At 40.1% G+C, this 144,179-nt stretch overlaps 7 protein-coding genes and 4 pseudogenes across 7 annotated transcripts; 3 read left to right on the forward strand and 8 right to left on the reverse strand.

Moving 5' to 3' along the window:
- Positions 1-5,835: 5,835 nt before the first annotated feature.
- Positions 5,836-6,776, forward strand: LOC102410139 (annotated as a pseudogene).
- A 6,080-nt stretch (positions 6,777-12,856) lies between these two features.
- LOC102414424 (olfactory receptor 56A4-like) lies at positions 12,857-14,898 on the reverse strand. The gene is made up of 2 exons (XM_006053102.2): positions 14,653-14,898; positions 12,857-13,700 (listed from the first exon to the last, which is right to left on the reverse strand). Exons 1-2 carry the CDS (start codon positions 14,896-14,898, stop codon positions 13,005-13,007), a joined length of 942 nt encoding a protein of 313 aa, XP_006053164.1. The 3' UTR covers positions 12,857-13,004.
- A 10,000-nt stretch (positions 14,899-24,898) lies between these two features.
- On the reverse strand, positions 24,899-26,309 carry LOC102410474 (olfactory receptor 56A4-like). Its single transcript, XM_006053092.3, has one exon. The coding sequence runs from the start codon at positions 26,307-26,309 to the stop codon at positions 25,368-25,370; it is 942 nt and encodes a 313-aa protein (XP_006053154.1). The 3' UTR covers positions 24,899-25,367.
- A 7,151-nt stretch (positions 26,310-33,460) lies between these two features.
- On the reverse strand, positions 33,461-34,443 carry LOC102410802 (olfactory receptor 56A4-like). Its single transcript, XM_025265950.2, is given in 1 exon segment — positions 33,461-34,443. A coding segment is annotated over 1 exon segment (942 nt). The 5' UTR covers positions 34,407-34,443; the 3' UTR covers positions 33,461-33,464.
- An 18,239-nt stretch (positions 34,444-52,682) lies between these two features.
- On the reverse strand, positions 52,683-54,493 carry LOC112579510 (annotated as a pseudogene).
- A 15,457-nt stretch (positions 54,494-69,950) lies between these two features.
- On the reverse strand, positions 69,951-70,995 carry LOC102415096 (olfactory receptor 56A1). The gene has a single exon (XM_006053103.2). It carries the CDS (start codon positions 70,893-70,895, stop codon positions 69,951-69,953), a length of 945 nt encoding a protein of 314 aa, XP_006053165.1. The 5' UTR covers positions 70,896-70,995.
- Positions 70,996-81,347: 10,352 nt separating this feature from the next.
- Positions 81,348-84,103, reverse strand: LOC102415428 (olfactory receptor 52L1). The gene has a single exon (XM_025266528.2). It carries the CDS (start codon positions 82,891-82,893, stop codon positions 81,877-81,879), a length of 1,017 nt encoding a protein of 338 aa, XP_025122313.1. The 5' UTR covers positions 82,894-84,103; the 3' UTR covers positions 81,348-81,876.
- A 12,319-nt stretch (positions 84,104-96,422) lies between these two features.
- LOC102393631 (olfactory receptor 52L1) lies at positions 96,423-99,964 on the reverse strand. The gene has a single exon (XM_025266529.2). The coding sequence runs from the start codon at positions 98,244-98,246 to the stop codon at positions 97,293-97,295; it is 954 nt and encodes a 317-aa protein (XP_025122314.1). The 5' UTR covers positions 98,247-99,964; the 3' UTR covers positions 96,423-97,292.
- Positions 99,965-100,249: 285 nt separating this feature from the next.
- Positions 100,250-106,506, reverse strand: LOC102404216 (annotated as a pseudogene).
- Positions 106,507-115,611: 9,105 nt separating this feature from the next.
- LOC102393953 lies at positions 115,612-116,610 on the forward strand (annotated as a pseudogene).
- Positions 116,611-138,625: 22,015 nt separating this feature from the next.
- LOC102394285 (olfactory receptor 688) lies at positions 138,626-139,591 on the forward strand. Its single transcript, XM_006042086.3, has one exon. The coding sequence runs from the start codon at positions 138,626-138,628 to the stop codon at positions 139,589-139,591; it is 966 nt and encodes a 321-aa protein (XP_006042148.1).
- Positions 139,592-144,179: the final 4,588 nt, after the last annotated feature.

The following is a 144,179-nucleotide window of genomic DNA, read 5'->3' on the forward strand; positions in this document are numbered from 1 at the left end:
TTTTCACTATATTGATTCTTCTGATCCATGAACATGGTATATTTCTCCATCTATTAGTGTTCTCTTTGATTTCTTTCATCAGTGTTTTGTAGTTTTCTATATATAGGTCTTTAGTTTCTTTAAGTAGATATATTCCTAAGTATTTTATTCTTTCCGTTGCAATGGTGAATGGAATTGTTTCCTTAATTTCTCTTTCTATTTTCTCATTATTAGTGTATAGGAATGCAAGGGATTTCCGTGTGTTGATTTTATATCCTGCAACTTTACTATATTCATTGATTAGTTCTAGTAATTTTCTGGTGGAGTCTTTAGGGTTTTCTATGTAGAGGATCATGTTATCTGCAAACAGTGAGAGTTTTACTTCTTCTTTTCCAATTTGGATTCCTTTTATTTCTTTTTCTGCTCTGATTGCTATGGCCAAAACTTCCAAAACTATGTTGAATAGTAGTGGTGAGAGTGGACCCTTGTCTTGTTCCTGACTTTAGAGGAAATGCTTTCAATTTTTCACCATTGAGGATAATGTTTGCTGTGAGTTTGTCATATATAGCTTTTATTATGTTGAGGCATGTTCCTTCTATTCCTGCTTTCTGGAGAGTTTTTATCATAAATGGATGTTGAATTTTATCAAAGGCTTTCTCTGCATCTATTGAGATAATCATATGGTTTTTATTTTTCAATTTGTTAATGTGGTGTATTACATTGATTGATTTGTGGCTACTGAAGAATCTTTGCATCCCTGGGATAAAGCCCACTTGGTCATGGTGTATGATCTTTTTAATGTGTTGTTGGATTCTGATTGCTAGAATTTTATTAAGGATTTTTGCATCTATGTTCATCAGTGATATTGGCCTGTAGTTTTCTTTTTTTGTGGGATCTTTGTCAGGTTTTGGTATTAGGGTGATGGTGGCCTCATAGAATGAGTTTGGAAGTTTACCTTCCTCTGCAATTTTCTGGAAGAGTTTGAGTAGGATAGGTGTCAGCTCTTCTCTAAATTTTTGGTAGAATTCAGCTATGAAGCCGTCTGGACCTGGGCTTTTATTTGCTGGAAGATTTCTGATTACAGTTTCAATTTCCGTGCTTGTGATGGGTCTGTTAAGATTTTCTATTTCTTCCTGGTCGAGTTTTGGAAAGTTGTACTTTTCTAAGAATTTGTCCATTTCTTCCACGTTGTCCATTTTATTGGCATATAATTGCTGATAGTACTCTCTTATGATCCTTTGTATTTCTGTGTTGTCTGTTGTGATCTCTCCATTTTCATTTCTAATTTTATTCATTTGATTTTTCTCCCTTTGTTTCTTGATGAGTCTGGCTAATAGTTTGTCAATTTTATTTATCCTTTCAAAAACCAGCTTTTGGCTTTGTTGATTTTTGCTATTGTCTCCTTTGTTTCTTTTGCATTTATTTCTGCCCTAATTTTTAAGATTTCTTTCCTTCTACTAACCCTGGGGTTCTTCATTTCTTCCTTTTCTAGATGCTTTAGGTGTAGAGTTAGATTATTTATTTGACTTTTTTCTTGTTTCTTGAGGTATGCCTGTATTGCTATGAACTTTCCCCTTAGTATTGCTTTTACAGTGTCCCATAGGTTTTGGGTTGTTGTGTTTTCATTTTCATTCGTTTCTATGCATATTTTAATTTCTTTTTTGATTTCTTCTGTGATTTGTTGGTTATTCAGCAGCGTGTTGTTCAGCCTCCATATGTTGGAATTTTTAATAGTTTTTCTCCTGTAATTGAGATCTAATCTTACTGCATTGTGGTCAGAAAAGATGCTTGGAATGATTTCAATTTTTCTGAATTTACCAAGGCTAAATTTATGGCCCAGGATGTGATCTATCCTGGAGAAGGTTTCATGTGTGCTTGAGAAAAAGGTGAAATTCATTGTTTTGGGGTGAAATGTCCTATAGATATCAATTAGGTCTAACTGGTCTATTGTATCATTTAAAGTTTGTGTTTCCTTGTTAATTTTCTTTTTAGTTGACCTATTCATAGGTGTGAGTGGGGTATTAAAGTCTCTAAATTAACTAATGTCTTGGAATAGCTAACAAATAGGACCTAGTAGAACAATTCAGCTGTTTTCAGTCTGAAGTCTGGAAATCTAGAAACCTGACAAGAGAAAATCTGTGCATAAATACTTGATTAATCAGAGGGGAGAATGATACTCTACATAGTCACAGACCAGAAAACAAGGGTATGTATGAGAAGGAGTAGAGAGAGAATAACATATCTCAGTTCAATCCAAAGAATTTCTAGGGAATTCCCTGGTGATACAGTGATTAAAACTCTATGCTTTTCCTGCAGGGGTATAGTTTCAATCCCTAATCGGGGAACTAAAGTGAGGGAACTAAGATCCTGCTGCTTGAGGGTTGAGTGGTGTAAAAGAATTTATAAAAGCTAAAATGCTAATACTAGAAAATCTAGTAACTTCTTTTCTGTCTCTAGATCCAGCCCATAAGTTTAAAAGACAGACTGATGGTAGTATTTCACATTTATCCAAATAATATGGAGTTGGGCAATCTTTTTCATCCCTTGCAAATTTCAAAGTCTGTGCTTCCAGTGTGCTGTGACTTAGTTCCATCCTGGAATCTACACTTGAGTTAGTTTCCTGCATTGGTCTCCAGCTTCAGCTGGCTTCCTCAGCTTGACCCTGATGGAGACAAGAAATGATTAGCTCTGGGGTCTCAATCCTATTCTTGCCACAGGCTATCTCTGAATGCAGAGGAAAAATTGAAGAAGAAAGGGAAAATGTATATGCATATTTAAGTAATCCAAGTACTTTAGTCCTGTAGTTGAGTAGATAGATACTCAGTGCTTATTGAATAAAGTATTGGTTGAATGGAAAGAAGAGAAAGAATGAGAGGGAAAAAAAGGCAAGAAATCTTTTAAAAGAAAGAATAGAAAATGAATGGGCAATTCCTCATTTCTGCTCTCTAGAAATTCTATTGTAGTGCTAGAAATAATCTTTCCAAAACTATCCAGGAATTTTTAAAATACTGCATTTCTTGTAGGTTTCCTTATGGGTCCTTGTTCCCTGTGTCTGAGATGTTTTCATGTGACTGGATCCTCCAGAAATCAGGCAGGAGTATTTAATGTGGTTTAACTATGGTGAGATTTGGGATTGTGCTAAGAATAAAAAGCAAAGGAAGAGCTAAAACACAAAATTCAGTACAAAATGACAAGTCCTGTTTGAAGGAAAGTGTGTCAGAATTTGACGTGGAAATTTGCATGTGTTGTGACAAAATTAACTGGTATAAATGCAACTCTTGCTTTGTGTATTGTCTCAGAGGCACAGATGAGACCATTTTAAAACCACTTTGAAATTTACCAAGACCATGTAAGCATTGCTATTCTTAAAAACTGTAAAAGAACTGAGATTTAATGTAAACTCCCAATGGATCTTGAAATTACTTTTGCCCCAGAGAGAGGGACAGTTCCTGGCAGACCCTACTAAGACAGACCTCCCTTGATGTTAAATCAGAACATAAAAAGGAATGAAGAGAAGAGTTGGGAAAGAGGAGGATAAAGTCCAGTATCTTTGCTAACCCAGAAATTTCCCAGGGCCAATTGGTAGGAAGGTTGAAGCCTAACAAAAAACAAAGTGAACAGGATTGGAAGTGTGGGATCAAGGACATGCATAGGTGGAAACTAATATGTGTTTTTAACAGTTACATCAAATTAGGTATTTTTGATTGAAAAATCTTTTCAGCTTTGGGTTCATACTCCTATTAAAAATCCATTCCTATCTACTGAGCTCTCATTCCAAAATTAACTACTACTGTATTCAACTTTCAAAAATTGTATTCCTAGAGGAAGAATTGCTCTCTTTTGACAACGTTGAGGAACCAAATACATTATCATAGCATTATAGGCGGAGAAGGCAATGGCAACCCACTCCAGTACTCTTGCCTGGAAAATCTCAAGGAGGGAGGAAACTGATGGGCTGCAGTCCATGGGGTCGCGAAGAGTCGGACACGACTAAGCGACTTCACTTTCACTTTTCACTTTCATGCATTGGAGAAGAAATGGCAACCCGCTCCAGTGTTCCTGCCTGGAGAATCCCAGGGACAGCGGAGCCTGGTGGGCTGCAGTCGATGGGGTCACACAGAGTCGGACATGACTGAAGCGACTTAGTGGCAGCAGCAGCGGCAGCATTATAGAGCTCATTATAATAGGAATCCTGACTGTCCAACCAATGTTCTTTAACTAATTAGATGTAGTACAGCTAAGAACTGGGTTGAAAATCAAGTGGAAATTTGCATCTAGATGGCACTGAAACATGTATAATATGATATAAAAAATGAATCGCCTTTCCAGGTTCAATGCAGGATACAGGATGCTTGGGGCTGGTGCACTGGGATGACCCAGAGGGATGGTACGGGGAGGAAGGTGGGAGGGAGGTTCAGGATGGGGAACACGTGTACACCGTAGCGGATTCATGTTGATGTATGGCAAAACCAATACAATACTGTAAAGTAATTAGCCTCCAATTAAAATAAATTAAGTTATAAAAAAAAAAAAGAAAAGAAAGTTTTCCTGTGTGGTCTTGGTATTTTCTCAACCTTTCTGCCTCTCCTTCCCCCTCATTTGTAAAGTTACATAAGACATACCTCCTGGGTCATTTTAATAATTGAGGTAATGCTCCTGATATAGAGAGAAGGGTTTGATCCTGGGCTTTCCAGTTTGGCTCAGTGGTAGAGAATCCCACCTGCCAATACAAGAAACTCGGGAGACACAGGTTTGATCCCTGGGTCCAGAGGATCCCCTGGAGGAGGAAATGGCAACCCTCTCCAATATTCTTGTCTGGAGAATCTCATGGACAGAGGAGCATGGCAGACTACAATTCACCGGATCACAAAGAGTCGGACACTTCTGAGCACACACACATGCAAGCTCCTAATGTATTTTAGCACAATGTCTAGTAAGTATTCAAAGTCCACTTGATTCACCGCAAACAATATTTGCATTTTACCAGCTAGTTAAACAGATGTAAAACAGTGAAGTTGATATATTGATGAAACAATTTATACCCATAGGATGACACTGGAGCAGAATATCTTTGTAGACAGATAGAGGGACTATATACAACATGACTTTAAAGACTCCAGAAATGCTAATATCAGACATTTTGTAGGCATTTCTCACTGCAACAAGCAGCTCATTTTTTGCAGCTTCCTTTGAACTTGCCTTTAAAATTCAGCAGAAGAGTAGTCCTGGGAACACTTTACTTTCATGTAAGTTTAGTCCTCATCTACTCTCAAAATATTCTGCACATTACTCTGTTATTATCTTATCATTTTGTCTTATAATTGACAATCTCAAGGGAATTTTCACCTGAGAACAAGGATAATACTTAATCTTTTTGTTCCCTCTCTATAAAAAGCTTTAAAAAAAAAAGCTAAATTAGAAGAAAGGAGTGGCAACACTGGATGGTGTATGGTATGAATTTAGGAGAGATTATCTGGTCAATTGGGCAAAGAGATTCAGAGAGGAATCACTAAAGACCTCCACACTGCTAAAATCAGAGGACCTGATCTGTAACAATCCTCAGTTGCAAGAAAACATCTTATAGCTAACTGTTCATAACTCATTCTACTTTATAAGATATTTTTATTGAAAAAATAGAACTATTTCATAAGTGAGGAGACACAAAAATTGCCAAAGATTGAAATGAATTTATTTTCTGTGTGCAACATGAAAAATCTTCATTTAAAGCAAAATAATCTGCTAGAAACCTTAAGTTTGCTCCTGAACTTTTTTCCCATTGTTAGTACAATCAGAGGCTAATTTTGATCGTAACTTTTTAGATCACAAAAGGAAGTCTGTAGAAAGAAAATCCACAAGATGACATCTCACAGAAATGGCTCCACTAAGGTTTCAGACTTCCTCCTGAATTGCTTTGTCAAGTCTCCCAACTGGCAGCTCTGGCTGTCCATGCCCCTCACCATCCTTTTTCTTCTGGCCATGGGGGCCAATGCCACCCTCCTGATCACCATCCGGCTGGAGGCCTCTCTGAATGAGCCCATGTACTACCTGCTCAGCCTCCTCTCCCTGCTGGACATGGTGCTCTGCCTCACCGTTATCCCCAAGGTCCTGGCCATATTCTGGTTTGACCTCAGGTCCATCAGCTTTGTTGCCAGTTTTGTTCAGATGTATATCATGAATTGCTTTCTTACCATGGAGTCCTGCACATTCATGGTTATGGCCTACGACCGCTATGTGGCCATCTGCCATCCACTGAGATACCCATCCATCATCACTGAGCAATTTATAGCCAAGGTGGCCATTTTTATCTTAGCCAGAAATGCACTTCTAACTATGTCTGTTTCCATCCTCTCTGCTTGACTCCATTATTATGGGAGAAATGTCATTGAGAACTGCATCTGTGCCAATATGTCTGTCTCCAGACTCTCCTGTGATGATGTCACTATCAATCGTCTCCTCCAATTTGCTGGAGACTGGACTCTGCTGGGATCTGACTTCATCCTCATCTTCCTCTCCTACACCCTCATACTAAGGGCTGTTCTGAGACTCAAGGCAGAAGGATCTGTTGTAAAGACCTTAAGCACATGTGGCTCCCACTTTATCCTGATCCTCTTCTTCAGCACCATTCTTCTAGTCTTTGTCCTCACCCATGTGGCAAAGAAGAAAGTGTCCCCTGATTGCCAGTGTTGCTCAATGTCCTCCATCATGTCATCCCTGCAGCCTTCAACCCCATTGTCTATGGGGTGCAAACCCAGGAGATCAAGCAAGGAATCCAGAGGTTACTGAAGAAAGGATGGTAATTAAGACAACTGGATCTCTGCATTCCTAAAATAGGAATCAGTTAATAAATCAGCTAATAAATTAGTTGATGGGAAATTTGGTTGAAATCGATAGCTCACAGACATAAGTTCAAGCAGAGAATAAATTTAATTCTGAAACAATTTTCTTGACTTTATTCACTTTTTCAAACTTCAGTGCTTCAGTGCTTCAGTCTGGCATTTCTGGGACTTTTTAATTTTTTTTTCAAATCTTTGCTATTGTTTTATCTAAAATGTGAGAACTCTGGAGGGTGAATTCTATAGTGGAGAAATAAATCCCAGTTAATATTGAACTTACTATTTCAGTACATGTAATCTTTTATTATTTTTATAGTATTTATTTTAATTGGAGGATAACTACAATATTGTGATAGGTTTTGCCATACATCAATATGTATCAGCCGTAGGTATACATGTGTCCCCTCCACCCTGAAACCCCTCCCTCCTCCCTCCCCACCCTACTCCTCTAGGTTGTCACAGAGCACTGGCTTTGGGTGCCCTGCCTCATGTACATGTAATTTTTAATATGTAATTGTGGATATAAATATCCTTGCATGTAGCATATTATTATTACTATTTTTGTTATTATTAGCTCAGCTGCATAATGCAATTGTGAAAAGTCCACATTATTTTAAATGTCAGTCCTGAATGATGAAAAGTAGCTGGACTCCATAAATAAATCTCTCTCACTTACCTCTAGCTCGGCCAATAAATTTCTTCTCCACCTACTCTTTATCAAGCAAAGTTGTGTCTTATTATCAGGTCCAACCCTTGAAAGGAAAGATCTCTTGCAAGAATTGCTCACATTTGAGGAAATGGAACTTATTAGGTTTAGGAGAAGGGGTATCACATAACTCTTCTTCCTCAATGTCTTCACCCCATTGTCTGCACTTCAAGCTTCACCTTTGAAATTCACAATGACCCAGTTTGTGATATGTATTTAGGGTACATACATAGTTAGGCTCTGTTTTAGGATACTAATTTATCACCATATCATAAGTTGTTCCAGTAATGACACTAAAATATACTAGGCTCATTATTAATTGAAGAAATATTTTCTAATTAACTGCTATAGTACAGTAACTTTGTTACAGCCCAAGGGTACAAAGATGCACAGGACAAATTTGCAATCACTGAGGAACTCATGTGTTGTTCAAATGGAATTAAAGCAATCTGGATCCTATAATGTTGAAGGAATGTTGTCTTTTACATAGAAGGAAGTAGAAAGGAGATGAAAATAAGTACAGTAAGCTACTTGAAGAAAGAGCCTGTGCCTGTCTTAGCAGTTCTGCATTCTAGACCTTACACAATGAGATAGGCTAAGACATGGTCCCTTTCCTGGAGTGCTTCCACATGCACCTGGACAAATATCTTCTTGAGCAACAGAATACAAAGAAACTATAAGGGACTAGAAATGCAGACACAGTTGGGACCATCATGAACAGTAAGATACAAAAGAAAGCACAACTAATATTTCTCAGGTGTCAGGAGCAAAAGCAAGGCACTGGGCGTGATCCCTGCAAACAGCACCATCAAGGGGATGAGCAGATCACCCAAACCAACCCTCTGGCCTGACCCCTGGACCTACCTCTATTCTCACTTCGTTTAAGGGACTAGTTTGCCCCCATCAGGGAGCCGAGCAAGGAAACCTGTTACTCCTTTTCACTCCCTCATGCTGCAGCACGAGTTCCAGTAAAGTTTTGTTTTGCATGAATTTCTTGTCTTACCTCTTATCAATTTCCATTGATTAGAGTGTAGGAACCCAGGTCAGTAGCACAACCACAAATAACGTGTGTGATTGGAAACCAATCAGCAGCCTCACTGAGTTTCAGTGTCCTCATCTGTTACATAAAGACAGTGAACTGGTTATTTCAAAATACATTTCTAGTTCTAAGAGTCTATGAAACCATGCCCTGCTTTAAGACAGGCATCACTCATCTTATCCAGTCTCTTCTTCACTTTTTCCCTTCAGGCTACTGGCATGGACCTTCATACACACCCTCAGTACAGTTGAAAGGAAATGGGAAATTTAAACAGCGTATCAAGGGTAACTTCCAAATACCACCACGTATGATTTTGTTCAAATCATAAGGTCAAATGATCAGGCCAAAACCCAAGATCATTTATATATTCACATCATTTACAGGTCCCAGCCTACATTCATCTGCTCAGAGAAGCTTATGGCTTTCTCTATTGGAAGGACTCCATGTATGTTTACTTCTTGGTCTAAAAGCCAGGAGACCCTAAGAAACAAAGAGCATTTTCCTCTGAAAGCCCAAGTCATACTATGTAAATCTTCATCTTTTCTTTAGGAGTGACATGTTCCCAAGATTACCAACACAGGAAAATATCAATTTGATTCAGGGAAAGTCCTACTCAATCCAAAATTATGGGTTTCTGCTTTCTGATCCCAAAATAAAAATGCTTAAATTCCACTATCAGTACTGTTCCCAAAGTCTGGACCATTTAGCTTGAGATAAAATATTAAATGAATCGCTGATCAATTTAAGGTATAGTTTTCCATACTTTGTCAATTTCTTGACTCCTCCATCCAGTGATGCAAAGAAATGAATCTTGAATTTTTTCTTTGGTTTCATGCTTTTGAACTTCTATTAGTAACTATTTGAAAATGAAAATGTGTTTGTATCAGCCTAAGTTGGGCTTCCCAGGTAGCTCAGTAGTAAAGAATTGGCCTGCCAATGCAGGAGGCACAAGAGAAATGGGTTCAATCCCTGTTTTGGGAAGATTCCCTGGAGAAGGAAATGGCAACCCACTATAGTATTTTTGCCTGGAAAATTCCATAGACAAAGGAGCCTAGTGGGCTACAGTCCATAGGGTCACAAAGAGCTGGACATGACTGAGCATAACAAACAATAATAAACAATAATTTCAGGTGCTATTAGGTTCAAATTCCATTTTTACAATACACTCTCTATTATATAAATGAGTATGACTAACTAAAGTCTCACTCTTACAAACTTTACTATTTCAGAAGAAGGTTTCAATTCAACATGTTTTTAACTATCAATGAGAAGAGTTCTCAAAAGAAAAAGGGGATCTACTTCTAAAGCAAATTTAATTAACAGCTATTATGAAATAGATAATGCTTGGAAACTCTAACTGATTTTTTCCCAACATCTTCCCACTGATGGTCTAAAAATTTATGAGATTTTATGACTCACATCAACTTAAAGTAAACACAGACTTTCCAATAAAATTGCAGACTGAAACTTAGATGAAATGGATTCACAGAACTGAAGAATTTACCACAGGCTATATCTACCAAAACAGAGTTTTAAATTTTTTTGTTTTATTTAAAACTCTGCTTTATTTTGCCTACTTACAGATTATTTTAATGTGGGGAAAGAAATTCTGTATAGCTCAAGAAATGTATGCCCACTTTCTATGTGAAAAACACAACAGAGTAAGAATGGCTATAACCCATTCAAAAAATACATAATATGAATTAAGATTCTTTTTCAAATCACTGATGTGAAACTCAGGGAAGTGGATAGGAAAAGTTAGCTAATTAGACAAAGAAAAGTTTACTCTCAAAAAATGCCCATAATAATAAATGATGTTTCTGTCATTTGTTTTTGCTTTACCACAAATAGAAAAGGAAGCCAGGGGATCTGGCTTCTTTGTGCTAAAATAATGAGAGAAGATAGAATATTAGAAAATAGAGTGAAAAGACTAAAATGGAGGAAGTCTTTTGTATTAGCATTATGCATATCAGACATGCCCAAATCCTGGAGTGACAGCCCTGAGGCTGAAGATAAGCTGTAAATAAATCCAGGAAATAGTTATTCCTAATTAGTTTTTATTGGTGAATAATGTCATGACAGTGACATGACAGCGGAGCCTGGTGGGCTGCTGTCTATGGGGTCACACAGAGTCGGACACGACTGAAGTGACTTAGCAGCAGCAACATTAGGATAAGCAATGGAGAAGGAAATGGCAACCCAGTCCAGTGTTCTTGCCTGGAGAATCCCAGGGACCAGGGAGTCTCCTGGGCTTCCGTCTATGGGGTCGCACAGAGTTGGACACAACTGAAGCGACTTAGCAGCAGCAAGCAATGGTTGTTCATGTTTAAAGACAATTCTCATAAAGGAAACATGCCTTTTTATCTCGTTTAAATCTTGCTTCATCAGATTTTCATAATCTTATACATTAGTATTTGAAATTGGCTGATTTTAATTTTTAAAAAACTTTTTTAAAGAACGTGTAAGAGAAATAGAATGTTTTATAATCTAATGTTTGGAAAAAAACACAAATAGGAAATGAGGTCCTTTGAACCTTAGAACAAATATCCAGGTAATGTTAAAATGAAGGCTATATTGGCAATTTTAACATTACTAATAATTTAAAAGTCTTGCCCTATACTGATATATGTATCAAATGGATATCTTAGAGCATCAGTCCCTAACCTTTTTGGCACCAGGAACTGGTTTTGTGGAAGACAATTTTTCCATGGATTAAGGAATGGGAGATGGTTTCAGAATGATTTAGGTACATTATATTTATTTTGCACTTTACTTCTATTATATTTATATCAGCTCCACCTCAGATCATCAGACATTGGATCCTGGAGGTTGGGGACCCCTGTCTTAGAGGACATGCCAACTGACAATGGAGATTGATCTAAGTATATGTTTCAGAATGTTTCCAGGACATGACAGTGACCATACACACCAAATTTTGAGACCAGTTGTTCCTTTATCTATTTATTCAACACATGAAATATTGTCAGATATATCAGGATCTAGGATTTGAGGATAGGGTCATGAGCAAAAGAGACTTAAATCTAAGTATATTTACAGGGAAATTAAAGAAATAAATAAATAAATTCAGAAAATGATAAGTGCTATAAAGAAAAAAGGTAATACAACGTGTTAGCATGTTCTAAGAGAAGTATGCTACTTTGGATGTAATTATTAAGGAAGTACTCCCTGTATAGGTGGTTTTTTAATTGAGATTATGAATGTTGAAAAGTTCATCATTTGAACATAAGGAGAATACTGTTCCAGTCAGTTGGAGCAATTAGTACAGAGTACTAAGCAAAGAAAAAGCAGAAGTCTAAGAAGTAGTGGAAGTCCTAGGGAGGGATACCGGAGAAGGCAATGGCACCCCACTCCAGTACTCTTGCCTGGAAAATCCCATGGATGGAGGAGCCTGGTAGGCTGTAGTCCATGGGGTCGTGAAGAGTCGGACACGACTGAGCGACTTCCCTTTCACTTTTCACTTTCATGCACTGGAGAAGGAAATAGCAACCCACTCCAGTGTTCTTGCCTGGAGAATCCCAGGGACGGAGGAGACTGGTGGGCTTCTGTCCCTGGGGTCGCACAGAGTCTGACACGACTGAAGCGACAGCAGCAGCAGCAGCAGGGAGGGATACAGCCACGGGGAGGATAAGGCAGCGGTAACAGGGAAGATCTGATCGCAAATAGCAGAACTTCTGGTTCCAAACAAAAAGGAAGATTGGCTATGAGAAGGTGACTATCATTGTAGGCCTGTCAGAATACTGGAGATCTTTTCAAAAGTAGAGTCATTTGGAGGAATTTGATATGGAAATAGAGTTCAGTGTTTAAAGCCAAACTTCTGATAGCATATGTAAAAAAAAAAGCTCTGCCATTGATGGCAATTCTGCTTTTCCCATTGTTCTTGCAAAAAAAACTTTGGTGTCACCCTTTGCTCCTCTCAATCTTTTATAACCTCCATTAGAACTCTCAGCAAATCTTGTGACCCATAACTTCAATTTTCACTCACCACCTTAGTTCAAATCATTATCATTTCCTACCTGGATTATTGAAGTAAAGTCCTCATTGGTTTTTCCAGTCCTACCCATACTCCTCATGTTCTATTTGAAGCATAGTTCCATCCCTGCTCTGGTAATTACATGTGAAGGCATTTGGAATGTAAAGACTGAGTAGTATGCGAAGGCACTAAATACTTATTTAATGAATGAGTAATTGAGACATCACAATGGCAAGGGGTCAGAATGAAGAAAATAATGGATACCAAAACATATATTCAATGAGGGTTTCAGGACAGGGTTACTGAGAGTAAATATTGTGATAGTGGTTGAGGAAGGTTTAAATAAAAGATAAGGGTAGAAGCACAGATGTTACATGGTGTTCCTTGTGGTATTCAGTTGAAACCATCACTGACATACTCAAATTTCCATAATCCTTGATCTTTGACTCACATCTCTCAGCACTGGTACTTGAATAGCTTGATAATCCCTTGCTTGATTTCCTGGGTTCGTACTCCATAAACAATGGGGTTCAGTGCTGGTGGGATGAGATGGTGCAAGACATTGAGAAGAATGGGTACCTCTGGGGACACTTTTTTCCCTGCCTTATTTGTGAAGATGAAGACTAGCAGCAATGTATAGAAGAAAAGTATAAGAATGAGATGGGAACCACAAGTACTCAAGGCCTTGGTGGATGCACCTCCCGACTGCAAATGCATAACAGCACTCAAGATGAAGCAGTAGGATAGCAAGATAAGGACCAGATCAGAACCCAGTAGGCACCAAACACTCACAAATTGGTAGAGCTTATTTAGGTGAATATCTCCACAGGAGAGCTTTGCTACAGAAATGTTGGCACAGATACAGTTTTCCACTACATTGCTGGCACAGTAATTGAGTCTCGCAGCCAGAATTGGTGTAGGCAGCGTAGCCAGCAAATTGCGGAAGATGAAGAAGATGGCCACGTTGATGACGAACTGTTCCGTGATGATGGATGGATAGCGCAGTGGGTGGCAGATGGCCATGTAGCGGTCATAAGCCATGACCAGAAAGGTGGAGGATTCCATGGGAAGGAATGTATTCATGATGAACATCTGCAGGAAGCAGCCCATAAAGCTGATGGGCTTCATGTCCAACCAGAAGATGAGCAGGACCTGCCAGAATTATTATTTTCAAAAGCAGTGCATTCACTCCCACCCTAGGGTACCTAACCCTTGGATAATCCTTTGATGGCTTCAACCACTCATATCCCCAAACCACATCTCATAATCCTAATGGGGACAGTGTCCTAATTTCAAATACCTTCTATGTGCATCCCAACTTTCAGAGCCCGATTTATACACTTTTCAACTATAGATCACACCTTTTTGTTTAAAAAAATTTATTTCTAGTCCGTCTTCTCTTGATCTCTAGAGTTCTTACCCAAACTTCATATGGACACATCTGCTCATCTAAATGTATCACAAGGACACCAAATCCAATAAGCCCAATACTTATATTTGGACACCCTCCAACCTCTCCTTATACATAAGAAACATCTTCCAATTATGCCTCCTACCTCAGTATATGACATAAATATACATCTATTTACATTTTTTAAGTTTTTTTTAATGTTGATCAGTTTTAAAGGCTCTATTGAACAATAAGTATTGTTACAATATTGCTTCTGTTTTATGGTTTGGTTTCTTGGTCTTGAGGCACATGGGATCTTAGCCCCCGCTACACATATCAAACCCACACCACCTGCACCAGGAGGCAAAGTCTTAAGCACTGGACTGCCAGGGAAGTCCCTCATTATGTTTTAGAAAGAAAAGTCTTGAGCCTTTGAATATAAGGGTGGGGAGTAAAGAGAAAGTCAAAACTTGGAATATCCCCTGACTCAGACATTGAGAGAAGGCTTCTCAGTTTGAAAAAAAAAAATGTGAAACCTTAAAAATCATAGGCATTGAGAATGAGAGGAGACATATCTGGAAGCTGTGGTAGACCTAGTATGATACTGTTGGCAACTCATTGAAAATTTTACAGGAGTATTTACATCTGCAAAGCAAGGTAGTGTTTAGAGAAAGATGATTGAATACCCGGGAGTAAATCCAGGGAGGGTCTGACCTTAGGGATGACTGTGAGGCAGAGGATGACATCCAGCACAGAAAGGATGGCAAGCAGGTAGTACATGGGCTCATGCAGAGATGCCTCCTGCCAGATGGCAAGTAATAACAGAAAGTTGGCCCCAAGGGCCAAAACTAGGAGAGGAGCCAGGACTAGAGACAGCCAGTGTTGGGTATCCTGCATTCCTGGAAAGCAGATCATCAGGAATTCAGTCACCTGGCTCCCTGTGTGGTTGAGAGATAACATGGCTGGCAGGTAAGCCTGAAACTGACTGAAAGAAAAGAGATATGAATTCAGAGTTTGATTGTTACATTAGTAATCCCCTAACTGATTTATCTGCCTTCATTCTAGGCCATCAAGTTTCTCTATAATTCTATTGACATAAAATCTGTTTAAAATTTAAATTGGATAAAATCACTCTTTGTTAAAACATTTTCCGTAGCATTCATAACTTTATGAAGCAAGAATAACTCCCTTCACATGAGTATGCTCCAACTCCACACGCATAGACACAGCCCCTTATAGAGCATGCTTTGTTTTGTCTCACCTCTGTGTTTTAGCATGTGTCATATCCTTCTCCTAGAATTAACTCTCTTGCCCTTAAATAGATTCTGTTTGCCCCATTCTATCTGTGCCATGAGTTACACCTCTTAGAAATTTAAGAAAACATATGTTTTTTCTTTTTACATACATATATAATTAAATGCTTCTTCCACTTCTCCTTGTTCTCTGTGACCCTTAAACATCCTGAGCATGCTACTATTAAAGTGTTAATAAAACTTTCTCATATTCCTTCACATTTCCTATTTGTCTTCCAAAAACTCTGTGTTCCATCTGCCAGCAGTGGAATCTTATCTCTTTATTATAGCACAAAGAAAAATACAACATATCTGGTAACACAATGAACACTCAATAAGTACAATTCAGATAGGAGACTGATAGATTGTTGAAAGCATCATAACACCTTGCACTCATTTAACTCATTAATACTATCTCCACATCTTGCTCTACCATTAACCACTGGCACTGTTGCTTAACACTCATTAAAAATCTGAACAAAACAAAATGGGTAAATATTTTAGTGCTGAGAGGAAAAAGAGAACAAAATACAAAATACAACTGTGCAGTGTCTTATTTTCATGAGTCTTTGGTAAGTAACTGCTTAAAACAAACAAACAAATTGTTTATCATTTCCTGAAAAAAGAAGAAAAATTAAAGAAATGAGGTTCTAAGACAAGGGAAGAACTGAGGAATACTTAAACATGCCCCAGAATAAAAGCTTACAGACAGAAGGGTCAATTCCTTTTGAGTATCCTCTTAACCATCCAGGATCCTGCTGGTAAAGTAGTTGCCAGGTTAGGCTATGCTCTCTCCTGAAGCAATAGATGGATTTCGGAGCACACACACACACAAAATCTCCCTATCAAGGTTTGGAGATGTTTCTTTTTCTTGACCCTGTAGTATGGGCATCACATCAGGACTCTCTTTTATCTAGACCAGCGGTTCCTCAATACTAGTGTGCGTCAGAATCACCTGGAGAGTTTGTTGATGCACAGGTTGCCTGACGCACAGAGGATAGTCTGCAGAGTTGCCAACTTTGTAGGTCCATCTGCAGGGAAGCTCTGCTCAGCTTTAGACATCAAACTGATTGTTTCTCCCATTATCTTTAGACATTTAAGTACAATTCTGGCCAATCTCTAGTCTCCCAATTTGAAAATTATCTTCCTCCCATGGACTCTCTGGGAATTCTCTAGGTTTTTTTCATGGTTTTATCTCTCTTCCTAGACCTACAGTTCTTAGCCACCTCCCCTGGTGGCTCATTAAGGTCATTAGGATCAGGGACAATTTATTTTTTTAATTAATTTATTTATTTTAATTGGAGGCTAATTACAATATTGTGGTGGATTTTGCCATATACTGAGATGAATCAGCTATGGGTATACATGTGTCCCCCATCCTGAACCCCCTCTCACCTCCCTCCCCATCCCATCCCTCAGGGTTGTGCCAGTGCACCAGATTTCAGTGCCCTGTTTCATGCATCAAACTTCAACTGGTGATATATTTCACATATGGCAATATACATGTTTCAATTCTATTCTCTCAAATCATCCCACCCTTGCCTTCTCCCACAGAGTCCAAAAGTCTGTTCTTTATATCTGTGTCTCTTTTGCTGTCTTGCATATAGGATCATCATTACCATCTTTCAAAATTCCATATATGTGCATTAATATACTGAACTGGTGTTTTTCTTTCTGACTTACTTCACTCTGTATAATCGGCTCCAGTTTCATCCACCTCATTAGAACTGATTCAAACGAGTTCTTTTTAATAGCTGAGTAATATTCCATTGTGTATATGTACCACACTTGCTTATCCATTCTTCTGCCAATGAACATCTAGGTTGCTTCCATGTCTTAGCTTTTGTAAACAGTTCTGCGATGAACATTGGCATACATGTGTCTCTTTCATTTCTGGTTTCCTCGATGTGTATGCTCAGCAGTGGGACTGCTGGGTCGTATGGCAGTTCTATTTCCAGTCTTTTTAGGAATCTCCACACTGTTCTCCATAGTGGCTGTACTAGTTTGCATTCCCACCAACAGTGTAAGAGGGTTTCCTTTTCTCCACACCCTCTCCAGCATTTATTGTTTGTAGAATTTTGAGAGCAGCATTCTGACTGGCTTGAGATGTTACCTCATTGTGGTTTTGATTTGCATTTCTCTGATAATGAGTGATGTTGAGCAACTTTTCATGTGTTTGTTAGTCATTTGTATGTCTTCTTTGGAGAAATGTCTGGTTAGTTATTTGGTCCATTTTTTAATTGGGTCATTTATTTTTCTGATATTGAGCTGCTTGTATATTTTTGAGATTAATTCTTTGTCAGTTGCTTCATTTGCTATTATTTTCTCCCATTCTGAAGGCTGTCTTTTCACCTTGCTTATAGTTTCCTTCGTTGTGCAAAAGTTTTTAATTTTAATTAGGTCCCATTTGTTTATTTTTGCTTTTATTTCCACTACTCTGGGAGGTGGGTCATAGAAAATCCTGCTGTGATTTAAGTCAGAGAGTGTTTTGCCTATGTTTTCCTCTAGGAGTTTTATAGTTTCTGGTCTTACACGTAGATCTTTAATTCATTTTGAGTTTATTTTTGTATTTGTTGCTAGAAAGTGTTTTAGTTTCATTCTTTTACAGGTGGTTGACCAGTTTTCCCAGCACCACTTGTTAATGAGATTGTCTTTTCTCCATTGTATATTCTTGCCTCCTTTATCAAAGATAAGGTGTCCATAGTTGCACAGATTTATCTCTGAGATTTCTATTTTGTTCCATTGATCTATACTTCTGTCTTTGTGCCATTACCATATGGTCTTGATGACTGTAGCTTTGTAGTATAGCCTGAAGTCAGGTAGGTTGATTCCTCCAGTTCCATTCTTCTTTCTCAAGATTGCTTTAGCTAGTCAAGGTTTTTTGTGTTTCCACACAAATTGTGAAATTATTTGTTCTAGTTCTGTGAAAAATACTGTTGGTAACTTAATAGGGATTGCATTGAATCTATGGATTGCTTTGGGTAGTATACTCATTTTCACTATATTGATTCTTTCCATCCATGAACATGATATATTTCTCCATCTATTTGTGTCATCTTTGATTTCTTTCATAGTGTTTTATAGTTTTCTATATATAGGCATTTTGTTTCTTTAGGTAGATTTATCCCTAAGGACAGAAAATTAGCAAGGAAACACAAACTTTAAATGATACAATGGACCAGTTAGACCTAATTAATATCCATCCTTTTTCTTCATGGCAGTTGGCACAAATTCAAACACTTACAATATGCCTCTAATAATTCAAGGACTACTCTCTAGTCAGACTCCCAGTCCAAACTTCCATGAGTTCAGTTGGCCCACACTCTAACATGCTCATGCTCTTCTGATATCAGTGACCTTCAGGGTCTTCACATACTAACAGCTGCAGCTATAATAACATTCTCTGAAGTAAGCAGTAAGTAAGGTGAGGACCAAACTGCAAGTGTCCCTTATGCTTGGCTTTCCAATGTACTGTCCCCAAAAATTCTTACAGAGAAAGTCTGTGCCAAATAATAGTAACAGTTTAACAACCCAGCTGCTTTCAGACAATGTGTGACTCCCCCACTTGGCCTCCTACTCTGGCTTTGCCCAGATGAAGGAGCTGTGTCTATAACAGTCACTGTTGTGCAGCTGGAAACATGAAGAGTTGGTTTAAGAATACTGCTCCTTTGGGTTCCTGCCTCCCTGCAAATACACACACACTTTCAGTATAAAAAGAGAGAATTTTGCATTTAAACTCAGATGAAATGAGAAATCAGTGACCAGCTTACATTTTCTCTTGAGATGTCTGAGAGTTACATAAACTGAGATATTATTGGTGATGGAAAGAAGTATCACTCAGAGACTTGGAAGATGTATTTAAGAGATCCTTTAAAAAAAAAAAAAAACAAATGTCATTAGATAAGAAATTACTTCCTCTTACATATTAGCTGCATTCTAGAAAAACTATTTTTTTTAATGAGTACTTTATGATGATTTATTTTACTGTTGAGTGAAAGTGTTAGTGGCTCAGTCATATCCGACTCTTGGCAACCCCATGGACTGCCAGGCTCCTCTGTCCATGTAATTCTCCAGGCAAGAATACTGGAGTGGGTAGCCATGCCCTCTTCCAGGGAATCTTCCCACCCCAGAGACCTAACACATGTCTCCTGCATTAAAAGCAGATTGTTTATCATCTGAGCCATGAGGGAAACCATTAATTTTTAGTTATTAAATTTTATAAATATCTTTTTTAATTTATTTATATTTTAATTGAAGGATAATTTCTTTACAGAATTTTGTTGTTTTCTGTCAAACCTCAACATGAATCAGACATAGGTATACATATATCCCCTCCCTCTTGAAATTAGAAATATCTTTACACAGGAAAAAATATGTCACTTAAGTGAAAACAAATATATGGATAAATAGAAACTTTCTATTCTCTAGTTTCACAAAATTTCACCCCAAAAATGAAACAGCAATAGTAAGGTGAATAATTGTAGGGATGTGTAGTAAATCTGTAAGCACACATAGAAGGACATATTCTGAAAATAATGAGCTGGGAGCTACTGGAATAGTGGTCATATAGGAGAGCACTTGAGAAGTTTTGTACTTGGGTTAGAATTAGTTTGGGGAATTGTGAAACAGAGAAGAGAGAGCAGTTGAAAGCTATTGTTTTGATGAAAGACAATACCATTGAGGTAAATTATTTAATAATTTTTTAAAGAATGACTAACTTCATCATGGGCTTCCCAGGAGGCTCAGTGGTAAAAGAACACCCCTGCCAATGCAGGAGACACAGCAAATGTGGGTTTGATCCCTGGGTGGGAAGTATCCCCTGGAGTAGGAAATGGCAACCCACTCCAGTATTCTTGCCTATAAAATTTCATGGACAGAGAAGCCTTGCAGGCTATAGTCCACAGAGTTGTAATGAGTTGGACATGACTGAGCCACTGAGCACACATCTTCATCATAGACCAGCTATACTAGAGGATACCCTCAAATGATTCATAAAATAACATATACTGCTGCTGCTGCTAAGTCACTTCAGTCATGTCCGACTCTGTGCGAACTCATAGATGGCAGCCGACCAGGCTCCCCTATCCCTGGGATTCTCCAGGCAAGAATACTGGAGTGCCCCAAAAGGGGTATGGTCACAAAAAGGAGCAAATTAATCCTAGGAATACTGACCAAAATCTGAGTCTCCACTATTTTTAGGGTGATCATGGAAGGAATTGCAAAGAGTAAAATCCACTTATCTTTGTTCAATTAATCCACTAATTTGTAAGTCTGAATTCTATGGGAAGACAAGGTAGCACCAGGACAGGATATAAGAATTGACACAACAAGGCTGAAGGTAGAATGAGAAAGTCAATTTAGCTGTATATTTAAGATAAGCAGGTCTAATCACACTAGGACCACAGGCTTGTCTAATTCAATGAAACTAAGCCATGCCCTGTGGGGCCACCCAAGATGGGTGGGTCATGGTGGAGAGGTCTGACAGAATGTGGTCCACTGGAGAAGGGAATGGCAAACCACTTCATTATTCTTGCCTTGAGAACCCCATGAACAGTATGAAAAGGCAAAATGATAAGATACTGAAAGAGGAACTCCCCAGGTCAGTAGGTGTCCAAGATGCTACTGTAGATCAGTGGAGAAATAACTCCAGAAAGAATGAAGGGATGGAGCCAAAACAAAAACAATACCCAGTTGTGGGTTTGACTGGTGATAGAAGCAAGGTCTGATGCTGTAAAGAGCAATATTGCATAGGAACCTGGAATGTTAGGTCCATGAATCAAGGCAAATTGGAAGTGGTCAAACAAGAGATGGCAAGAATGAACGTCGACATTCTAGGAATCAGCTAACTAAAATGGACTGGAATGGGTGAATTTAACTCAGTTCACCATTATATCTACTACTGCAGGCAGGAATCTCTCAGAAGAAATGGAGTAGCCATCATGGTCAACAAAAGAGTTTGAAATGCAGTACTTGGATGCAATCTCAAAAACGACAGAATGATCTCTGTTGGTTTCCAGGCAAACCATTCAATATCACAGTAATCCAAGTCTATGCCCCAACCAGTAACGTTGAAGAAGCTGAAGTTGAACAGTTCTATGAAGACTTACAAGACCTTTTAGAGCTAACACCCAAAAAAGATGTCCTTTTCATTATAGCGGACTGGAATGCAAAAGTAGGAAGTCAAGAAACACCTGAAGTAACAGGCAAATTTGGCCTTGGAATACGGAATGAAGCAGGGCAAAGGCAAATAGAGTTTTGCCAAGAGAACACACTGGTCATAGCAAACATCCTATTCCAACAGCACAAGAGAAGACTCTACACATGGACATCACCAGATGGTCAACACCGAAATCAGATTGATTATATTCTTTGCAGCCAAAGATGGAGAAGCTCTATACAGTCAGCAAAAACAAGACCAGGAGCTGACTGTGGCTCAGATCATGAACTCCTTATTGCCCAATTCAGACTTAAATTGAAGAAAGTAGGGAAAACCAATAGACCATTCAGATATGACCTAAACCAAATCACTTATGATTATACAGTAGAAGTGAGAAATAGATTTAAGGGCCTAGATCTGATAGATAGAGTGCCTGATGAACTATGGAATGAGGTTCATGACATTGTACTGGAGACAGGGATCAAGACCATCCGCATGGAAAAGACATGCAAAAAAGCAAAATGGCTGGCTGGGGAGGCCTTACAAATAGCTGTGAAAAGAAGATAAGTGAAAAGCAAAGGAGAAAAGGAAAGATATAAGCATCTGAATGCAGAGTTCCAAAGAATAGCAAGAAGAGATAAGAAAGCCTTCCTCAGCAATCAATGCAAAGAAATAGAGGAAAACAACAGAATGGGAAGACTAGAGATTTCTTCAAGAAAATTAGAGATACCAAGGGAACATTTCATGCAAAGATGGGCTCGATAAAGGACAGAAATGGTATGGACCTAACAGAAGCAGAAGATATTAAGAAGAGGTGGCAAAAATACACAGAAGAACTATACAAAAAAGATCTTCACGACCAAGATTATCACAATGGTATGATCACTCACCTAGAGCCAGACATCCCGGAGTGTGAAGTCAAGTGGGCCTTAGAAAGCATCACAACGAACAAAGCTAGTGGAGGTGATGGAATTCCAGTTGAGCTATTTCAAATCCTGAAAGATAATGCTGTGAAAGTGCTATACTCAATATGCCAGCAAATTTGGAAAACTCAGCAGTGGCCATAGGACTGGCAAAGGTCAGTTTTCATTCCAATCCCAAAGAAAGGCAATGCCAAAGAATGTTCAAACTACTGCCCAATTGCACTCATCTCACAGGCTACTAAAGTAATGCTCAAAATTCTCCAAGCCAGGCTTCAGCAATATGTGAACCGTGAACTTCCTGATGTTCAAGCTGGTTTTAGAAAATGCAGAGGAACCAGAGATCAAATTGTCAACATCCGCTGGATCATGGAAAAAGCAAGAGAGTTCCAGAAAAACCTCTATTTCTGCTTTATTGACTATGCCAAAGCCTTTGATTGTGTGGATCACAATAAACTGTGGAAAATTCTGAAAGAGATGGGAATACCAGACCACCTGATCTGCCTCTTGAGAAATTTGTATGCAGGTCAGGAAGCAACAGTTAGAACTGGACATGGAACAACAGACTGGTTCCAAATAGGAAAAGGAGTACGTCAAGGCTATATATTGTCACCCCGCTTATTTAACTTATGTGCAGAGAACATCATGAGAAATGCTGGACTGGAAGAAGCACAAGCTGGAATCAAGATTGCTGGGAGAAATATCAATCACCTCAGGTATGCAGATGACACCACCCTTATGGCAGAAAGTGAAGAGGAACTCAAAAGCCTCTTGATGAAAGTGAAAAAGGAGAGTGAAAAAGTTGGCTTAAAGCTCAACATTCAGAAAATGAAGATCATGGCATCTGGTCCCATCACTTCATGGCAAATAGATGGGGAAACAGTGGAAACAGTGTCAGACTTTATTTTGGGGGGCTCCAAAATCACTGCAGATGATGACTGCAGCCATGAAATTAAAAGACACTTACTTCTTGGAAGAAAAGTTATGACCAACCTAGATAGCATATTCTAAAGCAGAGACATTACTTTGCCAAAAAAGGTCTGTCTAGTCAAGGCTATGGTTTTTCCAGTGGTCATGTATGGATGTGAGAGTTGGACTGTGAAGAAAGCTGAGTGCCGAAGAATTGATGCTTTTGAACTGTGGTGTTGGAGAAGACTCTTGAGAGTCCCTTGGACTGCAAGGTGATCCAACCAGTCCATTCTAAAGGAGATCAGCCCTGGGATTTCTTTGGAAGGAATGATGCTAAAGCTGAAACTCCAGTACTTTGACCACCTCATGCGAAGAGTTGACTCATTGGAAAAGACTCTGATGCTGGGAGGGATTGGGGGCAGGAGGAAAAGGGGACGACAGAGGATGAGATGGCTGGATGGCATCACCGACTCGATGGACGTGAGTTTGAGTGAACTCTGGGATTTGGTGATGGACAGGGAGTCCTGGAGCGCTGCAATTCATGGGGTCGCAAAGAGTCGGACATGACTGAGCGACTGAACTGACTGACTGAAGATCAGCAGGAGAGAATGGGAATGCACATGGTACCTGAAATATGATAGAAAAGTCAGGTAGGACAAGATGAAGTCAGAAGTTGACAAAGTACATCTGAAAAAAGAATACACATTTTCACTTAAAATGTGCCCATACACACACTAACACACACACACACACACACACACACACACACACACACACACATCATTGTTAACTTTTTTTATTCATTAAAAAGAAGGAAAGAACTATGAGACATTCATACTCCAGAGAAGTGACATTAGATAAGTAACGAGATCTGGCAGAGCTAAGGGAGACAGCCCTGTTCACTCAACTATAAGAATCGAAGTTTTGGAGCCAACTTCTACATCACCATGAGAGATACATCCATGGCACAAAACCAGTTTGAACTGTGTCAGGTGGAACTAAGTGATCTAACATATAGCAAATTATTAAGCAATTAAACTGAGAGCCATTGAAAATGATTACAGTAAAATTTATTTCTTTTCTGTTATAACTGACATACAATATTATATTAGTTTTAGGTATACAACATAGTGATTTGTTATTTTTACACATTACAAAATAAGCACCATGGTAAGTCTAGGTATCATCTGTCACCATGCAGAGTTATTACAATATTATTGGCTATATTTCCTACACTGTGCATTACATTTATTTTATAGATTAAATTTTTTATTTCTTAATGCCCTTTATCTATCTCACCTGTTCCTACCCTCACACACACACACACACCACACAATGCTCATCCCTTCTGACAGTAACCAAAAATCAGGTGTTGGCAAGGATGTAGAGAAAAGGGGACCCTTGCGCACTATTGGTGGGAATGTAAATTGCTGCAGCTACAATGTACAAATGTTGACAAGTCCCTCTCAAAAAAACTAAAAATAGAACTACCATATGATCCAGAAATTCCACTTGTGGGTATTTATCCAAAGAAAAGGAAGACACTAATTCAAAAAGATAGATGCACACTTATGTACGTTGCAGCATTATTTACAATAGCCCAGATATGGAAGCAGCCTGAGTGTCCATATATACATAAATGGATAAAGAAAATGTGGTTATGTATAAAAAACTATTATGCAGGCATTTTTTAAAAGAACAAAATTTTGCCATTTGCAACAAATTAGACCTAGAGGACATGCTAAGTAAAAGAAGTCAGAGAGAGAAGGGACAAATACTACATGATTTCACTTACATGTGAAATCTATAAAGCAAGACCAACAAACAAATATAACAGAAGCAAACTCATAGAAACAGGTTTTCTTTATTTGAAAAATAATATCACTCTAGTTAAGCTCTTGTAACTATGGCTTGATAAGTCCCTGTTACATAGATAAGGCCAGGGGAAACATCCAGGTAACTCCAGAATGCAAAAGACTAAGTTTCCAGTAAGTGAAACAGAAAGTAGGAACCAAGTTACGGATATCTTCATAACCAACTCTAACACTGGAGAAAGCAAAATCCAAACTTATTCCCGCAGTTGTGCTTCAGGAAAATCATTGCCTGTTAGAAATTTCTGTTCCCAAGGTTAGGCCTCTCGCATTTTACCCTTTATAACCTCCTGAGCAGTTTCTGGATTCCCTGCTTGATCTCCTTGGTTCTCACACCATAAACAATGGGGTTCAGAGCTGGAGGGATGAGGTGGTGCAGGATATTGAGCAGGATGGGGATATCTGGGAGAATCTTCTTCCTGGCCAGGTTAGTGATGACCAGGACCAGCAGGACTGTGCTGAAGAAGAGGATGAGGATGAAGTGGGAACCACAGGTGCTCAGGGCCTTGGCAGCAGCTCCCTCAGCTTTAATCCTTAGCACAGCTTTCAGGATAAAAGAGTAGGAGAGAATGATAAGGATGAGGTCAGAGCCCAGTAGGGTCCAGCCTGCCACAAACTGGTAGAGCCGATTGAAGGTGATGTCATCACAGGAGAGTTTGGACACAGACAAGTTAGTGCAGATGCAGTTCTTGATGATGTTCTCTGCACAGTATCTCAGTCTGGAGGAAAGTATGGGGATAGGCATAGTAAGAAGGCCATTCCGGGCCACCACAAAGATGGCAGCCCTAGCTACAAATTGGTCAGTGATAATGGACGGGTACCTTAGTGGGTGGCAGATGGCCACATAGCGGTCATAGGCCATGACCATGAATGTGCAGGACTCCATGGTTAGGAAGCTATTCATGATGAACATCTGGAAGAAGCAGCCTGAGAAACTGATGGCTTTATTGTCAAACCAGAAGATGGCCAGGACCTTGGGGATGACAGTGAGGCAGAGTACCATGTCCAGCAGGGAGAGGAGGCTGAGCAGGTAGTACATGGGCTCGTGCAGAGAGGCCTCCAGCCAGATGGTGACCAGAAGGGTGGCATTGGCCCCTATGGCCAGAAGAAAGAGGAGAGTGAGGGGCAGGGACAGCCAGTGCTGCCAGCTCTGGTAGTTAGGGAAGCACATGAGGAGGAATTCGGAGGCTGGAGCAGCCGTGTAGTTGCTGGGTAATCCCATGTAATCCTGATCACAACTGACTCTTTGGAAAACCTGAAAGACAAGAGTAAACCCATTCCGACAACATGACTACCTATGGGAAAGTAACTTATTTTCCAAAGAACCACTGAAAAATTATAATAGTGAAGTGAGTATTTTATAAGTATAAGCACATCACATTTTTAGCACATCACTTTTTAAATATAAACCCATTTATTCTATTAAAATTCTACAAATAAAATGATAGTAAAATGACCATATTTCCACTTTAGCTTGAATAATTCCCATTTATACCCCTTCTCACTGTTCACATTTTCCCAACTTCTGAATCTTAAATCTGAATTTACAGCTGAAGCTCTTAGCCACTAAAATTTCTGCCTCTATTTACAAAAACACTTACATAGGCCTTGATGCTGGATCAGCATAGGCCCCATGAATGCCTATTCTTGTCCTTCCAGCAAGAGAGGACAATACAGCCAAAGCAGAAATCAGGCCTATGTGCCTCACCAGAAAATACCAGACTTTAGAATTATGACTATCATTTTACAGAAAATAGTACCTTAAAGAGTTCTAAAAAGAAAAATTTTGCAATAAGAATGTATGGAAAAGTCTCCTAATGCAAGCAGTTGAGAGAAGAAAAAGAAATTGTAGGCGTTGATGCACACGCATGCTAAGTACTTCAGTCGTGTCTGACTCTTTGCGATCCTATGGACTGCAGTACTCCAGTCTCCTCTGTCCAAGGGATTCTCCAGGCAAGAATACTGGAGTGGGTCGCCACGCCCACCTCCAGGGGATTTTCCCAACCCAAAGATGGAACCCAGGTCTTCTGCAGCTCCTGCATTGCAGGTGGATTCTTCACTGCTGAGCAACCAGGGAAGCCCCTTAGAGTCAACAGTTTGGGTTTAAAGGTACTATTATAGGAGTGAGTGATAGCAGCACGTGCTGTATTTATCTGACCACACATGGATTCCCCATCATTCACAAACACAGATAAACAGATTCCCATGTGTTCCTGGCCAGGTACACTATAACCACTTATGAATAAATCTAAGATACTTATGGGATCACCTTATAAATGGTTGTCATACTAAAACTTAGAACATTGGTTGATGGGCCCCAGGACATTTTGTTGTTTTTTTGTTTGTTTATTTGGCTGTACCACACAGCATGCAGGTGTCCAGGGATGTAATTATGTAATTCTCTGTCCAGGGATGAAAGCTGCATCTCCTATAGTAAGCACAGAGTCTTAACCATTGAATGGCCAGGGAAGTCCCTGTTTTTAATACTCTGAGGAATCCCAAACTCAGCCAATTTTTATAAACAATGGCAGTGGTCCTAATGAGTTTTGGACCCTCCTAGACTCAACTTCCTTCTCTTTTCTGAGAAAGTAGAAGCCTGTTCCTCCAAACTAAGAAGTAAGTGTGAATATCTGATGGCAAATTTCAAAGTTGGAAGAAATGAATTTGCTCTTTTGTTTTGCCTCATATGTTATCACTTTCCAGACCACCTATAGCAGCACTTCTAATAGAAATACAATGTGAGCCACATGCACAATTTTAAATTTCTAGTAGCCAGCTTGAAAAATTTAAAGGAAACATGTGAAGTTAATTTTAATAATACGTTATTTTACTCAAAATATCCAAAATATTATTACTTTAACATGTAATCAGTATAAGAAACTGTTAAAGAGCTGTTTTACATTCTTTGTTTTTTGTATGAAATGTTTAAAATTAAGTGTGCATTTTACACTCACAGCACATCTCAATTCTGACTGGGCACTGGCTACTGGATTGGACATCAATGTCTAGAGTTTGGGGGAAACTGTATGTTTCTCTCTCTCTCTCTCTCTCTCTTTTTTTTTTTTTTTTTTTTTTTTTTTTTTGCTTGAACTATGGTTTGCTCTTGGTGTTGGTCACATGGCATTTACGGTTCCTGGATTATATATGGGAACTTTTTTCATTTGGTTCTATTTCTGGGTTAGCTCAAAATTATAGCTTTTATTTTCTTTTTCAGTACACCCCATCAAGTTTCCTTTAGAGATTTCCTAGCAAAGTGATCCTTCAGCTTCATGATGGGAACACCTCCTTTAGGACAGAGATAATCCACACCTCCAGAGCTCTCACCTTAGATAAAACAGACATACCAGAGACTAGGGCTTCCCAGCAACCCTAACCTCCCTGAATCAGACGAGATATCAACTTCCTCCCATCCTCCCTAAACCAGTGATGTTATTTCATTTTTTTAGAATCAATGTCACTATTCAGTAAAGAATGTCAAAATGTCCAGATATGTCTAAATCTGGTCCTAGGAACACCATTCTTTCACATAAGATATATTTGGAAGCTGGAACTAGGTTTTGTTAACAAAACATGGCAAAAGAGCTAAGGTTCAAAAAGTAGAATTGGAACCTTAAAACAGCTATAACTTCAGATATAAATCAAGATAGAAACTCTTTATTGTGTTCGTCAACCCATACGAACTTACCAGATTCCAATTACCTTAAGGAAATAAATATATTTCTATAAACTCATCTGCTTTGTTTCCAGTTGGTTGTTGTGTTCTTTTCCCTGGATCAGTGAACTGAAAATATTGACTCTGCACACAGTGTCAAGTTCTCTGGAGAGCATGAAGGCTCGAGCAATAGAAAAGTTCTTCTGTCTTAGCTAGAGAAGTAGGAAAAAGCACTGGAGGACACAGCAGAATGAAATAGGAAGGCAAGGCAGGGGTAATCAAGGCAGCTGAGATTACTGGTACTTTCTCTTCTGGTGCTTCTAGAGCAATCTTCAAGAGCAGGGGCCGAATTACAGTTGAAAATATAAACTCTTGCTCCCTAGTTGCCACAGGAAATAATGAATGTATAAATTTAGTTCAAGAACACTTACTCAGACATCTCAGTGGATAATACACAGCTTACACTAGAAACACTTTGCTCCCATTTGAAAGCTGTGAGGCAGCACATTTTTGCAAAGTGGTAGACTGATTATGCAGAACCAGACCTGCTTTAGTTCTACTACAAGAATTTCTTCTCTCTGTTTATATTGAATACCTGAAGTTCTACATGCCTCACCATTCCCATCTTAATGATCTTCCCAGATACAAACCAGACCTACCAGCTTGAGCAGACTGAACTGTGAGCTGCTGTTATTTATGACTGCTTGCTGCACCTTCTAGTCCAGCCCTCTGGAGGATCCAGAGGCTATTTTTATCTCCAAGAACTCTTCTCTGTCCCTTTTTTCCCACAGCCCACAGTGGGGCTAAGACCATTTTAGACATCTGAACCTAGAGCATAGGCACATTTCTTGTGAAAGGAAGGAGAGGAGGAGAAAAAGAAAGTGGTGAAGGAGGAATGGGGTAAAAGGAGGGGGAGAACATGGACTGGAGAAAACACACACATAAAAAAATTCAATGTGGGAGTTGTGACGAATAGGTAGAGAGTTGAACCAGGAAGACTTGTGGGGAAACTGGGGCAGTCTACATAAGGAGTATAAATGTTTGAAAAATAAATATTCAAGACTGAAGACAGAGAGAAATTTATTTCAGACATTAAGTGTACTCTTAGGAAAGTTACATTTAGATGAGGATTTAACTTTGTTATCATTGTTCAGTCACTAAGTCATGTCCAACTCTTTGTGTCCCTATGGACTGCAGCACACCAAGCTTCCCTATCTTTCACTATCTCTCAGAGTTTGCTCAAACTCATGTCCATTGAGTCGGAATATTATCCATTAAAGAGGGTCATTTCCTCTTATGCACTCTGATTATGGTGAGTGCATGCAAATGGGCATAAAGTGTAATGTGCTTCAGATGTATTACTTTCCCTTATTACCTACTGTACAGTGGCTTAAATGGAAGTTCAGTTCAGTTCAGTCGCTCAGTCATGTCTGACTCTTTGCGACCCCATGAATTGCAGCACGCCAGGCCTCCCTGTCCATCACCAACTCCCGGAGTTCACTCAGACTCACGTCCATCGAGTCAGTGATGCCATCCAGCCATCTCATCCTCTGTCGTCCCCTTCTCCTCCTGCCCCCAATCCCTCCCAGCATCACAGTCTTTTCCAATGAGTCAACTCTTCACATGAGGTGGCCAAAGTACTGGAGTTTCAGCTTTAGCATCATTCCTTCCAAAGAAATCCCAGGGCTGATCTCCTTCAGAATGGACTGGTTGGATCTCCTTGCAGTCCAAGGGACTCTCAAGAGTCTTCTCCAACACCACAGTTCAAAGGCATCAATTCTTCGGCGCTCAGCCTTCTTCACAGTCCAACTCTCACATCCATACATGACCACAGGAAAAACTGTAGCCTTGACTAGACAAACCTTTGTTGGCAAAGTAATGTCTCTGCTTTTCAATATGCTATCTAGGTTGGTCATAACTTTCCTTCCAAGGAGTAAGTGTCTTTAATTTCATGCGTGCAGTCACCATCTGCAGTGATTTTGGAGCCAAAAAAAATAAAGTCTGACACTGTTTCCACTGTTTCCCCATCTATTTGCCATGAAGTGATGGGACCGGATGCCATGATCTTCGTTTTCTGAATGAAGTAGGAAAGGACAAATGAAGTATTTAGTATTAATGATAGGACAATAAGGGCATTAAAATCTGACTCACTCACTGGGTTGGAGAAGGCAATGGCAACCCACTCCAGTACTCTTGCCTGGAAAATCCCATGGAGGGAGGAGCCTGGTGGGCTGCAGTCCATGGGGTCGCTAAGAGTCGGACACGACTGAGTGACTTCACTTTCACTTTTCACTTTCATGCATTGGAGAAGGAAATGGCATCTCACTCCAGTGTTCTTGCCTGAAGAATCCCAGAGATGGGGAAGCCTGGTGGGCTGCTGTCTGTGGGGTTGCACAGAGTCGGACACAACTGAAGCGAATTAGCAGCAGCAGCAGCAGCACTCACTGGGTGACTATAAGCTTCATCTGAATACATGCAGAAACAAAAGGGAAATGCCTTAGAAAGCTTCTGGGTACCAGCAAGAGGAGTGAGGGAGCTGGAGATGATGCTGAGACACAATCTGTCTTTCCCACCTTACCTGAATTCCAGGACTATGTTTGCAACTGTGTATTTCAGGTGACGGAGTATAGCTGGACAAGATACTATGTCTCATACTGTGAACCTAACTCTACGTCTTCTGAAGGGAACCTTGGGTTGGATATCAGCTTCATCCCATCTGACTATGCTAGTACTGACCATAAGTAAAGCTTAGGGGTAGAGATAACCCTGCTATACTTGATTCTTCCAACTCTGCACCTCTTTCTGAACAGAAACTGGGATCCCAGGGGCATCTGCTACTACCTGATTAATGTATTGTCAGCATGCCAGAATCAAAAATCCTCACTCAGGAAGAGTCTAAACTAGGAAGGATAATCAATCAAAGAAAGGAGAAATCATGACAGACAGGATGGAGGCAGACAAAGGTGATAACAACAATGAATGATACCATCACTCTTTTCTACTGAGAATATTTCAGAAGCAAAGAATAACATCTTAACAGCTTTTCTCAGAGGAAGCACCAAGTCATAGATGGTTCTGAGAAAAGATGCAGGAGCTATTCTTCCCTAAGAAGGAAAATTAGAGTAAATTAAGGAGTCCATGGGATCTGAAGAAAACATGATATATAGCATTATGAGCTCTATTTATCTCTTTGGTTATTTTATAGATAAACTGATAGTTATACTCTTCTGTACTGCTCTAGGCAGGGGTTGCAAAGCTGTCAAGTATCTACACACTGTGTAGCCATAAGTCAGTAAGATAATTTACTAAGATAGCTGCCTAGGTCTGGTGAAAGCAGATTGCTGTTTCATGATTGGTGCATCAGAGCCTGTTTTGATCCCTTGACTATACCAGATGGGAAAGTGGAGAGAACTGGGGGCACCAAGTAACACTAGAAGCCAGAGAGCTTCAAAATGTATGAGTACTGGAGTGATACCATAGCCACTTATAACCAGAGACTGTCTCTTGGAATTCAAGAAGATATGCTTGTAGGAAGCCTCATGGCATATTCAGACTGAAATAGATATGAATATAGTATGCTCAATTCATAGTTTTAAGTGGCATTCAATGTTTTGGGGTCCAGTGGTTTGAGCCTTCATGTAAGTAAAATTTTCTCAAGAGAATAAACTAGTGGTAGAAATGACTGTAGGGACAGAGGAGCACTAAAATGGCATGGATATCTTCTACCCCAAGGTAAATGGGATGTATGATAATGATTTTCCTCCTATTCAGAGTGCAACAGGAAGCAGTGTGCTTAGGAAAATGGTAATAAGTAACCACCCATTTAATGTCTACACAATTTAATGTATGTACATGCAAAGTGGGCTTCCCTGGAGGCTCAGTGGTAAAGAATCACCTGCAATGCAGGAGACAAGGTTCCATCCCTGGGTTGGGAAGACCTCCTGGAGAAGGAAATGGCAACCCACTCCAGTACTCTTGTCTGGGAAATCCCAGGGACAGAGGAGTCTGGCGGGTTACAGTTCATAGGGTTGCAAAGAGTCAGATTTGACTTCGTGACTAAACAACGACAATAACAAGCAGAGTACTAAACAAAATGTTCACACTTACTCATTCTGCAAAATGATGGTTAAAAAAAAAATGGAGACATTGCACAGATGGAAAATTTTATCAAGTCCAAAATGATCTGAGGAGCCGGAAGATGTCACCTCTGCCACAAGTGCCAGAGAAGAATGTCAGGGATGCTCAGGGCAAAGCTCTTAACACTGAGAGTCAGAGTAATGTCTATAGTCTAGCCCAATCAACCCTTCACAATGCAGAAGTCTTGTAGGGCTCTATCAGGTTGAAACTGGAGACAGGGAAGGTTTCCACATCCTTTGTAAATCAGGGGGCAGCAGACCTTTTTAAGGTTATCATATATATTCTGTGTCTTTAGTGGTCAAACACTCCTAATCTAATCCTACGCCATTGACTAAGGCTTGCCATGCCTCTCGTTTAAGGATTCTGCCAAGAAAAATTCCCCAAAATATGTAACAAAGAAAGAATTCTTTTGAAGCAATAGGAAACAAAAATTAATGGAGGAATGTTTTCATTCTTATCTAAGATATTAAGGCAAAGAAAAATCAGAATTCATTTCAGAATTAAAAAGTGAAATTCCCTTTCCAGTATACAAATAATTCCTGACTTTCTTTAACAATTCTAGGAGTTGGATCTGATTCTTTTTACCCCTTATAACCTCCTGAGCCATTTCTGGATTCCCTGCTTGATCTCCTTGGTTCTCACACCATAAACTATGGGGTTCAGAGCTGGAGGGATGAGGTGGTGCAAGATGTTGAGCAGGATGGGGACATCGGGGGGAATCCTCTTCCTGGCCAGGTTAGTGATGACCAGGACCAGCAGGACTGTGCTGAAGAAGAGGATGAGGATGAAGTGGGAACCACAGGTGCTCAGGGCCTTGGCAGCAGCTCCCTCAGCTTTAATCCTTAGCACAGCTTTCAGGATAAAAGAATAGGAGAGAATGATAAGGATGAGGTCAGAGCCCAGTAGGGTCCAGCCTGCCACAAACTGGTAGAGCCGATTGAAGGTGATGTCATCACAGGAGAGTTTGGACACAGACAGGTTAGTGCAGATGCAGTTCTTGATGATGTTCTCTGCACAGTATCTGAGTCTGGCAGAAAGGATTGGAACAGGGAGAAAAAAGAGGCCATTCCGGGCCACCACAAAGATGGCAGCCCTAGCTACAAATTGGTCAGTGATGATGGAGGGGTATCATAGTGGGTGGCAGATGGCCACATAGCGGTCATAGGCCATGACCATGAATGTGCAGGACTCCATGGCAAGGAAGCAATTCATGATGAACATTTGGAGGAAGCAGCCTGAGAAGCTGATGGACCTGAGGTCAAACCAGAAGATGGCCAGGACCTTGGGGATAACGGTGAGACAGAGTACCATGTCCAGCAGGGAGAGGAGGCTGAGTAGGTAGTACATGGGCTCGTGCAGAGAGGCCTCCAGCCGGATGGTGATCAGGAGGGTGGCGTTGGCCCCCATGGCCAGGACGAAGAGGAGACTGAGGGGCAGGGACAGCCAGTGCTGCCAGCTCTGGTAGTTAGGGAAGCAGATGAGGAGGAATTCAGAGACTGGGGGAGTGGAGTAGTTGCTGTATGATATCATGTAATGTTTTCTGATCACATTGAAAATTCAGTCCTTAAAATGTAAGACAGAATATATTACCCAGAAAGTATGCATTCTAGATATGCTCTTAACCTGTCCCAATGAAGTTTTCAAACCATCATCAATCATTGCTGACATTTAACTGAACAAACTTTATGCTATATTATGCTGAATGTTTATATTCATTAACTCATATCATCCTTTTAAAAGCACTTAAGTGTAATTAATATTGTTATTCTAACTTTGCAGATAATGAAAGTGTACAGATAAAGGGGAGCAAGATAGTTTGATCAGAATTTAAAAGTTAGTATGTGAAGCCAGGACTGAGAACCAAGGAATCTGACTCTAGAGCTCTTTCACAATATTTAGCCTCAATAAGCACAGTTTAATTAAGGTTTTGCTTCCCTCAGAGTTTAGAAGGGACAGCCATACAGAGGGCTCTGTTCAGCTGACCACATGGAAGTCTTAGAAAAGCCCAGCCATTTCTGTACAGTTGGACAGGGACTGACTTCAGGATTCTTTATCTTCGTAAAAGATTAGAGGCAAATATTCCTTGACCCCACCCAAGGAGAATATGTTCTTCCAACCTCAAAGAGGATTTTACTTCAAGGCATAATGTTCATCATTCTCTTACTGGATTATTTGCTGCTATTTCTCTTTGTGAAATTTGAAGAGTGCTTTCTTTGGCTTGAGTCCTTTAGAAAAGACTGTGAATTTCCTATCCTAGTAACAGAGACAGTCAGTATTGAGGGATACCAAGAGGTTATCAGTATTGAGGGATACCAGGAGGTTACCAAAAGTAAAATAGAAAACTAGTTAGTGAGTGAGTTTTAGGCATATTAACTTCAATAGGAATTCATATACCTTGTTAGCAAAATTATCTGTGATTTCTTGTGGCCGGACCCAATGATCCCAGCATTTGGAATCTGTTCTGTAAACTTATCTGCTTTGATTCCATTTGTTTCTTGGATTGGGTACTGTCTTATCCCCCTCACTGCTAAACAGAGATCAGGGTGAACCAAGTACTAAGAAGGCTGACAACAATGAATGCAGGAACAAAGAACAGGAAAGAGCCAGAGAATCATGGCAGGATGAAGGCAGGAGCCCAGGCGGTATATAATCAACATAGTTGAGGTTCTTAATGATGCTTATGAGTACTATCTGACAAGTCTCATGCAGGAGGGTGAAGTGTGTGCAAGGAGGTATCAGACTTTTGCTGTCAGATAAGAATTGGAAAAAGGACTTTCACTTTGAATGTCTCAGACTTCCCAAATGCAGATTTTATCAATATAACCCATACACACACACACATACACACACACACACACACACACACACACACACACACACACAATTTCTACCCATTGTAGGGCTTTTAAGACAAACCAGGATTCTGGGATTAAAACAGCAATAGGGAAAATTATGTATCAACTCTGTCCTGTATTCCCATTTGTGATTAAGAAAATTACCCTATGTGAATCAGAGAAATAAGAAGAATAGTAAACATATCCACCTTTCCTGAAAAGGCTTCTCCTTTCCAATAACTTCAAGTTCTGAATCCTCAGAGTGGCTTGATCTATTTGAACAAATGAGAAAGAGTCAGTGCCTTCTCAGTACTTGGTCTTATCATAAAGCATACAAATGTATAACATGGATTAAGGAAAAACAGTTATCTTCTGAGAGCTTAATTAATAGAGGAAAATTAACCTACCAATACTTACAATACAGTATAGTTGTGGCTCTAGTAAAGATGATCTTACAAACAACTGGAAAGAGAAGTACAGATGAATGAAACAATGTGTTATGCTTGAAATGTGGACCTTAGATGGAAAGGAATTCCAATTCTGGCTTTTATACTCATTGTACCACCCTGACAGCTATTTAAACTCTTTGGTACCTAGTTTTCTCATTTATAAAACAGATAAATGATATTTAGCTTCAGTGTTTTTGGGGGGACAAAAAGGATCATTTCCTGAGATTCTGTTAGCCCAGGGATATGACAAGCTAAGAGCATCAGAACAGGAAACAAAAAGGGATAACATTCACCTGGAGAGAGGAGAGGGTCACTCTTATAGGTAATGGCAAGAGAAGAAACGTCTGCCTAGGTGGACTCAGTAATAAATAATGATGGGGTTTTCTGGGCTGGTAGATCCCAATTTCTTTGGGGAGAGGAAATGGGAGAGAAGAGCGTCAGGAGACAAAGTTTACAGGCATGAAGGAGCATATGCCGCCATTCACAGCCCACCTGGCAATAGGCATTGTCAGGTACATCCTAAGGAATCAACAGAGAATTTGACACAGGGAAGTGCCGTGCTACAGATGGGACAAAGGAGACTTGCACACAAGCCTTTTAGAGAATCCTGAATAGTTCAAAGGAAACATGATCAAGATCTGAACACAGGCATGTAGGTGGAGAAGAAACGATGTATTAGAGGGATGAGGAGGACTCTTGAATTTGGTGTACGAAAAGACGAGATGCAGGGAGACTAGAGTTAAGAACGTCACCAAAAGTCTTTTAAGTGACACGGGAAAGAAATGTCCCTTTCAGACCTCCAATAACACTGATATAGTATAGCAATATACTTTCAGCTCCATCTTATAGTCTCTTTTAAATTCCTTAGTAGCTGGAACCATTTTTTTTCTCTATATATGTATTCTCCTCATTGAAAGTAAGGCCTTTTATTCTAAGAAGTGAGGACTTGTTGGCCATCTAGGGCGTAGATTTGATTGCCAATATTCCAATTCCATTAGTTTTTACTCACAGGCTGATATTTATAAAGGAGTGGCTGCTGTGATTCTTTGTTCCAGGTGCTAACAAAGAAAACATGTTCTCTGACCATTATATATTGAATCTGGAAAGGTCAGATAAGTCTTAAATAACCAAAAATATAATAGGGTATCCAAGCCCAGAAATGGCTGCCTAGAAAAAGGAATGATCATCTTGGCTCACAGATGGATTTAGACTAGGTCGGAAATAAAAATCCTGACCCAGCCAGGCACACAGCCTTGGTCTCCCAGCCATGATATGGGTGAAGGGCTTTGAGCCTAGAGTTGTTTGAAGCCCATATACCTTGTATGGCCACAGGATCTAAGTAGCTTCACAGGATCAACATCTACACTAGGCCCTATTGAAAGCATTCCATCTCCTTTTTATTCCTGGACTCTCCTCCTTTCCTCATTGCCTCCTTCCTCACATTTTCCTGGCCCCAGCTTGGACTTACCACCTCCAGAAGTTTGCACTGCTGCTGCTTCTGGTTGTTGAGGAAAGTACCTGAACTGGCCCTTCCAAAGGCTCTACAGGCCGATTTTACGGGCTCTAGCTTCACTGTGCCCCTTCCATCCTCATTGCTCACAGGGGTTGGTCCCCTTGTCAGACACCTGTACCCCAAGGCCCTGTGGTCTATTTCCCAATAGAGTGTATTAATTCAGCACTGTGAACAGAGTGAGAGAGAGAGAGATCAAAAGCTCTTGGGGAATCTGAATAAAGAAAAAGAAACCCCAAGAAAAGAAGTGTAAGAAAACTGAGGGATGAGAACCTTCTCAGAAAAAAATTTCTATAGTTGCACCTCTGGGGAAAGGACAGAATAAATTACCCTCAGCAACGGTAAGCCTGTGTAGGGAGGTGACAGAGGAGCACCCCCAGCGATCAAAAGAGCAGGGATCTCAGAGGAGCATGGACCACAGGCAACCGTGGGGGCCAGGAAGCACTTTCCATGTGTCCCATCTCATGTGATGGGAGGATCAGTGGTTTGGATCCAAGCAAGTAGCTGGGAGTGGCCCTCTTTACAAGTGGACTCATGTCCAGGATTTCACCTTCATGACTGTTCTTTGTCTGAACTGACACTATGGTTGTAGGAAATGCTACTGTTAACAATACACATCTTATACAGAGCAACACTTAGCATTGCTTTCTTGGGAAAACAAGAGGGATTGCCACCAGTACAGCCACCACTCTGAATTGAAAATCAGACCTAAAAATAGCCTCTCCTGTGAAGGTCTTCATATGCTTCTTAGGAAAGGGACACTCAGGCTAAATGTAGGACCTTGTGCACAGGAATCACAGAGAGGAGTCCAGGTGGAGTCTGGTTCTAGGTCTCACACGCTCCTACACACAACTGCTGGAGAAGGAGATATCAGGGCAGGAAAAAAAAAAAAGGAGCAGAGAAAAAGAGGAGAGGAAGATAGAAAAAAAAAAGGGAAGGGAGAGAAGGAAAGAGATAGAGGGGAGATTATTAAGGAAACATCAGATCAGATCAGATCAGTCACTCAGTCGTGTCCAACTCTTTGCGACCCCATGAATCGCAGCACGCCAGGTCTCCCTGTCCATCACCAACTTCCAGAGTTCACTGAGACTCACGTCCATCGAGTCAGTGATGCCATCCAGCCATCTCATCCTCTGTCGTCCCCTTCTCCTCCTGCCCCCAATCCCTCCCAGCATCAGAGTCCTTTCCAATGAGTCAACTCTTCAAATGACAAAGCTATTAAATGATTGTAGTTAATGTTTTTATGTATACAATTGAATTTACAAAATCATACAGCTAAAAAAATGATTTTGTCCATGCTTGTGAGAAAATGAAACTAAAATATGGCAGGTTTAAATTATCTACCCAATTCATATAGCTAACCATAGCCTAGGCAGGATAATAAAGGTGACTTCCAAATATTAAAATTCAAGTCTCTTTAGAAAAAAGTGAGTGTCAGGAGGTTCTTTCTCAAGAGTATATGGCACATTGATCATTCCACCACTCAGTGAAGAGCAGGAAGAATGAGGCATGGTGATCACTATATCATGTTTATTATTTGGTAAAGTATGCAATCCATTTGGCTAAGGGAAAAAGATTGGTGCAAAAGAAAATCAAAGTTTATGATTCTAAGCAAGGCAGAATTTACCCCAGAGCAGGAAAAAGAAATGAAAAGTTATAGTCTCAAGAATATCTTCTAGCTGATACTAAGTCAGCTGGATAATGTAGTACAGAGCTCTCAGACTTCTCTCAAGTAATCAACATACCTAGGAAGTCAGGGAGCCTGCACCCACCTCACCCGTGAGGAAACAAGACACATGGACCCATAAATGTCCCTCTTTTGGCTCAGTCTGCTGACAAATCAATACTTACTTTTACAGGAGTGATCATAGGTCTTTGGAAACTCAGCCTATTTTTCAAACAGGGCACAGTTCTTAATTCTATTATAAACATCCAAGTAAATGCAACAAATTCAGTGACTTTGTTGAGGAAATCCATCAAGGTCTGTCTTCCCTAGATATAAACACCTCTAGTTCCCCTTCCCAATTAGGTCCCAACAACAGTGTCTCCTGACAGAAAACAAACTACATGAACTCAAAGACTGAGCAGAAAATCATCATTTAATTAAATGTTGAACTCCTGAGGTAACCATGGCAGAGTGGCAAGGAAGGTCTCAGGAGAACATTTAGATGGTCCTGAGTTGGGAGCTGGGTCTGGGGAGGGATTCAGATCTCTGCACCACATCCATTGGACTTCTATCCCTGGCATGCAGCTTACCTATGCTCCACCCAGTGCCTTCTCTTCCTTCCTACTACAGGTGATGGGGATGACAGAAAACCATGGAAGGGATCTAAGTGTGTCCCTCTGGTTCTCTCTCTTATGTCTAAAATAAAACATGGATAATTACTTAATAAATCATCTGGAAGATGCAAACAAGAGGTAGATCATGCTGTAAGGTACACAGTGTCTGAGAGAGACCAGAAGAGCCATAGAAATTTCCGAAGATTCTCCTACCATTTCTCACCTGTCTCATGCCACAGTTGGATTTTTGCTTGGCCATCAATGTATATAAATGATAGTTCAGTTCAGTTCAGTTCAGTTTAGTCGCTTAGTCGTGTCTGATTCTTTGCGACCCCATGGACTGCAACACGTCAGGTTTCCCTGTCCATCACCAACTCCCGAGCTTGCTCAAACTCATGTCCATTGAGTCGGTGATGCCATCCAACCATCTCATCCTCTGTCATTCCCTTCTCCTCCCGCCTTCAATCTTTCCCAGCATTTGGGTCTTTTCAAATGAGTCAGTTCTTCACATCAAGGGGCCAAAATATTGGAGTTTCAGCTTCAGCATCAGTCCTTCCAATGAATATTCAGGACTGATTTCCTGTAGGATGGACTGGTTGGATCTCCTTGCAGTCCAAGGGACTCTCAAGAGTCTTCTCCAACACCACAGTTCAAAAGCATCAATTCTTTGGCACTCAGCTTTTTTTATAGTTCAACTCTCACATCCATACATGACTACTGGAAAAACCATAGCTTGACTAGATGGACCTTTGTCAGGAAAGTAATGTCTCTGCTTGTTAATATGCTGTCTAGGTTGGTCATAACTTTTCTTCCAAGGTGCAAGCATTCTTCAATTTCATGGCTGCAGTCAACATCTTCAGTGATTTTGGAGCCCAAAAAAATAAAGTCTGTCACTGTTTCCCCATCTATCTGCCAGGAAGTGATGGGACCAGATGCCATGATCTTAGTTTTCTGAATGTTGAGTTTTAAGCCAACTTTTTCACTCTCCTCTTTCACTTTCATCAGATCAGATCAGATCAGTCACTCAGTCATGTCTGACTCTTTGCGACCCCATGAATCGCAGCACGCCAGGCCTCCCTGTCCATCACCAACTCCCGGAGTTCACTCAGACTCACGTCCATCGAGTCAGTGATGCCATCCAGCCATCTCATCCTCTGTCGTCCCCTTCTCCTCCTGCCCCCAATCCCTCCCAGCATCACAGTCTTTTCCAATGAATCAACTCTTTGCATGAGGTGGCCAAAGTACTGGAGTTTCAGCTTTAGCATCATTCCTTCCAAAGAAATCCCAGGGCTGATCTCCTTCAGAATGGACTGGTTGGATCTCCTTGCAGTCCAAGGGACTCTCAAGAGTCTTCTCCAACACCACAGTTCAAAAGCATCAATTCTTTGGCACTCAGCTTTTTTTATAGTTCAACTCTCACATCCATACATGACTACTGGAAAAACCATAGCTTGACTAGATGGACCTTTGTCAGGAAAGTAATGTCTCTGCTTGTTAATATGCTGTCTAGGTTGGTCATAACTTTTCTTCCAAGGTGCAAGCATTCTTCAATTTCATGGCTGCAGTCAACATCTTCAGTGATTTTGGAGCCCAAAAAAATAAAGTCTGTCACTGTTTCCCCATCTATCTGCCAGGAAGTGATGGGACCAGATGCCATGATCTTAGTTTTCTGAATGTTGAGTTTTAAGCCAACTTTTTCACTCTCCTCTTTCACTTTCATCAGATCAGATCAGATCAGTCACTCAGTCATGTCTGACTCTTTGCGACCCCATGAATCGCAGCACGCCAGGCCTCCCTGTCCATCACCAACTCCCGGAGTTCACTCAGACTCACGTCCATCGAGTCAGTGATGCCATCCAGCCATCTCATCCTCTGTCGTCCCCTTCTCCTCCTGCCCCCAATCCCTCCCAGCATCACAGTCTTTTCCAATGAATCAACTCTTTGCATGAGGTGGTCAAAGTACTGGAGTTTCAGCTTTAGCATCATTCCTTCCAAAGAAATCCCAGGGCTGATCTCCTTCAGAATGGACTGGTTGGATCTCCTTGCAGTCCAAGGGACTCTCAAGAGTCTTCTCCAACACCACAGTTCAAAAGCATCAATTCTTCGGCGCTCAGCCTTCTTCACAGTCCAACTCTCACATCCATACATGACCACAGGAAAAACCATAGTCTTGACTAGACAAACCTTTGTTGGCAAAGTAATGTCTCTGCTTTTGAATATGCTATCTAGGTTGGTCATCACTTTCCTTCTAAGGAGTAAGTGTCTTTTAATTTCATGGCTGCAGTTACCATCTGCAGTGATTTTGGAGCCCAGAAAAATAAAGTCTGACACTGTTTCCACTGTTTCCTCATCTATTTCCCATGAAGTGGTGGGACCGGATGCCATGATCTTCATTTTCTGAATGTTGAGCTTTAAGCCAACTTTTTCACTCTCCACTTTCACTTTCATCAAGAGGCTTTTTAGTTCCTCTTCACTTTCTGCCATAAGGGTGGTGTCATCTCCATATCTGAGGTTATTGAGATTTCTCCCGGTCAAGAGGCTCTTTAGTTCTTCACTTTTTGTTTCGGCAGCTGTCAGGTTATCCTGATGCTTTTGAACTGTGATGTTGGATAAGACTCTTGAGAGTCCCTTGGACTGCAAGGAGCTCAAACCAGTCAATCCTACAGGAAATCAGTCTTGAATATTCACTGGAAAGACCATTGCTTAAGCTGAAGCTCCAATACTTTGGCCACCTGATGTGAAGAACCAACTCATTGGAAAAGACCCTGATGCTGGGAAAGATTGAAGGCGAAGAAGGGAACAACAGGGGATGAGATGGTCAGATGACATCACAGACTCTACGGACATGAGTTTGAGTAAGCTCCGAGAGTTGGTGAAAGACAGGGAAGCGTGGCATGCTATGGTCCATGGGGTTGCAAAAGGTCAGACATGACTGAGCAACTGAACTGAACTGAGTAGCAAAGACTCATAGAAACCACCACCGAAAAGAGACTAGATGGTGTGAATAGCTGTCCTCTCAAGACTGATAGTCTTAGATAGACACAATTATGCAGAAAAGGAGTGTCATGGGAAAAAAGGAAATAAAGAAAAGAAAGAAAAATGTTACATTATGCCAAAGAAAATTCTTATGTGTTTTGTGATGCTATTGGCTAAAAATGTCTGGGGTGTGTGTTTAATTGCCAAGTGGTGTCTGACCCTTCTCAATCCCATGGACTGCAGTCTGCCAGGCTCTTCTGTCCATGGGATTTCCCAGGCATTCTTGGGAGTCAGTTGCCAATTTCTTCTCCAGGGGATCTTCCCAACTCAGGGGTCAAACCCACATCTCTGGAATTATGGGTTCCTATTCCGAAGAATTGATGCCTTTGAACTGTGGTGTTGGAGAAGACTCTTGAGAGTCCCTTGGACTGCAAGGAGATGCAACCAGTCCATTCTGAAGGAGATCAGCCCTGAGATTTCTTTGGAAGGAATGATGCTAAAGCTGAAACTCCAGTACTTTGGCCACCTCATGCGAAGAGTTGACTCATTGGAAAAGACTGTGATGCTGGGAGGGATTGGGGGCAGGAGGAGAAGGGGACGACAGAGGATGAGATGGCTGGATAGCATCACTGACTCGATGGATGTGAGTCTGGGTGAACTCCGGGAGTTGGTGATGGACAGGGAGGCCTGGCATGCTGCAATTCATGGGGTCGCAAAGAGTCGGACACGACTGAGTGACTGAACTGAACTGAACTGATTCCTTGCAGGAAACCCCCAGAGATATTTTCCCAACCAGAGCCAAGGCTGAGGCTGAATGAATCTTTGTAGTTCTTACTATGATTACAAGATACCCCTCAGCCACAAACATCAAGAAACTTTGGGAAAATAAGGTTTATTCCTCACACGTCCTATAGGGTAAAGAGTATACCTGAGCCACACAAGAAGGTCAGGGGTACAGAAGAGGGAGAGACAGAGAATGGACCTGAGGTTGCAAAATGGACTTGAGGCTTTTACTGGGGTCAAGGGTGAGGTCCCAAGGTTTCACAGTTTCACTCTTTCTTGGTGAATTAAAACAAAAGAAAGAGAATTAAAGTACAAGAAAAGAAAAGCAGGGACAATCAGCAGATCATTCATTTACAGGACCAGAGCTTTCTAAAATTTCACAGGCTGATATCCTGGTTCTTTACCTAGTCATGTCACTGGCGATATGTTTATTTGAGATGAATGTTTTTATTTTTTAATTAATTTTTATTGGAATATACATAGGTGATTTACAATGCTGTGTTAGTTTCTGCTGTGCAGCAAAGTGAATCAGTTTATGTGTGTGTGTATATATATATATATACACACACACACACACACACACACACATACACACACACACACATATCCACTTTTTTAAAAAATTGCTTTTCCCATATTGGTCATCACAGAGTATTGAGTAGATTTCCCTGTGCTGTAGTAGGTCCTTTAAGTTATGTATTTTACATATGCGGTGTTTAGTCACTCAGTCGTGTCTGACTCTTTGCGACCCCATGGACTGTAGCCCACTAGGCTCCTTGTCCATGGGATTCTCCAGGCAAGAATACTGGAGTGGGTTGCCATTTCCTTCTCCAGGGGATCTTCCCAACCCAGGGATCAAACCCACATCTCCTGCATTGCAGATAGATTCTTTACCATCTGACCACCAAGGAAGCCCATTTTACATATAGCACTGTGTATATGTCAGTCCTGATTTCAGATGTGCACAGCAGTGAACATCAACTTACAGCAAGCAGTAGTGAGCAGTAGTTAGAAGCAAGGTCTTAGTTTCCCAGACCAGGAGTCCTAATTACTGAACCACATGGGGCCAGCAGTTAGAGCCAGGATCCCTAGTCTTTGCCTGCCTCATCAAGAACAAATTTAGGAGAGGAGGCAGAAGGTAAAGTAAAAAGTTTGTTGAAAAGTACTTGCAGAAAGGGGCACAGACGAGCTCAGAGAGAGAGTCGCTCCTTTGGGAAATTTTAATCCTTTTTAAGGGGGCAGTTTTCTGGGTCTTTGTCCTCTTTGAAGCCAATCATCTTGCTTTGTCCCCTGCCCATGTTAATCTGTTTCAGGACCCTCCCCTGGGGTGAGCATGCACACCTTTACCAAAATGGATCTCAAAGTGAAGGCTTCTGGGAAGAGCAAGACTCATTACGGCCTGGAATTATTCTCTGACTTTTGACTCCAGGGAGCCTTTCTGCACATGTATAGTGTCTCCCTTGTCCCAAAAGAGAAGGAAGGGGAGATCCCTCAATCCTTTACTCAGACAGAGTTTTTGCCTCTCTTTGTCCTTGCCTTGATTATTCCCTTGACATGTTTACAGGAGACAAAGACTGGCTATTTACCCTGTTTCTGTGTTACTTCCATTTTGGAGAACAAATGGGAGGCTTGCTCATTGTAAATTTCTCAACTGGAGCCCACCTATCTGTTGCCTCAGGAAATGCAAAAGGAGTCTGGCTGATGATGTTCAACTTGGAGCCTCTCTACCTCCTATCTCAATCCCAGTCTCTCAGTTTATCCCTACCCCCACTTTCCCCCTTGGTAATCATATGGTTGTTCTATATTTAGTTTATAAAATAACCTCCATAATGTTCTCCATAAAGGCTATACCAATTTACATTCCTACCAACAGTATAGAAGGGTTTATTTTTCTCCACACCCTCTCCAGCACTGATTGTTTGTAAATTTTTGATAATGGCCATTCTGACCACTCTGAGGTAATATCTTATTTTTGTTTTATTTGAAGGAGATGAATATTTTTAAAGCATATGCTTCAGCAATCAAAAGCCCAATGCCAGGCACTTACATTATAATCAAAAAAGCTACCTGTCAGGTGCTTACACTACAGTGTGATTCTAGCATCTGGAATTGACCTATTACTAACATATCAGAGGGCTTCCCTGGGTAGCTCAGCTGGTAAAGAACCCTCCTGCAATGTAGGAGACCCCGGTTCGATTCCTGGGTTGGGAAGTTCCCCCAGAGAAGTCACAGGCTACCCATTCCAGTACTCTTGGGCTTCCCTGGTGGCTCAGTGGATAAAGAATTTGCCTGCAGTGCAGGAGACCTGAGTTCCATCCTTGGGTTGGGAAGATCCTCTGGAGGAGGATGTGGCAACCCACTCCAGTATTCTTGCCTGGAGAATCCCCATGGACAGAGGAACCTGGCGAGCTACAGTCCATGGAGTCGCAAAGAGTCAGACACAACTTAGCAACTCAGCATATACATTTCCCAATATAGGCTTCCCAAGTGACTCAGTGGTAAAGAATCTGCCTGCAGTGCAGGAGACGCTGGTTCAATCCCTGGGTCGGGAAGATCCCCTAGAGAAGGAATTGACTACCCACTCCCATATTTTTGCCTGGGAAATCCTATGGACAGAGGAGCCTGGTGGGCTACAGTCCATGGGGTCGTAAAAGAGTCAGACAAGACTTAGTGACCAAAACAAACAACATTTAGAAAACAATTGCTGTAAATGAGCTTGGCTTTTAGAGAAAGCTTTTGGTAAACAATTAAAATAGTTGTTGACCCTAATATTTTATGAGCAGGGAACAGGCTACAAATACAGTACCTCCGAAAGAAGTCACATGCTCCAATGCCTGCTTCATTTAATGTCACTGGGGACAACCCCCCCAAAAAAGAACAAGGGGACATAGAAAACAATGGTCAGGAGATCCTCTCCCAAAGAACATAACCAGTATCTAGTTAGGGATCTTCCCCAGCTGTCAGGAGATTAAGATGTGATGCCTGCCCCAAAGCATTCCAGCATTACCATTGACAAGTTTCTGTGAAATGTACCCCATGCTTCACTTTCAACTTAGACTCTTAATGGCTAGTACCCAGTTTCTGCTCCACCATTAAATATGTGATGAAAGAATGAAGATGATGGTCCAAGAGGAGCCACATCAGGACTGATGAAGAAGACCACACATTCCTGGTGATCTTGGACTCTGTGCTGCCTTCAGTGACTAAATGAGAGTTTGGGTAGCCTCACTTGGGAAGAGTCAAGTATGTGTTACATGTGAGAGTCTCTCATATCATTTCTCTTAAGAAAAATATTTAGTTACCCGGCCTTTCCTCTAGGCAGCTAGATTTATGTGAGGATTCTGGCCAACACAATGGTAAAGAAAATGATGTAAATCTCTCCCAGATTGGCCCCTAAAATATCCCACAAGATTCTGCACACTGTCTCCCTTCATTGTGTGACACATTCATGCTCAGTCATTCAGTCGTGTCCAACACTGGGCGATCACATGGACTGTAGCCCACCAGGCTCCTCTGTCCATGGGGATTCTCCAGGCAAGAATACTGGAGTGGGTTGCCATTTCCTTCTCCAGGGGATCTTCCCGACCCAGGGATCTAACCCACTGCTCTTGTGTCTCCTGCATTGGCAGGTGGATTCTTTATCACTGAGCCACCTGGTAAGCCTCAGTGTGTGAAAGTCAGATGCAGAAGGATCTGTGAAAGTCTGTAAGGCCCTATAATGCAGAATACCCAAATATGACAGAAGCATGGGTCTACATTTTGCACCTAATATCTCTTTCCTTTGTTGTTGTTGTTCAGTCGCTAAGTCATGTCCAACTCTTTGTGACCCTATGAACTGCAGCACACCAGGCTTCCTTGTCCTACAGTATCTCCCAGAGCTTCTCTAACTCATGTGCATTGAGTCAGTGATGCCATCCAACCATCTCTTCCTCTGTTGTCCTTTCATGTCTAAATGACAACATGAAGCAAAGCCCCCATGCACTGAAATCAGGGTGTGAATGAGAAGTAAACATATTGTGTTAAGTTCTTGTGGTATTTTTACTGCAGTAACTAACTTTATGGGCATTTATTAATTCAATATATCATGGATTTTGATGTGCACTGCCTCTGCTATCTATAATTTAGAACATGAAAAACTTCAGAAAACCCTACAACTATCTAATTAAAGTAGAAAAAAATGTAGATCAATCCCTAGACAGTGTAATAAGAAAACTAGATTAAGTAGCAAATATGCCTAATTTCTCTCTCTTCACTCTTGTGCCTGGTAGTTGAGTGACCATTAGTATTTTATCTTTTAACTCAGTTGTCTCTCCTGCAAATTTTCAAAAATGATAATTCATGGTATTTTGACCAAAATCTCTCTGAAAGTAGTTTACCTCTTGGTAACCATCTATGCTAATCACTACTGTGCTAATTACACATGAAGCACTCAAGAACTACTTTTTGGTTGTATAGATGAAGAAATGGGGAAAAAGTTACTATTTCATATAGTCCTTAGCAAAATACACCTAATTTAGAATCTTATTAAATATTATGATTCAATATACCCTTATCGATGTTGTAGTGGAAAGGAAAAGAGAAGAATGAATTTTTTTTCTTTCCCTTTCCTAAGAACAGAAAAGATAAACAGAACAGTGAGTAGGCCTGAACATTCGAAGGTTTTTTTTTTTACTTTAACTCCTTCAAACTCTGCATGTCTGTAACTCAGTTTGCTTTTCTGCTCCCTTAACTCTGCAAGAGCTACATTTTGCACCTAATATCTCTTTTCCTTGTTGTTGTTGTTCAGTTGCTAAGTCATGTTCAACTCTTTGTGACCCTATGAACTGCTTCCTTGTCCTACAGTATCTCCCAGAGCTTCTCTAACTCATGTCCATTGAATCAGTGATGACATCCAACCATCTCTTCCTCTGTTACCCCTTCTCCTCCTGCCCTCAAACTTGCCCAGCATCAGAGTCTTTTCCAATGAGTTGGCTCATCACATCAGGTGGCCAAATTATTGGAGCTTCAGCTCCAGCATCAGTCCCTCTAGTAAATATTCATGGTTGATTTCCTTTAGGATTGACTGGCTTGGTATCCTTGCTGTCCAAGGGACTCTCAAGAGCCGTCTCCAGCACCACAATTTGAAAGCATCAGTTCTTCAGTGCTCGGCTTTCTTTATGGTCCAGCTCTCACATCCATACATAACTACTGGAAAAACCATAGCTTTGACTCTGCAGACCTTTATCAGCAGAGATGTCTCTGCTTTTTAGTACACTGTCTAGGTTAGACATACTTTTTCTTTCAAGGAGCAAGCATCCTTTAATTTCCCCTTGTAGTTCTTCTATTTTGCATATCAGAAAGAAGGCTGCCGAGCTACTGAACTGCCCGACTCAATAACTGGGTTTCTGACTCCAGCCTATGACTATTTTTGAAACAATGCAAGAAGGAGACATGATCCTAACACTTTTGTTCTTCATCACTGACTCTTGACTGCAAGCCCTCATCTTATATAAGCCCCTAGACTTCTCATGGAGAGGGGGCACAGTTCCTGAGGCACGAGCCTACCCTGTTCCCCTCTTGGCAGACTAAAAATTAAAGCCACCTTTCTATTTCCTCCAAACTCAGTCTCCATATTTTTTATTTGACTTCAGTGGGCAGAGACAGCCAAGATGTAAGCCAGCAACGTGAATATCTGATTCATGTGATTGATTTGATATTGTTATTAAATGTCACTGAAAAATAAAGGAAACCAGATTGTAAATTATTATATCATTTTATTTTCTAATCTTTCAACCCCCCCACCCCCACAGGCTTCTGAGCAGGAAGTACAGTATTTTTGTCTCAAATCTACCCTAGCCCTCCCGCTGAGTATTGGAGATCCCAGGAATTTTTCAGAGTTGTCAGTTTCCTTTTAAGAATGAGAAGAGGTTGAGAATCAAATTCACTCCAATATTGCTATTCCTACTTATAGCCACAGGGGGGCACCGTTGACATGTCAACAAGGAAGCATTTCTTTACTCCTTGCAGTAAGGCTATCCTGTTTAGACTCCCGGCTGCACAGTCTTTATGTCCCACAGTCCGCCTTTGAGGTCATATCTTTCATGGTTAACACCCACATGCTCAGAGTACACACCGAACACACTGAACACACTACAGTATCAAATGGCTATGTGCTAAGAGGCTCCCAAACTCCACTTTATGATCTGTGGAAATGTAGTTTTGCTCCCTTAACAATGTTTAGGTCTTTGTTTTGAACATTGATCACCAGCATAGACTCTCTTTCCTCCAGATAATTTAATTCCAGGAAACTTGTTGCTTTCTCTTGCCGCTGAATCTTGATTTAAATCTGCCCTGTTCCTAGAGAGCGGTGTTCAGCGGTTTCAGATCTTTCTCAAAAGACTCTGTGTTCCTCATATAAGTGTGACTAATCTGAGTGGCCTTGACAGATCAACTTTCTCCCCCTCCTCTTGTTCTTTGTACACCCCCTTCTAGTACAACTGGACCGCAATTAGCAAAGTGACTCTTCACAGACCTTCTCAAGTAAACTGAAAAAAAAAAATCTATATCCCTCCATTTTATTTTTTTTCCTCTCAGTTTTATTGAGATATAATTGACATATAGCACTGTATAAGTTGAAGGCACACAGCAATGACTTGACTTACATATACTGTGAAATGATTACTACAAAATTTTAGTTAACATCCAACATCTCATATAGATAGCCAAAAAAATGAAAAACAATTTTTCTTTGCGATGAGAACTTTTAGGATTCGTTTTCTGAGCAGCTTTCAAATACAACACAGAGCAGTATTAACTATAGTCGTCACGTTGTACGTTGCACCTCCAATACTTATTTATAACTGGAAGTTTGGACATTGATACCCCACCAATTTAAAACTCCTTTAGTTTATGCCACTTCATTCTATCCACTCAAGACAGCACTCAAAGATTTCAACTAAGTACCTTTGCGATGCTATGATTACTTTACAGCTGAGTTGTGTCTGCCTTTCAAGATCAGGCTCTTTGAGTTACCCTGTTCCTCCATTCTCTTTATCTACACGTAGATTCACCCCAAAGCCTGTCTTGGTACCACTGTGTCTTGTTCACTGAACCACTTGCACTGGGCTTGACAGTTCTGAGAAACTATGGTCCTCTTAACCTTAATCATCTACAAAAGACTCTTATGAAAATTAAATATTATCATGCATAAAAACTGGAATATTGCAAGCATTCAAAATATTTGAGCTTTTAATTTCATTAATATTACTATAATTATCATATTAGGCAAGAGGTGTTGAAGTTGGCCCTTCTGTCTTCTGAGAAACAGTAGGAGATGATGGTGGAAAATATTATTTGGGCAGCCATGAGATAGAAGTCCTATCAAAGAATTCCTTTTTAAAAAATGACAAATACTGAATCACATCTGTGGCTCTGACTTGAGAAAATGAGAGCCAGGTCTGGGGGTATGAAGAGCACTATCTTGCAGAGATGTCATTTTTCCTTTTAGACTATTATTAAGTGTGGCTTTCTTTGGAAGAATCTGCCCCTGGAGCCCTTATCAGCATTGACTTGCAGTTATTTTTATCCCCATAGGGTAGAGCAGTGGATCTCCATTCCCGTTACCAGCTTAATATCAAATTCTTTCATGACTTTGAAAGCTACCCCTACAGCATCACGTCACATCTCTTCACCTGTCTGCCCTGTAGGACTTGACTCTGTCTCCAGCCCACCGGGTGGTATCCTATACTGCAGGAACTGTATAATTGTCCTTCACATGGTCCTAAGTTTTCAGACTCAAACATTTGGAGCTGTGCCAGTAATTACCTCTTGTCACTCAGAGCTACACCCTCCCATCCAAACATCTTGTGATGCTGGGGCTTAGACTCAAGGACTCTGGGTCAGCTGGATCCCTCTCAGTTTTTACCTACAGAGAGCAACACACAAAGACTGGACGGTGGAGGCGGTGGGGGGTGAGGTGGGATACTTGTCCCTTCCCCTTTCATCAGTATCCCTCAGCAATGACTCTTCATTCTGGCATTGAAACTGGTTTTAGCTTCCAGGATTGGTTGGTTGGTTGCTTTGGATTTTGTTTGGGTTAGAGTTTCAGAATTCCCAGAATCAAGTCAGCCTCTCTAAACTCCCTCAGAGATACCAGCATCAGGATAGAGTCCTTGCTCAGAGGTCTCTGTCCCAGCTCTAAGGGCACCTCCGCAGAGCCCTTGTGACACCAGTAACCAGTCAGAGGCTGCTCCCCTCCTCAGAGCTGTGAAACCCAGTTCAGCAAGCCCACCGCCAACCTGCTAGCTCCTAATGACCCAACAATTCCCAAGTATAAGGTTCTTCCCTCAGGTACTATCCCTGTGTTACTCCAGCATCCTCTCCCTCTTTTTTCCTTTTTTTTTTTTTTTTAATTTTCATGTGTCCAATACTTCTTTAATCAAGTGCTTACTTTAAATTCTCTAAAAGTAATCTGTGAGATTTATTTTCTCCTGAATGGATCCACTTTTATCCACAAATGTGACACTTCGCTCTGTCTTTTCACCTTCAACTAGAGCTATTGAGATTAATCAACAAATAAGACCTGCCTTTCAATTCACTGCATGTGCCACTTAAACCCATGGGGACGTGGCCAACTTACTGTCCTGATTCCCTAATTTCTTACTCCGTTGGTATCCACTCTCCCCCCACCTCAAACTGTTTCCTCATTCTCTAGACTCCCTGAGGGCAGTGAGGCTGTTGAGGATATAGTAAGAGGTTGCTGCTGCTGCTAAGTCGCTTCAGTCGTGTCCGACTCTGTGCGACCCCATAAGTGGCAGCCCACCAGGCTCCCCCGTCCCAGGGATTCTCCAGGCAAGAACACTGGAGTGGGTTGCCATTTCCTTCTCCAATGCATGAAAGTGAAAAGTGAAAGTGAAGTCGCTCAGTCGTGCCCGACTCTTAGCGACCCCATGGACTGCAGCCCACCAGGCTCCTCCATCCACGGGATTTTCCAGGCAAAAGTACTGGAGTGGGGTGCCATTGCCTTCTCCAAGTAAGAGGTTAGCACTGATTTATTATTTTTATGAGTGCTCTTTTCCTGTGGTCCTGCAGGTTCTTTGTCACGGGGCTCTGTCTTCTCTGAGAACTCGTCCCTCTCAAAATAGGAGATACAGGCAGGAAATACCCATGGACATCCAGAAGGACAAAACACAGGCAAAGGAAAGTAGGGTGGGACATTTCTGTAGAAAGACGCCAGGCTCTAGAGCCTGGATTTTAATCTCTGCTCTGTCATATATCTGCCATATATATATCTCCAGTAGTTTTTTCTCTTAAAATCATGTTTTTTCTACTATGTAAAATGGAAGTAGTAGTAGCTACATGAATGTTGTGAAGATTATATTTTTTCACTGTAACTGCCCAGGACCAAAGCAGTTGCCCAAGAAAAATGAGTTTCTTCTTCCTGCCTACCCTCTCCTGAACCAGGCAAGAACAAAGGAAGAAACCAGGGTCAGGCTTTTCTCTAGCTCATTTCTGGGGAAAATCACTGAGAAGGAAGGGCAGATAGAATTCTAAATCTGTTTTACAAATTCACATCCCTCTCTGCAGCAGTTTCTGAATTCCTTGCTTGATCTCTTTAGTCCAAACCCCATATACAATAGGGTTCAAAGCAGGGGGTATGAGGTGATGAAGGATATTGAGCAGGATCAGGATGTCCATAGGGACCCTCTTTCTGGCCACATTTGTCAACACAACCAGAAGGATGGTGCTGAAAAAGAGAATGAGGATGAAGTGAGAGCCACACGTGCTCAGAGCTTTGACTGCAGCTCCCTCGGTCTTGAACTTGAACACTTAAGATGTTCAAGGAGCTCTTAAGATGAAGATGTAGAAGATGAAAATGAGGATGAAACCTGAGCCTAGTAAGGTCCAACCAGCCACAAACTTGTAGATTGTGTTCAGGGTGAAATTGTCACAGGAAATCCTGGACACAGACAGGTTGGCACAAATGCAGTTCTCAGTGACATTTTCCCCACAATAATAAAGCCTGGAAGCAAGAACGGGAATGGGTAGGGTGAGAAGGGCATTTACAACAATGAAGGTACTAGCTTGGCCACAACATGGTTAGTGAAGATGGATGGGTACCTCAGTGGGTGTCAGATGGCCACATAGCGGTCATAGGCCATGACCAAAAATGCACAGGACTCCATGGGGAGGAAGCTGTTCATGATGAACATCTGGAGGAAGCAGGCTGAGAAGCTGATGGACCTGAGGTCAAACCAGAAGATGGCCAGGACTCTGGGGATGACAGTGAGGCAGAGAGCCATGTCCAGCAGGGAGAGGAGGCTGAGCAAACAGTACATGGGTTCATGCAGAGAGACCCCCAGCGGGATGGTGATCAGGAGGGTGGCACTGGCCCCCAGGACCAGAAGAAAGAGGAGACTGAGGGGCAGGGACAGCCAGTGCTGCCAGCTCTGGTAGTTAGGGAAGCAGATGAGGAGGAATTCAGAGACTGAAGGAGTGAAGTAGTTGCTGAGTGAGGTCATCCAGTGAATCCTGAGCTGAAAAGTCTTGTCTTGACTATTTGCTTGGTCAGATAAAAAAGGTAATTTTGTTTAATTGATTTCAAAAGTATAGCTCTCACTATGTAGGTTGCTAATGATATACAGAAGAAGGAAAATTCCAGGCAATATCCTAAAGATAGAGTGGTGGGACTTGACAATTAACATTGCTGCCGCTAAGTCACTTCAGTCACATCCGACTCCATGCGACCCCATAGACGGCAGCCACCAGGCTCCTCTGTCCCTGGGATTCTCCAGGCAAGAATACTGGAGTGGGTTGCCATTTCCTTCTCCAGATAATTAATGCTACAGTCTATGAAAGAGAAAAAAAGAATCAGTATAAACACTAAGATTTGAAAAGAGAATGATAGGTAGTAACCTCACAACATTAAAAATGTGCAACAAATTTAGTCAGTGAGGTACCAGTTTAAGAAAAGCAAAATGATAATAGGATAAAGGAGAAGTTTCTTTCTCCATGAAAATTTTAAGGAGCATAGGATCAACTTGTCAGCTAAGCAAAAGTCTAATAATATGAGAATATGAATGGTCATTAGATTTTATTGAAAAGGTGTCATCAGTGACCTGGATATGGGTAATTCATTGGACTGGTGGCAATAGAAACCAGAATGAAAGGAGCTGAAGATTCAGTAAGTGAGAAAGTATAGCTAGAGAAGGCTGACTACATAGCTAAAAGGCTCATTCAAGCTTGCAGTTAAGGGAAAAGGCTAGACAAGAATGAAACATATTGTTCAGTTCAGTTCAGTTCAGTAGCTCAGTCGTGTCCGACTCTTTGCAACCCCATGAATCGCAGCACGCCAGGCCTCCCTGTCCACTACCAACTCCAGGAGTTCACTCAGACTCACGTCCATTGAGTCAGTGATGCCATCCAGCCATCTCATCCTCTGTCGTCCCCTTCTCCTCCTGCCCCCAATCCCTCCCAGAATCAGAGTCTTTTCCAGTGAGTCAACTCTTCACATGAGTGGCCAAAGTAGTGGAGTTTCAGCTTTAGCATCATTCCTTCCAAAGAAATCCCAGGGCTGATCTCCTTCAGAATGGACTGGTTGGATCTCCTTGCAGTCCAAGGGACTCTCAAGAGTCTTCTCCAACACCACAGTTCAAAAGCATCAATTCTTCAATGCTCAGCCTTCACAGTCCAACTCTCACATCCATACATGACCACAGGAAAAACCATAGCCTTGACTAGATGGACCTTTGTTGGCAAAGTAATGTCTCTGCTTTTCAATATGCTATGTAGGTTGGTCATAACTTTCCTTCCAAGAAGTAAGCGTCTTTTAATTTCATGGCTGCGGTCACCATCTGCAGTGATTTTGGAGTCCAAAAAAATAAAGTCTGACACTGTTTCCACTGTTTCCCCATCTAATTCCCATGAAGTGATGGGACCAGATGCCATGATCTTCGTTTTCTGAATGTTGAGCTTTAAGCCAACTTTTTCACTCTCCACTTTCATTTTCATCAAGAGGCTTTTTAGTTCCTCTTCACTTTCTGCCATAAGGGTGGTGTCATCTGCATATCTGAGGTTATTGATATTTCTCCCAGCAATCTTGATTCCAGCTTGTGCTTCTTCCAGCCCAGCGTTTCTCATGATGTACTCTGCATATAAGTTAAATAAGCAAGGTGACACTATACAGCCTTGATGTACTCCTTTTCCTATTTGGAACCAGTCTGTTGTTCCATGTCCAGTTCTAACTGTTGCTTCCTGATCTGCATACAGATTTCTCAAGAGACAGGTCAGGTGGTCTGGTATTCCCATCTCTTTCAGAATTTTCCACAGTTTATTGTGATCCACACAGTCAAAGGCTTTGGCATAGTCAATAAAGCAGAAATGGATGTTTTTCTGGAACTCTCTTGCTTTTTCCGTGATCCAGCAGATGTTGGCAATTTGATCTCTGGTTCCTCTGCCTTTTCTAAAACCAGCTTGAACATCAGGAAGTTCACGGTTCACGTATTGCTAAAGCCTGGCTTGGAGAATTTTGAGCATTACTTTACTAGCATGTGAGATGAATGCAATTGTGCGGTAGTTTGAGCATTCTTTGGCATTGTCTTTCTTTGGGATTGGAATGAAAACTGACCTTTTCCAGTTCTGTAGCATGCCTATTTGGGGAAAGATTACAAATTCAGATGGAAAGTAAGATAATTGAAGTAGTTGTTTATTAAGAAAGCAACTTTTTTTACTATTATCATTTCTTTGTAATTTTTTACAATTGATTTTGTACCTCTCTGTCTCCCTCCACCCTACTCTGAAATATCTGAGGACTGACAACATGCACTTTTCACTGATACACATCAACAGTCTCTAATGCCCCATAGATTCTTAACAAAAGCCTATTGCAAAATACTGGACCTTAGTGTTTTACACAGATGGAAAATTTCAAGGAAGGAGAGTGAAAGTGGAGAATTAGCCAGGGTTTCAGTGCTGAAGGAACTTGGAGGAGGGGAAAGGAGAAGCTCTGATCAATAGTACAAATGGTGGCTATACTTAAAATGGATAACCAGCAAGGACCTACTCAACAGCACAGGGAACTTTGCTCTGTATTATGTAGCAACCTAAATGGGGAAAGAATTTGAAAAAGGATGCATGTATAATTTGAATTGGCTCAGTGTTAAAGAACCTGCCTGCAACACCAGAGACATGGGCTCGATCCCTGGGTCAGGAAGATCCCCTGGAAAAGGGAATGGCAACCCACTCCAGTTTTCTTGCCTGGAAATCCCATGGACAGAGGAGTCTGGTGGTTTACTGTCCATGAGGTCGCAAAAGAGTCAGACATGACTGAGCACAGCACACACACATAATTTGAATCCCTTTGCCCAAATCTATCACATTGGTAATCAACTATACTACAGCATAAGATAAAAAATAAATTAAAATTTTTTAAAGAAAAATGTTTTAAAAAAATACTACAAATGGTAGTCACTGAGGGTTTTTATGGTGGACATTAGGGGATGGACAGAGCATGCCACACAATGCATGTTAGAACCTGGAGGCTCATTCATGCCACTGTCTGCAGGTGCTGCTCAAGAGCCTGTCCCTTGGTGAATGGTAAAACCCTAGGCTAGCTCTCTGACTTAATAAATATTTTGCCCTTGCCCTAAAACAAACTCAGAATCACTCTATTGTTCCTGCTATGTTAGTATAAATTTTCTTGAATTTCCTTCAGCTTAAAATATTACCAACTTATCCATACAAAATCTCATCTCTCTGCACCCAGCTTTCCTGTTCTTCTTGACCTTCCTCCTCCTCATCTTCTGTTTTCTCACCCCTGTAGAGTGCCCTTCTTTGCACTTTGTCGTTTTCTAGCATTGTTTGACATAATATTTTTACCTGTTCATGCACCTCCTCAAAGGCTACTTGCTGATCAATTCTCCTGTTTATCTGCTTCCATTCATCACTTGTTCACCATTTACTTGTGAAAGGGTTATTGCCCAAAACTCATCAAGTCCAAGGTACTTGCCTTCAGCCACCCAGTGTTATCACTTGGACTCTAAGCTTATTAAAGTCCAATTCAATTTCTTCACTGTTTAACATTGGATAGCAGGTAGGAGGAGAGAAAATCTGGAATGGGAAAGAAGGAAAAAGAAGCAAATTTCTAGATGTTCTTAGAAGCGTAAGTATTGGTACACGGAATAAAAAATAATTTACTTACTCTAAAGCTGGATCAACAATATTCACTGGTATATATCAAGCATCTCATATATACCAGGCGTTCGTCTGAGAATATCGTATCTATTCATTTATTTCATAGAAGCACAATGTCAAAAACAAAATTGAGAGTCTTTCTCAACTCTGTTTCAATTAGCCCTCTGGAGTATCTTATCCAATTCAGGGCACTATGTATTGGAAAATTCTTTGTCAGACTGAGATAAAGTCATAGGAAGTTAAAACATAATAAAAAGCATTGACCCCCTTTGTGGGGTCAAGTAATTGTTACAAAATATAGATGTGTGAAGAGTGAAAAAGTTGGCTTAAAGCTCAACATTCAGAAAACTAAGATCATGACATTTGGTCCCATTACTTCATGGCAAATAGATGCGGAAACAGTGAGAGACTTTACTCTGGGGGGCTCCAAAATCACTGCAGATGGTGATTGCAGCCATGAAATTATAAGACGCTTATTCCTTGGAAGGAAAGTTATGACCAACCTAGACAGCATATTCAAAAGCAGAGACATTACTTTGCCAACAAAGGTCCTTCTAGTCAAGGCTATGGTTTTTCCTGTGGTCATGTATGGATGTGAGAGTTGGACTATAAAGAAAGCTGAGTGCCAAAGAATTGATGCTTTTGAACTGTGGTGTTGGAGAAGACTCTTGAGAGTCCCTTGGACTGCAAGGAGAGCCAACCAGTCCATCCTAAAGGAGATCAGTCCTGGGTGTTCATTGGAAGGACTGGTGCTGAAGCTGAAACTCCAATACTTTGGCCACCTGATGCGGAGAGCTGACTCATTTGAAAAGACCCTGATGCTGGGAAAGATTGAAGGCTGGAGGAGAAGGGGACGACAGAGGATAAGATGGTTGGATGGCATCACGGACTCAATGGACATGAGTTTGGGTGGGCTCCAGGAGTTGGTGCTGGACAGGAAGGCCTGGCATGCTGCAGCTCTTGGGGTCACAAAGAGTCAGATATGACTGAACGACTGAACTGAACTGAACTGATAGATGTATGATCTGCAAAGGACATCAGTGATTACTTGAAAATATTTGAATGGTTATCTTCGGCAAAAGGGTAAAACTAGAACCATTGGAGAAAAATCACAGAGAAACTGAGTTAGGTTAAATGTGAAAGATAGAGTTCTGTCAGTCTAAAGAAAGTTACCTATGGGGACAGAGTTTGGGGAAAACTTCATCAGTTTTGTTTTTTTTTCCCCTGAGTCCATGTGCCAGATGTCCAGTGACATACTAATTCAGCATTTGTACACCTTTTATCCCACTGTAGGATTTATAGACTTCCTTTCTTTTCTGGTCAAGCAAGATGAAGGCCAATTCTCTACTTTCACTAAGTCTCCTAACCAAGAAATGAAATGGGGTCCTCTTCTAGGAAGGCAGAGAAAAGAAAGAAAACTAATTGGCTCCTTATGGATCTGCTTAGGGTTTCTAGATGCTAATGCATCCAAAGTTATCATACCTCTCACCTTGTCATTGCCTTTTTCTTCCTATTTATTGGAGGCTATTAGAAAAGGATCCTTGACTGCCTTGTCATTCTTCCTATCTAGATCCAATAGAGCCTGGCTATCTGCCCTTGGAAGGAAAGTTATGACCAACCTAGATAGCATATTTAAGAGCAGAGACATTACTTTGCCAACAAAGGTTCGTCTAGTCAAGGCTATGGTTTTTCCTGTGGTCATGTATGGATGTGAGAGTTGGACTGTGAAGAAGGCTGAGCGCCGAAGAATTGATGCTTTTGAACTGTGGTATTGGAGAAGACTCTTGAGAGTCCCTTGGACTGCAAGGAGATTCAACCAGTCCATTCTGAAGGAGATCAGCCCTGGGATTTCTTTGGAAGGAATGATGCTAAAGCTGAAACTCCAGTACTTTGGCTACCTCATGCGAAGAGCTGACTCATTGGAAAAGACTCTGATGCTGGGAGGGATTGGAGGCAGGAAGAGAAGGGGACGACAGAGGATGAGATGGCTGGATGGCATCACTGACTCGATGGACATGAGTCTGAGTGAACTCCAGGAGTTGGTGATGGACAGGGAGGCCTGGCGTGCTGCAATTCATGGGGTCGCAAAGAGTCGGACACGACTGAGCGACTGATCTGATCTGATCTGATCTGCCCTTAGCCCTGGAATTTACAGAAGATGTAGAGGGATGAGTCTTTTATGATGTATCAGCTGTAGTAAAACCATGTTGGGAATTTGCTAAATAAATCTTGAGGGTTTTATGAGCTCCTATTCCTCTCCTACCCTTTTTCTTAGACCCAGATGGGAAAAGATAACTTGGGAAGCAGAGACTTGATGGGTAAGAAGCTGAGTCCTTTGGGAACTGTGTCATATGATGCTCCTGCAGGTAGGGAGTTAAGATGTGAAAAATGGGCTGGTTTGAAACTAAGGTAAAAAATTGCCCAGAAGCCAGGGATCTGGTGCATAAGCCCTGACACACAAACCTGGTTGAAATGGAGAAAAAGAGACTACAGAGTCTTTATTACAATAAGTCCAGTGTTTTGAGTGCTTTCTGAGTGACCCAAACTACTTAAGTTCTTTATATAATTTTTCTCATTGAATGATCTCTCTTAGATACGGATGAGCAACTCTTTGGAGTAGAAACTATTATCCCTACTGTGTGTAGGGGGTAGATAGAGAGATGGAAATGTGCCCAAAGGTACACAGTTAGGCTACATTTATAGCTACATCCGTCTGACTTCAGTGTCTATGTTCTAAATGACCCTTTCCCATTGTCACCACTAATCTGATGAATGTGACTGTAAGTATTGAAATCCTAAACAAAATCCTAGCACATCAAGTTCAGAAAACTGTTAAGATTTATTTAACTAATAAATATATTTATCCCCTAAAGAATGCAGAGAAATAAAAGGAAATCTGACAATCTAGTTTAAGACATCAAGGTTGTGAATTAAATAAAGGAATAAAATCATTCAAATCACAAGCAGATTTGAATCACAGCTCTGTCATTTGCTGTTTGCATGACCCAGCCATTAAACAAGCACTAACTACATCCTGTGATCCACAAACTGTATTGGACACTGAATATTGGATTGGCCAAACAGCGTGTTTGGGTTCTTCCGTAATAGCATATGGAAACCCAAACGAACTTTTTGGCCAACCCATACAATGGTAAATAAGCAAATGTGGTCCTTGCCTTCACCAAGAATGCATTCTAATTATATGGTTGCTAAAAGAAAATGGCATCTCTAAATGTATTTATTTGAATAATTTCTAAGACACATTGTTTAGCAAAGAAGCAAGAGGCAAAAACAGCAGGTAGAATGCTATACAAAATAATTTTGCAATGCTACACCAAGAATATAATATAAATAAGTGTGTATATATATACACACACTTTATTATATGTTCTTAGATGAAATCAAATTACCTCTGAAAGGATACACAACAAACCTGTAAGAGTAGTTCTTTCTGAGAAAGACAAATTTGTCAAACTTGGCAGATGGGTAAAATGGTATGTTAGAGATTACTGGTTATTTACCTAATACCTCCATTCTTCCTTAGTAACAAAAAACATTATTTTATTTGGGTACCCACATATACTACCAAAATACTACACCTCTCAGGTTTCAAATGTTAGTAGATGTAATTTGGCAAAGTTTCCAAGAAAACTCTCTAAAGTGAACTAATTTAGCTGAGGAATGAAGGTCATTTGCCCTCTCTCCTTCCACATAGAACAGGCACAGGATTGATGCCTGAATTTCTAGTAAGCACCTTAAACTATCAGTAACATTAAGGATGAACATTAGATTCTAAGCATGGTAAAGCAGAAATAGAGAAACCAGTGAAGCTCTGGTTTCAGTCCTAGATGTCCATTTCTGAGACTCTTCTACATGGAAGAAAAAGTATTTTCTATTTTGTTTAGGCCATAATTATTTAGGTTTTCTAACATATGCAGTCAGAAATAAAACTGATATGGAAAATTAATTATTTTTACTGAATGCCTTTAACTTTTAAAACTTTGAACTATGTGTATATATTTTCCATTTTTTAATTAAATATGCTTTGAATTTTATTCTTTTGATCATACAATTAAAATGTAGAAAGCTTTGGTAATTTTACAAAAGAAAATATACAGAATCCTGTCAAAAGCCATCATAGAACATTACTGTGGGAGCATTACTTTAGATAAGTTGTTGAATCAAAATGGTCTTAAGGAAGAGAGGTATGAATGGGAAGAAAAACAAGAGTAGAAGCAGAGAAGCCAGTCAGAAGACTGTTACTTAACCAGACAAGATGGTGGCCTGGACCAGACTGGTGGCAGAGGAAATGAATTTGAGTGGACAAATTTTGGAAGAATAGTCAAGTAAATATACTGATGAATTAGAAAATGAGGCATTCAGTGTAGAAATCAAATATAATTCTAGGATTCTCTTTGATAACCTAGTAGACATGGACCCATTTACTATAATGATATCACGTAGTGAGATTTCTGGGTATTGTTGAGCTTACATTTGAAGTTCATAATGATAAATTTAATGTGAAATCAACAAGTTTACTTAGGGGATTTTTTTCTAGAAAGCTTCAATCTTCCACAAAAGAAATAGATATTTAGATTTAGTCAGTGTTTGGGTTATTTCAAGCAACTACAATGGAGGAAAAGAACAAAGGAGGTCAGATTATTTCCAAGAGCATAATTGCATGATGGGCCATAGATGCTCAGCTTGAGAAGTCAACAAAAAAGAAAAATAATAAAATGAAGGCGATTTTTTTCAGTGGCTTGGTAGTCTTGATGTTCAACAATTGTGACTGCGTTAAGGATAGTTAAAAATTTGAACCTGCAGTTAGAAGGTGATAGTCAGAAAGTAGGATGTTTCAAATCTAAGTTTTAGAGATGAATCAGCCACAAAAATGAGATAAAGAAAAAACTGGTAGTTTAAACAAGAAAGACTAAGTTTTGAGTACAGGCTGAACTAAGTATTCAAGCATTTCCAGTTTTCCCAGCTAAGGTATGCCCACTGTATGAAAATCACATTCTGATGAAAAATAAATGTATGTAAGTGAAGTAATTAATAATAAGAGGGATACATATAGTATACACACAGTATAATTTCTTAAACTAAGGATAAATTTGAGAAAAGTTTTGGAGAAGTTTAGACTTCAGATAAAGAATATATTCAATAGAGAAATAATCTGATATACAGACTTTAGCCTGTAGCCTCTCACTGATTTTAGACAAATAATTTAGTTAGGCAATACATAATTCATTTCATTTCTTTGTTGTCTCATCTGATGCATCTGCAGACACCATCACCTAGGAGCCACCTTGCATTAGAAAAAGAGTAGAAATTTATGCCAGTGCCCTTTATAAATTTGTCTGGGATTGGTGTAATTGTAGTAGTCTGCTACTTGTATGGAGCTTCCTGATGCTTTATGTTGCACTGGAGGATTGAGTGCATGGATAATAGATAATAATGAGGAGAGCTGATAACAACTCAGGGCAAGCAGGGAAGGAGCTGTTTCTGCCGGGAACTCAGCACAGCTCTACTCTTGTGCTGCGAGGTGTGCACCTGGAACGCAATACGGCTGTGCATAGAGGGCGCCGGAACCGAATGATGGCCAAACTAAGATTTTAAAAGGGGTACTGTAGTCCAGCCCTAAACAGTGAAAGAGCTGCTTTGTAGTTCCCAGCCTTCTCTTCATTTTTACTGGTTCCCATGAGTTCCTAACTGATGACCTTTAAATAGGTCCCTGAATTCACTGACTTTTCACATTTGTTTTCTACTTATAAACACTCAGGTGTTTTTCCCACCAATCCAACATTAATCGTTCAAATTCTCACTCTGAACAATATAGTCCAATCAATAACTTTTCATTTTTCCTATATTACAAAATAATACATTGACATTCTAGCATTCAAATTATGATATTTTACATCATTTAAAGTCATCCAGTAAAATCTTAGAACCCATTAGAAATAACTGGTATAAACAATCAGTTGTGTGCTTTTCATCTATTTTTATGTGTATGTTAAGATCTTATATATAAATATTCTTATATATAAGATACCTTATACATAAAACATAAAATACCTTATATATAAAATGTAAAATATCTTATACATAAAATATAAAATATCTTATATATAAAATATGATCTTATACATATAGACTATATATATATACACACACACACACACACACATATATATATATATATATTCTTGCCACCTCTATAATGAATACACAGAATAGAGCAGGAATACACAGAAGAACTATACAAAAAAGATCTTCATGACCCAGATAACCACAATGGTGTGATCACTCACCTGGAGCCAGACATCCTGGAATGCGAAGTCAAGAGGCCCTTAGGAAGCATTACTACGAACAAAGCTAATGGAGGTGATGGAATTCCAGCTGAGCTATTTCAAATCCTAAAAGATTCTGCTGTGAAAGTGCTGCACTCAATATGCCAGCAAATATGGAAAACTCAGCAGTGGCCACAGGACTAGAAAAGTCAGTTTCAAAGAAATGCGATGCCAAAGAATGCTCAAACTACCTCACAATTGCACTCATCTCACACACCAGCAAAGTAATGCTCAAAATTCTCCAAGCCAGGCTTCAACAGTACGTGAACTGAGAGCTTCCAATATTCAAACTGGATTTAGAAAAGGCAGAAGAACCAGAGATCAAATTGCCAACATCCACTGGATCATAGAAAAAGCAAGGGAATTCCAGAAAAACATTTACTTCTTTATTGACTATGCCAAAGCCTTTGACTGTGTGGATCACAACAAACTGTGGAAAATTCTTCAAGAGATGGGAATACCAGACCACCTTAACTGCCTCCTGAGAAATCTGTATGCAGGTCAAGAAACAACAGTTAAAACTGGACATGCAACAGACTGGTTCCAAATCAGGAAAGGAGTACATCAAGGCTATTTATTGTCACCCTGCTTATTTAACTTACATGAAGAGTACATCATGTGAAATGCTGGGCTGGATGAAGCACAAGCTGGAATCAAGATTGCCAGGAGAAATATCAATAACCTTAGATACACAGATGACACCACCCTTATGACAGAAAGCAAAGAGGAACAGAGGAGTCTCTTAATGAAAGTGAAAGGAGAGTGAAAAAGCTGGCATAAAACTCAACATTCAAAAAACAAAGATCATGGCATCCAGTCCCATCACTTCATGGCAAATAGATATGGAAACACTCAGAAACTTTATTTTCTTGGGTTCCAAAATCACCACAGATGGTGACTGCAGCCATGAAATTTTTATAAAAGATGCTTACTCCTTGGGAAAAAATCTATGACCAACCTAGACAGCATATTGAAAAGCAGAGACATTACTTTGCCTACAGAGGTCCATCTAGTCAAAGCTATGGTTTTTCTAGTAGTCATGTATGGATGTGAGATTCAGAGTATAAATAAAGCTGAGCACTGAAGAACTGATGTTTTTGAACTGTGGTGTTGAATAAGACTCTTGCGTGTCCCTTGAATAGCAAGGAGATCAAACCTAAAGGTCAATCCCAAAGGAAATCAATACTGAATATTCATTGGAAGGACTGATGGTAAAGGTGAAACTCCAATACTTTGGCCACCTAATCCAAAGAACTGACCTTTTGGAAAAGACCCTGATGCTGGGAAAGATTGAAGGCTGGAGGAGAAGGGGATGACAGAGGATGAGATGGTTGGATGGCATCACCAACTCAATGGACATGAGTTTGAGCAAGCTCCAGGAGTTGGTGATGGACAGGGAAGCCTGATGTGCTGCAATCCATGGAGTCACAAAGGGTCGGACACAACTGAGCAACTGAACTGAACTGAACTGAAGATCTTATATATGTATATATGATATTATCTTATATATGTATATATGATATTATCATATATATACATTTATATCATATCATTTATATCCCATGCTTTTACACTAGCTAGGCAAAACCATTTTATAAATCATGAGTTTGTAGTATGCTTTATTATCTAATCTAAGGTGCAACTTGAATCTTTTTTAATTGGAGGATAATTGCTTTACAATGTTGTGTTAGTCTCTGCTGTACAGCAAAATAAGTCAGCTATATGTATACATATTTCCCCTCCCTCTTGAGCCTCCCTAAAACCCCCACCATCCCACCCCCTAGGTCACAGAGCCCCAAACTGAACTCCCTGTTCTATACAGCAGCTTCCCATTAACTAGCTATTTTACACATGGTAGTATATTTATGTCAATGATACTCTCAATTCATCCCACCCTCTCTTTATCCTCCCACTGTGTCCACAGACTTATTCTTTATGTCTGCGTCTCTATTTCTGCCCTGCAAAATAGGTTCCATTGTTCTAAACAAATTTCACATATATGTGTTAACATGAATGCTGTTAAAATCTCTCTTCCATTTAGTGAGACTTTCACCTTCCATATACATTTAAGAAAAACTGTAACAAACATTCCTCTGAAAATCTTGATGGAGTGTTTCTTGAAATGTCATTGAATTTATCAATTAATATGGAGAGAACTGACATCTTTAAAATGTTCATATGTTATTTTCCACATAAATTGTTTTCTCTACTTTTAAGGTGTAAAAGTAAAGTGGAAGTTTCACTTAAATAGCTTAGCATAATTTTTAAATTATGTCCTTAAAGGTCTTGTGTATTTTTTATGATGCCAATTTCTACATATTAATAAATTCCTCTTGTGGTAAGTGTCATGTTTATTTCTAATATTTTTGGATAATTTTTGCTGATATAAAGAAAACTATTGAAGGACTTCTCTGGTGGTCCAGTGGTAAAGAATCCTTCTTCCAATGTAGGGACGGGTTTGATCCCCTGTCATAGAACTAAGCTCACATGCCTGGATCAACTAAGCCCATGCACCACAACTAGAGAAGCCCGTGCTCAGCAATGAAGACCCAGTGCAGCCAAATTTTTTTTTAAAAAAGGAAAAAAGAAAACTACTAATTTTTTCAAGTTTATCTTATCTTTGAACATCTTACTGAATATATAACTAATTCTAAAAATTGTTCATTGTTTTAAATTATTATACCATATAAAAATATAAAAATCACGTTAATTTAATCATTTTTATTCTGATCCTTAAAATCCCTTTTACTTCCCTGATGTATTTTGTGGGTTAAGACTTCGTCTTTTACATTGAACTGTAACCATGATAAGGGCATTCAGCTGTGTTCCTTTTGGGACATTGCCCTTGATAAAAGGGGCTGCCTCCTCCAATGTTATGCTCCCTCCCTGGGGCAACCCCCATCCAATGAATAGTTGATGAGAGAAGAAAAATGCCTGGCACACACACCTCAGTTTAGAAAACTCTGAAGGTGAAGGTGAAAGTTGCTCAGTCGTGCCTGACTTTTTGTGACCCCATGGACTGTAGCCCTCCAGGCTCCTCTGTCCATGGAATTCTCCAGGCAGAATACTAGAGAGGATTGCCATTCCCTTCTCCAGGGCATCTTCCTGACCCAGGGATTGAACCTATGTCTCCTGTATTGCAGGCAGATTCTTTACCATCTGAGCCATCAGGAAAGACCCAGAAAACTCTGAAAGGCCATCCCACCCTCCCTTTGGAGTGGTTATGTGAGTTCTTGCTTTTGTTTTCTCAGATATTTTTGAATAGTTTCCACAGAAGAATTCATTGATCAGTACTCTGTTGAATACTTTATGGGAGCCCCTCTGCAGATTTTTGGAGTTCTCCTTCTAGGCAGTTCTCTTTTCTCCAGTACTCTGCCCTGTGAATTCTTAGCTGCCTTAGGATCCCCTGACCCCCATGTCCTCAACACAGGAAGCCGGTCAGGCTACATTTAAGTTCACCCTCCCTTTGACATAGTCTGGAATTCCTCCTCAGAATGCTCAACACTCTTTCTCCAGTACAAGGGACTTAGCTCATTTACTTCCTATCCTCCATTGCCTAATGTCCAATGCCTTCAGAACCATTGTTTCATATATTTTTGTCCAATTTTGCTGTTGTTTCAAGTGAGAGGATAAATCTTGACTTTGTTTGCTCCATATTTACAAGCTAAAGTCCCTCATAACTATGTATAATCATACTGAACAAGCAGATGAAAGCACCATCCTACTTCTGATACCTCCCTGGGTTCAGGGTTGGATTTATGACTGCATAAGCCCTCTACCCTCCCCACAGCCAGAGGAGACACGTTTTACATCTGAAGACGTAGTATCTTAAGGGGACTCTGCACCACAATAAAAGGGGGTATACTTCTGGGGGAACCTGAAGTTATAGTGATTTAGGAGCTCTAAAATATAGCCAGGAAAATTTGAAGAAAATAGATTTTAGGACTGGAGGAAAGGCAGTGGCATTGAAAAAATGTGAAATCAAGTGAGATGTGACTAATTCAGGACCTTCAAGTTTAAGGATGGCACTTAGATTCATTTTTAAGTGGAAAATCTATGAAAATTTTCTTCCTGGTGTATATGGACAATAGTATGTGTACTCAGAACTAATATGAGTGTCTCAGGAAAAAGCATGTAACTATAAATCTTTTATTCATGGAGTCAAAGGGCTAAGTACAGACAACTGCACAACCAGGCCTCCAAGTCAACCGTGTTTGACTCTCGGGAACCAGTCTCTGTCTTCACTCATAAGAAGATAACTTTAGGCCAATATTCCTTGAACAACCAAGGTTAGAGATAATAAAATCCACAGAAGTGTCAACATGAAATACAGTCATTTTTCTCTCCTTCTCACATACCCAATTGTTAATCAAGTTCTGTTCATTCTTTAAAGAAATTCCTCTGAAATACTTTCTAACCATGTTTCCATGCTTTTTGCAAAGAAATCAAGCAATGTTCCACCCACCCCCTAACCAGTTCTCCAGCTTTCACCATTTTTTTTAATACTCTAACACCATAGAGTATACTTTTTCATCTAGTATTTGTAGTTTACTAGTCAAGAGACAATTCAAAAATAAAGATAGTATTAGTTGAAAGCAATATACTAGTACTATCTACATTTCAAAGGCCTTTAATAATTTTGGGATCTATTCACTGGAACCAGTGTTTGAGGACCTCTTAATAGAGCGGCCCTTGCTTTCATTCTATGGAATTTTGCAAATAAGAATTCTATCTGACCTTTAGGAAAGCCTATAGGATAAGCCCAAACCCTAAGGTCCCTACTACCAATGTAAATAATGACATCTCTGCCTACCAACTACAATAATATATTATGTTTTCTCACGCATTTTCACTAGATTGTGACATCCAGAAATTTAACCATATGCCATACTTATACTCTCCTCTTGAGTACAGCTCCAGACCAGATGGCACATGGTTTTAAGTAAACAGAAGGTCCCCATAAACCACCACACTCAGTTTACCCATTTCCCACATTACTGGTCTTCTCTTTCCCCACATTACTGGTCTTCTCATTCCCCACTTCTACCTCCACTTGGGTCCTCAGTATCCAGCCTTTCCATAAAGAGTTTCCATAAAGCATATGAGGATTCTGTTGGACATAAGCAGTACCATTATGAATATTATACTTTTGTAACAGAAGCTGGAACAGTCATGATGAGATAGAGATGGTGATCTCTCTGAGCTCTGTGCCTCTGCTTAGCTCTTCCTGATTCTCAAGGGAGAGGATCTAGAGAGAATATACTTATTAGCTGCAGGTTCACAAAAACGTCCCAGAGATCATGGCCTGAAGAGCAGAACTAGAGCTTCAGCTGTACCCGAGGAAAGAATGCTGTGTCATGGAAGGCTCTGGAGTCAGAGACCTGCACTTGTATTGATGCTTTACCACTCACCAGATGTGACCTTTGTCAATATTTTTCCATAAATTATTGTTTTCTAATACATAAAGTGGAATAGTAATCCCTGTCCTGCAGTATTGTTATGAAGATGAGATTATTTAAAAATATAATATTTAGATACAAAGTTAGGTACCTAAGAATATTAGTTTTACCCACTCTATGCAAATGAATTTTGATACCAGAAGGACAGAAACTGGGTAGGAAATGTTCACTATCAAGCATTATTTTGCTTTCTGGAATCACAAATCCTGAAATAGAAACAGAGGAAATAGTAATAGGTGTTTCCACAGAAGGCCTTCTTCTATGTGTTTAAAACCCCCTCTGCAACAACTTCTGAAACCCCTGCTTTAACTCTTTGGTTTGAAACCCATATACAATAGGGTTCAAGGCAGGGGGTATGAGGTGATGAAGGATATTGAGCAGGATCAGGATGTCCATGGGGACCCTCTTTCTGGCCACATTTGTCAAGACCACAACCAGAAGGATGGTGCTGAAGAAGAGAATGAGGATGAAGTGGGAGCCACACGTGCTCAGAGCCTTGACAGCAGCCCCCTCGGTCTTGAGCTTGAACACAGCTCTTAAGATGAAGATATAGGAAATGAAGATGAGGATGAAATCTGAGCCTAGTAAAGTCCAACCAGCCACAGACTGATAGATTCTGTTCACAGTGATATTGTCACAGGAGAGTCTGGACACAGACAGGTTGGCACAGATGCAGTTCTCAATGACATTTTTCCCACAATAGCGGAGCCAGGCAGAGAGAATAGGAACAGGTGAAAGCAGCAAAGCATTCCGAGCTATGATGAAAGCACTAGCCTTGGCCACAAATTGGTCAGTGATGATGGATGGGTATCGTAGTGGGTGGCAGATGGCCACATAGCGGTCATAGGCCATGACCATGAATGTGCAGGACTCCATGGGGAGGAAACTGTTCATGATGAACATCTGGAGGAAGCAGGCAGAGAAGCTGATGGACCTGAGGTCAAACCAGAAGATGGCCAGGACCTTGGGGATGACGGTGAGGCAGAGCACCATGTCCAGCAGGGAGAGGAGGCTGAGCAGGTAGTACATGGGCTCGTGCAGAGAGGCCTCCAGCCGGATGGTGATCAGGAGGGTGGTGTTGGCCCCCATGGCCAGGAGGAAGAGGAAGCTGAAGAGTAAGGCCAGCCAGTGCTGCCAACTCTGGTAGTTAGGGAAGCAGATGAGGAGGAATTTGGAGGCTGGAGCAGAGGAGTAGTTGCTGGGTGATGTCATGAGGTAAATCCTAAACTGAGGAGATTTTACTTGGGTTTATGTATGGTAAGGCACAGGAATTAGGTCAATAAAAAACAAAACTCTCGAAATATTCTCTAGCACTTACTCATCCAGAAAACTGATGAGATACAGAAGAACAATCCCAAATAAAGGCAAAGTTTTCTAAAGCTACATATTAATGGTGGGAGAGCCTGGCAAATTATTGCTAAAGTTAAATGGAAAAGCAATAAGACAAATAAGCCACAAGATTTAAAAGAAAATAAGAAGAATCACTGCATTAAAGCATACTGTAAACTATAAAAAATTTTCCAGGGGACAGTGACCAAAGCAAATTGGCTAATTATGGATCCCATAGGCCAGAAATGCTCACTAGTTTACAGATTAATCTATAATTTATAAAGATGTCAGAAAATCACATTTAACTATAGGTCTTTTCGGTGAGTATTGCTGACATAATTTATTAGATAGTAGTTTAAAAAATTAGTTTTTCCTCACTTTTTAGTCACACACCAAAGTAAATTGGAGATGGAAAAATTTATACTTTCAATTCTATGATCATGAGTACTCAGCCACTTCAGTATTGTCTGACTCTTTGCAACCCTATGGACTGTAGCCCACCAGTCTCCTCAGTCTAAGGGATTCTCCAGGCAAGAATACTGGAGTCAGTTGCCATTCCCTTCTCCAGGGGATCTGCCTGACCCAGGGATCAAACCCATGTCTCATGTCTCCTGCACTGGCAGGCAGGTTCTTTATCATTAGCACCATCTGGGAAGCATCCCCCAGTCTGTAACATACCCTTTACAAATCTTAGTCTCTGATTCATCCACTTCTCTGTCCTCATTCCTTCCTTACATCACAGAGAACTATTTTAATTAAGTTCATCCTTCTGCTACCTGGATTTCACTGAGAAGAGTGTACTTAGTGTAAAGGGTAATAAAGGAGGGGAAAAGAAGGAATAAGCACAGAGAAAAAAAGGATCAGATGCCTGGATGTACTGCCAGGTAGAAGTATAGAAACAAATTTAAGTTGATGTTTTTTTATGTTCAGGTGATAAGAATGATTAAAAACTAACTCTCTACTTGAAGAAGCAACACTAATTAGAGGGAAAATGATAATTATTCTCTGCTTTGCTCTGGTTCAACCATGTTTAGAACACCATGTGCAGTTCAGTGCACCTTGATTTAAGGGACATTTTTGAAACTTTAACACCTAGAAGAAGATTTCCGGGATAAATGGGACTTGAGAACTCATAATGAGGGGCAATTTAGGAAAGTGAAGATATTTTGTGTGATGTAAACATGCCATTGACTTTTAAGAGGAAGAGAAAAACTAAGACCACTAAGGAGAAAAATTACAGAGAAATCTATTTCTGTTGAATGTGAATCCTGTATAATAATTAGAGGAGACTTTTTTGTTAACACTACTCTGCTGGAACATGTTGGGTGAAAGCAATAATCAAATCTCCTCACCAGCTTCCTCACTGAACTCATGGGCTCGGTGCCCAATGTCATACTAAACTCCAAACAATCTCCCATCCTTTCTTTTTCTAAAGTCCCTTAGACTGTTTTCTGAGCAAGCCAAATGGATTTTTAGTCACATACTTGAATGAAATTCCCAGCCATAGGATCCCTTGTATTTAATGATATGGGATTGCTGAGACTATACAAGATCATTCTCTTCCAAAAGGAACCTAGAATTTCTGAATTTCATCCATCCAGTACCACCAGCCTTTCTCTTCTGTTATCAAGAGAGCCATTATTAGAATGAGAATGTCTCCCATTCTGAGTCTTTCGACGACCCAGCTGTTGCAGGTCCAACACAGACTTGCTTCCCTCCCTTAGCCCTGAAACTCACAGATGATGCAACAGATCGGCTCCAAATTAAAACGTCAATTGGCCTGCATCCAGTAACCAGATTGAAACTGCTTCCTTGGCTCTGCTGAAAAAGTGTAGAGGGTTTTATGGCCTGCAGTCAGTTTTCACACTGTTCTATCCCCTCCTCCAAGCCAGCTGGGAGCAGTGGTACTTTAGGATACTGGGGCCCTGCGGCTGGTAATGAACTGGATCTCCCGGGAACCTTCATCTTACCTTGTGTTAAGGTGCTACTAGGTGGTAGTTAAAAGGTGGGAAACAGGACTTGAAACTAACTTGAAGTTCAAATCTATATCTATCTGTTTGACTCCACAGATCATCCTCTTAAATATTACTTTATTCCACTTTCAGCATTCTGAAATGTTATATTGAAATGTTCCAAAGTTTCTTAATGACACCATACCCTTCCCTGCTTTTTTATATTATCCTGAATTCAACTCTGCTGTTTGATATCTGCCTGAATTGGGGCAGCTAATTTATCCTATGTAAACCTCAGTCATTCAATATGTGTTCATTTATTATTATCAACCATTTTTCAAGTAGTAGAATAGTCACAGGAATAAAAAGATGAATAAAATAGTTAAGGTCTCTGCCCTCATCAAGATTCCATTACAGTATTTACATTACATTATGGTATCAGTACTCTCCCATTGTTCATAAAATAAAACCAGTTCTCATAAAATTTACTGCTCAAGACTACACATAAACTGGGCAGTTACTTTCGTTGAGCATTAGATCCACATTGATTTTGTATCTCATTAATGTGTTTCACACAATATTTGGAGTGTAATAGAATCAACTTATTTTTTCCTAATTAATTAATTCAAGGTCATGTATAATCTGACTCCTTCCTCCTTCTTCAGTGTATTTTGAACCACTTCTCTGAGTGGGTAATTATTTCAGTGACAGACATAATTGACTATCTCTTGGTGGTTTGTGATAAAAATCAGTCAGATTCATTGTGTGATTTTTATTTTTCCTTCACCAAACAGAAAAAGAAAGAGGGAAGGGAAGGGTAGAATTTCTTTGCAAAAGGAAAGACTATACCTTGAGAATTCTTAATCACAAGTCTGCACTTATGATGTTTAGGGGCTGGAATTCACATTATTTGTGTATCCTATAATCTCATAGGTAAATTATTGATTTTGTCAGCTTAAAATTGTTTGTGTTGTTCCTTTATTATCCTTCTACTCTTTAGTATGGCCTGTGTAATAACTTTTTCAATAATTATATTGATCCTTTGTGCTTCTCTCTTTTTCTTTGATAAATCTTACCAAAGCTTTATTAACATTATTAATCTTTACAAAGAATCAACTTTGTTCTTTTGATTTTTTTTTTTTAATTGTCCTGGGATTTCTTTGGAAGGGATGATGCTAAAGCTGAAACTCCAGTACTTTGGCCACCTCATGCGAAGAGTTAACTCATTGGAAAAGACTCTGATGCTGGGAGGGATTGGGGGCAAGAGGAGAAGGGGATGACAGAGGATGAGATGGCTGGATGGCATCACTGACTCAATGGACATGAGTCTGAGTAAAGTCCGGGAGTTGGTGATGGACAGGGAGGCCTGGCGTGCTGCGATTCATGGGGTCGCAAAGAGTCGGACACAACTGAGCGACTGATCTCTGTCTGTCTCTGATCTAAGTATTATTGATTCAGGTCTTATCTACTGATTTCTTACTCCTGTTTACCTTGGGTTTATTCTTTTTTTTCTAAATTCTTAAGTTGTCAACTTAGATATTAAATCTTCATTCTTTCCTAATATAAACATTTGAAACTATAATTTTCCCTCTAATTTCTGTATAACTGCCCTCCATAACTTTTACTATGTGTCATTATCAATTAGTTTGAAATAATTTCTAACATTCTCTCTGATGTCTTATCTGAGCCATGGATTATTTAGATGTGTTTTAATTTGCAAGTGTTTGGGACTTATGATAACATCTTATTGTTTTCCAATTTAATTATGTTAGTTTTTTTCTTTTGAAATTTATCGAGACATAATTTATGACCCAGCACAAAAATGTACCCTGTCCCTCACCACATTTTCCAACCTTCCTGTCACATTATCAGCCTCTCCCAAAGAAAGTGAAAGACACCCACTGCTGCCTATCAAGGAAGAACCTTATTTCCTCAACTTCCACTTTCATGGAAGAAGGCTTTTTTTGGAAATAATAAGAGTGAATACCTTTGCTCTGTCTTCCCCTCTCTCCACTTCTTGTCTTGATTTTCCATACGGGAAGTAGGATCACTAATACAACTGGACGGAGACTGTTGTGAGGAGTGGATGGGGCTATTGTATCTCAAGAGTAGGAAGTACGTTCCAAGTTCTGTTTCACCACCTGCCTGGGGGATCCGTAAGGACAGCCGTGGCCTCTCCTTGATCACACTCAAATATCATAAACTCGCCTATAGAAGAGCCTGTGACCTGCTTCCCCAAGGGAAATCCAGGAGCCACTTATTGTTTTATTTTGCTTTTTATTAATACATTCTGCTAGGACTCCATCTTTTAATGGGAACCCTGCAAATCTCCTTGCAGATGATGAAGTATTTTACTTGGAGCTAATTTTCACATTAAATGTCCCTGGACCCAGGAGCAGGGAGGGAATAAGAAAAGATCCTAATACACAAAATTAAGGGAATGAAGTTGATGGCCTCCTCTTTGTCCTGTGCTCCCACATGTATCTTCCAGTCATGACTTACCAGACAGATATGCATACGAAATGTATTATTTTCAATCGTGTCTGACTCTTTGCGACCCTTTGAACTGTAGCCCACCAGGCTCCTTTGTCCATGGGATTTTTTAGCAAAAATACAAGAGTAAGTTGTCATGTCCTCCTCCAGGAGATCTTCTCGACCCAGGGATCAAACTCACATCTCCTTAGTCTCCTGCATTGCAGGTGGATTCCTTACCCCGAGCCATCAATTATTGCTACTTTAATACTTCTTTTATTCTTTGTGGCACTTCTTTACTGCTAGAAATGCATTGGGCTTCCCTCATAGCTCAGTCGTTAAAGAATTTGTCTGCAATGCAGGAGACCAGGGTTCAATTCCTGGGTCTGGAAAATCCCCTGGAGAAAGAAATGGCAATCCACTCCAGTATTCTTGCCTGGAAAATCCCATGGACAGAGGAGCCTGGTGGGCTACAGTCCATGGGGTTGCAAGTGTCAGACATGACTTAGCAACTAAACTAAACTACTAAGGAGTGATAAATTTGCACTTTTAACTTCCAATAGCACATTTGAGCTTCTTTGTCTCAAGAGGCACCCTGTCTCTGTCAGGTGAGAGCATCTAATTCTAGGATGGGAGATCTGTCTTCCCAGTCCCAAACAGAAAATCACAATAAAAGTTAGTAAAAGGAAAAACAAAGTATTCATTGCAGAGGTATCAAGTTTGAGCATTAACTGAATCTAATATTACAAATAATTATTGAGGACATTTGTTGTGTTCAGAAGTCAGACACTTAGTATTGAGAAGTAAAGAAATATAAAAGACTCTTGTCTTCTTGGAGTCAAGCATAGCATGGAAGATATATACAACAAAAGAATATCATGGACTTTAATTAAAATTATAATAATTCTGATTGAAGGTCTTGAATTGACAACGTTTTTCACTTCCTCTCTTTCTCGCTCAAAGTTTTCTTTTTGCATCTCCAGATTTATTTGTCTTTATCCAGAAATTTCTACCTTCTGAGCAACTTTGCCCATTTCCCCCATCCCCATACTCCATGTCTATCAACCACCAACTCTTTCGCTGTGTCTATGAGGTCAGCTTTTAAGATTCTACATGTAAGTAAGAACATACAGTATTTGTCTTTCTCTGACTGACTTAGTTTATTCGGCATAATGCTCTCAAGTTCCATTCTTGTAGTTACAAAAAGTTGGATTTTCTTCTTTACACAGCTATATATTAGATATATATAGTATATATACCACATTTTCATTATCCATTCTTCTGTCAAGGAATGCTTAGGTTGCTTCATGGATATTGTAAATCATGCTGCAGATATCTATTTAAGACAGAGATTTCATTTCCTTTAGTTACAGCCAAAAGTGGGATTGCTGGATTATATGTAGCTCTAGTTTTAACATTTTGAGGAACCTCCATAATGCTTTCCACAGTGGCTGCACCAATTTACATTACTCACAGCCCACAGGGTTTCCTCTTCTCCATGGCCTCCTCAGCACTGGCCATATCTTGTCTTCTTGACGATAGATTTCAGCAAGTATAAAGTGATACTTCATAGTGGTTTCAACTTGCATTTCCCTGATATTAGTGATATTGAACACCTTCTCATGTAACTGTTAGCCATTTGGATGTCTTCTTTGGGAAAATATCTATTCAATTCCTTTGCCTATTTTTAATCAGTTTGTTTTTTGTTTTTGTTTTGTTTTGCTATTAAGTTGTATGAGGTCTTTATACAATTAGATATGAACCCCTTATAAGATAGACATTTTGAAAATATTTTCCCTGGTTCCATAAGTTGCCTTTTCATTTAGTTGCTGATTTCCTTTGCTTTTTAGTTTGATGTTGTCCCACTTGTTTATTTTGGCCTTTGTTGACTTTGCTTTTGATGTCAAATCCAAAAATTATTGCCAATAATGATGTTGAGGAGTTTATCCCTTGTGTTTTCTTTTGGATTTTTATGGTTTCAGGCCTGCAGACCATTTTGAGTTGATTTTTGAGTACTGTGTAAAATAGGGATCCAATTCCATTCTTCTGCATGTGGTTATCCAGTTTTTCCAACACTATATGTTAAAAAGACTATTCTTTTCCCATTGCTTATTCTCAGCTCCTTTGTTGTAAATTAATTGACCACCATGCATGAGTTTACTTCTGAGGTCTCTGTTCTGTTCTATTGATATATGGTCTGTTTTTATGACAATACAATATTGTTTTGATAACTATAGATTTGTAATATAATTTTAAATATAATGAGTAAAGAAACATAAAAATAATTCAGTAATAGTATTACGATATGGGAAAGTGTAACAGAACTGTTTCAAATACTTTCAGATATTTCTGGAATTCAAAAGTCAGATTGGATTGAATTTATAGTAAAGCCAGAATAAAAAACCCTGCAAACCAATGTATGTATGGAGGGTAGAATTATGAGTTAGAGAAAGAGGAATTGGAGAAGCTAAAACTTGGTGTGAAGATGGGAAGTATTCTTATTAAGAGATTCAGGGAATACTCTAGGCTTAGAATAAATAGAAATGATAATAGAAATGATAATAGAAATGGAAGACAAGTCCTCAGTGGATTGATGAGGAAATTTTCTCATATTGAACTGCATAAAGCAGATGAATGTGTTTGGTATCCTGTGCACACAAAGTAACAAGGAAACCAGCTCTCTCTATAAATAAAGAGGATGCTGCTCTATCTCCAAATCCTGTCATTTCTGTGGGGCTGGATGAAGAGGATCAGAGTCAATTGACTCTATCTCAAGAGTCAATTCTGAGATACTGTCAGTACTCAAGGTTAGAAATAGAGAAAAAGTATGGAAAAACAGTCCACTTCAGCAAAATACACTATAGCATCACTGGCTTCAGACATAAAACTTCTCTACTTCAGCAAAAGAAGAAGAAACTCACTGCACTTTTTCATCTTTCTCTTGACAGCCTAAAGGGAATTCTGCCTGTGAGCAAATGACCTATAGAGTCCTACCATCAGGGCGCAGGGGCTGTGACCTTCACAGCCTCTGAGGAAACTCACACCACCTACCCAAACCAGTTAATTTTAATCAATGAACAGACATATAGGGTAAGAATATAAAGTTTTGTGGAAAACTAGCAAAAAAGAAAGGTCAATGCTAAATAAGCATAAAAACTAATCCATTAGAAAATTCACTAGAAATTCACTAGAGCCAAAAAGTGAAAAAAAAAATAGATATAAAATAAATAATAATAGTTTGGTATCCTTTTTAATGCATCTTTGAGATGGTAGAAAAGTAAAGAAATCAAAATCAGCAGAGAATATAAGAAAGTTAAATGCAAAAGGAGAGGGTAGGACGATGAGAGAATAGCATTGAAACATATACATTACCACATGTAAAACAGACAGCCAGTGGGAGTTCGATGCGCCACGCGGGGAACCCAAAGCCAACAGTCTGTCATGGCCTGGAGGTATGGGGAGGGCAGAAGGAGGGGTTTCAAGAGAGAGGAGACATATGTACACCTAATGCTGATTCATACTGATGTGTGACAAAAACCATCACAATATTGTAAAGTAATTATCCTCTAATTAAAAAAAAAGAAAGCCAAAGCTACCATTTGACTGAATGGCCATACAGTTTAACTATTTTAATATTTTAATAATATTGATAAATATTTAACATGGATGACCAAGGTAAGCAGGAAAAAAACACAAATAAACACTGCTAGGAATTAAATAGGAGATACAGTACAGACACCATGGAAAATAAAATATAAGAAGAAAATGACATAAATAGTTCTCTGATAGTAAATTTGAATGAGCACAAAATAAATGCGTTTTACCCAAACAAAACCTTGCAAACATTTTCAAAGGAAATTCTAGAAGACATACGTATCCCACTGGAACGATCTAAAACAAAAACATGTATTTTTAGGTTTTAGCCAGTAACTGCAACAAAGATTCCTCAAAGTACAGTGGCTTAAATCACCTACAAGTGCATTTCTGTCACAGGTTTAAGTCAGGTTTGGTGGCCCAGAGAGCAATAGGACAGAAGCTCTTCAATAATGTTACTCTGCCTTCTTCAACACGCATTTCCATCTTTTGATGCAAGGAAGCTCCTTCACATCTGCCTTCCAAGCATCAGAAAATGGTAAAACAGAAAGAGAGAGCAAATTACTCCTTGTATAATCTACTCAAACTAAAGTACCTCTTACTTTGTTTGCAAGTGAGTGTGATACATATTATCAAAGCAGTTGCCCAATGGGTGTGATACAGCATAGCCTGGACTTCCCCTGGACAACTTAGCAGAGTTTTAAGTCCTAGACCTAGAGCCAAGGTGATGAGACTGTGTCATTCCTCCTGCATAAGAGCCCGAACCAGTCCTCCCCAACTCACCCACGTGTGCAACAAAATTAAGACTTCCAACTCAGCTCTATAACAGAAGACTATTTATTAGGAGTAAAATTTTCCAAAAAAAAAAAGAGAGAGAGAGAACAACTAGAAACACTAACCGTTTACTCCACCTTTTCTACCCTGATAGGAACCTCTCATCACTAGAGCATCTTACCTCTAAGTAGCAGTGACCTGATTTTTTCCAGGACTGAAAAAAATGTGTTACTTTTTAGGAATACAAAATAATTAAGCCTGATCTCAAGGCACCATCCAACAGAGTACAATACACCAACTGTGACAAACCTCTTGTAAGTTTTGACACGGTTCTTATTAGCAGAAGTGGACGGAGGGCTTACGAACATCACTCCATATCCACATTTCAGAAAGGCCCATTCTTTCAAGCAGCATAATTACTTATACATGTATTAATAAACCTATGTCTACTAACACCAGACACTAATACATTATATGCTTGTCAGATACTGGTAATTACATATTTGCTTTGTTTTGTTAAATTAAGACATAAAACACATAAACATATATCCAGTACTTGGTTTTATTCCCTCTTTATCCTAGACAAAATTATGGATAAGTTAAAATACAAACAGATGTTTTTAAAATAAATTCACTATACACACACACACATATACACATATGCACATAAAGAGAGAGACATTTCCTTGGAAATAGAGATTTTATTATTCTATGGACCTATAGAATAGGTCCGTAGTGCCTTCCCATCTTAAATTTATTTTAAATAAATAAAAACATTCATATTGCAACAAAAGATGTCTTATCACACTGCTTTGAGAGAAATTCTGCTGCCCCCCAGGAACGCAATGACCTAGAACTCACACCACTAACTTATAGGATTTGAAGACACTCTGAAACTAAAATCTGCCAAAAGTTAGGACTTTCCACCCTTAACCCAGATGATCTTGAAGGTCAGTTATTAGATGAAAACAGAAAAGATGACATATCCAAAGCTATCATCTTTTCTCTAATACTCAAGGTAGCAGTAACTTGATGTCTTCTAGGACTAAAAAAAAATTGAAACTTTTTAGGGACTCAAAATAGTTAAGTTCAATAGTAGGGCAACATCTGACAAACAGAAAACAAAGCAATTGTGACAATCCTCTTGTAAGCTTTTACCCAGCTCCTGTTAGCAGAGATGGTAGGAGGTCTAATTGACATCACTAGGTATCCACGTTCTAGAAACAGTTTAAGTAGCATAACTGCTTCTACATTTACTAATAAAGCTATGTTTATCAACACCAGACTCTACACATGTTACGGTTATGAGACACTAATAAATACATAGCTACTTTTGCTTTATTAAATTGGTACTTATAAAACACAAATATGTTCAATATTTCTTCCCTTTTTATCTTAAGTAAAATTATAGGTAAATTAAAACACAATAAAGTTAAAATACAAATAGACCGTTTAAAAAAGAGAAATCACTACACGTGTTTTTTCATTTAAAATAGAGATCAGATCACATTATTTCCAGAACCTATTATGTTACCTGCCCCACTTAAGTTTATTTTAAATAAATAGCACCTATATTGCAGTGAAAGGAATTCTCTCACATTGTGGCTGTCTCAAATGCTTTAAGAAAGGCTCACTACATAAGAACCTGGTGACCTGAAGCTCACAACACTTACAAGCGTTGATGACACTCAGAACTAAAACTAGGCAAACATTAAAACTTCCCATACCCACTCCAGATGTGTTGTACAGTCCGTCATTAGACAGAGATAGGAATAATGGCATATCAGAGCTATCATCTATTTCTCCTATCCTCAAATGCCTCCATCACCAGGTGTAGAGAAATGTCAGGATCATGAAAGAAAGAATGGGGAAAATATTTACAAGTTTAGCTCTCCAGGTGCATCCCAATCAGCCGTGGCACCAAGTGTTCATGATATTCTTTGCCATGAGACTATTACAACCAGAAGGACTTCTCACAATAGCAGTGGACTCGATCCATATGGCCAACACCAACCATGGGCTCCTGGCAGCATGGCTGGCAAGAACCTCTGAAGAAAATGATTGGGATGTGTTCAGATCTGTCCTTTTATGTCAAACACCCTGAGTACTCGCTGGCGGATCTGCTGAGTCTTCACCCCATAGACCAGAGGATTGAGTGCAGGTGGCACCAGGAGGTAGAGTGTGGCCAGAAGAACATGGACATGATGGGGCACCTGCCGGCCAAAGCGGTGAGTGAGGAAGGAGAATATTCCAGGCACATAGAAGACCAGGATGACACAAATATGAGATCCACATGTGCTAAAGGCCTTAAGTCGGGCCTCACCCCCTGGTACCTTCAGCACTGCCTGCAGGATGAGGGCGTAGGAAACACCAATGGCCAGGACATCTAGACCAACCACAAGCAGTGCCACTGCCAGCCCATAGGCTCGGTTCACTGTGCTGTCTGAGCAGGCAAGTTTTACCACAGCCATGTGTTCACAGTAGGCATGGCCTATGACGGTGGCCTGGCAGAAGACAAGTCTCCTCAACAAGATGGGGAAGGGGAGGAGGAGGAGTATCCCCCGCACCAGCACCGCCATCCCAATGTGCCCTATGACCCTGGGATGCAGGATGGTAGAATGGTGCAGAGGGTGACAGATGGCTACATAGCGATCCAGAGCCATGGCCACAAGTACCCCTGACTCCATGGAAGAGAACGCGTGGATGAAGAACATCTGGATCAGACAGACGGTGTACCCAATCTCATGGGCGTGAACCAGGAGCACTGCAAGGGTTTTGGGTGCAGTGGAGGAGGCCAGGACCAGGTCAATGCCAGAGAGCATGGCCAGAAAGAGGTACATAGGCTGGTGCAAGGATGGGTCCGTCCAGATGGTGGAGAGGATGGTGACATTGCCCAGTAGGGCAAGGAGGTAAAGGACACACAGCGGCAGTGCTATCCAGTGCTGGCTTTCCTCTAAACCCGGGATGCCGATCAGGAAAAAGGATGGCTGGATCGGCCTCCAGCTGGAATTACTCAGGGTTGTCATCAATGGCTTGGAAAGGGAAGAGGCAAAAAAACCAAAATCATAATTTCTCCATTCCTGATGCATTTTTTGTCCCCATAACTCTCTATTTAAAACTTTTGCTATGTCTGTCTCTTATCATGCTGATTCAGTGCTTCTGAAAGCCCCACTTAACAAGAAATACAAATTAAATAGCTACTATGTTTAACTTCTGCAGAGTTAAAACAAAAATCTTTAAACTAGATATGTTTGTTTATATGTGTTAGTCTTAAAAGACAGACACAGTGTGAAATAATTGTCTTTTCAGTGTAAGAGAGGATTACACACTTGTATTTATGTATTGTCAATAAGAGTCAGACAGGATTCAGTTCTTGTGGATTATAAATCTATACATCACTTCAACTATCTTTTTTGCAACTCAATGATAACAAAAAATATTACCCCGAAACTGTGACCATGGCAGGTACAAAATCTTAAATGCCTGGAGGCACATATCTCCCACCTTTTGCTTTCCTTCCTGATTCAAATCGACAAGTAAAAGAACATTTTTCATTGACACCTCTAAGAAAAATCTCACAATTTTATAAAACTTCATATTACAGTGCTGAACATTCTACGCAATGAGGAAGTTAATTCTCTCTTAACTACTTTCTTTCTGGTACAAGTTTCAACCCCTTTCTCTCGTATCAGCTGAGGAGTCAGAGGACAGCTGCGCATTTGTGGAAGGCCACCACCCATTGCTCTGATAGGAGCAGTGTCAGCAGAGCAGTGGAGGAAGATGAAGATAAACTTTAGTGCACAAAGGAGAAGAGCAGAGACATGTGTCTGAGTACAACCTGCCTCTTCTTTGTACTGGGTTGTTGTGAGTCTAGGGAGAAGGCTGAGAGCTGTTTGTTAAGCATTAATTACTAAAGTAAATAAGAAATCCCTCAATGATTTGTAGAGGAAAAGCAGAAGGGACTTTATTCCCAGGAACCTAAAAATGAAGACATATTTAGCTCTCTGGCCAGAAAGCAGAGGACAAGTAACAATATTTGAAGATGTCCATTCTTAATTATTCATGTAAATTTAGTCCAAGTGACCTCTCTTCTATGAAACCTTCCCCAAATTCTGTGAGGCAACCTGGCGTGTCTCCTTTACTTTTCTATAAAATCATCTTACTGGCCATGTCATTGCACTGATTACTTTGGACTATGAAACTCATTAGTCTGTCAGTCATTAAAAAGTGGGGACTATCCCTTGCTTATGGGCTTTCCTGGTGGCCAGTGGTAAAGAATCTCTGTGCCAATACAAGAGATGCAAGTTCAATCTCTGAGTGGGGAAAATACCCTGGAGAAGGAAATGGCAACCCACCCCAGTATTCTTGCCTGGAAAATCCCATGGACCGAGGAGCCTCACGGGCTATCCATGGGATTGCAAAGAGTCAGACATAACTTAGCAAATAAGCATGCATGCATGCATGCTTGCAGTCACAGGGCAAGTCCCAAAAAGGCCAGAATTTAATTGGTGCCCAGTAATGTTTGGTGAATAAATAAATATCTATATGAGTACATTTAAAATAAATAAATGTGTATATAAAGCCACCAGGAATCATGAGAACTTGACAAGACAGACCCTGAACTTAAGGAACAGGAATGATGTAGCAGATGGTGGGGCATCTATGAGACATGGACTGACTAAGCCTCAGTGCTCCTCACCAGGTGATATTCTGGTTGCCTCATGGTAGAAGAACCACATTGAATCTCTCTGCCATAGGAAGCTGTGGCAGAATCCTAGGTGTGTGTCAGAAATGAGGAACTCCTCATGGTGGTCAGTTCCAGCACGGTCTCTGTCACTACAGGCAAGAAGGCTCTTCTGCAGGCTGTGGCCTGTCCCTGTGCCATTAATCTCCTTCTTTACAGTGGTGTGGATTTTATGACAGTAGTAAAGGGAGAGGCAGGGACCCAGAGATTAGGCGAGGACACAAAAAGTGTGGGTTTGTGGGGATGACGTACTAGGAGAGAGAAAAATAGAGCTCAAACCCTCAGATGTAGAGGTCAAATGTCAAATCTGAGACACATAAATAGTCAATGAAATGTCTAGAACAGGGGTATAGTTCTCTTGACCTCTAGCCTACCTTCTGACAATGCACGCTTTACAGTCCCAATGTGTGTGTGTGTGTGTGTGTGTGTGTGTGTGTGTGTGTGTGTGTTAGTAGCTCAGTTGTATCCGACTCTTTGCAACCCTACGGACTGTAGCCCACCAGGCTTCTCTGTCCATGGGATTCTCCAGGCAAGAACACTGGTCAGTCCCAACATAGGATTGAGCAAGACTTAGCAACATGAAGAGAACTTAGAAAGAGGAGGAAATTCCCAGACTCAAGAAGGTTTCACTAGGACCCTGTCTGCTCAGCTGAAGAAACTGAGTCCCAGTTCTGTCTCCATAATGATCTTCTGCCTAGCTTGGAAGTATCAGTGATAAAGAAGATTTTACATCCAGAAGGCCCACACAGAAATCTCTGAATACCAAAGAGGAAACAAAATGCATCACATAGGTCTGGGCAACTCAAGTTTTCCAAGGATGTGAAGCATGGTACTAGCTCTGGCAAGACTTGGCTGAATTAGGTAAATAAGACATACCTACATGCACCATATGTGATGAGGATGCCAACCTAGGAGAATGCTAAAGGCCCCTGTGAATGGCTCAGCTGACCATGGAGATTTACTGGCATTGGGAAGTATATGCAAGCTCGCAGATTAGCTTGCAGCATGTGTGATTTAAAGGGTAGAAGCTAAGGGGATTGAAATAGAGTGGGTTAGTTTTGAGGAATCAGTGAGTTTGGAGGATAACGTCTCTGAGACAAAGGGAAACAAACTTAGAGCTACTAAGAGGTGTCAAACATATTAGAAGACTCAGAGCCATAGTAGTCAACCAAGAAATAACTCCTATTGCAAGGATTATGGGAAAGATGGAAGTCATCTGTCAAGAGCCTACCCCAGAACCTTAAGCTCCAAACCTGACCTCATTTTCCACAACTGAAATACAATGCAAAAACTTTTAGCTGGTTCTGTCATCCTCACTCTGAAAGGCAAGTCCATTCTTGTACTGCCCCAAGGTAGTACAAGTCACCTTTGGTGACTGCAAAAAAAGGGCTGAGCAGGGAAACTGTCATTACCAATTGCCAGGTCCCAGAAGACACTAAAAACATGCCTGGACAGAGCCAGAGTTAGCCTCAAGAATGACTGGAGGCACACAGAGCCATCTTCTACCCGAGGGATAGCTAGTTGGACAGAGACAGAGCAGGGAGTGGCAACTTCACCTGATCCAAGGTCCCATTTGTCCAGTGTTGATCATCACTCCCAAGCCTGTACATCCTGATGCTCAGTAAGCTAGAAAACCCCACATTGCTCTGTAAGATCAGACTTCTCATATTCACAGGTCAAATTCAGCCCCGGCAAATTCTTTAGTGGACTCCATAGTTAAATGTGTTCATTCCTCCATCTGTTGAAAGTGTCAGGTGCTAAAAGCCCATAATTAAGTCACTCTCCCTTGCTGATTCATCCAAGACAATTTTTGTTCCTGAGTGCAGTTCTCAGCCAGTGTCTGGTTTATATACAAACACACAGACTTGACCCTCTTTATTCACTTTGAAACAACACTGAAGGACCATCTCCCTCAAGAGCATCGCATAGAATTAGCTTAGGTATCTAGGGTAACTGGATCATAGTTTAACCTCTTTCTCTTCTCCATATTTCCCTGACATCCTGACAGACATAACCAGGTATAATTTTCAAGTATGCTTCACAATAAACTTCTTGCATACAAACCTCCAAGTCTTACTCTGGAAAATCCAACCTATGACAAATGCCACACGTTTTTGAATTGAGTGCTTCTCTCCTAGGGGATTGTGACAGGTCCACAGACATCAACTCCATTCCTACAGCAAGTATGAGATAAATATTGATCCTGAAACAGTTCCTCCCAGTAGGTTCCCAAAGAGGCAGACTTTTGCCATCATATCTAACCAAAATCCCAACCAAAACTGTGATATTTTAGAACCCAATGAATGAATGCTAAGGTTAATCTGGAAGAATAAATGCATAAAAAGAGCTTTAAAATTGTAGTTTTAAGTTATATGGTCCAGTTGTGCATTAAATTTTTATAAAAATAGACTATTTAATTCAGTTTGATACTGGCACAAAAATAACCAGGAAGACATATGAAAAAACAAATTACCCAGATATAGAATTAATGCATGTGTGTGTGTGTGCTTAATCTCTTCAGTCATGTCTGACTCTTTGTAACCCTATGGACTGTAGCCCACCAGGCTCCTCTGTCCATGGGATTCTCCAGGCATAGAATTAATACATATAAAAATTATGTATATGACAAAGGAGGCATAATAATCAGTTAGGGGGAAATGTAGATGCTATTTTTTAATAATTCAAAACAAATTTCTTTACATACTTCTCATTAACATCAAAATTAATTTCATATAAATGTTATGTCACAAAACCAAAAGCTCAGCTATTTAAAATTTAAAGGCTAAGACGTGAATATTGGTCAAAATTTTGAGTAAAGAACAGCATTCTGCAATTTTTACTTGAGGAGTGAAATGGTCTAAAATTTAATGAATGCTAAGTAGACTCTCTCCTAATGGTAATAAATAGTAATGATGATAAGAGTAATAATGATGATGAGGTTTGTTTCCATATGCTTACAAAGTTCACAGACTACCATAGGGATCATTCATAAATTCCTGGTTAACAACTTCACTGTAAGCCTGAAACATCAAACACTATGTGTTTGATTTTTAAATATAAAGTATAATTACATCTACTCAAAGCTATCTATGGTCTTTCCAGTAGTCATGTATGGATGTGAGAGTTGGACCATAAAGAAGGCAGAGCGCCGAAGAATTGATGCTTTCGAACTGTGGTGCTAGAGAAGACTCCTGAGAGTCCCTTGGACAGCAAGGAGATCAAACCAGTCAATCCTAAAGGAAATCAGTCCTGAATATTCATTGGAAAGATTGACACTGAAGTTGAAGTTCCAATACTTTGGCCACCTAATAAGAAGAGCCGACTCATGGGAAAATACCTTGGTGCTGGGAAAGATTGAAGGCAGAAGGAGAAGGGGGAAAATGAGGAAGAGATGGTTGGATGACATCACCAACTCAATGGATGTGAGTTTGAGAAAACTGCAGGAGGTAGTGAAGGACAGGGAAGCCTGGTATGCTGCAGTCCATGGGATCACAAAGGATTGGACAAAACTTAGCCACTGCACAACAACAACAACAAATCTAAAGTTATGATTACAATCATTTGCTTTCAATTCCATGTTCCAGATAAGAAGAAGGAAGAAAAGTCTCAACAGACTTTTGCGTTTGATTGATCGAAAAGAGTCTGATGTCCATCTTTAGGTCCAAGATTCAAAGGTTAAGTATTTCAGCTTCACAGTCTCCATGATAGAAGAGAGTTATGGAAAAGTGGGTTTGAATGATGTTGAATAGCTTCAGTTCAGTTCAGTTCAGTCATTCAGTCATGTCCGACTCTTTGCGACCCCATGGACTTCAGCACTCCAGGCCTCCCTATCCATCACCAACTCCCGGAGTTTACCCAAACTCATGTCCATTGAGTTGGTGATGTCATCCAACCATCTCATCCTCTGTTGTCCCCTTTTCCTCCTGCCCTCAATCTTTCCCAATATCAGGGTCTTTTCCAATGAGTCAGCTCTTTGCATCAGGTAGCCAAAGTACTGGAGTTTCAGCTTCAGCATCAGCCCTTCCAATGAACACCCAGGACTGATCTCCTTTAGGATGGACTGGTTGGATCTCCTTGCAGTCCAAGGGACTCTTAAGAGTCTTCTCCAACACCACAGTTCAAAGACATCAATTCTTCGGTGCTCAGCTTTCTTTACAGTCCAACTCTCACATCCATACATGACTACTGGAAAAACCATAGCCTTGACTAGCAGAACCTTTGTTGGCAAAGTAATGTCTCTAAGTTGAATAGCTTACTCTTAGTAAAAACAGATAATACACATCATGTACTTTTCATGCAATGGCTTCAAAATTGATAAGACATTGTATCATGAAGAAAGTCTCAAAAACTCCAAATAGTAAATAAGTTCCAAAGATCTCTGAATCCACATGACAAACTCAGAAGTCACTGCAGCTTCCTCCTTCCACTCTAAAAACTAGCTATACTGACATGATGTTCAATAGTAAATCAATCTATAATATGATACAAAACAAATGGAGAAGTGTTTATGAAGCAGAAAATATGGACATATTTCAAAAGACGAAAGACAGCTGTGATGAAATAATGGGAAAGAATGGAAGCCCAAAATGTGCACAGGAAAGGATTACTACAAAAATAATATTTATTAAGAAATGTCTGATACTAGACAGGCAGGACTAGCCTTTTGCATATGCACTATTAGACCAAGAAGTGAGCCAAAAGTCACACAAGAGAAGTGAGTGTTCAGAATAGTGGTGACTGGGTCAGAAAATAGGACAGTGATCCACATGGCTATAAATAGCCATGCCCCATGCGACATGGGAAAGAAGCTCAACCATACACCAAGCCCTAGCACACCTTGCAACTCCCCAACAGTTTTTATCAAATAAATACAACAGCATTCTGAGATTGCCAGCTAGGAAAAAATAATAATAATTACCCAATGACCAAGATGGCTTGGTCTAAACTTTGGACAGGTTTCTTTAAGACTACAGACCCCTAGCCTTAGTTTCCTTAGTTTCCTTAGAATATTTGCTTGAGAAACTCTACTTTGAGAAATTGTAAATTCTTTCTCAACCCTTTTGCCATGTACATAAATCTTCTCCCAACCTCCTCCCAATTTTACAACCTAGAAATGTCTTTCTAAAGACGTGGAAACTTCCTCTTAAAATATAAACATCGATTCTTCCCTGGTGGTTCAGTGGTAAAGAATTCATCTGCCAATGCAGGAGGTATGGGTTCGATCCCTGATCCAGGAAGATCCCACATGGTGCAGAGCAACTAAGCCTGGGCTCCACAACTACTGAGCCCGTATGCTACAACTTCTGAAGCCCAGGTGCTCTAGGGCCCGTGCTCTGCAACAAGAGAAGCCACTGCAATGAGAAGCCTACACACCACACCTAGAGAGTGGCCCCCACTCACTGTAACTAGAGAAAAGCACAAGCAGCAACGAAGACCCAGAGCAGCCAACAAATACATAAGTTTTAAATATATATATATATATATATATATATATATATATATACACACATCAAAGGAGATAGCACTCCATCTCTCAGTCTCTATGGAGAGTACGAGCCTAATTTCCAAGAGCAGCAGTTAGCAAGCCCAGATGGCCTAATCACAGACTAATGCTTTTGCAATCTCAAGAATGACTCAATATGTTTGACACACCGTATTGATCAACCCCCACCTAAAACCTTCCAGTACTTTTCCACTAGCTCAGCACATGATTGAAACCCATTCCTCCTGACACTTTACCCCAGTCCAACTCCACCTTTTGTTTTTGTTAAATTGGGTATCAAGACATGATCTGTGATGTCTAGATACATCTGTGCTGTGGAAATACAGTCACTCATTTGACAAGTGATGTTACAAGCCCTAAGTAACTGCACTGTTGCTTAGGATCTCTTACAGACCACATCCTTATGAATAGTCCCTTCACAAGTAAACCACTCTTAAATTATTCTAATATGAGTATATGCTCCACTCTCTAGTGGGACTCTACTTAATTTTATGCACATTCATTAGCAAGCAGTTTCAAGGTAGTGATATGACAGATTTTGAATGATCATAGCTTTAAAAAATGAATAAGTAAAGGCAATATACAAGATACCTCTTACAAGATAATAGGTCAGTGAAAGGCAGATCTGGGGGTACCCGGTGAGACCGGGAAGTACTTGGAAAGACCTAGACAAAACTTTGTGGAACAGAGATATTTTTTGGCAGTCGTTGGGATTATGGAAAACTGTTGACAGTGGAAAAAAAGGATACAGTCAGTTTTGCTGTATCACTCGGTTTGAACATATAAAGGTGTTCCAACACCAGTGATATATTAGAAAACATTTTGAGGATATTTGAATTTCATACTTGCCTTTGTATAACTTAAACACAGAAAACTGCATCAAGCTGAAAATGACCGTCATAAGAATATACAAAACACACAAATACACACATCCCCAACAGCTACAAGGTACCTTACTTAGTTCACTTCACAAATTTCCATCTAATTTCAAATAACATTTCTTTTACCACTTCAAAATAATTCACAAGCTGCAAGTCTTCTGTCAGTTTCCACAAGCATGCTTCCTGCATTTTTCAAAGTAAAGCATTATATTCAATGGAGTATTTTTTAACCATTTAATATGCAAAACTCTACTGTATATTGTTTTCTATCTTTTTTATCCTACTCACTCCATTTCTCCATATATCCTATGGTTTTTCACATGGGATTTTGCATAGCATAGTGAATTTAAAGAATTCATGTGTTATGTATAAGAGAACCAACTTATACCTGATAGGGTGAGTGGGGAGGAAACCAAGCCTGAGAGAATGGAGAACACAGCAGTTTAACCTGGAAGAGTTGTCCATCTGGGGCAGCTGTCCCTGGAGCTAGGCTTGAATAGGACTGTTCTGGGAGTGACCAAGTGTTGGAGGATGAACGGAACAAACAAGTGCCCACTGAACTGAAATAGTTATCTTGAAACCAAAAACCAAGGCTGGCAGCTCCATACCCAATGGATCAGTTTATTATAGGGTAACTTACATGGTGGGTTTGGGCAGATGACAATCCAAAAGCATTTGCAGCTGCAAATGACAGTCCAGGGTTCACTGGGACAATGTTATAGTTAACCTAGGGTTGGGGTAGGTGCCAGAAACAGGAAGTGTATGCCTAAGTCAAGATTTATAGTCTACATAAAAACATCTTCAATCATCATATTTATCCTTTGTGTTTCTCTCTTTTTCTTTGATGATCTTATCAGCACTTTATCAATATTATTAATCTTTCCAAAGTACTAGTTTTGCTCTTTTGTTGAATTGTTAAATTTTCTCTATTGTTTCTGCTTCCAATTTTATTCATTTTGCTATCATCTTTAATAATTCCTTAATCTTATTTACCTTGTCTAAATTTATACTTCTTTTTCTAACTTCTTAAGTTGTCACCTTAGATAATTGATATTAAATCTTCGTACTTTCCTAATATAAACATTTAAAAGTGTAATTTTCCCTCTACTTTAGCTATATTCCACTTTTACTACATGTCATTATAGTTTGAAATATTTTCTAATATTCTCTATGATTTCTTACTTGAATCACAGATTATTTAGAGGTATTTTGTTTAATTTCTGGTTGTTTGGACCTTATCATGACATATATTGTTATTGTTTTCAGTTTAAATATATGTTGGGTTTTTTCTTTGAAATTTATTGACATAATTTATGACCCAGCACAAAAATGTACCCCTCTCCCCCCACATTTTCCAACCTTCCTTTAACATTATCAAGTGAAAGTCGCTCAGTTGTGTCCTACTCTCTGTGACCCCATGGACTGTAGTCTGTCAGGATCCTTTTTCCATGGAATTCTCCAGGCAAGAATACTGGAGTGGGTAGCCATTCCCTTCTCCAGGAGATCTTCCCAACCCAGGGATCAAACCCAGGTTTCCTGCATTGCAGGAAGATTCTTTACCACCTGAGCCACCAGGGAAGCCCAAGAATACTGGAGTGGGTAGCCTATCACTTCTCCAGGGGATCTTCCCGACCCAAGAATTGAACTGAGGTTTCCTGCATTGCAGGGGGATTCTTTACCAGCTAAGCTACTAGGAAAGCCCTTATAACATCATCAACCTCACCCAAAGAAAGTGAAAGGCGCCCTCTGCTGCCTACTAAGAAGGAACCTTATCCTCCACTTTCTCTTGCTTGTTTTTACATAAGGGAAGAAAGGTCACTAACCTGACAGACTGTTGGAGTAGTGGTGGGGTTGTTGAGTCTAAGAGTAGGTAGCCTGTTCCAACCTGTCCATTTCACTGACTGCCTAGAGGATCTATAAGGACAGCAATGGACTGTCTTTTGCATCATATTCAAATGTCATAAGTTCACTTGCATAAGTACCCATGATCGGCTTCCCAAAGAAAACTCGGGAGCCAGCCATTATCTTTTTGTAGTTTACATTTTTCTAGATCTTCATCCATTTATGGGAATCCTACAGATGGCTCAGTGGTAAAGAATCCTCCTGCTAATACAGGAGATACAGGTTTTATCCCTGGGTCGAGGAGATCCCCTGGAGATGGATATGGCAACCCATTCCAGTATCCTTGCCTGGAAAATCCCATGAACAGAGGAGTCATGAACAGGGGCTACAGTCCATGGGGTCGCAAAAGAGTCAGAAAAGACTCAGAAACTAAGCAAGAACAACAAAGATATTTGTACTTTGAGCCAAATTTTCACATCAAGTATGCCCCCAGATTGGGGAAGGGAGTAAGCAGCGATCCTAAGATCTAGAATTAAGGGAATGAAATTGATGGCCCCCTCTGTGTTCTCTGCTTCCACATATATCAGTCATGACTTATTGGAGAGCTATGTATATGGAAGTTATTAAGCTCTATTATTACTTTCAGTCAGTTCAGTCATTCAGTCATGTCTGACTCTTTGCAACCCTATGGACTGCAGCATGCTAGGCTTCCCTGTCCATCACCAACTCCCAAGCTTGCTCATCTCATGTCCATTCAGCCGGTGATGCCATCCAACCATCTCATCCTCTATTGTCCCCTTCTCCTCCTGCCTTCAATCTTTCCTAGCATCAGGGTCTTTTCCAATGAGTCAGTTCTTTGCATCAGGTGGCCAAAGTATTGGAGCTTCAACTTCAGCATCAGTCCTTCCAATGAATATTCAGGGTTGATTACCTTGCTGGTTTGATCTCCTTGCTGTTCAAGTGACTCTCAAAAGTCTTCTCCAATACCACAATTCAATAGTATCAATTCTTTGGACCTCAGCTTTCTTTATAGACCAAATTTCACATCCATACATTACTTTGGCCCCTCTTTAATTCCTTGTGAGTGATCACTACTCCTAAGAATACAGAGAGGATTAAGAGTAGAAAACCTGCGCTTCTAATCTCCAGCAGTACTCCTGAGCTTTTTTCTCTCAAAGAGGCACTCTGTTTCTACCAAGTTGAGGAACATCTAATTCTAGAATGAGAAATCTGTATTCCTAATCCTAAACAAAAAACCACACCAAAAATTACTAACAGAATAAAAGAAGCACTCTCTGCAGAGGTACCAAGTTTGTGTATTCATCCTGTATTACAATTACTGAAGATGTTTCTTGCACTGGAGATTAAGTCAGACATTTAGCTTTGAGAAGTAAATGGAACACAAAAGACTCCTATCTACCAGAAGCTTATGGCTTAAAATGGAAGCTATATACAAAACTACTAATACCAAAAAATGAAATCTAAAATGTAATATTTCTGATTCAGGATGCTGGACTGAAAATATGATGTACTTTTCTCTCTCTCCCAAAAGTCTCATTTAATAGACAAAGAATTATTAAAATAACAATAACAGTTCTAGGATACAGGGAAGTGTAAAACAATTGGTTCAAATATTTTCTGAATTTTATGGATCCATAAGTCAAATTGGATTGGAAATATAGAAAAAAAACAAAATGAAAAAATCTGTAAACCAATGTAAATGTGGACGATAGAATTATGAGTTAGGGAAAGAGTAATTGGAGAAGTTAAAGCTTGATTTAGAGATAGGAAATGTTCTTATTAGGAGATCTAGGGAATGCTCCAAGCTTAGAATAAATAGAAATAATAACATAAAAGAAAAATCATTCAGTGAATTAATGAAGAAATTATTCTTGTAGTGTCAGAGGAGATGGGTCAGTTTAGTATCCTGTGCACAAAGTGACAAGAAAACCAGCTCCCTCTATAAATGAAGGAGGTGTTGCTGAATCTCCAAGCCCTGTCATTGCTGTGGGGCCAGACAGAGAGAATCAGTTAATTCTGAGGTAATGTCAGTAAACCAGCAGAAAAGACAAGAAGGTTAATCCAAAGCATCAGTACTAACACTTAGCTGAATGGCTACACAGTGAAATACTTTCATAATACTGATAAATGTTTATCATGGGTAATCAAGGAAAAGAGAAAAAGCACAAGCAAACACTGCTAGGAATGAAATAGAGGATATACCACAGACACAGTAGAAAATTAAATAATGCAATAATTTAAATAACTTTCTCATACTAAATTTGGATGTGAGTAAAATAAATAGATTTTTAGACAAGAACCACAAATCTTTTCAAAAGGAAATTTTAAAAGACGTCCTTCAAGCAGAGAAATACGTATACTACTAGAAAGATCTGAGATGAAGACTGTATACTGCTTAAGCTATAGGTTAGTCTGTTGTAACAAAGATCCCCCCAAAATACATTGGCTTAAACCAACTTTAAGTTCATTTTTGTCACAGATATAAGCCAGGTTTGGTGGCCCAGGAAGAATCAGGACACAGACTTTTCTATAATGTAGCCCTGCCATCTTCAACACACATTTCCATCTTTTGATCCAAGGAAGCTGCTTCACATCCACATTCCAAGCACTGGAAAGTACTATAAATGGAAGGACAAAGCAAATTACTCCTTTTATAATCTACTCAAACTAAATACCTCTAGTGTCAAAGTAGTTGTTTTCCAGTGTGTGTGATATAGCATAGACTGGCTTCCCCAGGACAATTGACCATAGTTTAAATCCCACACCTAGAAAAGAGTGATGAGAATATGTAATCCCTCCTGCAATAAGAACTCAGACCAATCCTCCTTTACTCACCCATGTGTGACAACCAAATTAAAGACTTCATACTCAGCTTTATAATATAAAACTACTTATTAGAAGTAAAATTTACAAAGAAAGGAGAAATTGGAAACACTAACCATCTACTCTACCATGATGGAATCTCAAGATAGGATACTCTGATCACTTGAGCATCTTACTTCTAGGTACCAGTGACTTGATTTCTTCAAGGACTAAAAAACATTGTAACTTTTCTAGGGACTCAAAATAGTTAAGATCAACATTAAGGCAATATCCCACAAACAGGCAACAAATCAATTACGACAATCCTTTTATAACTTTTTACCCAGTTCCTGTTAGCAGAGATGGAGTGAGGCCTCATTGAAATCACTCCATATCCACATTTCAGAAAGAGTAACTCAGTTTAAGTGGCATCAGTCAGTCAGTCAGTCAGTTCAGTCGCTCAGTCGTATCCGACTCTTTGCGACCCCATGAATCACAGCATGCCAGGCATCCCTGTCCATCACCATCTCCCGGAGTTCACTCAAACTCACATACATCAAGTCGGTGATGCCATCCAGCCATCTCATCCTCTGTCGTCCCCTTCTCCTCCTGCCCCCAATCCCTCCCAGCATCAGAGTCTTTTCCAATGAGTCAACTCTTTGCATGAAGTGGCCAAAGTACTGGAGTTTCAGCTTTAGCATCATTCCTTCCAAAGAACACCCAGGACTGATCTCCTTTAGAATGGACTGGTTGGATCTCCTTGCAGTCCAAGGGACTCTCAAGAGTCTACTCCAACACCACAGTTCAAAAGCATCAATTCTTCGGTGCTCAGCTTTTTTCACAGTCCAACTCTTGCATCCACTGGCATAACTGCTTCTAAATTTACTAATAAACCTATGTTTATCAACATCATATTCTAACATATGTTATAGTTGTGAGATACAAATAATTACATGGTTACTTTTGCTTGGTTAAATTAATACTTATAAAATACATAAATTCAACACTTTATCTTATTCCTTCTTTATCCAAAGAAAAATATAGGTAAATTAAAATGCAATAAATCTGAAATACAACAGATCTTTTAAAAAAGAAAGTCACTATTCACATGTGTTTCTACACTAAATACAGGGATATCACATTATTCCCTATCACAGTATCTGCTCCACATAAGTTTGTTTTAAATAAATAACACCCATATTTCAGGAAAAGGTATTTTCTCACATTGTGACTGTCTCAAACGATTTGAGAAAGGTTCTTACTACACAGGAGCCTAGTGACCTGAAGCTCATAGCACTTACAAGTTTTGATGACACTCAGAACTAAAGCAGGACAAACACTGGAACTTTCCATATACACTCTAGGAGATGTTGCACAGTCAGTCATTAGATAGAAAAAATGGCATATCCAGAGCCATCATGTGTGTCTCCTAACCCCAAACCCCTCCATCACCAGGAATAGAGAAATGTTTGGATTAGGAAATAAAGGATGGAGGAAATATTCACAATCAGGCTCTCTAGGCACATCCCAATCAGCCATGGAGCCAAGTGTTCATGATGTTCTTTGCCATGAGACTATTATGACCAGAAAGATTTCTCATGATAACAATGGACTTGATCCATGTGGCGAAGACCAACCATGGGCTCCTGGCAGCATGGCTGGCAAGAACCTCTGAAGAAAATGATTGGGATGTGTTCAGATCTGTCCTTTTATGTCAAACACCCTGAGTACTCGCTGGCGGATCTGCTGAGTCTTCACCCCATAGACCAGAGGATTGAGTGCAGGTGGCACCAGGAGGTAGAGTGTGGCCAGAAGAACATGGACATGATGGGGCACCTGCCGGCCAAAGCGGTGAGTGAGGAAGGAGAACATTCCAGGCACATAGAAGACCAGGATGACACACATATGAGATCCACATGTGCTAAAGGCCTTAAGTCGGGCCTCACCTCCTGGTACCTTCAGCACTGCCTGCAGGATGAGGGCATAGGAAACACCAATGGCCAGGACATCTAGACCAACCACAAGCAGTGCCACTGCCAGCCCATAGGCTCGGTTCACTGTGCTGTCTGAGCAGGCAAGTTTTACCACAGCCATGTGTTCACAGTAGGCATGGCCTATGACGGTGGCCTGGCAGAAGACAAGTCTCCTCAACAAGATGGGGAAGGGGAGGAGGAGGAGTATCCCCCGCACCAGCACCGCCATCCCAATGTGCCCTATGACCCTGGGATGCAGGATGGTAGAATGGTGCAGAGGGTGACAGATGGCTACATAGCGATCCAGAGCCATGGCCACAAGTACCCCTGACTCCATGGAAGAGAACGCGTGGATGAAGAACATCTGGATCAGACAGACGGTGTACCCAATCTCATGGGCGTGAACCAGGAGCACTGCAAGGGTTTTGGGTGCAGTGGAGGAGGCCAGGACCAGGTCAATGCCAGAGAGCATGGCCAGAAAGAGGTACATAGGCTGGTGCAAGGATGGGTCCATCCAGATGGTGAAGAGGACGGTGACATTGCCCAGTAGGGCAAGGAGGTAAAGGACACACAGTGGCAGTGCTATCCAGCGCTGGCTTTCCTCTAAACCCGGGATGCCGATCAGGAAAAAGGATGGCTGGATCAGCCTCCAGCTGGAATTACTCAGGGTTGTCATCAATGGCTTGGAAAGGGAAGAGGCAAAAAAACCAAAGTCATGATTTCTTCATTCTTTATGTATTATTACACTGTCCCGATCTGGCTACCATCTTCATGAGATGAAGAAAGAAGTTTAAACTGTAACACAAGGGAATAAAATCAGATACTAGGAGGAAAATCTCTTTTTCTTCAGATAATTTAGCAAAGGCAAGATATCCACATATCCTAATTAAGAGAGACTAGTTTCATTTAGGGATAAGCGTAAGCGTAGGCTGCTTTTAGAGATATGTTGAAACTCAAACATTCAATTACTTCTAGTCTGCAATTGTCTACACAGAAGAATTCTTTTTTTGCCCCTTGGCATTGATCAACACTATAAACCAGCCTGCTATTTTTTAAATTAGTATTCCTCAGATTCCATGAATTAGTACTCTACCACTGTTTCTCTCATATCCCCAGTCCACCGCTTTCTCCATCTACCTATTAGTTATATGTTGCTGATTCCAAGGGTTCACTCTTTCCTGTCTTCCATATTCTGTGCTTTATCTCTGATTGAGCTCACATGAGTTTAAGTGTTTATATGCTTTAATTTATATACTTCCAAACAGCTTTTTTAAGTCAAATATCTTTCTGAAACACAAATCCACTTTTCCACTTGCTTCCTAAATATCTACACCACATGCTCAACATATTCAAAACTGAATTAACTTACCTATTCCTAAATCTGCTCCACTTTTTTGCCATGTTTTTGTGAATTACATCACTGTCAATTTATCCAACCCAATATACAAACTTGAAATTACCCTTGCTTATTATGTCTCTCTTGCCTGCAAAGTCCCATGGACAGAAGAGCCTGGTGGGCTACAGAAAGATTCTGGCATTACTCAGTGCGAGCGACTGAGCATGCGCAATTCTGTCTCTCGTCCTTTTTACATAATCACAGTATCTGTTGACTGGATTTTTAACCCTCCTTATATCCACTTCTTTTTCTCAACCCCATGTTTAGGTCATACTCCCTACTCCTCCAAACTGGATTGTTTCCTTAAATCTCTCTGCTTTTGTCACTTATCCTTTCAATCCACTCTCTATTCTCAAGCCAAAGTGTTATTCAGATCAGATCAGTTGCTCAGTCGTGTCCGACTCTTTGCGACCCCGTGAATCGCAGCACACCAGGCCTCCCTTAAATGCATCTAAAATGCAGATGTCATCATGTCACTCCTACAGTTAGATTTTTTTAGTTCATTTAATCTGTGAAATAAAACCTACATTTATGACTGGTGTACAAGGTTTTCAAAGTCTATCTTTTTGTATATCTTTGACTTGTACTTAAAATATTCCCACATGTATAGTTTACTTTAACCGTTTTTACGTTTTTGGAATAACATGAGTATACCATCCTATTTAACATGGGCCTTTTTATGGATTCTTTCTCCTGCTCTTTATCTGAATTGCTGTTTCTTCAAACTTCAGAGTCCACTGTCTTCTGCCTCTTAAAAAGGATTCACTGACTATGTTTGAACCACTGATTGAGTTATGGGCATTTTATTTTATTATCCTTCTTTGTTCATCCACAAGTTTCTGTTTTATCTATATCATAGAAATTCTTTAAGTGTCTTAATGGTTTATATCAACTAAAGGACCATGTCTCATTGAAATTAATAATTATCAGCTAGCTGGCAGAGACTTCATGATGTAACAGGCTAACACAAGCTGTGCAGGAGGGTTCAGGATGGGGAACACGTGTATACCTGTGGCAGATTCATGTTGATATATGGCAAAACCAATACAATATTGTAAAGTTAAAAAATAAAATAAAATAAATAAAATTTTAATTCTGCACCATTCACATTCTATAAATGAAATCTTGGTATGATACTTAAACTCTGTCTATGATGCCTCATCTAATGGTAAAGCAAATATTATGTCTTACAAGTGTTTATAAATATTAATTAAGTGATGTATATCAGTTATACTATAAATTATACACAAACTCATAGTTGGTTCTGTAATCTTACCTCAAAGGCAAAGCCTTTTATGATACTTCTCCAAAGCAGTCCTGGTGACTGTGAACAAGGTACTGAGCAGGGAAGATGTTATTACCAACTGGCAGGTCCCAGAGGCCACCCAAACCCATCTGAATACAGCCAAATGTAACCTTCCGATTGGTTAGAGGCACACAGAGCTAAGTCTGCTGTCCCAGGAACAGCTGATTGGGTAAGCAAGGAGTGGTACCTAGCCCTGACCAGATGGCTAATGTTGGTCCAGTGTTGGTCATCATTCCTAAGCCTGTACATCCTGATTACTATGATAAGAAACCTCATGTTCAGGAAGCTAAGAAACCCCACATTGCTGTGTAAGCTCAGACTTCTCATATTCACAGGTCAAACTCAGACCCAATAAATACTTAAGTGGATTTTGTACTTCAGTAGGTTCCATCTTCCATCTACTGTGAATGTTGTTGCTAAAAGTTATCATAATTGAGCCACTCCTTTGGACAAAGAGCTGATTCACACAAAATTGCTTCTCTTTCCTGAGTGTAGATCTTGCTCAATGACTGGTCTATGTATAAATACAACATCCTGACATATTTTCTCCTGTATGAAGCAACACTGAAGCACCATCCCAGCTCAAGAGCATCCCTAAGAAATCAACATCAGCATCTGGGATAACTGGATCACAGTTTAACTTCTTTCTCTGCTTCATCCTGCTTCCTTCACTCTTGACAGGTGTTATTTCCAAGTATACTTCAAAATAAGCCACCTACATACAAATCTCTGCATTAGGTTTATTCTAGAGGACCTAACCTAAGATAAATGCCACCTGTCTCAGGTGAATTGAGCACTCTTCTTCTCTTTGGGGAATTGTGGCAAGCATACAAACATCAACTTCAATACTATAGCAAGTATAGGATAAATACACATCTCAGACAACTCATCGCAAGAAGTTTCCAATGAGGTAGGCTAGGATCTTCTTTATCACATCTTTGCATCACCAGGTAAACTCTGCCCTTGGTCCCATCTCAGATAAAGCAGCTACCAGTCGACCCCAGGGACCGTGTTCTCCTTTGGAATAAAGTTTCTAGTGCAGTCTTTTCATTCTTCCAGTCTACAAACATTTCACTTATAGCTAGTGGGAAGCCTTAGTTTTTCATTTATTCAATAGATATTAAATATCTACCAAATCTAAGTACTCTAATAGATGTTGGACAAAAAAACAGCCACCAACAGCTGATGTGATAAAATAGTCCTTGTGATCACAGATCATGGAATGATACTTTTAAATACATGATCATAAGAATAACTAGTAGAAGTTATAAGTGTTATAAGTCAAAACTAAAGTGTTTTATGAGAACATTCTCAGCCTGGAGAGTTCAGGGAAGCCATCCTAAATTCAAGTTCATGACCAAAAGAATGGGTTAAAAGTGAAGAGAAGGGTGAGAGTAAGCTGAGGATACAAAATCCCTGAGGCAGGAGAGAAGGGAGCTTGGTATTTTCAAAGACCTAAAGAAATCATGACATTGGGGAATGTAGTTCTCAGGGACTTAGCCTGGCCTGTAAGTAAGACTGTAACATGCACGTTTTAGGTCATTTTAAAGGGCAACAGAAAGTTATGAAGATTTTAAGCAGAAGGTTGAAACAATCAGAATCTCATTATTAAGCCTCATACTAGGAGTATGGATAGGAAGGAATGAAGTATAGATGATGGGACATCTGTTGGAAACAAGCATAGCAATCTTTAACGAGGTTCAAGTATAAGTATATATCATGGGAATCAATAAATGAGATAGGATCTTTGGGAATAAAGAAAAGAAGAATAAGAAAACCTAGAGTGTTCAATGGGTCATTCACCCTGAAGTCTCCCTTCAGGACTATGGGTAGCCAAATAATAAAGAAGATGTTGATTGAGCCATCATTTGATGAAAGAAGAGATATTAGTAACGGGGAGAGGTAGAGGATGATACGTGTGAATGACACAAACCTTGAAAGCACCAGTCTGTGCTTGTTTGATTGCTAGTCTGTTTTTACAAAAATAAATAAAGAACTGAACATTGCATTTAGGAACAAGAACAGTAAACTCATTTCCAAATCAGAGGTAAAAGAGGTGTGAGAAAATGGATGTTCCCCACTTAGTAGGAAGTGTAACATTTTCATTAGAAAAATATGAGAACTATGAGAGTACCATCTTCATACACATTTAGTAGACATTAAATGACAGAGTTTATCTATAATGCAGTTTTATTCTCTAAGCTTCAGGGTACCACAGAATAAGAGGAAAACAAGAGCTGCTCAAATTATCAAAATTTTACACTAATGTTAATACAAAGAGGGAGCAACCACAGAGCTGTAGAGGGAAATACCTTAGGTGGATGGAGGTTTAAGTGATAATTACCATCAATAGAGAGCTTTGAGCTCTGATGGAGCTTTGATGGAGCAGCTTTTGCTGCTCCCTCTCTTCTGCCCATCTTTCTTCCACTCCCATCAGTGGAGCAGGGATAAGAGAAAGGGGGTCCTCCTCTTTTTGCCCTTTCTTTGAAAAGCTTTCTTCTTACTAATAATATTGCAGATTAATATTTAACAGAGAATAATATGGGATCATTCAATGTGCATTGAACAGAAGCCACTTCAGAGAAGGACTGAGGCAGACTCCCCATAGGGACCATAAATTTAATCCTGGTCCACTTACCCACCCAACAATTCAGGCTCATAGTCTCTAAACTCTGGTCATTTATAGCATCAATTTAAGCCCAGTCTAACCCATGCCCATCTCTGCCCATGGCCTCCCATTGAGAATTAATATTCTATAACTTAGAACCAATCTTTACCATAGCACTATCACATTTTATCATAATTTCTATATTTTCAAATTCATTTCATCATGACACTGACAACCTGGTAAATACTCAGGGTGAAGAAGAAGATAATGAAGAAAAAGAGAGCAAATAAAGAAAAGAAGAAAGACAAATGCTAGTTTTCTCTTTGTTCCTTGCTTCTGCACAGCAGAGTCTGTGTTATAAACATGTCCTCTAATATGTTTGCATAGTATCCAAAATACCAGCAGTTGAACTTATAACACCTGAAAAGACTGAGTTAATGTGCCCTTAGTCATGACAATGGTAGTGAAGAGAGTACTATAAATAGTGATTGCAATGGCAATGACATTTTTGTGAAAATTTATTTAATTTCTCCAATAAAAAATGTATTGAGTACCTACTGTTGCACTTATGAAGATTTATGTATTTATTTATGGAAAAACACAATGTTACTGATGAGGAAATATGCTGGTGATGACACAGTCCATGAAAAGAATGAGATGTATTTATTGAACAAAGCATTTATTGAGTGCCTATTATGTGCCAGGTACTATGATAAGAAGACAACACATCTAACTCACAATTTACTGGAGATGGGGGACAGAGATCGTTCATTCAATCAGTGTACTCTGGGTTCAAAAAACAAGTGACCTTATCTAGCTCAAAAAAATCTTCCTCAAGAAGGTGAGGTTTGAATTGAAATTCAAGATGAGTAGAAATGTCAAGGAAAAGGACAGGACGATGCATTTCCATTAGGAAGAGCCCAGAAAATGCATAACTGGAGGAAGCTGGACTCTCAGAGAACTAAAGAAGGAAACATGTTATTACAAATACATAACACTCACTCAACACTACATATATTGCAAGAGTGTGTAAATACTTAACAGTATACAAGAAACATTACAGTGAGTACCAATGGTAGAAACTAAAAGACAATGGGCAAGAGAGTTAGAAGTGAAGACAGAAAATAAACAAAGCAAGAATTAGAACAATAATTATTGTGTGCAATAAACTTTAACTCAGGTCTTTGTACCAGAGACTAAAAATGAGGAAATAAATTATTATTATTAACCTGAGAAGTTAAAAATTCATAATACTATAAGAACCATAGAAGGTCATCCATCTCAAAAGCAGGCTAGAAAAATACAAAGAATAAAGATTTCAAATGTTATTGGCAATTTTGGAGTCAGATGGAACATGAATATTTTACAGAGTTTCTCTCATGATCATAAGACTTAACGTATCTCCAGAATTTGCCACCCCAGTTTCTGTGATGCCAAAGTTTTTCTGATAGAGGGAGCCTTACTTGTTCCACAGACAGGCTATGTGTCAGCGTCATGGTGGTGGGAGGTGGTCCATGTTTTCATTTGAACTCCTGAGTCACTTGATCCAGATCTATTAAAGTCTAATTATTTCTTAATTACCTGATGCACTTATTTGGTCAAGACAAGTAAATAACAAACTTTTAGGGGAAAAGGTATCCAAAAAAGTACTTGCTAACTGATCATCTGATACACCCCAGCCTTTCTCGATTTTCATCTAAATATCTAAACACCATAGGTCACAGAAGAGATTTCCCAACTTCTAAACACTCAGGATAACTTCATTTGCTTTCTCTTCTTTGTCCCCACCAGGTAAGTAGCATGGTCTTATGGGGCTCCCATCACACAGGGGAGGGTCACCTTGGCCCCCAAAGTCCAACTAATGAGAACTACACTCAGGTGGGATCAATACAGTTGAGACTTAGAATTTTACACATGTGCTCCCAGATATGATTGGTCTTGACTCCATAGACAATGGGGTCCAGTGCAGGGGGAAAGTGCAAGTAGAGATTGGCAAGGATGACTTTGGCAGCAGAGGCTGTGGGTTGGCCAAAGCGCTGCATGATTACAGAAAGAAAGCCTGCTTCGTAGAAAAAGAGAATGACATAGACGTGAGCTGACGTGTGCTGCCTGCTTTAGCATGTGCCTCAGATGAAGGCAAATGAATCATGGTCCTCACAATCTGCCCATAAGAGTAGGCAATAAAGGCCACATCCCCAGCACCGAGAAAGATCTCCACAGCAAAGGCATAGAGGTTATCCACGATGGTGACCCCACAGGCCAGTTTCACCACTGCCATATGCTCACAGTAGGTGTAGGCAATTGTGTGGGAGCCACAGTAGGGCAGCCCATGGGCTGGGCCTGGAAAGGAGGTGGTCAAACCCACACCTCAAAGCACCACCAGGCCTCCAATCTTGGCAACAACTACTGGGGTAAGAATGGTTGCATAACGTGGTGGGTTACAGATGGCCACAAAGCGGTCCAGGGCCATGGCCACCAGCACCCCTGATTCCATGGCAGAGATGCATGGAGGGAGAACATCTGGAAAAGACAGGAGTAGGAGCTGATGGCTGTAGCACCAAACCAGAAAATGGCCAGCATCTTGGGCAGAGTGGAGAGAGAGAGAACCAGGCCAACAAAGGAGAGCATGGCAAGAAATAAAAACATGGGCTGGTGAAGACTGCATTCTGTCCAGATGAGAAAAAGCAGGATACCATTCCCAGTCACTGCCAGGAAGAACATGAAGCAAAAGGGAAGTGAGATCCAAATGCGGACAGCAGTCAGTCCTGGGATGTCAGCCAAGAAGAAAGTATGTGAGAGGAGATGAGAATTATTGGGAAAAGTCATGGTGGTCACCTCACTTAGAAGTGTGAAGTGCCCCTGCAAAGAAAGGCAAGCAGGTTAAATTCAATGAGAAGGTTAAGAGCTCAGAACATGTGGTCTCACTAACTCCACCATCACCATCAGTCTTTCCCCATTATTCTAAGAAAATAGTCAAAAGTAATTTTCAATTTAGTCAATATTTCTGCAAGATCTTTAAACACGAAAGAGGCAAGTCAGCTTGGTCTAGTGGGAAATGCATTGAACAAAAAAAAGCAGAAACCAGTTTCCAGAATTACACCTCCTACTATATCTGTGACCTGGAGCAGTTGACATAATTTAAGTAAATCACAGATTCAAGTAGATGCCCAGGAACTGTTGTAAGTGAAACTCCTTCCCATCATGCTCTTATTCCCAAATTCTGAATGCTAGTGATTGATCTAATCAGCATAGACCTCACATAAGTCTTATTACAACCAACCTTCATCTGAAACTGCCCCAAATCCTAACATCTGGAAAATTCCTTAATTTGGAGACATTCCACTTCTCTAAACTCCACTGACTTCCAGGTTACAGAATAAATGGTCCCCGATGACTCCAACACTAATTAGATTCCTCCTTGGATTATTCGCCAATCATTTCACAAATGTATATCTTGCTTCTTTCCCCAAAATCTCAATAGATATCTTGATTTCACCACCTTCTGTATCTCCCTCTCCTTCAAGGTGGTATTGTACATGGGTAGACACAAAGTTCTGGAGAAGGCAGTGGCATCCCACTCCAGTACTCTTGCCTGGAAAATCCCATGGATGGAGGAGCCTGGTAGGCTGCAGTCCATGGGGTCACAAAGAGTCAGATACGACTGAGGGACTTCACTTTCACTTTTCACTTTCATGCATTGGAGAAGGAAATGGCAGCCCACTCCAGTGTTCTTGCCTGGAGAATCCCAGGGGCGGGGGAGCCTGTTGGGTTGCCATCTATGGGGTCGCACAGATTCGGACACAACTGAAGCGACTTAGCAGCAGCAGCAGACACAAAGTTCAGAGTTGTGGTGACCTGGAATGAACAGAAATTTTTTTAATAATTATCATATGAAAGTCAAAAACTATATCACACCTATACTGCTGAGAACAGAAAATAAAATGATCCGATATATCTTCCAGTTCAGTTTTTCATGTAATCACATAAAGTGTACAGAATTATACATATCCCCAACATGTACTATGCTCAAACCATCATTTTGTAGGTTAGAAAACTAAGGTCTAGAAATAAGTAAAAGACCCAGAGTCCCAGAGTTATTAGTGGCAGAATCAGACAAGACCTCTCACATCCACTGATCCACGAGCTAGGAGGTTATCATCTTGTCTTCAAGAGAATAGTGACTGCTACGGAGTAGAGGAAGAATGCCCAGGACACTGTGGCCACGAGTGGGCAGCACAGGAACCAAATAGCATGGCAGATGAAGAACGACTTAGGGATTAGGTGTCTCTCCAGCATCCCCCAACACCGCCAGTACCACAGTCCTCTCATGCCAAAGAAAAGCACAAGAACATGCAGAGACCTGGGCCTAGGGTCTGAGAGGGTTTTGGAGCATAAGACTGATTCACATTCCAGGCAGAGACATTACAGCTGGGTTCCTCTCATACTTTCAATGGCAGCAAGAAGGAGTCTCTAACCATGAGGGAAAGGAGCAGAAGTTAGCCCAGGAGCACAGTTCAGAAAAGAAGGAACATATATGCATTAACATACAATATTTGTTTTTCTCTTTCTGACTTACTCAACTCTGTGTAACAGACTCAAGGTCTATCCACATCTCTACAACTGACCCAATTTCATTCCTTTTTATGACTGAGTAATATTACATTGTATACATATAACTGATTCACTTCGTCATATAGCAGAAACTAGCACCGCATTTTAAAGCAATTATAATACAATTTAAAAAAACAAGAAACAGTGCAGCTTTAAAATGACCAATAACATTTTGCTTTTCTCCCCAAGAGAAATTACATGACTGTTGCCCATACCTTAAACCATAGCTGCTAAGGAGACTATGTGATAACAGCAGAAGGCATAAGGGCTTGGAAGATAAGGAGATTTGAATGGACCTATAGTTCTGGCGTCTTGGTATTAAACTCTGGACCAGAAGTCAAGATCCTCGTTCGAGGTACTATTTCTTCCATATGTCTGCTGTGTGACTTTAAGCAAAGCATCTAACCATTTTCAAGCCTTAGTGTCCTCACATGTGAAATGAACATACTAAAACCTACCTCACAGGATCATGAGAATCCAGTGACATACAATATGTGAAAATTCCTTATCAAATGCTAGAAACAGTCATTTTATTGTCACTGAATTACAAGAAGTAAATGAGGCATTAGGAGTTATCTGATTAAGAGCAACAGAAACTTTAGCAATTCAGAGGCAATGCATTTGATTTGACAAAAGATGATAAGTTCCAAAAAAAAAAAAGGTAGTTTCATCCCGCGTGTGGATGTTGTTTAGTAGTAACCCAGAGCCACCCAGTCAAAAATACTATATCCTCCCAGATAATGTTCCTTTTCTACCTCCCAACACACATTGTTTCCCTCAGCATCCCCAGAATATGGTGCTGTGAGGGAAAGGGTGTTGGAAGGTGTCAAGAAATGTGGCTTTGATCACCTGAGCACCTGTTTCATATTATCCAAAAAGCTGCCCAACCTTAAGCCTCAGCCCACTTTGTGGAATGAAACAGTGTCTTCAGGACTGTGTAGGAAATACTTAAATCTAATGGCCCAACTATCCCCTGAGGACCCAGCAAATGTCCCTCATTATAAACATTATGCCTCAAGGGAAAGTCTAATTCAGTAAGCTCAACTCCTTTATTTCCATCAGGGAAGTAGTAAAATGAGATTAAGAATTCTGGAGCTAGAGGATTCCTGGAGGCAGATGCAGGGGCCTCCATAAATGTTTCCCTAAGGCTCACCCTGCAGGCTTCAAGGAGGAGCCAACTTATAAATAACTTACTGTTGGGCCAGAACCAGCAGGATGTTTGCTTGCTTTGGAGGAAGTAATTCTCACACACCCAATCCCCGCCCCCGCCCTTGTATATGACACAATGTGAAAGTGTTAGTCACTCAGTCCTGCCCGACTCTTTGTGACCCCATGGACTATAACCTGCCAGCCTCCTCTGTCCATGAGATTTTCCAAGAAAGAATACTGGAGTGGTAGCCATTCCCTTCTCCAAGGGATCGTCCTAACCCAGAGATCAAACCTGGGTCTCTCACATTGCTGGCAGATTCTTTACCACATAAGCCACCAGAGAAGCCCATATACAACACAAAAAGGTCTAGATAGATCTATGATGATGTACACATTATCAATATTGGTGATATTTCCCCTTTTTCCCTACTGTTATCAATAAAATGCATTTTTACCCCCAGACAGCCTATCAGATTATCCAGATCTGGGAAGGTTGGGGGAAAAATTAAGTTGTAGATGTAGCCTATACGAATCTCTCTTCCTTGGGCCTACCCTTAAACATTACTCACCAAAGAGGTGCACTGACCTACGAGGAATGAGAAGTTAAGCTACCAGTCAGGTCCCAAGAACAGGGTATTTAATGGGTACCTTTTCAGCCACTGCCTATAGGGATCCAAAGTGAAACTCCCACCACCCAGACACCAATTAGTACTCTGCTCCCTCTTCAAACAAAGGTCTAACAGGGTCTCTTCTAGTTACTGAGTCCTCAGGGAACAGCCCCAATATGGAATATTTTGAACATCATATTCCAGGGTGCCATGTCAAGAGAGGGCTAAGGGCCTGCAGCCAGAAGCAAGGAGAGACATGCTGTGATGGGAAATGGGGCACCTAATTTGATCACCAAGCAACCTGATTTAGGGAAAGTAAGAGGAGGGCAGGGAGATGGGGAGGGACAACACCAGGACCAGCTACAATATTACCTATATGACCCCATGACATAGGTGGGACTGTGAGAGGAAGAATGGATTAATAGGTGACAGTGTTTATAAGATGAGAGAATCTGGCCATGGAATAAGGCTGGAGAAAATGCCAAATGTCTCCTGTGCTAGATTTCAAAATGGTAGACACAAGGGCAGGCCAAGTCCTGTAGGTATTGCCATCCATATCTTATCTCACCTTAGTGAGATTACCTTCAGCTCTGTCTCTTCTTAACCAATTTCTCTACACTTGACTCAACTCAGTCACTAAAATCACTCCTTAAAGCAGTGCCAGATTAATCGATGAGAGAATATTCAAGAGAATAGAGGATCTGGACATTGCATTGGATTGAGAAGGATTGGAAAAATTGAGTGTGTATGTAAAAGGACATGTGTGGTGGTATGCATGAGTCTTCATGGATTCTTCAAATCCAGTAAGGAAAAAAGTATTTGTTTTTTGAAGAAAAAAAGTATTTTTTTAATGAAACCAAAGGAAAAATAAGAACAAATACATGAAAATTTGTAGTTCAGGACTTGGCCAGATTTGTATGTCTTCAGAAAGATAATCCTTAATTAGAAAGACAGACGTTAACACAAGTTATATTAAAAGAGAATAGCGCAATTTGATTGGAAATTATCATTGCCCAAAACCAGTTCCTCCATTTAGGAAAGCTGTGTTCTAATGGTACTAACCCAGTTCCAGAGGGAAGAAGACACAGGTGGTGTTATTTTAGGTAGAGCCAAGATTATGAACACTAACGTGAAGCACTCAACTTTCTAACACTGAAGCCAAGCTTGGTAACAATGAGCTTAGGACAGATCATTCTATCTTAGAGGATGCTAGGATATCTCTGAAACTTCAGGATATTGGTATTATAGGGTAGAAACTATCAGGTCAGAACCTCATTGGAGGAGGAATGAGTAGACAGGAGCAATACAAAGGTCAATCTGAGTGGAACTGAAGGAGAGGATGAGGAACTGAAACAAGAACTTAAGACTCAGAAAATAGAGAAGTTGGGGGTTCCCTGGCAGCCCTGTGGTTAAGACTTCATGATTTCACTGCTAAGGGTACAGGTTCAACCCCTGGTCAGGGAACTAAAAGCCTCCAAGCCATGTGCCCTTTGGCCCCCCAAAAAGAAAATTATTAATACTAAAACATTAGATGAACGTAAACATGGACCATCTAACTGAAATCCTCAAATCCTCATCTAAATTCAGAAATTGGGTAAAACATCAAGAGATCAGGACAAGACCAAAGCTCCAAGAACATTCAAGAGGATTTGGATCAATAATCTAGATCAATAAAAGTATTTCTTGAGTTCCTCTTAAGGGTTGCAAAAGAAAGAAAGAAATATGTATTTATAGAGTCAGGTGAAAGATACACATCAAGCTAAAGCAAAGCATCACCAAAGGCAAGCAGAGGTACAAGCAAAGATTTCTGTGGCCACACCTTGGAGAGATGGAAACACCTTGGAGAGACAGAATCTAATCATGCCTGTGGGAATCAAGGAAGGATATACTAATGAGACAATATTAAGAGGAAAGTTGAAAAGTGAGAATAGAATATTTCAGGATCAGACATTAGCATTAAAGATACCAAAACTACTAAAGTCTGGAATTCTAGCTGAATGGCCAAAAACTGAAAATTGAAGGATTAGTGGAGAGGAATGAGATTTAAGAGGGAGGTTGAACCCAGGCTGCAACAGGTCTTAAGTGCTCTTCCGAATAACACTGTGTTAAATATGAGGTCAAGGAAAACAATGAACAAGGGAGTTGTTTAAGCAGAGCAGTGATGATAATTAATTAGTGACTTAGTAGATTTCTTATCTATATTCTGGACATGAGAAGAAAGACATGATATCTGAATGAGTAAGAATAAGTGAAATCTGAGAAGAAATCTGTGGCAATGAAGTCAAGAGGAGGAAACTGGATCAAGTCTTTACTGATAAATATTGTCAATTAAGAAATAGACAATAATCCTATGCAAATTTTTAGAAAATAGGGGAGGAGGGAACACGTTCCTACTCATTTTATGAGGTCAGTATTAACTGATAACAAATTAAAGACTTACAAAACAAGAAAATCCAGGCCAATAACCCTCATGAACAGATATATAAAAATCCTTTACAAATGATTAGTAAATCAAACTCAACAATATATGAAAATGATGATGAGTAGATGGGGCTTGATGATGCTGTGAAAGTGCTGCACTCAATATGCTAGCAAATTTGGAAAACTCAGCAGTGGCCACTGGACTGGAAAAGGTCAGTTTTCATTCCAATCCCAAAGAAAATTAATGCCAAAGAATGTTCAAACTACTGCACAAATGCACTCATCTCACACGCTAGTAAAGTAATGCTCAAAATTCTCCAAGCCAGACTCCAACAGTATGTGAACTGTGAACCAGATGTTCAAGCTGGATTTAGAAAAGGCAGAGGAATCAGAGATCAAGCTGCCAGTGGAGATCCCTTAAAAAACTGGAAATAGAACTGCCTTATGAGCCAGCAATCCCACTGCTGGGCATACACACCGAGGAAACCAGAATTGAAAGAGACACGTGTACCCCAATGTTAATTGCAGCACTGTTTATAATAGCCAGGACATGAAAGCAACCTAGATGTCCATCAGCAGATGAATGGATAAGAAAGCCGTGGTACATATACACAATGGAGTATTACTCAGCCATTAAAAAGAATACATTTGAGTCAGTTCTAATGAGATGGATGAAACTGGAGCCTATTATACAGAGTGAAGTAAGCCAGAAAGAAAAACACCAATACAGTATACTGACCCATATATATGGAATTTAGAAAGATGGTAATGATAACCCAGTATGCGAGACAGCAAAAGAGACACAGATGTATAGAATAGTCTGTTGGACTCTGTGGGAGAGGGAGAGGGTGGGATGATTTGGGAAAATGGCATTGAAACATGTCTAATATCATATATGAAATGAATCGCCAGTCCAGGTTTGATGCATGATACAGGATGCTTGGGGCTGGTGACTGAGATGACCCAGAGGGATGGTACAGGGAAGGAGGTGGGAGGGGGGTTCAGGGTGGGGAACACGTGTATACCCATGGTGGATTCATGTTAATGTATGGCAAAACCAATACAATATTGTAAAGTAATTAGCCTCCAATTAAAATAAATAAATTTATTTTTAAAAAAAGAAAAAGCAAGAGAGTTCCAGAAAAACATCTACTTCTGCTTTATTGACTATGCCAAAGCCTTTGTCTGTGTGGATCACAACAAACTGTGGAAAATTCTGAAAGAGATGGGAATACCAGACCATCTGACCTGCCTCTTGAGAAATATGTATGCAGGTCAAGAAGCAACAGTTAGAACTGGACATGGAACAACAGACCGGTTCCAAATAGGGAAAGGAGTACCTCAAGGCTGTATATTATCACCATGCGTATTTAACTTATATGCAGAGTACATCATGAGAAACACTGGGCTGGATGAAACATTGCCAGTAGAAATATCAATAACCGCAGATATGCAGATGACACCAACCTTATGACAGAAAGCAAAGAACTTAAGAGCTTCTTGATAAAAGTGAAAGAGGAGGATGAAAAAGTTGGCTTAAAGCTCAACATTAAGAATACTAAGATCATGGCATCTTGTCCCATCACTTCATAGCAAATAGGTGGGAAAACAGTGGAAACAGTGAGAGATTTTATTTGGGGGGGCTCCAAAATCACTGCAGATGGTGACTGAAGCCATCAAATTAAAAGACACTTACTCCTTGGAATAAAAGTTATGACCAACCTAGACAGCATATTAAAAAGCAGAGACATTATTTTACTGACAAAGGTCCATCTAGTCAAAGCTGTGGTTTTCCCAGTAGTCATGTATGGATGTGAGAGCTGGACTATAAAGAAAGTTCAGCACCAAAGAATTGATGCTTTTGAACTGTGGTGTTGGAGAAGACTCTTGAGAGTCTTTGGACTGCAAGGAGATCCAACCAGTCCATCCTAAAGGAAATCAGTCCTGAATATTCATTGGAAGGACTGATGTTGAAACTGAAACTCCAATACTTTGGCCACCTGATGCAAAGAACTGACTCATGGGAAAAGACTCTGAATCTGGGAAAGACTGAGGCAGGAGGAGAAGGGGACGACAGAAGATGAGATGGTTGGATGGCATCACTGACTCAACAGACATGAGTTTGAGTAAACTCTGGGTGTTGGTGATGGGACAGGGAGGCCTGGCATGCTGCAGTCCATGGGATTGCAAAGAGTCGGACACGACTGAGCAACTGAACTGAACTGAACTTAGACAAGGCTTACCCAGGAATGAAAGATAATTTAACATTCAAAAAAGTTGATTTACCTCATCAAATTAACAAAATAAATGATGAAAAACACATATAAAATAAAATAAAATCTTAGCATTTCTGGGAAAAAAAGTAAAATGATTATCACTTGAATACAACATGACTGTAAGTAGAAAAACCTATGATCTGTACTATTAAGTGAATTTAGCAGAGTCATTTGATAAAGTCAAAACAAAATTGATTTTCTGCACTTGTACACAGTATTAATAGCTATGAAAAACTGGAAAATTAGATTCATAAAATAATTATGTATGATGACATCAAAATACATAATATACTCAGGAATTAATCTGATAAACTATATCTGAGTCTTTGCACTGAAAATTAGAAAACATAGCTGGGAGAAATTATAGATTTAAGTTAATGAAGAGAAATACTATGTTCATGCATTGGAGAACTCAATATGACTAAGATGTCTAGTCTCCCAAATTGATCTATAAATGTGATGCAATTTCAATGAAAATCCCAGAAGATTTTTTGTTTGTAAAAGCTGGACAACTTTTTCTCAAACTTATCTGAAATGCAAAGACCCAACAGAACAAAAATAATTTTGGAAACAATTCAAAAGTTATCAAAGTCTGAGGACTTATTTCAAGATGTTTTAAATCTACAATATCAAGACAGTGTAATATTAACATAAGGGATAGTTTAATAGCTCAATGGAACAAAAAGGAGAGTTCAGAATACACACACACACATATATAAATAATCAGGTTTTTTTGGTTTTTTTTTTAACTAACATGCAAGGTACTGTGGTGGGAAAGGTATAAACTTTTCAATAAGGGGTATTGAAACAACTGGATATTCATATACAAAATATAAACTTCCTCCATGGAGACCAAGTAGAAATTGAAGACACGGACCACCCCAGACAAATGGCAAGTATAATAAGCAGGGGAATTTACTTAGGAGGCTTGTCTTGGGCACCCACAAGATGAGTAAATCTTCACACCACCAGCCAGAATCTTAGGAGTTTATAGAGAAATCTTAAGTGGATTCACTCAGATGGTCTCAACAACACATGACTCTCTCTTCAGCTGCATCCTTGAAAATGGGTCTGGCTATGGGAATGGTGGGTGGCACACCCATTCCAAGGACAGGGAGGGAGTGAGGATCCTGATTGCCCAGGTCCAGCTCAGGAATCAATCAGCAGTCACATCCTCTGAACGAGGTAATCCAAAAATCTTAAGACAATATAAAAGCTAAAATTATGAATTTTCTAGGAAAAAAAAATAGGATAAAATCTTTGCAACTTTATGTTAACCAAAAATTTCTTCAATAGGACACAAATGTGTTTTATTTTAAACTATAGTTTACTAGTTTTATTTTATTAGTTTATAGTTTTATTTTAAGCTATAAAATAAAAATTGATTCCCTGGTGGCACAGACAGTAAAGAAACCTCCCACAATGTGGGAGACCTGGGTTCAATTCCTGGTTTTGGAAGATCCCCTGGAGAGGGCATGGCAACCCACTCCAGTATTCTTGCCTGGAGAACCCCATGGACAGAGGAGCCTAGTGGGGCATTCCATGAGGTTGCAAAGAGTCAGACATGACTGAGTGACTAATCACAGCACAGCATAGTTCATTAGCTTTATTTTATAATTTTATTTAAAACTATAAAATAAAAATTGATATATTAGAATTTACCAAAATTTTAAAATCGGCTCATCAGAAGACACCATTTAGAAATAAAAGGCAGAAGGAAGCAGGTGGCTGACCCGTCGGCCCTTCGAGGGGCGGCACCATGCTGATCCCTGTGAGCCCTGGCCGCCGCCAGGTGGGTGGCCGGCCAGAGGGCGCAGTGCCATGAAGCTGTACAGCCTAAGTGTCTGTACAAAGGCGAGTCCAAGGCAGTGCTGCTCAAAGCCACATATGATGTGTCCTCTTTCAGCTTCTTCCAGAGGTCCAGCGTTTAGGAATTCACCGCCTGCACAAGCCAACTGATTGTGGTGCTGGTGGTGGTGGTGGTGGTTTAGTCGCTAATTCATGTCTGACTCTTGCAACCCCATGGGCTGTAGCCTGTCAGGCTCTTCTGTCCATGGGATTCTCCAGGCAAGAACACTGGAGTAGGTTGTTATTTCCTTCTCCAGGGGATCCTGATTGTGGAGTGCTCTGCAAAAGATAGCCAAACTTCTGTGGAACAAGAATATCTGTGCTATGTCTTCGTGAGAAATGACAGTCTTGCAGAAGTGGTCATTGCTGACAGTGAACATCCATCCTGGGGGTCTTCTACCTTGCTAGAGAAGGTACTAGACGAATTCTCCAAGCAGGTCCACAGGATAGACTGGCCAGTTGGATCCCCCTATACCATCCAGTACACAGGCCTGGACAGTCACCTCAGTAGACACCAGAACCCCCAAGAAGCTGACTCCATGACTAAAGTGCAGGCTGAACTGAATGAGACCAGTGCAGATGTGCAGAAACATCATTCTGCACAACACCATGGAGTCTTTATTAGCACCGGGCAAGAAGCTCGATGACCTGGTGTCCAAATCTGAAGTTCTGGGAATACAGTTGAAAGTCTTCTATAAAATGGCCAGGAAATAAAAGTCATCCTGTGCAACCATGTGACGGCCATCAGCAGAGCCTCTGCGCTGGCACATCACCGTCATTCACATCAGAACCTCACCCCCATCCCCCACCCCAGGAAGCAGAGCCACTTCGCAACGACCCGAGTGGGACAGACTCAACTTCCGCTTTGGAGCTCCTGGGAGGAACCGAATGGTGGAAGGCCCCTGGGGGTGGGGAACGTTTAAATTCACATGCCTAGTTATTTTTGAAAAGATAACTTGAGGCCAGTAAAAGTGTGTTTTGGGGCCAAATGGAACCATAAAGCTCAGTGACTCTGCAAAATAAATAAAAATAAAAGGTAAGTTGCAGACTTGGTGAATATATTTGCACTGCATGGGTCTGAGAAAGGATTTGAATCCAGATTATGTAAAGAAATTATACAGAGAAACAATAAGACAACTCACAAACAGTAAAAAATATTTGAACACTTTTCAAAGGAAGATTTATGGATAGCCAACAAGTTCAGAAGCATATCAAAAGATGTTCAATACCATTAGTCATAGAAGAAATGCAAATTAAAACCATAATAACTTACAATGATAGACATATTAGGATGGCTAAAATTAACACTGACCATATCAAGTGCTGGAGAAGGAAATGGCAACCCACTCTAGTACTCCTGCCTGGAAAATTCCATGGATGGAGGAGCCTGGTAGGCTACAGTCCATGGGGTCACAAAAAGTTGGACACAACTGAGCAACTTCACTTTCTTTCTTTCTATAGCTCCTTTTGGAGAAGGAAATGGCAATCCACTCCAGTGTTCTTGCCTGGAGAATCCCATGGACAGAGGGGCCTGGTGGGCACAGTCTATGGGGTTGCAAGAGTCGGACACGACTAAGCAACTAACACACACACATATACCAAGTGCTGATGAGGATGCAAAGCAACTGGAACTCTCAAATTGTTGGTAACAATGTAGAATGTTAGAACCACTTTGGAAAACAATTTGGTTAGATCGGATCAGTCGCTCAGTCATGTCCGACTCTTTGCGACCCCATGAATCACAGCACGCCAGGCCTCCCTGTCCATCACCAACTCCCGGAGTTCACTGAGACTCATGTCTATCAAGTCAGTGATGCCATCCAGCAATCTCACCCTCTGTCATCTCCTTCTCCTCCTGCCTCCAATCCCTCCCAGCATCAGAGTCTTTTCCAATGAGTCAACTCTTCGCATGAGGTGGCCAAAGTACTGGAGTTGCAGCTTTAGCATCATTCCTTCCAAAGAAATCCCGGGGCTGATCTCCTTTAGAATGGACTGGTTGGATCTCCTTGCAGTCCAAGGGACTCTCAAGAGTCTTCTCCAACACCACAGTTCAAAAGCATCAATTCTTCGGCACTCAGCCTTCTTCACAGTCCAAATCTCACATCCATACATGACCACAGGAAAAACCATAGCCTTGACTAGACGAACCTTTGTTGGCAAAATAATGTCTCTGCTTTTGAATATGCTATCTAGGTTGGTCATAACTTTCCTTCCAAGGAGTAAGTGTCTTTTAATTTCATGGCTGCAGTCACCATCTGCAGTGATTTTGGAGCCCCCAAAAATAAAGTCGGACACTGTTTCCACTGTTTCCCCATCTATTTCCCATGAAGTGGTGGGACCGGATGCCATGATCTTCGTTTTCTGAATGTTGAGCTTTAAGCCAACTTTTCACTCTCCACTTTCACTTTCATCAAGAGGCTTTTGAGTTCCTCTTCACTTTCTACCATAAAGGTGATGTCATCTGCATATCTGAGGTTATTGATATTTAAATCTCAGGTAGATTTAAAAGAATATGAGAGGTAAGGAACTGGGAGCTACACATTGAGAGAAATGCTTTAGGAATTTGTGGAAGAAAGGAAAGAGAGGGAGCAGATTTAGGACAAGGGTGCTGGGTGGGAGAAAGTTGAGATCAGGAGATGTATTAGTCAAAGTCCTAACAGGAAACAGATGATACGTGCAAAAGGAAAGATTGAAGAGAGTATAATGAAGAGAACTGTCAAAATACATGGGAAGAGTTAAAAACAATAATAATAATAAAGCAGGGGTGGCAAAATACACCAGGGCTGGTAACATCAAAGGCATTACCCTCCCTAGGCTGGACAGCAATGGAGAGCTCACGACTGGCAGAGTCATCAAGGGAATCACCTCATGGGAGCAGTGGCCTTAGGAGAGGCCCCAGGCACTACAGAACAGTGAGTGGACTTGTAAGGGGTGCCTCAGGGGGATAAATCCTTCAACTTGTCCTTCTTGCTGCCTCTGATCAACTGCCAGTGCTTCCTATTAGCCAAACCTAACAACATCCAGAGGCAATACCCTCTCTGGGTACAGAGCAAGGTGTAAAGTGGGTCTGGGGGTGGGGGAGTCAGGTAGAATGTATTTAGAAGAGGAAGTATAAATATGCTCTTATATGGGACAGATAACCAATGAGATAAGATATAGTAAAACATAAAACAGAGAGAATACATCTGCTGGAAAATGGTCCCTATGGAGGGTGAAGAAAATTGTGTCTTGTGGGAGGGGCAGGCCTTGATAGAGTCACACAGATGGAAAAACACCTCTCTCTAAACCTTCATCAGCAGAAATGAATACTAGTAGTGCTTCCCAAGGGACTGAGGCCTGAGTACTTCTCTTCCCTGAGATGAATTTGATATGCTCCTAAGACTGTTGAAGGTCTTTCCAGGCTGCAGTGAGAAAACATCAAGTTTCGATGCACACAGGAAAAAAGATTAGAGAGAGCTTCTTGGAGGACCAAGGGAGTAACATAAAGGGTCCAGGGCACCTCCAAGTTCCAATCTATGCAACAACCCAGACGCCAGGGGAGAGCAAAGGATGTACTCTTTGCAGCAAAATCAAGAGTGTAGCCAAGAGAATAGAAGCCATAAAGAAGGCTGAACAGCGAAGAATTGCTTCTTTCGAACTGAGGTGCTGGAGAAGACTCTTGAGAGTCCTTAAACAGCAAGGAGATCAAACCAGTCAATCCTAAAGGGAATCAACCCTGAATATTCATCAGAAGAACTGATGCTGAAGCTGAAGTTCCAATACTTTGGCCACCTGATTCAAAGAGCTGACTCACTGGGATGGTTGGATGGCATCACTGACTCAATGGACATGGGTTTGAGCAATCTCCGAGAGATAGTGAAGGACAGGGAAGCCTGGGGTGCTGCAGTCCATGGGGTCACAAAGGGTCAAACATGATGAGCAACTGAACAACAGCAACAGAAGGCAGTTCCATACACAGAGAATCTCTCCAAGACCTCCTAGCAGGGAGTGACCGGGAGACCGAGGTGTGAGGAGGAGGCTGATTTCCTGCCCTGTGTGCCAGCTCTCTGTTCTGGTTGCCCAGCCTCTTTCTTCCTCCTCTGTCGGTGTTCTCACTTTGTTTCCTAAGTGTGATCATTGCAATTCTGGCCCTCTTTTCCCTCAAGATCTGTATAGAGACAAAGGCCTGAGGTCTGGAAAACAAGTGAGAAAAGTGTACATATTAGAAAGAACAGAAACCCCTACCGGAGGAGAGTCCCAGAACTGCTACCTCTTGGAGCCTGACACAGGGGAGGCATGCAGTAAATGCTGAAAGGATGGTGAAAGCAAGAGAGCATTCTGTTTAAATTACAGATGCAAGAACCTGAACAGAGATAGTTATTTAATTCATTCATTTCTGATTTTAAAAAACCAAATCAAGAATTAGAAATAGACATAAAATCACCAAACCAGTTAAGATTGTTTATCTGAAAAGCATTCAAATATCAATAACCTCAGATATGCAGATGATACCACTCTTATGTTAGAAAGTGAAGAACTAAAGAGCCTCGTGATGAAAGTGAAAGAGAATGAAAAAGTTGGTTTAAAACTCAACATTCAGAAAACTAAGATCATGACAGCCGCTCTCATCAATTCAAGTCAAATAGATGGGGAAACAGTGGAAACAAACAAATTTTATTTTCTTGGGCTCCAAAATCACTGCAGATGGTGACCGCAGCCATGAAATTAAAAGACACTTGCTCCTTGGGAGAAAAGTTATGACCAACCTAGACAACATATTAAAAAGCAGAGACATTACTTTGCTGACAAAGGTCCATCTAGTCAAAGCTAAGGTTTTTCCAGTAGTCATGTATGAATGTAAGACTTGGACCATAAAGAAAGTTGAGTGCCAAAAAACTGATGCTTTTGAACTGTGGTGTTGGAGAAGACTCTTGAGAGTCCCTTGGACTGCAAGGAGATCAAACCAGTCAATCCTCAAGGAAATCAGTACTGAATATTTATTGGAAGGACTGATGCTGAAGTTGAAACTCCAATACTTTGGCCACCTGATGCAAAGAACTGACTCATTGGAGAAGACCCTGATGCTGGGAAAGATTGAAGGCGGGAGGAGGAGGGGACGACATAGGGTGAGATGATTGGATGGAATCATTGACTCAATGGACATGAGTTTGAGCAAGTTCAAACTTGCTTGTTGGTGATGGATAGGGAAGCCTAGCATACTGCATTCCATGGGGTCGCAAAGAGTTGGACATAACTGAGAGACTGAACTGAACTGAATGGATTCACCAGCACCACACTGAGGAGAGCTCCAGCTCTTAAAGTCCAGATCTAGACAAGGATGTTCACCATCAGTGTTTCTTTATATTGTTTAGAAAATTATAAAGATTTTTAAAAGATGCAAAATATAAATAAGAGCTTATATTAATTAAAGTTATCCCAGTAAAATTTTAGCAATGCACCTTCCTACCAAAAAAAAAAAAAAAACCAAGGAGAATCTCCTAAATAATTAGCTTTGGAAAGCAGTAGTGTAAAATTGGAGAAGGCAATGGCACCCCACTCCAGTACTCTTGCCTGGAAAATGTCATGGATGGAAGAGCCTGGTAGGCTGCATGCAGTCCATGGGGTCTCTCAAAGTCCAATATGACTGAGTGCCTTCACTTTCACTTTCCACTTTCATGCATTGGAGAAGGAAATGGCAACGCACTCCAGTGTTCTTGCCTGGAGAATCCCAGGGATGGGGGAGCCTTGTGGGCTGCGTTCTATGGGGTTGCACAGAGACTGAAGCAACTTAGCAGCAGCAGCAGCAGTGTAAAATAGTTATGTTTTGTGAAATGTTTTAGAAAGCAGTAATGATCCAAAGGTTTTTAAAATAATACTAGCTAATTTCAAAAGATAAAGAAGTAAAAGAGAAATATAAGGTAAAAAATTCTAAAACTACTTATGACACTTATAACAGAAATTTCCATCAAATTTCTGAATGGAATGAATCAATGGGATTAAGATAATCAGTTCTTCCATATTCCTTTGTATGTTTGAATTGAATACAACCAATCTTTTTTTAATTGAAAATATTATCCAAAATTATTAGCAAAACCCTCTTCTGTCATGTGGTAAATATACTAATTCAATTAGTACTGGCATTAAAAATAGAGAAAACTGACTGGTCAGGCAACGATCTTTGAATATATGTTTGAATTTACTTTTTGACAAAAAAAAAGCGCATTGCAAAATAATGGGAAGGTTTATTTACTGAACAGTGGTGCAACAATGATTTAGTTATCTGTTGTTGTTCAGTCACTAAATCATGTCTGACTCTTTGTGACCCCATGGACTGCAACATGCCAGGCTTCCCTGTTTTTCACCATCTCCCAGAGCTTGCTCAAACTCATGTCCATTGAGTCAGTGATGCCATCTGACTGTCTCATCCTCTGTTATCCCCTTCTCCTCCTGCCTTCAATCTTTCCCAGTGTCAGGGTCTTTTCTAATGAGTCAGCTCTTCGCATCAGGTAGCCAAAGTATTAGAGCTTTAGCTTCAGCATCAATCCTTCCAATGTATATTCAAGACTGATTTCCTTTAGGATTGACTGGTTTGATCTCCTTGCAGTCCAAGGGACTCTCAAGAGTCTTCTCCAACACCACAGTTCAAAAGCATCAATTCTTGGGTGCTCAGATTTATTTTTGGTCCAACTCTTATATCTATACCTGTGTTAGTCACTTAGTCATGTCTGACTCTTTGTGACTCCATGGACTGTAGCCCACCAGGCTCTTCTGTCCATGGAATTCTCCAGGCAAGAATACTGGACTGGGTTGCCATTTCCTTTTCCAGAAATTCATAGATGACTATTGGAAAAACCATAGCTTTGACTATACAGACCTTTGTTGCTAAAGTAATCTCTCTGCTTTTTAATATGCTGCCTAGGTTTGTCATAGCTTTTCTTCCAAAGAGCAAGCATCTTTTAGCTATCTGTGGGTGAAATTAATTTAGGACTTTCTCACTTTGTGTCAAATTCCAAACTGATTACAAAATTTTAAAATAAATTTTTGTAAAGAAAAAGCATATGAATACTTATTAAACTATTGGATTTTACATTATTGAAAGCTTAAAAGTCATGAAATAATTAATTTTAAAAGTGCAATTACTATAAATATATAAAAGTTTAAGTGTATGCATATGTAAAATTAATTAGAATGTAATAGAAAATGAATGAAAAAATATTTCCAGAAAATTCATATAGAGATAATATTCATAGAGTAAAACTTAAGAATAAGGCTATGCTTTCGGATTCCATGCTAAGCACTTGAAAAACATTCTTTCTCTTAATACTATAGGATGGGTTCAGTTCATTCTTTATTGTCAGTTCAGTTCAGTCACTCAGTCCTGTCTGACTCTTTGCAACCCTGTGGACTGCAGCACACAAGGCTTCCCTGTCCGTCATCAACTCATCATTACTCAAACTCATGTCCATCAAGTCGGTGATGCCATCCAACCATTTCATCCTCTTTCATCCCCTTCTCCTCCTGCCTTCAATCTTTCCCAGCATCACGGTCTTTTCCAGTGAGTCAGTTCTTTGCATCAGGTGGCCAAAGTATTGGAGTTTCAGGCTCACCATCAGTCCTTCCAATGAATACTCAGGACTGGTTTCCTTTAGGATGGACTGGTTGAATCTCCTTGCAGTCCAAGGGACTCTCAAGAGTCTTCTCCAACACCACAGTTCAAAAGCATTAATTCTTCAGCACTCAGCTTTCTTTATGGTCCAAATCTTACATTCATACATGACTACTGGAAAAACCTTAGCTTTGACTAGATGGACCTTTGTCAGCAAAGTAATGTCTCTGCTTTTTAATATGCTATCTAGGTTGGTCATAACTTTTCTTCCAAAGAGTAAGCGTCTTTTAATTTCATGGCTGCAGTCACCATCTGCAGTGATTTTGTAACCTAAAAACATAAAGTCTGTCACTCTTTCTACTGTTTCCCCATCTATTTGCCATGAAGTGATGGGACCAGATGCCATGATCTTAGTTTTCTGAATGTTGAGCTTTAAGCCAACTTTTTCACTCTCTTCTTTCACTTTCATCAAGAGGCTCTTTAATTCATCTTTGCTTTCTGCCATAAGGGGGGTGTCATCTGCATATCTGAGGTTCTTGATATTTCTCCCGGCAATCTTGATTCCAGCTTGTGCTTCATCCAGCCCAGCGTTTCTCATGATGTATTCTGCATCATGATGCAGATGGGTTGTACATAAAGCCATATACATAAAGGATGGGTTGTACATAAAGCCAAAATAGAAAATTACCTAAGTATGTAAATGGGGGGGAAAAATCTTTTAAAATGTCAAAGTTAAAAAATAGTCAAAGTTCACAGAACTATGATGAGAAAGGTAAACCAAAATTATAATATCAATTTTTACTTATTCTAATAATAAAGATTTTTAAATTGAAAATTTTAATTATGGCATGGATGTGATGAAATAGACACTCATAAACAAATTCTGGATATGTAAAATACTACTGTGTATCTATGAAGCAACATTTCAGTGTATGTCAAAAATATAAAATCCCATACTGTAACAAAGGGGTAGAAAAACCTCTTTGAAAGACAGTTTAGCAATTATCAGCAATAACCAATTATCTGTTATCTAGTGGTCATGTATGTATGTGAGAGTTGGACTGTGAAGAAAGCTGAGCCCCAAAGAATTGATGCTTTTGAACTGTGGTGTTGGAGAAGACTCTTGAGAGTCCCTTGGACTACAAGGAGATCCAACCAGTCCATTCTGAAGGAGATCTGCCCTGGGATTTCTTTGGAAGGAATGATGCTAAAGCTGAATACTTTGGCCACCTCGTGCAAAGAGTTGACTCATTGGAAAAGGCTCTGATGCTGGGAGGGATTGGGGGCAGGAGGAGATGGGGACGACAGAGGATGAGATGGCTGGATGGCATCACTGACTCGATAGACATGAGTCTGAGTGAACACCAGGAGTTGGTGATGGACAGGGAGGCCTGGCATGCTGCGATTCATGGGGTCGCAAAGAGTCAGACACAACTGAGTGACTGAACTGAACTGAACAGATAACAAATATTAAATTTTGTTTTACTTCCATTTTTTTGCCTCTTCCAGTAGTTTTCAAGCGTGATAGCTGGGATTCAAGAGATTGGAAGTTTGATTGCATAACCTTCACACTGTTCTCCCTCTTAGTTTTGCTGGGTTCCAGAATTTCTGCATGATTTTGAGCAACTTATGAAACCTCACAATCCTTCAGTTCTTTAACTTAAAAGTCATAATAATCAGAAGTTTTAGCTCTCAATAAACCTGGGTTATAATCTGCCTTTGTCTCTTACCAGGAAAAAAATGCTAGAAATCACAGCATGCTGTGACAATCAGACAATCAAGAGATAATAAAAAAAAAAACGTGCTTTGAGATATGATACACACATGGAAAAAAAATGGTCGAATTGCGTAGCAAAATATTCTTTCTAGGAAAAGAAGACAATGGCCCCAGAAATGCCTTAGAAAAGTAGCTCCAAATAACCAATTATTTAAATCTAATTTTATTTTTTGAACATCTAACAAAAATGCATACTTTTGCATTCAACTCTGATCCTTGATCATTTTGTATGTTCTCTGAGTTTAGTACAGAACTCTGTACAAGATGCATGTGTGTACTCACTCAGTTGTGTCCAACTCTTTGCAACCCCATGGACCATAGCCCACCAGGCTCCTCTGTCCATGAGATTTTCCCAGAAAGAATACTAGAATGGGTTGCCATTTCCTCTGCTAGATTCTTAATAAAGACTTTATCCATGATGCAGTGATTCAGAGAGGCATAACACGGTCTGCTGACTCATTTGTATCAAAGAAAATACCCGAGACCACAGTCTGGAAAAAGACCTCAGGAAGTATGCGTGTGAGTCCACCTTGGAAAACAGCCTCTTGGAAGACAGCACTGGGCCCAAAACAACATCAGAAACCGTGAGCTCACCCCACCAGGGAAGTAGCTGCTGGGCAGCACAGCAGACCTGCAGGCAGTCAGTCCACCATTTGAGACAGGCCATCCTAAGAGTTACGCCTAGAAACTTACCCAAGAACAAAGGCTACAAACTTCCTCCAAAAGGAATTCCTACTTCACTCTTGTTGGACAGTGGCCACTGATTCAGACTGAAAGCAATTCTACACAATGTGAGTCTATGTGTAGCAGCCCAGATTGCAGACCTTTGCCAACAACTGCTGTGGTGATGTGTCTCAACTCTTTTAAAAATACATGAAAATCCAATATGCAACCTAGAGTCTCAGCAAAATTTCTGACACAACAGAAAGATCAGAGCAGTTAATTATGCTCTCTGCACTCTGCACCATAAATACAAAAAGGTGTGCCTTCTATTTAATCTTCATGAACTATTCCTCTTTGTCATGTGCATTTCATTTGTTTTGCTTTATATAAATTTAATACTGTCACACTATTTTATTTTTAATTGCCTATTTATCTTTTCTCATGCATTTATTTTCATATCCAGTTGATATTTTAATTTGGGCCTGTCTTTTCAACACAGCATTAGCTGCATCTATATTACTTAACCTATTCTGAGAGACTTACTATTTAAGTAGGGAGATTCAACCTAGCCACATTTATCATAATTCCATATTTGTGGTTGCCTTGGTCATCGTTTATTTTCATTATGTTTTCTCTTTTTTTTTTTTTTTTACTTCTGACTTTTGCTGAATTGATCCATTTCATGAGTGAAAATCGTTCAGTCGTGTCCAACTCTGGCAACCCCATGGACTCTACAATCCATGGAATTCTCCAGGTCAGAATACTGGAGAAGGTAGCCTTTCCCTTCCTGGGGGATCTTCCCAACTCAGGGATCGAACACAGGTCTCCTGCATTGCAGGGGGATTCTTTACCATCTGAACCACAAGGGTAGCCCAAGAATACTGGAGTGGGTAGCCTATCCCTTCTCCAGTGGATCTTCCTGACCCAGGAATCAAACCATGATCTCCTGCATGGCAGGCAGATTCTATACCAACTGAGCTATCAGGGAGGATCTCCCTATATATCCATTTCTTTGACTTAGAAGTTTTATCAAATATATCTGCTTGACTGGTTACTATATTCATAACTTTAGGGACACTTTCAAATTTGTATTTTTATATTATTCCAAATTATGTAGTAGTGATTCAGTATTTTGTCCTTGTAATACTAAGCTCAAGATAAGAATGTAAAGCATTTTTCTGTCCCTTTTATTCCCTATCAAGCTTCTCACTGGGTATGACATATTACAAAGATGACTGCAACATCTCCATCCCTCAGACTCTTTTGCAATGTAACCAGGAAATTCCCCATTGAGAAGTTGAATCTAATTACTGCCTACCACCTTGAATCTGAGCTGGCCTTAGTGATTCACTTACAGCTAATAGACTGTGACAGAAGTCCTGGCCAGGAAAACACATCCAGCATCCACCTGTGCCTCCTGTAATGTTTGGTCCCTGGATGATGCTCCCACTAAAAATCCTGCCATCATGCAAAAAGAAGTCTAAACCACATGCCAAGGCCATGGGTAGGTGTTCCAGTCAACAACCTCAGCTGAGCCCAGCTTTGAAACTGTGTCAGTCCAGGAGCCAAGCCTGTTGAGTGATTCCAACCCCGGGAATTTGATCACCCCCAGCTATTTGAGGTTCCTGAGCTGAGGTTTCAGATACATGGAGTAGAAAGAAAACCTCTCCACTACACTGTTCTTGAATTCCGGACCCATAGAATCTGTGAGAGTGATAAAATAGGTATTGCTTTATACTCTGTGCTTGTACAAAGCACAGATAACTAGAACACTGAATTTTGCTGAAATCATTTGGAATTTTAGTCTCAAGTCATCATTGATGATTAATGTAAAACATATCTCTTCTATATCAAAAGTATTTTAGAGCTTTTAGTATAGCTCACAATTACATTAAGAAAATTTATTTTTGTTTCGCTCTGAGGCTTTACCAAATTCACTGTTTATAATTTTTTGTATACATTTCCCCAATATATCATTCTCTGTCCAATAAAGAGAGGGAAGCCATATAACCTGAACAGGAAATATTAAATAAGAAGAATTATCAACTATAACAAGGAATTGGAAAATCAAGTGATTGCCTAGTAAGTAGATAGAACTCTAAAGATTATATAAATAGCAGATATAGGAGCAGCCACTGCCACTAGAGGTGAAATGGATTCTCCAAAGGAAGAGCTCCACTGGGCTGAGATCCAGTCCTTGTTGGAGAGGGTACAGGATGGCACACTGAATGGGAAAGTTGCTGTGACATGTGCCAGCAGAACTTACTGGAAATCCAACTTGCAGGGTGCCAGAGAAAGCTGTTCACAAGAAGGTATATTACCAGAGGCATTCTGCTACAAAACCATAACAGGGAGCTTCTAGGAGGGGCTGCTGGACACTCCAGCGAAGCCTGTGGGCACTTAATCATACAAAGATGACTGCATCTCAGTAGGAGAGCGCTGTGGAATTTTAACTAACCGAGGCTCCATCTCTCCCTCTGTGACTTGGTGACATTCCTGAAAAGAGCAGCCTATGCTCCCTGTGTGGGCTCCTGGTCCTGGAAGGAGTAGAGCAGACCTTGTTCTCAAAGAATTGTTATCATTTTTTAACCCATCTGGTGGCTCCCTGAAAGACAGAAACAATGTGTCTTTGTTTCAGATAACTCAGAACTCTCCCCAAATAAAGTAGAGATTATAAAGATATAGTAGAGGTTACTTGAGGGCATTTGGCAAAAAATATGTAAACACAAATGTGTTAGCCTCTGTGATTTGGAAAGGAATGACAGTCAAAGCAAACAATGGACAAACCAAATTCTTGAGAGGAAAGGCTGAGGAGTGAGATGCGTTGGCAAATAAGAGCTTTGAAAAGCTCCCACATATTCCTGGGGAGCTTTCCTAGAAGGAAGGTCATAAGCATGACCAGGGCTAGGGGCATAATCAGAAAGACCAAGATAAAAAGAGAGAAGACTCAAATTATGAAAATTAAGTATGAACATGGGAACATTACTACCAAGCTCATAAAAAGGAAAGGGATTATAAGAGCATAAAAAATTGCATGCCAGCAAATTTGATAACCTACATTAAAGGGAAATTTTTCTAGAAACATACAAACTACAAAAACTGGCTCAACAAGATATCTAAAATATAAACAGACTTATAACATGTAAAAAGGTTGACTCAGTAATCAAAAAGCTTCTAACAAGAAAAGCCCAACCCCAGATGGATTCACGGATGAACTCTCTCAAATGTTTAAAGAAGAATTCTTAAATTATTCCAAAAAATAGAGGATAATAGAATACTTTGTGGGCTCCCCAGGCAGCACTAGTGGTCAAGAACTCACCTGCCAATGCAGGAGATGTAAGAGACTAAGTTTCAATCCCTGGGTTGAGAAGATCCCCCAGAGGAAGTCATGGCAGCCCACTCCAGTATTCTTGCCTGGAGAATCCCATGGACAGAAGAACCTGGTGGCACAGTCCATGGGGTCTCAAAGAGTCAGACACGACTGAAGTGACTTAGCATAGCACAGCACACACAGAATACTTCTAAACTCATTCTATGAGACCAGAATTACCATCATCATACTTTTAAATTCCTTGAGACTTCTCCCATATGCCTCTTCTCAATATTTATTCACACATTTGACAAACATTTATCAAAAATCTACTAAGTACCAGGAACCAATCTAAGTACTGGGTTTAGAGCAGTGAACAAAAATGGCAAAAAGCATTCTCTCAGGGAGCTTACATTTTACTATGAGAAAAAGAAAAGAAAAACAAACAAATGACTTACAATATGCATGTCATGAGATGCTATGTGGCATGGAGATAAATTTACAGCAGAGAATTATATAGAGTTGGAGTTGCTAATTTAGATAGAATGATCAGAGAATACATCTCTCATTAAAGAGCATTTTATCTGAATACAAACTCAATATCATTCTTTTGTTCCAATTTAATTAACAGTAAAAGTACAAGATGGTGCTGTAGAAGGATGTTCACTCATCTTCTCCTGCAAGAACTCCATTACAACTTGCTGCTGAACAACCATCACCGTCACCACCCAAAAAAGATACCCCACATCCAAGGCAAAGGAGAAGCCCCAGAAAGATGGTAGGAAGGGCAAAATTGCATTTAGAATCAAACCTCATACTTGCCAGAGATGTTCAGAGGGCTGAAACAAAACCTTGTGTGCACCCAGAGAACCCATAGAGACTGTCAGTCCTGCCTTTGAATGTTTGAGTGTCTCCTGCGGAGGTATGGGTCACCAGTGGCCTACCACAGGGGCAGGGCTCTGGATGCAGCAGACCTGGGTATGGCATAAGTTCTTGAAGGAGGTTGCCATTAACCCCACCACAGAGCCACCAGAAGGAAACAGACTCTTGGAGGGCACAAACAAAACCTTGTGTGTACCATGACCCAGGAGAAAGGAGCAGTGACCCCACAAGAAACTGATCCAGACTTGTCCATGTGTGTCCAAGAGTCTCTGGTGGAGGCATGGGTCGGTGGTGGCTGCTGCAGGGTCGGGGGCACTGAGTGCAGCAGTGCATGCACAGGGCCTTTTGAAAGAGGTCACCATTATCTTCAATACCTCCACCATAATTTGGTCTCAGGTGAAAAAACAAGGAGGGAACTCAGCTCTGCCCATCAACAGAAAATTGTATTAAAGATTTAATCCCAGTCTGATGGGCCACATGACCCCACCCATCAGAACAAGATCCAATTTCCCCTTCAGTCAGTCTCTGCCATATGAAAGCTTTGATAAGCTTCCTATCCTTATCCATCAGAGGGCAGACAGAACGAAAATCACAACCACAGAAAACTAATCAAACTGATCACATGGACCACAGCCTTGTCTAACTCAATGAAACTATGAGCCATGCCATGTAGGGCCACCCAAGATAGACAGGTCATGGTGGAGAGCTCTAACAAAATGTGATCCACTGGAAAAGGGAATGGCAAACCACTTCAGTATTCTTGTCTTGGGAACCCCATGAACAGTATGAAAAGGCAAAAAGATAGGACACTGAAAGATGAACTCCCCAGGTCAGTAGGTGCCCAGTATGCTACTGGAGAACAGTGGAGAAATAACTCCATAAAGAATGAAGAGACAGAGCCAAAGTAAAAACAACACCCAGCTGCAGATGTGACTGGTGTTGGAAGTTAAGTCTGATGCTGTAAGGAACAATATTGCATAGGAACTTGGAACGTTAGGTCCATGAATTAAGGCAAATTGGAAGTGGACATTTTAGGAATGTTAGGTCCATGAATTAAGGCAAACTGGAATTGGACATTTTAGGAGTCAGTGAACTAAAATGGACTGGAATGGGTGAATTTAACTCAGATAACCATTATAGCTACTACTGTGGATGAAAATCCCTTAGAAGAAATGGAGTAGCCCTCATAGTCAATAAGAGTCTGAAATGCAGTACTTGGATGCAATCTCAAAAATGACAGAATGATCTCTGTTCATTTCCAAGGCAAACCATTCAATAGCACAGTAATCCAAGTCTATGCCCCAACCAGTAACACTGAAGAACCTGAACTTAAATGGTTCTATGAAAACCTATAAGACATTCTAGAACTAACACCCAACAAAGATGTCCTTTTCATTATAGGGGACTGGAATGAAAAAGTAGGAAGTCAAGAGGTACCTGGTGTAACAGGCAAATTTGGTCTTGGAGTACAAAATGAAGCAGGGCAAAGGTTAATAGAGTTTTGCCAAGAGAACGCACTGGTCATAGCAAACACCCTCTTCCAAAGCACAAGAGAAGACTCTACACATGGACATCACCAGACAGTCAATACCAAAATCAGATTGATTACATTCTTTGCGGCCAAAGATGGAGAAGCTTCATACAGTCAGCAAAAACAATACCAGGAGCTGATTGTGGCTCAGATCATGAACTTCTTATTGTCAAATTCAGACTTAAATTGAAGAAAGTAGGGAAAACTACTAGACCATTCAGGTATGATATAAATGAAATCCCTTACGATTATACAGTGGAAGTGACAAATTGATTCAAAAGATTAGATCTGATAGAGTGTCTGAAGAACTATGGAGAGATGTTCGTGACATTGTAAAGGAGGCAGTGATCAAGACCATCCCCAAGAAAAAGAAAGGCAAAAAGGCTAAATGGTTGCCTGAGGAGGGCTTACAAATAGCTGAGAAAAGAAGAGAAGCTAAAGGCAAAGGAGAAAAGGAAAGATAGACCCATTTGAATGCAGAATTCCAAAGAATAGCAAGGAGAGATAAGAAAGCCTTCCTCAGTGATCAATGCAAAGAAATAGAGGAAAACAATAAAATGGGAAAGACAATAGATCTCTTCAAGAAAATTAGAGGTACCAAGGGAATACTTCATATAAAGATGGGCATATTAAAGGACAGAAATCATATGGACCTAACGGAAGCAGAAGATATTAAGAGAGGTGGCGAGAATACACAGAAAAACCATACAAAAAAGATCTTCATGACCCAGAAACCACAATGGTGTGATCACTCACCTAGAGCCAGACATCTTGAAATGCGAAATCAAGAGGGCCTTGCGAAGCATCACTATGAACAAAGCTAGTGGAGGGGATGGAATTCCAGTTGAGCTATTTCAAATCCTAAAAGATGATGCTGTGATTTACTCAATATGCCAGCAAATTTGGGAAACTCAGTAGTGGCCACAAGACTAGAAAAGGTCAGTTTTCATTCCAATCTCAAAGAAAGGCAATGCCAAAGAATGTTCAAACTACCGCACAATTGCACTCTTCTCACACAGTGGCAAAGTGATGCTCATAATTCTCCAAGCCAGGCTTCAACAGTACATGAACCGTGAACTTCCAGATGTTCAAGCCAGATTTAGAAGAGGCAGAGGAAACAGAGATTAAATTGCCAAATCTGTTGAATTACCCAAAAAGCAAGAGAATTCCAGAAAAACATCTACTTTTGCTTCATTGACTATGCCAAAGCCTTTGACTGTGTGGATCACAACAAACTGTGGAAAATTCTTCAAGAGATGGGAATATCAGATCACCTTACCTGCCTCCTGAATAATCTGTATTCAGGACAAGAGACAACAGTTAAAACTAGACATGGAATAACAGACTGGCTCCAAATCAGGTAAGGAGTGTGTCAAGCCTGTATATTGTCACCCTGCTTATTTAACTTATATGCAGAATACATCATGCAAAATGCCAGGCTGGATAAAGCACAAGCTGGAATAAAGATTGCCAGAAGAAATATCAATAACCTCAGATACACAGATGACATGATGCTTATGGCAGAAAGTGAAGAAGAGCTAAAGAGCCTCTTGATGAAAGTGAAAGAGAAGAGTGAAAAATTTGGCTTAAAACTCAACATTCAGAAAACTAAGATCATGGCATCTGGTCCCATCACTTCATGGCAAATAGATGGGAAACAATGGAAACAGGGAGAGACTTTATTTTGGGGGGCTCCAAAATCACTGCAGATGGTGACTGCAGTCATGAAATTTGATGCTAGAAAGACTGACGATGGGAGGAAAAGGGGACGACAGAGGATGAGATGGTTGGATAGCATAACTCACTCGATGGAGAGGAGTTTGAGTATATTCCAGGAGTTGGTGACAGACAGGGAAGCTTGGCATGGCATGATGCAGTCCATGGGGTCGCAAAGAGTCCGACATGGCTCAGAGACTGAACTGAACTGAACTGAAATGTACAATGTCTTGAAGGACAATAAACACAAGTGGACCCAAGGGGAGGAACTTATCAATTCTGAAAAATAAAGAAGTTTCAGGTAAAATTAAGTTCTAAAAATTATGCCATATTTTTGGCAATTGAGGTCATTAATAAGAGCAATTTCTGTGTGATGTTGAAAAATTAAATTGCAGTGAGATGAGATGCATACAGGATGTGAGGATAGGGCAGTGACACAAAGGGGTTACTCACGTTTGTAAAGCAGGAAATGGGGGGGAAATCTGTGGAAAGGGCATGGAGTAAAGATACATTTTGATATGGGGAGACTTCAAAACTTTCTTTAATGAAGAGCACTATTCATCACACAAGGGTAAGTAATCCCTCAGGATCCTGAGCTGAAAAGTTGTCCATCTGGTGGACTGCCCTGGGACTAGAGTTGAAACTACTCCCAGACATTAAGTGGCTAACCCCTGAGAGCCCTTGGGTTCTATTCCTACCACAATGTAAAAAAAAAGATCCTGAAGGATGCTTGAAATACAGTAGGGAGAGCCTAGAAAGCAGCACACCAGGATTAGACATCTCAGGGATCAAATTTATACAAAAACTCCAAACTCTGGGCGTGGCCAGTGAGGACAAGAATCTGTTCTGAATAACAGAAGGCCAAACACAAGCAACTGAAGCAAGGAGAGCAGGAGCATCTACAGAAGGCATTGCAGCCTGAGAAGCTCTTCAGAGCTCCTTCTGAAATAGTGAGCAAACCAATGAATGTATGACCTGCATTCTGGGTAAGGGGATGGATGCATCCTGTGTTCTCAAAATTCTGTCCTGATCTCTGATTTTGATTATATAACTTATCTATGGCCTCCATAGTTAGCTCTTCTTGTTTGATTTTTCACCTTTAGATCCTTCCTTCTCTCAGGCTCTCCACATTTTAGGTCCATAATTTAGGAAAGAGGAGAGAAATGACACTGAGTTCTAAAATTGTCAGTGAATAAATGATAAACAGAGGGGTCTAAAATAAAAATTCTATATTCAAGATTCTCAGAACAAAAAGGAACTTCAAAGAAAAGACTACTTTATTACATCCAAAAAAAAGAAAGACATATAACTTTAAAGTCACATTCAAGCTGAATTCCTATTAAAATCTGACCAAAAAAACTGAAGAAGTTTTCCATCATACTTATTTCACATTAATAATGAATTTTCAACCATTTCTTTGAGATATGAAGCAAAAATTAAGATGAATTAATATCCATAAAAAGAGAAAATAACAAGGTATGCAATCAACTTTTTGCTTTATCTAGAACATCAGAAAAAGAATATCAGTGTTAAGAACTGACAACAGTTTAGAAAAATGGCTAATACACAAGACAAAAATAAAACAAATATAACTTCAACATATAATAAATCCAAAATATACTTTATCTGCAATCATTAATTGGTGGTGTAATACAGACACTCATAAAATGTTCTAAAGATGGCACAAGTTTAGCACAATGGATGAATGAAAAAGGAAATTAAAGAGAACAATATAATTACACTGAAAAAAAAATAAAGTCAATGAATTTCCATCAGTCATAAATAAACATTGGAATACATAATACGAAAAAAGTCATATTCATTTAAAACATCCCAAAATACTATTTGTCATAATAAGAATGGTACAGAAGAACAAAAAAAAAAAAAATACTTTTTTGATTGGGTCTGAGATAGGTTCATCTTTTATTCAGTTCTTCTTTGTGGACAATTGTGAAAGAGTAAAGGACCGGTGACTCATTGACAAGGATGCCAGACAAGGTATCTAAGGCCATCAGGCCATTATCCTTCCTTTGCCCACCTTAATTAGCATATCTTTCACATTGTTGTTTTTTAAAGTGTACATCAGTGAGTTCAGCATGGGTGTTGCTGTCCCAAACAACACTGCAATGATATTATCCTCATCTTGGGAAGATTGAGAGTGTGGACACATATACATTAAGATTTAACAAATGCAGACAAAAATAATACTTACGAATGAGAAAACTTGATAGCATAAGGATGCGAACTTTTGTCAAAATTAATCTACAAATTTAACATAATTCCAACTAAAACTACAATTTTAGAATTCAACATGGGAATTCTAAGGTTAATCTGGAAAATAAACACATGAAAAAGATTTTGAAATTAAAGAGAATAAGTAATAAGAGAATATAGTTCTATTGTATATTGAATATATTATAAAACTAAAACTTTTAATTCAGTTTTATATTGGCACAAAATTAACCATAAAAAATAGAAATAGTTGATTGCCCAGGTAAAATTTATCCATATTTTATTATGTGTTTATTATGTGTTTATTATGTGACACAGAAGGCACAATAATCACTTGAAGAGAAATGTAGAGACATTTCTAATAATTATTAGAAATTTACTTATTTAAATATTTCTCATTAACAGTAAAATTAACTCCATGTACATAAGTTAAGACACAGAACCAGAAGAAAACCATTAAAAGATGTAAAGTCATAAGAGGTAAATTGGTCAAAATTTTGAGTAAAGAATAATTTCTTGTAATTGTTTCCTGTTTGTAAAACAGAATGCTTTGAGAATTTTATGAAAGCTACATGGCCCCTTCCCCCAGAATAATGCAAATATAGACAAAATTTTTTCATATGAATTTGGGAAATTTACAGTTTCCGATAGATACCTTTCATAAATTTTTGGTGAAAGAGTTCTAATTAAGCTGAAACACACATAGGAAAAAAAAAGAAAATAATATAAGTATCAAAATAAAATACATACATATACATGTAAAGCCAAAAAAAGCTAGTCAAAATGTTATTTAAAAAAAATGAACACTTTTAGTGGCCACTGATAATTTATAAAATTTATAAATTTTTTAAGACTTAAAATGCTTTTAAAGAGTTCTCTAATTAGGAAATTTATATGTACTATATTAAGAAAAAGCACAGAATTCTACTTATGTGAAACTTCATCTGTATAAAAAGATTGCAAAGAAAAATGCTGAAAATTAAATGTTAACTATTAAACATCATTACCTTTGTTGATATTTTAATTTATAGTTACTTGCATTTAAAGTTATTTTTTAGCTTTTTTGTTTTCTAAAAGTGAAACTATATTATTTTTCTTCATCAATTTCATGGGAAATATACATTTATTATAATCTATAAATGGCATGGTCATTCATTCTTCATATAGATGGTGAAGGATAGAGCCTTGACCTTACTCTTACTGCCATCAAATGAAGCAAAGACAGAGATGTGGAAAGGAAATACTGACACCTAAATATTTGACAAGGTAATGTAGTATTCTGGAGAAGGCAATGGCACCCAACTCCAGTACTCTTGCCTGGAAAATCCCATGGACGGAGGAGCCTGGTAGGCTGCAGTCCATGGGGTCGCTAAGAGTCCGACACGACTGAGCGACTTCACTTTCACTTTTCACTTTCATGCATTGGAGAAGGAAATAGCAACCCACTCCAGTGTTCTTGCCTGGAGAATCCCAGGGACAAGAGAGCCTGGTGGGCTGCCGTCTATGGGGTCACACAGAGTGGGACACGACTCAAGTGACTTAGCAAGGTAGTATTCACAGATGCTGTTGCTGCTGCTAAGTCACTTCAGTCGTGTCCGACTCTGTGCGACCCCATAGACGGCAGCCCACCAGGCTCTCTTGTCCCTGGGATTCTCCAGGCAAAAACACTGGAGTGGGTTGCTATTTCCTTATCCAATGCATGAAAGTGAAAAGTGAAAGTGAAGTCGCTCAGTCGTGTCCGACTCTTCCATGGACTGCAGCCTACCAGGCTCCTCCGTCCATGGGATTTGCCAGGCAGGAGTACTGGAGTGGGGTGCCATTGCCTTTTCCGAGTATTCACAGATAAAGGTAGCAAAAAGAATCTCAGATATTAATGGATTCCAAAAGCTTAATGTCCATGTACAATTTTTGGTGCAAACACTTGAGTATATTATACAATTCAAGAATGAACAAAATCAAGAATGTCAGAACAAGGAAGATCAAGTATTGAAGGACCAATAATAAGACATGAAATCACTTAAACAAAAAAGTCTAAATGTGTGCAGTACATGCCTTCCATATTTCCTACCAATACCACACAAAAATCTGGAAGTAGGTGGAAGTTTTTTGGTCATTTTCTCTCTTTATATATTTTATTAATAAATTTGATGATTTAAAAATATTCCTTTAACAGACTCACAGATATAGAAAACAGACTAGTGGTTACCAGTGGTGGAGTGGGGGGGGCCAATGTAGGGATTTGAGAGGTACAAACCACTGTGTGTAAGATAGGCTCAAGGATGTATTGTACAACATGGGGAATACAGCCAATAGTTTGTAGTAACTGTAAGTGGAAAGTAACCTTTTAAAATTGTATTTAAAATAAAACTTTAAATTAATAAAATTTTTTAAATAAAAATATTGCTTTAAGTATATCTTTAACATTACTTTCATAATCAAAACAGGAACAAATGGTATTCCTAAAGGGTATTGAACTTTTGGATATGATTTGATGAAAAGGGTGCCGAAATTAAATGCAAAAGGTTAAAATTTTGCTGAAGCTTTATCACTTATTAGTGTTTTCAATACATGATTCTTATCTAGACTAATCATTTAAGTGCTGTATCCTCTATGCATGTGTGAATAGCAACAGCTGTTTTGATGAAGATTAAATGAGATGGGTTTTGTCAGAAACAATTTGTCAGCTTCAGGTGCTGTTTAGAGAAAAGCAAGGTTCTCATTGTGGCTTATTCTCTTTCTTAAGATCTCCAAGAACAGGGAAAACACTTCTGCCCTTAAACTTTACCTCCTGAAAGTTTGGATTCTTTACATATGCATATGTGTTCTCTTTGTGTTCATAACCCCCACATATTAAAAATAACTACTCAAAATTTCAAGAAAACAAAGCCATAAACCTTCACTTTTATTCTGCTAAAAGCTTTATCTTAGAATCTGTTTTGGCTCTTCCATTGTTCTTATCTGAACTTTTTCCAAGGGTCTCAAGCAAGTTGAGGACATGTTATGCTAAAAAGAACTGAGTCATTGGTGAATCTTATATACCTGTACGTGAATTTTGACCCTCAACTGGGCTAACCACAGCCTATTCTTGTTTTCCCTTAATTCACAGATAAATGTTGAGAAGAAGACATCCCATGACATGGATACTACCCTAAGTATAACCAATGGCTCGAGGTTTCAAGTGTCTGAATTTGTTCTAATGGGGTTTCCAGGCATTCACAACTGGCAACACTGGCTCTCCCTGCCCCTGGCTCTACTCTACCTCTTAGCTCTTGGTGCCAATCTCCTCATCTTGATCACCATCCATCATGAGTCTACCTTACACCAGCCCATGTATTACCTCCTTGGTATCTTGGCTGTGGTGGACATCGGCCTGGCTACTACCATCATGCCCAAAATCCTGGCCATTTTCTGGTTTAATGCCAAGATCATCAGTCTCTCTGAGTGCTTTGCTCAGTTGTATGCCATCAACTCTTTCATGTGCATGGAGTCAGGCATCTTCCTCTGCATGGCTGTGGATAGATATATAGCCATTTGCTATCCCCTTCAGTACTCTTCCATAGTCACTGAGACTTTTGTGATCAAAGTCACACTGTCTATGATGCTCAGGAATGGCCTGCTGACCATCCCAGTGCCTGTACTTGCTGCCCAGAGACACTACTGCTCCAGGAATGAGATTGACCACTGCCTATGCTCTAACTTGGGGGTCACCAGTCTGGCCTGTGATGACATCACTATTAATAGATTTTACCATTTGGCCTTGGCTTGGTTTGTGGTTGGGAGTGACATGGGTCTGGTCTTTGCTTCCTACATGTTGGTTATTCGCTCAGTGCTGAGGTTGAACTCTGCTGAAGCAACATCTAAGGCCCTGAGTACCTGCAGCTCTCATCTCACCCTCATTCTCTTTTTCTACACCGCTGTTATTGTAGTGTCCGTCACCCATCTGGCAGGAAGACAGTTTCCCATCATCCCTGTTCTTCTCAATGTGCTGCATAGTGTCATCCCCCCAGCCCTTAACCCTATGGTGTATGCCCTTAGGACCCAGGAGCTGAGAGTGGGCTTCCAAAGGTTGTTTGGTCTGGGTGAGAATATGTCTAGGAAGTGAGCCAGCTTTAAATAGCAGAAAGTTATCAACAGTATTGAAAGCACACAGGCTTTGGAGCCCAGTTGTTCTGGGACAAAATTTTAATATTGCAATTAGTAGGATCATCAATTCAAATTAATTCACCTATTTTGCATAGTACATACTATGTGCAAGGCACTGCTCTAGACATTTCACAAATATTAACTCATTTAATCCCCAGAACAACCCTGTGAAGCAAGACCCATTGTTATTTACACATTTTGCAGATGAGGCAAGAAAGTTGAGAAACTTTCCTAAGGTCAAATAGGAAGGAAGTTGTAGAGTGAGCTTGGAACCCAACAAAACTTAGGCCATGAATACTCAGGGAATTGAATCATCTTCCTTTGACAGAGTGAGTTAAATAGAAAGGCTTTATTGTATCTATGGACAAGGCTTATCTATGAACCATCTGCTTTCACCTGTTTTTTTAACAGTGATCCTATACACCCAGAGCAGAAGCATTGCAGCTGATAAAAAGTAGTGTACAAATGCATGGGTCAAACTGCCTGTTTCTCTTTCCATATGGTGCTTGGACTAAGTCCCTGAGATCCTTTAACATTTGGGGGAGGGAAAAATAAATCCCCAAAGTACTGGAATTTCTTCTAATCTTACCATCCAAGAGATTGGATTTCCAATTCTACAAACAGGCTGATAAGGATAATTCAGACCAAACCTCCCAGGTAGAATAAGGGTATAGAGAGAATGGAAAACTAACAAATTAGTAAAAACTATGTGGCCAAGATCTGAGTGTCAAAGAAAAATCAGACAGATTTCTTTTCTGTTCCAACATATAAAAAGAACGTAGAAGTTGCCACTCCCATCCTTATACCAAGATGAACCTGAACAAACTAAAAATCAACTGTTTTTCTGACTGTTTTTCAGTTCAGAGAACTGGAATCACAGAACTAACAAACAACCTGGAGTCAGAGAAATACCCCTCACTCCAGGTAGGGTATGCCTCTAATAGTCTTTTCCCCTGGAGAGGAAGCCTTTAACATGGAGCATGGCTCTGGGCTTATTTCACAATCCATTCTTGGATCTCTACTATAAGAATCTGCTAGAATTGCTGGATTTAAAGTGTGGAGCCTCCCTAAGACTACAGCTCCAAGTGTTTCCCATTTTCATACTAGTCCACACACATCCTCCAGGATTTGTCTAAATTATCTATGAAGTTTCATACCAGTTTATGGCTCCAGTAGATTCTGCTCCTATTAGCCAGATTTTCTGAATTCTCTGTCTTTATCTGTCCCCCCAAATTTGGGGGTAGAAGTTACCCTGAAATGTCAATTCTCTGATGAGTCCAAGAAAAATCACTGAATTTCCTTTTTTTCAGCTTGTTTTTGAGGTTTTTGTTGTAAGGATAGGAGTGATGATAAAAAGCTCTTTACAGGTCAGAAGTTCTAGTATTGGATTAAAACTAAAGTACAAAATAAATATCCATGACTCCATTCTGATATAAATAAATGATCCAATAAATAAATATGTAAGGGAGAATAGACAAACCTCTTAAGCAGAAAAATTCTAAATAATATATGTAGATACACCCGGAGAAGGCAATGGCAACCCTCTCCAGTACTCTTGCCTGGAAAATCCCATGGACGGAGGAGCCTGGTGGGCTGCAGTCCATGGGGTCTCGAAGAGTCGGACACGACTGAGCGACTTCATTTTCACTTTTCACTTTCGTGCATTGGAGAAGGAAATGGCAACCCACTCCAGTGTTCTTGCCTGGAGAATCCCAGGGACGGGGGAGCCTGGTGGGCTGCCGTCTATGGGGTTGCACAGAGTCGGACACGACTGAAGTGACTTAGCAGCAGTAGCAGCAGATACACCACCTTCAAGTAGGTGAAACATAATTCCTTATTTCTTAAGTGCATAGTGATATCTTCCCGGAAGTCTGCCTTGGCTGCAAGTAGAAAATGGAAAATACAACAAAAACATGTATTTGAATGCCTAAATTTTATAGATTTGTATACCCTCTTCTTCAATATGCTGTCAGCTGAATGTTAGCAATTTCTTGAATCAAACTGACCTTCCCCAACTGCAGATTCCCTTGCAGATATAGGACCTTTAAAAATGGGGTTACCACATGGTTGAGAGCCATAGAGACACATGTTCTAGAGACTAGGAGAGAGAAAAGGACTGAGCTCTATTCAACTTTTTTTTTTTTTTCATTAACTGCTCAGATTAAGACACTTAAGAGTGTCCTCCAACTCTGGAGAGTGAGTGAAGAGTGAACAGAAGTGTTATGGCAAAGGACGGGCCAGCACATGGCACAGAACATCAGGAAGGAGAGAGATGTGTCTCCTTAACTTTAGGTAACAAACTATTAGGATTGTGTTTGGCTGTATATGAGACAATAGATAATAGTGGCCAGCCACACTGGAGTTTATTTTTCTCATCACACACACATACACACCACAGTCAGGCAGTTCAGAATTATTAAAGCAGCACTGTTGTACCATGCTGGGTAAGATGGAAGGCAAAAAGAGAAGGGGGCAGCAGAGGAAGAGATAGTTAGATAGCATCACCAACTCAATGGACATGAATTTGAGCAAATTCCAAGAAATAGTGAGGGACAGATGAGCCTGGAGTGCTGCAGTCCGTGAAGTTGCAAAGTGTCGGATATGACTTATCAACTGAAGAACAGCAACTATTGTGACATGAAGGAATCAGGCTCTTTCAACTTTCTGCTCTGTCATTCTAAACTATAGATACCTTACTCCACATTCATCCCCACATTCCAGACAAGAAGGAAGTTATTTAATATGGAGTCTCGACAGAATTTTACTCATACCTGGTGGGCCAGAAATGAGTCTGATGTTCAGATCTGATTGCAAGAAAGACTCAAAAGTTAAGCCTTTTACATTCCCAATCTGTGATGGTGGAATGTTATAGAAAGTTGGGTTTGAATACATTCTGAATGTACTAACTTCTGAAAACAGAAAATGTACATCACATTCTTTCCATTCAATATTTTCAGAAATATATAACATAATGTGCCATGAAGAAGGTCTCAAAGATTCCAGAGCAAATAAGTTCCAAAGATCTCTGAATCTACATGACAAACAGCATTCACGGCAGCCTCCTCCTTCCACTCTAAACCTAGCAATACTGACAAGATAGTCAACAGTAAGTCGATCTAAAACACGATACGAAACAAATGCAGAGCCATTTTAAAAAGAGAAAAACGTAAAGAAACTCCAAAAGAAGAAAGACATCTATAGCAGAATTATCGGAAAGAATGGAAGCCCAAAAGGTGCATGGAAAAGGACTGCTACAAACATAATACTGATTCAGATTCAGAAATATCTGATTCTAAAAGAGCAGGGGTGGGGGCATGAGAAAATCAGCTTGCTGATTAATGGGTAGCAGAGTAGGAGCAGGTAGGCGGGAGAGCCTTTTGCACATACACCATTAGACCAAGAAGTGAGCCAAAAATCAGACAAGAGGGCTAAGTGTTCCAGAATAGTGGTGACTGGGTCAGAAAATAGGACAGCGACCCAAATGGATGCAAATATTCATGCCCCATGAGACATGGAAAAAAAGCTTAACTGTAAATCTACCCCTGGCACACCCCATACCTCCCCGACAACAGGCTGCATCAAACAAATACAGCAGCATTCTGAGATTGCCAACTAGAAAGAAAAACAATTAGTCAATAACCAAGATGACTTGGTCTAAACTTTAGACAGATTTTTTCCCTGTTAGCATCTAGCCTCCCTATTCTTAGGACATTTGCTTGAGAAAACTTGTAAATTCTTACTCTACCCTTTTGCCATATAAATAAACCTTCTCTCAATCTTCTCTCAGTTTTACAACCTAGAAATAAATGTCTTTCTCAAGACCTGGGAACTTTCTCCTAAAATATAAACATCGAAGGAGATAGCACCCTATCTCTCATCCTCTATGGAGCCTAACTTCTAAGAGCAGCAATTGGCAAGCACAGATGGCCTGCTGCTGCTGCTGCTGCTAAGTCGCTTCAGTCGTGTCCGACTCTGTGCGACCCCATAGATGGCAGCCCACCAGGCTCTGCCGTCCCTAGGATTCTCCAAGCAAGAACACTGGAGTGGATTGCCATTTCCTTTTCCAGTGCATGAAAATGAAAAGTGAAAGTGAAGTCACTCACTCTTGTCCGACTCCTAGCGACCCCATGGACTGCAGCCTACCAGGCTCCTCTGTCCATGGGATTTTCCAGGCAAGAGTACCGGAGTTGGTTTCCATTGCCCTCTCCAACAGATGGCCTAATCACAGACAAAAGCCTTTGCAATCTCAGGAATAACTCCATATGCTTGACAAACCCTACTGATCAACCTCTCCCTAAATTCCACCACTAATTTTCCACTAGCCCAGCCCAGAGCTGAAACCCATTTCTCCTGACACCTACCCCAGCCCAACTCCACCTTTTGTTTTAGTAGAACTCACCAGTGGCCACAGGACTGGAAAAGGTCAATTTTCATTCCAATCCCAAAGAAAGGCAATGCCAAAGAATGCTCAAACTACCGCACAATTGCACTCATCTCACACGCTAGTAAAGTAATGCTCAAAATTCTCCAAGCCAGGCTTCAGCAAT

This window comes from Bubalus bubalis, chromosome 16 (assembly GCF_019923935.1).
Source record: "Bubalus bubalis isolate 160015118507 breed Murrah chromosome 16, NDDB_SH_1, whole genome shotgun sequence".
Taxonomy (NCBI): domain Eukaryota; kingdom Metazoa; phylum Chordata; class Mammalia; order Artiodactyla; family Bovidae; genus Bubalus; species Bubalus bubalis.

What these genes read in the sequence shown, in the direction of transcription:
- LOC102414424 (XM_006053102.2), bottom strand. Translation starts at nt 14,898, where the DNA reads ATGTTATCTCTCAACCACACAGGGAGCCAGGTGACTGAATTCCTGATG. An exon ending in GCCTCACAGTCATCCCTAAG is followed by an intron (nt 13,701 to 14,652) that starts GTCAGACCCTCC and finishes TAATTCTGGCAG; the next exon opens with GTCCTGCTCATCTTCTGGTT.
- LOC102410474 (XM_006053092.3), bottom strand. Translation starts at nt 26,309, where the DNA reads ATGGGATTACCCAGCAACTACACGGCTGCTCCAGCCTCCGAATTCCTC.
- LOC102415096 (XM_006053103.2), bottom strand. Translation starts at nt 70,895, where the DNA reads ATGACATCACCCAGCAACTACTCCTCTGCTCCAGCCTCCAAATTCCTC.
- LOC102415428 (XM_025266528.2), bottom strand. Translation starts at nt 82,893, where the DNA reads ATGCATCAGGAATGGAGAAATTATGATTTTGGTTTTTTTGCCTCTTCC.
- LOC102393631 (XM_025266529.2), bottom strand. Translation starts at nt 98,246, where the DNA reads ATGACAACCCTGAGTAATTCCAGCTGGAGGCTGATCCAGCCATCCTTT.
- LOC102394285 (XM_006042086.3), top strand. Translation starts at nt 138,626, where the DNA reads ATGGATACTACCCTAAGTATAACCAATGGCTCGAGGTTTCAAGTGTCT.